The sequence below is a fragment of the Myodes glareolus genome, chromosome 21 (genome assembly GCF_982192425.1).
Source record: "Myodes glareolus chromosome 21, mMyoGla1.1, whole genome shotgun sequence".
Classification (NCBI taxonomy): domain Eukaryota; kingdom Metazoa; phylum Chordata; class Mammalia; order Rodentia; family Cricetidae; genus Myodes; species Myodes glareolus.
The window spans coordinates 48,711,050-48,855,228 of record NC_142046.1 but is presented as its reverse complement, the minus strand read 5'-3'; the positions used below and the strand labels follow the sequence as shown (position 1 = coordinate 48,855,228).

General features: G+C 38.2%; 2 protein-coding genes across 4 annotated transcripts in view; both read right to left on the bottom strand.

The window, feature by feature from the left end:
* Positions 1-10,473, bottom strand: part of B3galt1 (beta-1,3-galactosyltransferase 1) — a 517,332-nt gene extending 506,859 nt beyond the window's left edge. The window contains exon 1 of the mRNA XM_085681008.2: positions 10,323-10,473. The gene's annotated coding sequence lies outside the window, so the exon portion shown is untranslated. The remainder of the gene's footprint in view (positions 1-10,322) is intronic.
* Positions 10,474-42,569: 32,096 nt separating this feature from the next.
* Positions 42,570-114,126, bottom strand: Xirp2 (xin actin binding repeat containing 2). Of its 3 annotated transcripts, none has more exons than XM_048426180.3 (9): positions 113,963-114,097; positions 88,859-89,007; positions 83,614-83,751; positions 62,224-62,310; positions 61,775-61,847; positions 60,326-60,459; positions 50,236-59,581; positions 48,063-48,180; positions 42,570-44,415 (listed from the first exon to the last, which is right to left on the bottom strand). In XM_048426180.3, the coding sequence occupies exons 2-9, from the start codon at positions 88,913-88,915 to the stop codon at positions 42,918-42,920; spliced, it is 11,451 nt and encodes a 3,816-aa protein (XP_048282137.3). In that variant the 5' UTR covers positions 88,916-89,007; positions 113,963-114,097; the 3' UTR covers positions 42,570-42,917. The 3 variants fall into 3 exon arrangements, with proteins under 3 accessions (XP_048282137.3, XP_085537138.2, XP_048282136.3); XM_048426179.3 differs by having other exon boundaries at positions 44,277-44,415; positions 48,063-48,196; positions 113,963-114,126; XM_085681012.2 differs by lacking the exon at positions 50,236-59,581 and having other exon boundaries at positions 48,063-48,196; positions 113,963-114,122.
* Between the last annotated feature and the right edge of the window lie 30,053 nt (positions 114,127-144,179).

Genomic DNA, 144,179 nt, shown 5'->3' with positions numbered 1-144,179 from the left:
TCCAGCAAGATAATACGTGAACTCATAAAATGGATATTTTATCACTACATTTTAATTATTTTCCTGTTTTAAATGCTATTTCACTGCCATAGGCAATAGTATTAAATATCAATATGATATTTTAGCATCTTTGACTTATTTTAATTAGTTGTTTTTTTGAAGAACACTAATTTAAAGAGACACAACATCTTTTTAAAAATTAAAACACAGATCATTATGCCCAGTGGTGTTGAGAAAGTCAAAAACGTCTCATGGGAGAGCCTAGTGGAGGGGAGGAGACTGGAAGATCAATTTGAACAGTGGACAGGAAGCCAGTTCAGAATCACTCAGCATTTGAACTTCTTCTCTTAGGAGAAACATGCTTAGAAAGGGGCTGGAAGGGGGCGTGGTGATTAGACACGTGCTGACATGGGGACGAACTTTCTTCTGAGGGCAGACTGTTGCCTTACTAACATGGGAATGGTCTCTCCTTTACAGAATGAGGAGATGAAAATCATCCAGATCACTGAAGAGGGGTCAAGGAAAAGACAGCAACGGCCCAGAGCAATGGCTAACATTCAGTGCAAGAATAGTGAAGGAGAAAAAAAAGCATATGTCTGGGATTTTTAAATTTTTCCACAAAGGCCATAATACATCCAAAAATCAGAGAAAAATGGGGAGAGAGCAGGTATTTTACAACCCATTTAAAACCCACTTTATTATACATGATTCACCAGATTTTACAGTATTTGCATGTAATTGTATGCTGCTTTTCTTCCTCAAGAAACAAATTACATCCATTTCACCTCAGTATAATCCTCACGTTGGCTTGTCATGGCTGTGCACCTGCCCCTGATGTCTGTAAAGAAGGACACTGCTGGCCATTTGATTACCTATTTCTTCTTGTTGTCTTACATGTTGAATCCACTAATGTCTCCAACGACGTGACCACTTACACGCTGGATCATCTCCTTAGGACAGAATCCCAGAAGGAATATTAATAGATTAGATAGTATGAATATTTCATGGGTTTTCCCCCATATAATGCCAAATTGCTCTCCAAAAGGACTGTGCCAGTTTTAATTGCAATGAACTGAAAGCACCAGGCCCATTTATCCCTGCCAACATGGGACATGATTATTTTTAATATTGTCATTGAGCAGGTGAATAGTCATCACATTGTTCATATAATTCATTTAGTCCAGTTAATTACAAGATGAGAAAGGCGAACATCCAAAATTAGGAAAATGGACAAAACTTCAACAGCTTATTGCTATCCGGTGGTCAAGATGACTTCGCAGATCCCAGGGGATGACCAAGTAAGATCGGTGAACCATCATTTGCATGCACTTACAGCGTGCTGATAACTGCAAGTGTGGGCGGGGAAATGTGTGGAGGAAACCTCACAAACCAGGTCTCTGATCCAGTCCTATCCAGCAGCATTAACTGCCCACTCAACCGTAATGGAAGGCACATGATCAAGTATGAAAGCGAACACATGCACCCATATTTCAAAACCACATTTCAAAGCAGCAATTCCTTTCCCAGCTCCCACACCTCTTGTATAAGTCTAGGCCTTGGTTATGCTGACCAAAGGATCAAAGACATGTCCATGTAACTCTTCATCAGAAAGAGATTTAATTAATTATTCATTTGCTTATTTATCTCATGCTAAACATTTACTAAACATTTGTTTGTTTGCTTATCTCGTATGGAACACATTACAGTACTTTCAACAAATGTAATGCCACAGAGTTGAAGGAGACTCCTTGAATTCAAACTGTGTCAGTCCTCTCAAATGTTGAGCTTAAAAAGTAAAAGCAAAGCAATTATGAGATAAACAAACATCAGTATAAAAACTAGAGAAAAAGTAAAAACAAAAAAAGTTTCTGTTTAAGTATTGACAATCTGTGAAGAGGTACCATGCTTAATTTACGCGCCAGCGTCTGGCTTGGGTTGGAGATGCTAAGGAGGCTGAGGCAAGTACCACTGCCGGGCATTTTAAAGGGTGGAGGGGATAGGAACAGGTTAGTAAGCCGGAGTAAAGACCTCCTCACCATTAAGAGTAGGCATCATCCAATCACCTGAGGATGTGAAGAGAACACAAAGGCTGAAGAAAAATTAATTTACTCTCTGCTCAGGTCAGGATGACTCTCGGGCACTGAACCTTCTAAGCAAGTGCTTTACCACTGACATATATCCCGACCACTATTTTATTTTCTTTAAAGAGTTATGATTTATTATCAATAGTTATAAAAGAGTTGAATATAATGACATGCCAATTCCTAATTAAACCATTTCTTATACTTAAAACTACAATAGATACAATTATCCTATCCAAAATAATAAATGCTAGTATTTGATCTAAGCTTACATATATACATAATGAATTTATGATCGTCCTTCATAGCACATTTTGTATCTTTTTATTTCACTAGAAAGGTCTAATGTAATTGCTAATCTTTCCAAATAATGCAACAGATCCAAGCTAAAACTAAGACCTAATTGTTGAGATGCACACTCCACCCATTCCCTCTTTACTGGATAACAGATTATTTTTATGCCGACATTTCTCAAAGATTACATTAATGACATTGTGTTTATCTCTGCTTAATTCCAGTATAATGCATGTTAATAAGTTCTGGGATTGAAACAAAGGGAGTTTTTAAGGCTTTTCATATACACAGTGGATGTATGAAGTTTTGACCTGCCCAGTATCTACTTTCCCTTCTGGAGATGAACAGTGCTCTGGTTTCCCATAAATGTGCTTTTGAAAGGCTAAAACTCAAGATGTACCCTGACTAGGGCATGGGAATGCATCCTGAAGTGGTCCATGTCCATTCCCCATTCTAGCAATGTGGGCTGGAAGCAAAGGAAAACTGATGAGACTTGACAATGGTTCCTCCATTGGTGACCGGACCTGGGAAAGATCTCATCAGTTTCTCCTAGGAGCTCACAACCAATCCGCTTCTCTCCATTGCTTTCGATTCTGTACGCTCAAAACTGAATGTTTTTCTTGTGCCTCCTATTCCTTCATCTTGTGCCTCCTATTCCTTCAGTTAGCTGTGAGTGACGTCTGTTGGACACAGCTAAAGAAAAATGTATTCATGGCAACAAACAGCCTTATCAGAAGTCCTGGAGTCCCTGTGTTCTACCTCTTCCTTGGTGCCTTGATGAAACTGTGTAAGTAAACCAACATTCATTAAAAGCTTCAGAAACGTCTCATCAAAAATGTAACTTTGTTTTTATCACTTAATTAATACTTAAATGCTTACCGGGTTTGTACGTTTGCAAATTATGAAAACACTTGCTGTCCACTCTTGCTTTTGTGATGTTTTAAAGTTTTTGTATAATCATGATATGTACTGTGTCTAATTACATCCAATGTTCCTGTATAAAAAACAAACATAAATCTCATTCTTCAATTAACTTTCAGTCCACTGGAGGGGGATAAACAGGAATTGAGAATTATAACAGAGTTTTCTCAATTTGCAGAAAACACAAATAAGCTCCTGTAAGGGTGGACATTAAATCATTATCAGAATTTGCACTAAGAAAATTTCCTGTTTAATTCATTTCTAATTATCCGTAGGGCATTTTTACAGGTGAAATGCTAACTTGTATAAGATTCAAGCTTTGCATTTTCTCCATATACTTATGGATTATAAGTCTCTAGCTTCACTTACTTTCAGTAAGTACATTTTATGCTAACCACTCACTTCGTGTGCTCTTTAACTTAGAATGCAATATAGTTATATATTGCCTCAAATAATTACCCTATTTCCTATAATTGTATATTAATCATCTTTTTTTTAGTTTCACACAGATCTTAAACTATTTAACAGTGTGCTTTATTTTGTCTGTGGTCTTTATTCTCTCCTCTCATTTGTTAACAATACAGTGGTAAATGGTAGAGGAATTATAATTTTTGATATCCTTAACAATTTGAGAGGTTAACTCCTTGGAGTGATTTATGTTTGAATGTTTTTGCTAATAAAATCCACTTATACTCCAGATATATTTACTTCTTTTTTAAAAAAAAAACTAATGTTGTTGTGCTCAGGATTAAAGCAACCAAGAATCAGTGTTCTGGCCATTTACCTTCATCTTCTGTCTTAGACAAATGCTAGAATCTCTGTAAATTTCTTGATGGCCTCTTTGTAATTAATGTGATGTCTCTGTACAATTCCAATTGAGCATACGGGAACATAGGAACCTACATATTTGTTTGCATTTATTGAAAAAATTCTTAATGAAGTTTTCAGTTTTAATATCATAGTACTTAATAACTGCAACATTTAACATACAAAGAGTTGGAATATAAATAGGTATGTATGTATGTATGTATGTGTGTGTGTGTGTGTATGGGGAGAGAAACAGATGAAGAAGGGGAAAGAAAAGGGGAAGGGAAGGAGGAGGAGAGGGGAGGGGAGGGAAGGGGAGGAGAGAAGAGCAGAGGGGAGGGGAGCAGAGGAGAGGAGAGCAGAGGAGAGCAGAGAGGAGGAGAGGTCATGAGGGAAGATGGGTATCAAAAAGAAAAATCAACATTATATCAAAGGGAAATGACTATTTTTAGTTCACTAAGTAATTTTGGGATTGGCCTATTTTATAGTATAGTCAGCAAGCTTAGAAACTAAAAGATTATCATTAGGAAATTAGGCCAAAATAGTTACCAAAATAGTTTTAGAGATGAAGTCCGTTGTTTGTTAGCTGCTGTTTATTTTAAAATGTAGCACCTGTCCGCTGTGCAATTAGATAGCTGTGTTCATTCAAAGAAATGAACATGCATTACTCATATTTGATCCGTGTATGTACTCAAATACTGAAATACAAGTAATTATTGATGCTCTATTGTACAGACATGAGCTTGAGTAGTGATGGTCCAGAATGCATATATACTAGCTTACTACTGATAAAAGACAGCCGCAGCATAGTCCTTACACAGTATGCATGGGCCCATGGGACACCTGTATATATTTAGCATGTTCCATGGTCTCTGGGATTTGTCCTCAGTGAGTGCTAGGACAGAGGGAAACTTGCCTGAAAGTCTAGCTCCGTGTGGAACTGACTCAACCATGACGTCATTTATATATGTCAGGGAATCACTGGCCACAAAAGAATCAAAATAAGCCAATGACGGCAATGCAGCATGTCGCACTTACAAACCATCTCTTCCGCTAGAAATTTGTTCTTCAGGACAGTGATTTTACTATGCACGGGGTGTTTTATGATGGAATTTAGGCAATTTCTTTTTTCTTCTTTATGAGAACTAAAAAGCAAACACTAATTCTTTAAAATCCCTTCATCACTCATCCATGCTAGCCTTCTCTGTTCTGAATCTACCTTTTGTGGTACGTGCCATGAGTTGCTGTAACTGTCCTCATTTTATAAAACTAACAGAAAAGTAGCTTTTAAAGTTTCCTCTGCCATAGTTTCCTTATCCTCAAACATAAAAGAACAAAAAAAAAAAACTTGCCAACAATTCTGGGATTGCTCAGAGTCCCTGAAATTTATCTATTAATCACTGAATTTCACAGACCCCGGAAATGGAGACATTTCCACATAGAGATTCTTGCACGTAGAGAAAATTCTATGAGTCTATAAATATAGCTTTAGAGACCATAGACAATCTATATTCTATAGATACAAAAACTGACATAAAAACAAACATTTCATTGCAAACTTATGTACAACCCAACAAACTTTCCAGTACATCTCTAAATGTACCACAATTCATCACTTCTTGAGTCTACTATAGTATTAATACAATGTAACATTTGGGTCCTATGTTGAGATACTATATGTATAAATGATTAGATGTTCTCATTTCTTTTTTCCTGTCTATTTTGGAAAACATTAACTCTCGGGGCAAATGTATATGGTGATAGACTGCTTCAAACACTGCTTCCAAACCTAGCTCTACCTTCACTGACTTCAGACACCACATTCCTGGAGTAATATTCATCCTTATTCATGGAGGAAGCTCGAGCTAAGGATCTGTGTTCTTCCCAAGTTAAAACATTTGATCCCTGTTTAGCTCCTATCAAACACCTTCCCCATCGGCTTGGGTGTGCTAGATGTACTCACCAACTAACTTTCTTGGTAAAACACAAGTTTTCTCATGTTTGTAGTTAGGGACGAAGGGAGGGCAACATACCATAAAAGGGATGAAATACTAAATGGGTGATACATATTTTTTGGCTCTGGAGAACAAAACACTGAGATGATAATATCAGAAGGCTTTCCACATCTTGTAAACCTAGACTGGATCACTAAACTTTTGAATGTTTTCTTGGATGACAGAAACCATTGAGAAATAACTTTCAGCACTAACTACACATCGCATATGAATTCTCTGTCCCACTAGGGCTGCAGAGCAAGCTGGCAGTCACTTATTATGCAATATGGCTTCTTGAGAGCATAAACTTCAGTTTCCTCTAATATGAATGTATTATTTACAAGGTAGTTTCTAAAAAATTAAGCTGGGTCCACTGTTCACATGGGGTAAGTGATAATTATCCTTTCATAATCAAGCTAAACTTTCAAGAAAGGATGGAACAGAAGGAAGCACAGAAAATAAAATTGGAATTATACTTACAGTCTCTCTCTCTCTCTCTCTCTCTCTCTCTCTCTCTCTCTCTCATGGAAGTGGAACAAAGGTACAATTTTGACAAGTTTTATTTATAGCTGAACTGTCTGGATAACCAACTTGATTTTTAACTAAAGGCAGACTTTCATGGAAACATGGCATTTCTTACCAGAGACTTGGATCATAAGTCTTTTACTGGTGATAATCTTAATGGCAACATTGAGTCCAAAATCCAGGACTTATGATAGGCCTTTACAAATGCCATGGATTCAACGCTTTCAATATAGAAGACGTAGAAAATCTTTCATTAAAATTATGCTTTTGAATCCATCCTTAGCCACCACTGACTCACTACATTCCTTTGGATAATGTTTTATATATAAGTTGAATTTAAAGAGTCATAAATGTCTTCTTAAACTATTGATTTAAATTAATTATGCTAAAGGTCAAATATTTCATTCCTTAGTTCCTCTGAAAAATATTCTGGGTTGATTTACAATTTTTTGAGACACATTCTCACTAGGTAGCTAGTTCAAATTCACAAGCCCTCCCCCTGCCTCAGCTTACTAAAGGAAGGCTAAGATTGCAAGTGGGTGCCCCCACATCTGACTGAATGCTAGACATTTAAAAGGATAGGTATCTTGTCATCTTTTTGGTTGGTTGTCTTGGATGCACCAACCGTTACCTTAACACTCACGTCCAGTGGATGTTCTTGTGGACCTCATACAGACCTGCAAGACCAGCAGGCATGGGGGCTACCCTTGTAACTGCTTGACAGTTTCAACATTAATTAAAGTACTTGACGGGGATATATAAACTAATGTGAATTAGGTGAATAGATAATGAAATGGAAAACCTGAACCCTGAAGTAAGGGTGTAGAAAATACACATTGGTAGAAGATCAGTATGCTAGTTTTATTGTTTTTCTGTCATTTGCTTATTTAAATAGCACCCAATGGTGGTTGTCTCTGTCATTATTCTGTGATAAAGTCCTAACACCTACAGGGCCTTTTACCCACACATTAGGAATAAAGTACAATTTGCTAAAATTTACTTTAATAAGCATCATAATCAATAACATTACCAAAAGGGTTGACAACATTGACAAATGAATATTATTTCTCATGCAAAATGGAATTGTTAAATTGTTTCAAATGCATCACTATTATACTTCTAATGTTCTCTCTCTCTCTCTCTCTCTCTCTCTCTCTCTCTCTCTCTCTCTCCCCCCCCCCTTGTGTGTGTGGTGTGCATGGCATACACATGAATGAATGGGGAGAGAAAAGGCCAGAGTATCAGACAGTGTATCAGACAGGATTAAAAACTAAGTGGCTACTGTACCATTACCACCCACAAACCAATACTGCACTCCCCTCTTGGCTTTTACAGGCAGCTTCACTGAGCTTACACAAAAACATACTTCTATTTTTAATCCTGATTTATGGGCATGCACATGTTTATCTTAACTTTAATATATTTATTCTAATTGTTCATAAGGTACATTTATCTGAAAAGAATCCTTTCCCAGAATATAAGCCTCTCCTTAAAAGGGCCACCATAGAATGAGCACATTATTCTATTTTAAGGCTTGTCGCTTACCCTAATATATAATGCAGTCTACTTAGAAATTACTTGGTAGCTACATGAAAGGCATTTTATTGGCCAATTTGTCAAAATTCTCCTAAGAAGTTTGATTTTTAATATTAGCTGTTATTACTTATTTCCTCTGAGTTTAACTTCATTTGGGGTTATTTATTAATAATGCGTAACTCATTTTAATCTTAGTACCTTCATACCAAGTCAAAGTGAACACAAATATTTTTGCTAGTCCACAGGTTTCCAAAAAAATCAAAAAACACCTGGAGGCAGGTGAATCTTGATGGGAAATCGAAAAATGTATATTTTAAATATATCAGAAAAACATATTTTGGAGCCAGAAGTCAAAAGTATTAAAAACAAATACTCGGTAGCAATTTCTACTAAAGCAACTACCATCAGATACAAAATTAACAACACTGCTACTTCACTATAAATTGCTCATCTCTTTTAGAATAACTCAGTTACTAAACTGGGGGAAAACAGAATCTTTACTCTGCAAACTACAAAAACGCCTAGAGGCAAAGGCCTGGGGTTTTAAACAGCTCTCTCCTTGCTGCCTCTAATATTCTCATGGGACGTCTTACTTTCATTTTCACTGGTACCAAACCAGGAATGAACCTGAACAAAGCGGTTTCTGAGTCTTAAGTCTGGGCATTTTTGTTGTTGTTGGTGGTGGTGGTGGTGATGATCAGGTTTGTTCTGTGCTCGAACAACAGATTCCTCTGATTTAAAAGATAACACAGCTTCAAACAGAGAAAGCGCTGTAGCCAGTTCAAGATCCAGTTCCAATGTGTTGAGCCAATTTTGGTTTTCCCAACACTCCCAGCCAGGGGAGCTGCCCTCCCCACCCTGACAGCTCCCTGCAATCTCATCTCTGGTCACAGAGTCTTTCCCGTCTGAGACACGGTAGGCAAAGTGTCTGAGTGCTGAAATATTTCATGAAGTTTCAAAAGGAGGGATTACTATGAAGGCAACGGATCCCAGAGAAAACAGCCGCGAACTCTTAAGTTTGTGCGTCCTGAACAGGGATGGGGTAACCACTGCAGTGAGCTGTGGAGATCCGGACTCAGCTGAGAGCAATACCCAGTTGCTGCGGCGCATAAAATTCATCTTCTGCGGAAAAGGTTGCAGTGTACATGGAACTCGCAATGGTTTTACAATACGGAGCATGTGAGAAAAACAAAACAAAAACAGCATACGCCCTGAAAGAAGCTGGGTACAGAAACCTGGTTAGCTTGGTTAGTTAGTGTGCTCTCGAGTCTGGGGGCCCAGATCCCAGCAGATGTGAAGTGTTCGGGAGCTTAACAGTTCGCCCAACATCTGTCCCAGGACACAATAAGTCCCAAACCGGGACGGCACAACTGTCAAGGGGGCCAAGGAGGAAGTGACTCCTCCTGGACGTTCCTCCAACAGGCACACTAATTCCACTCCACCTCTGCCCTATGGTGCAGTCGCCTCCACCTGAGCCCAAAGGCGCCAATGCTTTGGAGCGGAATGGGAGTGTACAAAGTCTCCCCTGCGGAGCTTCTGCAACCTAAAAGTGGTCAGTACCAAAGCCTAGCCTCTGGCCTTCGCCCCACATAACTTCTCTTTGCTCCTCTTCAGTGAGGAGGACCAAGCAGTACTAGCTGCTCCAAAGTCCCTGGCGTAAAGTGAGACTCCGGGGAGCCTTAGTGAATGCGCTTCTCCCCTGACGCGCCAGACCCAAAGGCTCCTTTTCATTAAGGCAATAAAGTTCAATTTGCCGGGTTCCTTCTAAACCACGGGAGACTTTCCAGTGTACCGAGTTCTCCTTCCAGCCAAGCTAAAAGCATACTGTTCACTCCATCCCAGCCGGGATTCTTGAAGGGCACAGGTCCACATAAAAGGGACCTACTCCTCTCCTTGCAAAGTGCCCCAAACCTCGTGCGTGTGCGCGCGCGCACACACACACATACCCACACTCTCTCACACACAATGCCATCCACGCGCTGTCAAAGTCTGTCACTGCCTAAGCCAGAAGGCAGGAGCTGAAGCCGCACCGGCACGAGCAGCAGTCTGGCCAGGCAAAGGACTCGCTGTCCAGGTCCCAAACATCCTTGTCCGGATGCCCTGGCCGCTAAGCGCCTCGTAAGCACCCTAAGATCACAAAGCCATCTAAGGAGCCGCACCTTACCCGCGGGAGGCACGGTCTCTGGCCGTTCAGCTGGCCCGCGGGCCAGAGGGACGCTGCAGCCGGGGTCCCGAAGATGCTTATTCTCCGCTGCCGCTGCCCGGATCCCCGGCGCCAGCATCACTTCTCCCCCGCCTCCGCCTCCTCGTGCTCCGCTCGCGCGCCCGCCCCTCCCGGCGGCCTCCTGCAAGCCCCGCCGCGCTGGCTGCGCGCGGTGGACAGCGGCGGAGGCGGCGGTGGCGCCCGCGCGGGCTCGCTCAGCTGCACCAGCCGAGCAGCCGCGGCGGCAGCGGGAGCACCGGAGCCGGGCTGCGCTTCCCCGGCGACGGCTCTGGCCTCGGCGACTGACAACGCCCGGCAGCCAATCGCCGCCTCGCCCCGCGCGACGGGGGGAGACCAATCAGAGCGGAAGGCCCAAGGTTTGCCTCCGCCTTTGCTCAGCAGGCTTGTTTCCGGGAGAGGATGCTGCTGGGGTGTGGGATTGGGTGGGGGGAGGCAGGGCCGGGGCTCAGGGAAGCTCAAGACGCACAGAAGCCCGGCCCACAAATCAGGGCCGGGGGCGCATTCTGGTCACTCCCGGAGAGCGTCTTGGCGTGACCGTGCACTCCGGGTGACTGTCCCCAGAGCCTTGGCATGGAGGTTCAGCGTCCTGGCATCACTGTGCAGCGGTCTAGGGACCCCGGTAGAAGAGGCGCTTCAGGAGACCAAATCCCTGGAGGTGGTCACTGCCTTGAAGGAAGCAAGCAAAGTCTCCAGACAGCGCCCCCGTCCTTCTTGATTTGGCAGCTAGAAAGTGGTACCTCTGCTAGTCATCAACCTAGACTAGCCCAAGCTAGGAAAGAGACACACTGAGAAACGTTTTGAAAGTTCCTGGCCGAGTGGATCTCCCTTATCTGCTCTCCCTATAAACTTCAACTCCGCAGGAAAACAAACACCAGACACCACACAGAGACAGCCAGTCCGGTTTAAGCAGGGGACTTAATTACCTAGCACTTGCACGTTGGTTTTATTTACCCATTTGGGGACTTTCAATTGTATCTGACCCAAGAGGTTTTTAAGAATGCATATGCAAATGTGTCTAAACACTAAGTGATTCTGTTTGGCAGGACACGATAAAAGAAACCTCGCCTGCTGTACCCGCCCCGCAGCAAACGCTAATAATCCTCCTTGTGGAGTGTTTTAATTTTCCACTGCAGATATATCAAAATGGCCCAGAGTACTACTTAAAAGCTTCCACACTTTATTTCTAGAAACACGGGAAAGAAAAAAAAAAAATCAAACGTTTACACGAAGACTTGAAGAGGAAAGGGACACCCCCAAATGACCCTTGCTGTCCAATGGAGATAGCAAGAGCCACTTCACAAGGTTGTTTTTTGTTGTTGTTGTTGTTGTTCTTTTGTTTTTTTTTGTGAGGTTTTTTTGGTGAGTGTTGAAAAAAATTAGGAGTTTAAACTTTAACTACATCATTTTCTGATAAATGACTTGAAATTCATATGTCCTTTATTTTTATTTGGGTCTCTATTCAATTAGCTAGTTGTTAAGTGGCTCAGTTTTTGTTGCACTCAACATCCGTTTCTTCATCTACTTTATTTTTTTTAAAGGTGTGTTATTTGATTTCCGAAACAAACCTTGCACAAACTTTCTGGGCTCTATAAGCAAGTGTTCACTGTACAATAGACTTGCCTTGGATCACCACGTTTTCACAAGAACATTCTCAGACCCTCGGTGTGTTCTTATACTTTCCTTCCCCTCAGCCATTTGACCCATCTAACCAGGCCTTCTCTTTCTATAGAACTGGCCGTACTAACATTACTAACAGAGAGTAAACCTTTTTTCTCTCTCTCAACATTGAAAAACTGAGGTGCAGGCCACACTTCTCTGATTTATTTTCTAACATGAGGTCTTGACTCTACCTGTTAATTTTTAAAATTTTATATATATACATATATATGCATTATTATCGCATAATGAGGAAAAACAGTATCTTCAAGGAAATCCATATAGGAATGAAGCATTGGAGAGGAAGACAAAAGCGTGTGATCTATTCAAAATTTTGGGGAGAGTAGTTGATATTTGTAAAGTGTACAAATCTTTAGAAAGTCCAAACACAGTAAGAAGCTGTTGAGATGGTTCCTAGGGTGAGAGCATTTGCCGATCCTGACCATCCAAGTTCAACTGGAGACCCACATGTCAGAAAGAACTGATTCTCTCAAATATCTGTTCTCCCTTGTGCACACCCCTACCTAGACACACATAAACTTCAAAATAGAAATAAGTGCTTTAGTAAAGGATTCATCTTTCACAAAAGCAGGTATAATTTAGAAATATCTCTAACCAAAATGTAAATCTAAAAAGAACTTCAATAAAAAACTCCTTTCTGCTAACGAGGTAGGTCCTTTAGGAACTTGAAAGACTGAACTCTACAAATAGCTACATAAATGTCATAAAACTCCTTTGTATATCTTACCAAATGTGTGATTTTTTTATTTTTGTATTATTACTTTGCAGCTGCTACTTCTGAAAGATTATGAGTTCTATATAACATAGTCTCAGTGATAAAGACAGTCGTGAGAAAAAAAGGCTTCAAGACCATCAGCATCGCAGGTGTACAACACCAATATCTCCCATCCTCAGTGCTCTGTGGATTCAGCTCTGAGGAGAATGAATCTTCAGCATTAACGCCGGTCAGAGAGAACTGTGAAATATTTAAGATCAATAAAGTTTCTGGTAGTTGTTTGTTTTTTAAAGAAAGAAAGGAAGAGAGAAAAAGAAAGCGTTCTAAAGGTAACTGAACAGATTGTACGTTGGTGCCAGGTTTCCCTGCATTTTTATGGGTATTAGCATGCTGAGACACCAATGTTAAGGGATTATTTAATGAACCGATCATATTTTCACTGAAAACGGTTTTAAGGGTTTTTGTTTTTCATTCCTAATTACCTATGTCTGACTTTTCTCCAAAGGAGGACTAAATTTGCTTTTTATTTAAAGCAATAAGGATTCACCTAGCCAAAGAGATGGGGAAGTGGAAAAGTAGACAAGAGGAATCTGGTTAGTTCTACCTCTCGCTCATCTCTCTGAGTGATTAAACTACCATAGTACTCCTTATCTTAAAACAGAGATTGAAAACAAAATCAAACCTCTAGCTGCCTTTCTCAGGCTTAACTTGTAATTAATGCTACTGGGCAAGGTAGGTTTCTGCTGGAAGGCCGTTGTAAAAAAAGGTGGAGAACATGGATTTAATAAGAACGCTGCCCTCTCACAGATGTGAAATAATTTAATTCACAGTAGCGCCTCTTCATGGGTGGGAAATACCTATTTCCGCACATGATTGTCTTGCGTTCTGAAGAGGCTCTTTTGCCCAGGCTGAGCTAGGGTGATTATCAGGTACACAAGGCTGTTTGTGCTCATGTTTCCGGGCAAAAGTTTTTCCTACTCTTTCTTCCCTGTGACACATCCAAGCATAATTAAAATAGAAGGCTTTAAAGGCTTGAACATTATAAAGGGTGACGCTTGTTGTTTTATTATCTTTTTAAAATTATAGTTTCAACGAAGATATTTCACCCAAATAATAAAACTAATTCCATAATTCTAAGCATAAAGAGCCTCATATTTAAAGCTAGAATACTTGGAACAACTGATACTATGGATTTTATAAGAATATTACTGAACAACTTTGTGTATATTTGCTAAAACAGTGGAAATTGACTATATTAAATCTGGGCTATAAATATTGGCATAAGACTATAGTACTGGCTAAGAATAAAAGAGGAATATAATAAGGTGGTTGGCATAAAAGCCTTATGATTCCACAAAGAATGAATAAAAAATAAGCCAAGCAGGATGTTTCCTTTATATTTGGGATGAGTTATGTTGTCTTAGGTTTAAGGAACTCTACACTGTTTAATGGACTCTACACTGTCTTATATTAATTATAATTAATATAAAAATTTCTTTGATGGTACTGATATTAATAGTATTAATCTTTCAATGAGCATTTTTATAGTTTTATAGAAATAAAACTATTACTAAAATTTCAACAAAGATGCCCCATTACCTTAATAGATTATGCCTTCAATTTTTGCAATTTAAAAATAGGTTATTTGGGACTGAGATGGCTAAGCAGGCAGGCATCTGCCACCAAACCTGACAATCTGACATCACCCCCAGGGATCCATATGGTGGAAGGAGAGAGCTGACTTGTACAAGTTGTCCTCTGACCTCAATTCCTGTGGTATACGATACATTCACCCACACTAAATAAAATGTACTTTAAAATGTTATGCATTAACTAAGAGAATTCAATTTCTTCTAATAAGTTTTTAAAAATACATTGATTGATTTGCCTCGATCACTGAAGAGAAGCCTCACATCACATTGGTCCAACCTGAAAGGGGAAAATGAAAAGAAAATTGTGTGTGTGAGTGTGTGTGTGTGTGTGTGTGTGTGAGAGAGAGAGAGAGAGAGAGAGAGAGAGACAGAGACAGAGACAGAGAAAGAGAGAGAGAGAGAATGTGTGTGTGTGTGTGTGTGTGTGTGTGTGTGTTGGAGAGGACAAGGAAGTCAGAACGAGATCAGTAAAGAAGAGTTTTCTTATGCACTTGTTCTTTATGACTTTATTAATCAACGCTTGCATCAGGAACAAGTTAAAGCATAGGACACTGAAATGCTCATTTTAAAGAGTTAATTACCTCTATATTGCCATAACAGAATGTAATTTAAGTGCCTAGCACCATGCTGGGAGTCCAGTGCATGTTTTATCATGGTTTATCAAAGATAAATGAACATAAACACCTTCCACAGGGTTGCTGGGAAGAGAACTGTAAGTGCTCCTAGAGAATCAACCTCTTGCAGCATTTAGCATGCATTCCTACAATCTTGCCCATTTGGATTTTATATAACCTAAGGTTTAACTCGCAGTGTTATTTTCTAAGGCTTCCCCAGGTGGCTAGGTGGAGATACTGTCAGATGTATTCTCTTCTTTTACCTTTCTGCAGCATTCAAGCTCATCAGCCTGTCTGGATTTTAACCAATTCCCCGGGTATTGCAGGGTGATTAGAGAGTGTCTGGAGGATGGTCTTCCTCGCCTTAGGAGAAAAGTGATAATCAAAGGTCAGAACTGAGTTCCTCGGGACTTGGATTCCGGAAGCTAATCGCATGAATCATCATTAGCTTTTATGATGCCAAGTCATGCAAGTCTGTGAAGTTCATACAGAGAGAGAAATTTAGATCAATGGGACTTTATGCTACCATGCTATTTGATAATTACTTTCTAGAAATTAGGTTTGAAAAGCTTTTTTTTTGTTTCTAAGAAATTATTCTCTGCTCTGAAAGCCTCCACTCCAAGAGACTTAGTACCAGTAAGAGAAGAGAAACCTATAGTGTTCTCATTCAGCCGTTCCCTTGTCCGTTGTTTGTCATCCACATACGTAATTTACTTTCCAGGAAGAATACATTGTATATTTTCAGAACATTCATATTTTATATCAGGATTAAGTTTTTAGTTAAAAATTTTTAATGCCTTATTGGCACAGATTAATTATATATAATGGTAGGTTCCATTATGAGATTTTATCTATGTATATGGTGTATTTTTAGCATCTACTTATCATTCATTTTTTGCCCCCTCTCACTAGTTCCCTTCCTCTTTCAAACCATCTTTTTAAGTATCTATAATATCATGTTAGAAAGAATGCTTCAGTACCCTTTGTAAAGCTTGCTAGCACAGTGGCTGTTGATCTGGTGATGCCAGTCAGAGGTAGGTAGGTTGTTTAATTGGTAAGTGGAGCATGCAAGGCCATTGCTGCTTTCATGGGATACATTTTATATCTACTTGGGACAAAATAGAGCCTTGAACATCACCACCTTGAAATCCTACAGTAAAAACACCCAACAAAATACTTTATGCCTTTGCTAGGCTTTATGCCTTTTGAGGCTCTTAAACAAAATCAAGAAGCTGAGAGCATGTTTATGAGCTGAATGACATGGAAAGTACTAGTTGTATCCTGGCGGGCACAGCCACCCCTCCCTTTCCTTTATCTGGTAGCAGGAAAATATTTTCAGTTGTGACCAGAAAGAAAAAGTGGAAGGAATAGTTTTTAAAGTGGGAGAAAACCCTACTTATTTATTAATATTCTCATAATCACAAAGTGATTATGAGAGTCAATTTTCACATTTCAGAATTTTGTTATGCTCTGGCATAGGAGAATTAAAATGATCTAATTGTATTTTCTAGATTGTGTTACTCCAGGCTCATAATGCTTTCTAAAACTATATGGATGACTTCTTTTTTTTCAAGCGATATTAATTCTTATCAATTTGGTGAGGGATTTCAAAAATCAAAACCCATTACTTCACTTAAATTAGAAATTATAACAGTGTTGGTGAGATGGCTGAGCGGCCAAAGGCTCCTGCTATGAAGTCTGATAACCTGAATTTGATCTCTATGTTCCTCATTATGGAAGGGAAGAACTGACTCTCTATGGCCTCCACATATGCACCATGACACATATGCCTGCAAACATGCTAGTATGCATATACACATACACAGACAGAGAGGGAGAGAGAGAGAGAGAGAGAGAGAGAGAGAATGTCTATGCTAGTATGCATACACATACACACACACAGAGAGAATGTCTATGCTAGTATGCACACACACACACACACACACACGGAGAGAGAGAGAGAGAGAGAGAGAGAGAGAGAGAGAGAGAGAGAGAGAAAGAGAGAGAGAGATTGAGAGAGATTGAGAGAGAGAATGTCTTTTTAATTGTATTAATAATGGTGTCTGCTTTTGTCTTTTTCAGTGTTTTGGCTGTAGTTTTCTGTCTGTACACAATGCATTCTTTTGGTCATAATTGTACTCAATAGATAGACCTATATAGTACTTGTCTTGACTCAAGCACTCCATTCTTGGAAAGGCAATTCACATTCTCATCAAACACCTTTCTGCTGAAGCATTAACCATAAATATTTACAATAAGAAGTAGAAAATCATGGGTGCATTGTGGGGCATTTGAAGATCTCTATTAAGGTTTACTACTGTAGAAATATATTATTGTAGAATTGAAATTATTTTGTACAAGAAAGATAGACATGAGTATATTGTACCTATACTAGACTGTATTGTCTTTTCTATGCACACAGCCTCTGCCTGCTCAGCTCCCAAACAGCCGCTTGCTTTTGGTTTTTAAGTCTTTAGTGTAAATCTCTCTGACTAAATCCACTGCTAAGCCACATGCCATTTCAGTCCTCACTAATAGGACCCTGGAGTTACATCCCCTGCCCTCGTGCACCAGAAATTGTATAACAAGACTACCTATTAGATGCTATATAACTTCTCAAGGGCTTGTAGCAACTTGTAAGTCCCTTAATGGTACACTAAGTTAGGTTCTTTAAGGTGACTAATTAGTGTCTCTCAGCCTTGGGAGAAAAAAAAATGTTATTTCTGGGAATTCAAGAGGAACCCCTGAAATCTGAAGGCAACAGATGAAATCTGAGCTGGAAGATAATTCGTAACAGCTGGTATTGGCACTGGAACACAGATACTCTTTGTTTGGGCTCCAGCTTCTGGAGACAAGAGGATCATAAATTTCTAGATAGTAACGGAATGATTACAGGAAGTTCAAATTCAGATGGGTCAAAAGAGAAAACAAAGAACCAACATATGGGCTAAGCCAACTTGTGTGTTTAACTTCATACATTCTAATGAATACTAGCCAGTAACTATATCTAGCCAGTTTCTATATCAACTGCAGTGGTGTGGTAAACACAGGTTGCCATGAGCTCAGGTGACCTCACAGGTTCTCTGGATTTAAGCTGACTGAAAAAGAAACAATCAAATGAATACTCCTTTCAGTGACTAACGGAGCACATTTTGCTAAAACTCATAATTTAGATTGCTTTAGAAACTCAGCCTTGGAATGTCCTCTGTTGTAGTCATATTTTCAGTTATATCAAATATGTTATAATGACATAATTTTTAATATTTAATTTATTCTTTGAAAACTTCATGCATGTGTATATTGTGTGTAAATCTACCCCCTCACTCCCTACTGCACCTCAATCCAAGGTCTCCCGTCGCATCTCCATCCCGATGTCACATCTTCTTATTATTTCCCTATTTATTTATTTAATCACTGAGTGTCAGAGGAATTTTAAACTGTTTTCCTTTCTAAACAGTAGTATTTAGTAATATTAAGGAAAGTTTAAAATGTAGGTTCTGGGAAAAGGTTAATATCACTTTAGACACGAAATATAGCTTAAGCATGGTCTTAGATCCTGCAAGTTGCTTTGTTTTGTTTTTTACCTCTGTGTCCAAGTCTTTTTCCTAGCCAAACAGGTTTAATACTATCTATTTGAGTAGTTTCTGGGAAATAATTACTTAGCATCTATTCTGGCTGTTTAATTTTTGTTTGTTTGTTTGCGTGTTTTTAAATTTGAACAAGTTAGAGTCACCTGAGAGGAACAAAACTAAATTGAGAAAATTCACCTGTAAGATTGTCCTGTAGGAATGTCTGTGAGATATTTTCTTGACTATGACTGATGACAGAGAACCCAGTTCACTGTTCTTCCTTGTGTAAGGAAACAGACTGAGCAAGCAGAGGGGTGCGAGCCAATAAGCAGCATTCTTCAATGGTCTCTGAATCAGCTGTTGCCTCCAGTTTCTGCCTTGAGTTTTGTCCTTCTTTTCTTCCATGACAGACTACAAGCTGTAAGGTGACCCCTTTCCTCTCCAAGTTGCTTTTGGTCATGACGTTTTATAAAAACAGCAGAAAAGCAGTTGATATATTAGGCAAGCAGTCTACTGTCTGAACTATCCCCAGTTCACAAGCTGAGTTTCTATACTAGAGACACTTAGAACCAGATTCCCAAGTCATGCAATGCAAGACAGCCACCTGGGCATCTAGTTACACATTCAGACGACTGTGAGGGAGGAGGATCCATATTTTACCACACACCTCCCTCTGCTTAGCGCAGCTGGGAATGACAGCTTCTAAGGTGCCCTATTGAGTTGCAGTCTACATGCAAATCCTGCAGTCTGTCTGAGCCAGCACTTCCCTGCAGCTGCAGGTCTGGGGCAGAGAAAAGAAGCAGGCCTGAGTCCTAGTGAGATCATTCTAGGGCAGAAATCCTCAAATGCTGGAGCCAACCGCTGCAGCAGCAGCATTGTCTGCAGAAATGTCTGGTCACCTGTAATCCCAGCACTCAGGAAATGGAGGTAGTGACAACAGTGGTTCAAGGTCATCCTCCCCCTGCTACACTTGGAATTTGAAGCCAGCCTAAGCTATTTGAAATTCTGTATAAAAAACAAAACCACACCCTGGGGAGATAAAGTATTTGATCTGCAAACATGAGGGCCTGAGTTCAAATCTCAACCCATGTAAAAATCTGAACATGCACATGCCTGTAGCCCAGCTTAGGGCACCATCCCTGTAACACTGATTGGGTTATATGAAGCAGAAGGCACTAAAGTGGAAGAGATAGATAAAGAAGTCTAATGTCCTCCTCTGACCTTTGTGTGTGTATGCTACATATTTTCATTCATGTATCATAAATTCATACACTGCACACCCCACAGAAAAGACATACATGCACATACACAAACATCATCACCATATTTAAAATTTGTTTCTTGGTATCTGCCTAATTTAATGAAGTTAGGCCTCAAAATGTTTATCTTCATGCACAAGTTTATAGAAACTTGTTTTTTACTCACAAAAGCCTTACATGAGCCAAGATGCCCTTCAGTGTGTAGATAAACTAACTACCTTAATATATGAAATGGGATATTATGTAGAGTAGAAAAATAAAAGAAATAAGCTGACAGACTTTACAAAGATATGGGTAAATTCAAACCATGCAAGCCAGTGGAAAAGAAAAGCAACCTTGCAGAAGTTGAATGCTATGTTATTCTGTGTTTACAATATTATAGCAAAAGCAAGACCACAGAGATAGTGAGAAAATAGAGGATGCCAAGGATTGCGTTTGGGATTGCTAGATAAGTAGCTCACTGTGAATTCCTTCCTTCCTCCCTTCCTTCCTTTCTCTCTCTCTCCTCCCTCCCTCCCTTCCCTCCTCTCTCTCTCTCTCTCTCTCTCTCTCTCTCTCTCTCTCTCTCTCTTTTCTGAAACAGGGTTTCTTTGTGTAGCTTTAGAGCCTGTCCTGGATCTTTCTCTGTAGATCATGCTGGCCTCGAACTCACAGAGATCCACTTACCTCAGTCTCCCGAGTGCTGGGATTAAAAGCTTGCGCCACGCCTGCCTGGCCACTGTGGAATTCTTAGAGTAGTGAACTCTTCCACATGGAGCAAGGGTGGTTACATGACAAGTCATACTTGTTAGAATTCAAATTTCTATCAAAAATAGTGAAGCTAAATATGTACAGAACTAAAAGAAAATCTTTTATGAGGTTGGCATAATGAACGTGAGTTTAGGAAAATATATGGAGATTTTATTTTTATAAATAAATTCATACACTTCTCAAATAATGTACTATATGATGTATACAGTATATTGATAATATGTGTTCATATGGTATCTATCCATGTACTGGATAGCTTTATGTCAATTTGACACAAACTAAAGTCATCTGAGAGAAGGGCACCTCAATTAAGGAAATGCCTCCATAAGATCAGGCTGTTGTGAGATTGTGTGTTTTTTTCTTAATTAGTAATTGATGTAGGATGGCCCAGGCCATTGTGGGTGGTGCCATTTCTAGGTTGGAGGTTCTGGGTTCTATAAGAAAGCAGGCTGGACAAGCCATGAGATCAAGTTAGTAAGTAGCACACCTTCATAGCCTCTGCATCAGCTCCTGCGTCCAGGTTCCCATCCTGTTTGAGTTTCTGCCCTGACTTCCTTTGATGATGAACAGTGATGTGGAAGTGTAAGTCGAATAAACCCTTTCCTCCCCAAGTTGCTTTTTTCATGGCGTTTCATGGCAGCAAAAGAAACCATATCTAAGGGAATCCATTATGTATTCTGTAGTTAGCAGATTTTAACTCTTGATGATGAAATTAAATGATTTCTCTTAAAGAGATCATAAAAATAATAGATGTAGGTATTCATATCAAAATTCCAAGTCTTGAAACCTATCTTGGCTGACACAATCCCTTCTTCTCAAAATTTAGAAAGGCTTCTAATCCTATGACTTTCAAAGATACACCCTTTAAGGCTGCTTCCTACCAAGACCCACACACGCACAGTGAGTGCCCATGCTCAGAGGCATGCTTTCCTTCCTCCTTCCAAAGCCTCAGATTTTACACACCAGGAAGGAAAGTCTTCCTACTGTAGACGACCAACTCCCCCTGCCTGACGTATTGCCCTTTCCTACATCCTACAAGGCAGATTCCTATTAACCGCTCCCCCCAGCTTCCTATGATAGCAGAATAGCAAACAGCTGTTGCCAAGGGCATCCAAGTTTGCACTGGTGTCAGAGACACTTGCTACCATCCTGCTGTGGTTTGCCTGCTCAGTAGATTTTGGCAAAGAAGAACCTCACTTAATCCTCACTGTTCTCTCTTTCCCCCCTTCCAGTGTTCTCTTAAACTTGGCTTACAGTGCACACAGTTCTCAGTATTGCTCATGTTTAATTCTCAGTGTTTAAAAGCAACGCAGCCTTGTCTGTGTTAGAACATTAGAGCACCTTCACAAAGTACTGAGTAATCTATTGCTCCAGAACCTCTCCCACATCTCTAAAACCAAATATTTTGGTGGCGTGAACTTCATTTTCCAAAATAGTTTCATAAGACTGAATGTGGCTGGAGAAATGGCCAGTGGCTAAAAATACTTGTTGCCTTTATAAAGGACTTTTTTTTTAAAACCAGTTCTCCAGAACCTACACTAGACATCTTATAACCTTCAGTAGCTCCAGCACAAAAATGTTGAAAACCTCCTTGCCTATGTGCCTACACCCCCTCCACACACACACGCATGCACACACATTTACCCACATACAGATTTATAAACAAAAATAAAATTGCGGGAAGTGTTTGTTTTATTGCTGAAACCACATCATCTATCTTTCGTCCTTCAATTTATTATATTTGATTTGACATAATTGTTAATGCTACCATGAAGGATTTCCTTAGATAAGATTAGAAGAGGGTATTAAAGTGGATGGCATCCCCTTCTGAATATGAAAAGTAACTAACAGTGTAGACAGTATTGAGTTCTATGATTTTCCATGACTCACTCTCCTTACATTCAGTATTCATATGCTAGAAGTCATAAACATGCTATTTCTGGCCTCCATACCATTTAAAGTCTTAAAACAGATTTGAATTCTAATTCTCACATATAGCGAGAGAATTCTAAATTCTTGGTTTATCCTTATGTGGGTAGATGATCTCTGTAAACACTGGAAAGCAATCGCAGTTTAGTTAAAATGCCCTCTTTCCAAGGATGGAAAGCAGAGGCTCTGCCACCTCTCAGAAGCAGAGGCTTCTGGCCCCAACCCCCCTTTGAGTCCAACAGCCTTTGGATGGGCTCCCAAGTAACCAAGGGGAGAGGGGAGCTGTGCCAAGGTCTATAATGGTTTCTATAGAGCAGAGCCCTCTGCCTCTGATATCACGCTATACTTCAGACTTCAACAGAAGGTTGTAAATGTGTGTAGATGTGTTCAACTTTCTCATTTTTGTTCAAAATGAAGAACGTATTCAGGAAAGGTATCATGTTAGGTGAATATTACTATCCCTCTTTTTCCCTGTTCCTGCTGTTGTAGGGTAGTAGAGAGGACAATTGAGTTGTAAACATGAACACACTAATGATAAATAATGAAACTGATTTGGGAGTTGGGGCAGGTGAGAAAGAAAAAGCTCCTATTAAAAAGAAGAAACCCTGAACCTCCATGTCTTTGTAACTCAGTCCTACCAAATATCCAAAAAGGAGCTAATGCCAATTCTGGCTAAATTCTTCCAAAACTGCCTTAATTACTTTTCTACTCTATTATTTTCTAGACATGATGACTAATGAAATTTATCTAAGATTGAGTTTGTTTGGGACTTAAAGTTTGAGAGGGTGACCCATGACCACTGTAGTAAGGAGAATGGCAGAAGGCAGTCAGGGATGGTGCTGAAGCAGTAGCTGAGAGCTTATACCTTAGTCTATAAGCATCAGGCAGTGAGAGCTAACTGGCAATGGCATGGGATTTGAAACTACAAAGCCAGCCGTCGTTGACATCCTTCAACATGTCCACACCTCCTGATCCTTTTGAAACAGTTCCACCAACTGTAGATCCAGTAATCAAATATATGATCCTATGTGGGTTATTCTTATTCAAACCACCACAGAGAAGAAATAATCCTTACAAAGATGTTCTGCAATGGTATCAAAGTATTTTGATACAAAACAAATTAAAAACAAAACAATAAAAAAGCTAAAGATCAACACATTAGATGAAAATACAGGTCAACAAAATCTCAGCAAATACTGGCATACTAAATCTAACTTCACATTATATTTTTTTTACCATGATCAAGTTAAATTCATCCAGAATGCAAATAAGTCTAAGCATGTGCAAATTAATATGCATAATGAAGGATCAATAGATTAAATGCAGAACACATGTGGTAATCTCAGTAGATATAGAAAGACATTGGATAACATTCTACATCAGTTACTGATGGAAACCAAGGCACTAGGTATCAAAGAAATGTACCCCAACATCATAGACCACTAACAATAAGTCAATAATTTCTATTTGGCTGGTAGAAAAGCTAAAAACTGTCTTTAAGAAATAGAGACATGAATACCCATTTCCACCACTTTAATTCAGCAAAGTGCTGGGAGTCCAGTCTGTGGTATAGGAGGTCCTTCTGTTTATGTGTTGCTTTCATTGGTTGAATAAAGAAACTGCCTTGGCCTAGTTGATAGGACAGAATTTAGGTAGGCAGAGTAAACAGAACTAAATTCCGGGAAGAAGGGCAGAGTGGCAGATGCCATGGATCTCCTGCCTGAGACAGACACTGGTTAGAATCTTGCCAGTAAGCCAGAGTCACATGGTGTTACACAGATTAATAGAAATGTGTTAAATTAAGATGTAAGGATTAGCCAGTAAGAAGTTAGAGCTAATGAACCAGGCAGTGTTTAAATGAATGCAGTTTCTGTGTGATTATTTTGGGTGTAAGCTAGCTGGGCAGCCAGGACAGAACAAAGGGCCCACTTTCCATGTAACAAGTCTGAGCTATAGTCAAGAGAAAAAAAATAAAGAGTAATCAAATTAAAAACAAGGAAGCCAAATTGTCACTGTTCTCAAATGACATTATTTTATATGTAGCAAACCTGCAACCTCTATCAAACCTATTCACCTATTCACATTAATAAATGAGTTTAGTAAAGTTGCAAGCTACAAAATCAGCATTAAAAAATCAGCAGTGTTGTTACATTTCAGCAGTAAATTATCTGAAATGGAAACGAAGAAAGTAATTCCATTTATAATACCCACAAATATATATATCCGAGCAAATTTAACCACGCATACAAAACTCTCTAGAGACAAAGAGCGAAGAAATACTGATGAGAGGAATTGAAGACACACAATAGGAAAATTAGTGCTATTAAAAAGTCCATCTATGCCAAGTCTACAAGGTCAATGCCTGTCATAGCCAATAATACTGACATTCTTCACAGAACTAAAAAGCCATGTTAACATTCATAAGAAAGCATAAAAACTGGGGATAAATCAAAGCCACTTTTGAAGAGGCATTGGACTATGGAAACACTGCTTTCCCAAAAACAATACACAGCTCCAGCGGTCAAACCAGCTTGATCTTGGTATAAAGCAGACATGTCAATCAATCAACAGTAGGAGTAAAACCATGCGCTACTAGTCAACTCTTCTCAAGTAGTGTACCGAAGACAAGCACCGGAGAAAAACATTGGAAAGACTGGATATCCATAGGTAGATGAGTGAAGCCAAAAATCCCGCTCACCATTTTTAAGAATCAGTGCTAAATAAATTTCAAGCTAATAGAATGTCTGAGATTGTGAAGCTATAAAAGGAGAATAAAGGACATCTTTGGCCTACCAGAACAGTCAAAATACCTTTGGACAAGGCTCCCAAGTCATAAGCAGTCATATGCACAGGTGGAAATCGTCCATCCTAGAAGATAAAACCATCAACAGGGTGAGGAAATACGCCATAAAATGGGGGGAAGCAAAGAAGAAGGAAAAAGGAAAAACTTTTCAAACTTCACATCAAGCAAGACCTTCCAATTTGACCACATCGGGAGATTTTCCAAAATCGCAATAGCAAAAACACCAAAGAGTAGGGTTTAAAAAGGGGAGATTAAAAAGTGATGTAGTGTTCTTCTCCAAAGAAGGTATGTATCTGAGTGTAGTGAGGCATGGTGAAGTTCCCAGATATTTGTGGAGCTGGAGAAAGAATTTCCCGTGCATTGAGATTAAACTAAACAGTGCAGTGAGACCTTTCCTCAGAAACATCAATTTGCAAATGTCAATAACCAACAACATTGATAAACAAGTTCTTTTGCAGAGTAGGTTTCTGCCTTGAGGGATTGCAAACACCAGTAGGATTTACCCACAGAAGATAAACATGGATGTGGATAAATCACTTGCATGATTGGAGGTGAGAGTTCCAAAAAGAAAAGTCCATAAATTTGATCTTCCAGGCAGGAAAAGAGGAGAAGGAGCAAGGGGCAACTAAAACAGAAGCCAGAACAACCCAGATAGAAGGTGGTTACATGGTGAGAATAACCCACTGTGTGACTTGAGTAGAAAACAGACTTGATCAAATGTTCCCCTTACTTTAGGGGTTATTTTCCTGTGACCAGCTCTGAAAAAATGTCCATACTCATGGACTAGGCCAGTGAGTACATCATGGACAAAGAACCCCGAGATAACAGGAAAGGAAGAATCAAAGATGAATAAAGCCCAAGCTTCTAAGAGAAGGACAAATTAGGTTGTCAGGTATAGGAGATCGATAGAGGGTATGAACATACAGCTACAGAATCAGGAGACCAAAGAGAACTTGTTTACAAAACAAGTAAACAGGGTGGTGATGAAGATTAGCGGGCCAGAGTCAGGTGTTTAGAACATTGGCAGTAGCTGAGAGCTTTTTTGTTTTGTTTTGTTTTGTTTTTCTTAGCAAGCATGAAGTCCAGTATTGGGAGTCCTAGGATTACTGACAGAGAGGAAAACGGAAGAGAGGGAGAAACAGGGTAGGGGGAATAAAGGGAGAGAGAAAGAACAAGGGCTGGGGAAAGGGGGGTTGAAACTTTGGGTTCAGGAACAGGGTTGACACAGGCCAAGGTTGTCTGAGTCCAGCTCACAGCTGGTAGAACAATTGATGGAAAATGAGGAAGAAGGACGGCAACTAAGAAAAATGTGTTCAGGCAGCTTTACTTTGAAAGAGAGGAGCTGTACAGTAGGTAAAAGAAAATGCCTAGTCTAGAGAACCTTGCTTTCCTTTAAGAAAGATGTGATGGGAAAAGGCAAGAAAAGCTTTGGCAGAAAACAAAGGAGAACTGAAGGAACAGCATCCAGAGGAGGCAGCAGAGAAGCAACTCAGTTTCTGGGACCTTTGACATGGGGAAACAGAGACATTCACTTCCTCCACCTGGTCTGTAATGAAAGTGCAACAAAGTAAAATCTAAATGAAGACTATGAGAGCTTTTCTACCACTTTGACAAGCTTTTGCAAAATGCATATAGTTCTAAATACAGTGTAATAAAGTGCTCAAAATATAGCTTCACGTTTATGGCCGGCCAATGGTGCCTTTAAAAAAGCAGCAGAGAAGTCAGCTCCATCATAGCATGAATGTATCAAGCAGGTTTCTGTTCAGTATCTCCTAAATTATATATTTTATAGGGATAAAAAAATACTTCTACTTTCTCTTCTACAAGTGTTTTCCTTTCTCCTTGAACTCTTCCGACTTACTATGCGCATGATAGGTACTAGCAATTTTCTACCTAATAAGAGCTGGATCAACTTGTTAGTTAATATGTTTGAAGTGTAATTCAACAATTAGAATTCAAAGAGGCTTTCAAAAACATCTGTGTCTTATTAGACATCAAAGCCATGCATCTCAATAAATACTACTACATTTTAATTCTTGAATGGGAAAACTAGTCATCAGTGTATTAACAATATATTCTGCTTCATGTACCCAGGATATGAAAGACTATTTTTTCTGTTCTTCAACAAGAATAAAGCACACATCTTTCAACACAAGCGAAGCATGAATTGAAAGTAAAGTTCACACCTGCAAAAAATATCCCCAGATTTTTATATTTATAAAGCTTCACCGGGGACCCAATTTGAATAGCTGCAAGGAAAATTACAAGGGGACATTCAAACTATGGACAGAAATCACAAGACTAAACTGAAATGTCTTAGGTGACAGAACACCAGACGTGTCTCTGAGGGCAGAAGGATAGAGAGGCACCATTGTGGTGACCACAGCAGCCGCAGTGCTAGGTGACACATGGATGTGTCAGGCGCTCTTTGCCTGGCTCCAAAAAATGTGCAATTTCCCATCATCTGCTCCCGCAAAGGGAGAGAGGTCACAGATAATGCGAAGCAGGAAACAGTGCCAATGCTTCCAGCCATTCGTGTTTGGATTTAGAATGCCTTTTCCCCAGCGTGATGTCTAGGTGCTTGTGATCCCATCGGAATGTGAGGCTGCAGCTCTAGCTAGGCTAACCCCTTTATAAGATCTCTCCTCATTATTACCCAGCTTTCCACATGCTTGCAGGGTTAGTAACAACGTCCCAAGTCTGACAGGAATCCTGAAAGTCTCCTATGTGTCAGTCTTGGAAGCAGTAATGGGGTTAGTCTATCCTGAGCAGCCATGCCAAGGCCCTTAGTTCTTGTGTATCCTTCCTGTTGTGATGAGCCACTGTAGCTTGTTTCTTGCCTAAGCCTTCCATAGTTCCACTTTTTTAAAGCAAGGCAGGCAGAATGGAAGGTAGGCAGGAGGGAGAAGGGCTAGCCTTGCTCTTAGCCCCCTACTGGAATCTCTGAACCTCTATGCTCCTCTAGATCACTGTTACTCAACCTCTCCACTGTGTCTATGGATTCTTGTTAAAGCGAGGTTGTACACACTGAAGTCACAACCTTTAAACAATATTTATGCATTTGGCATACTTCATTTGAACTGACTCACAAATAAAGGCATTACACAGCTACTTTAAGGGATCTACTCAGAAACTGTTCCACTCCCGGGCATTTATCCATAGAACTCAATATCTAATACAGTCATATTTTCAAATCCACAATTATTCCTTTTTTGTTTGCAAACAGTGATAATATTAATTTAAAGGTAGCAAAAGAAGCGCTGGTTGGGATAGTGCAGACATTTAGTCCTAGCTCTCAGGAGGAGGAGGCAGGGAATCTCTGTGAGTCTGAGGTCAACCTGGTCTACATAAAGAGTTCCAGGAAAGCTAGGGCAATCCTGCCAACAAATAAATGTTTTGGACTTGCTTTCTGGCCACTGCTATTAAAGTGGAAACAAAATGCACACACATATACACAAACAGAAACCCATACAAACATTTATGCATATAGGCAGAACTACATACATATATAACACAACAACACACATACAGAAATATGCCAAATGAACACATACACACATACAAATGCATACACAAATATGACACACATAGAAACACACATATTATGTGTGTATGTATACAAACATACAAATATACACACCTATGTATACACACAAACACATACTCACAGACATACACACACATGCTGTTTCACTCAAAAGCTTTTTCTATTATGTATGTATGCCTACTTTTTAGATACCCCAGATTAGGCTAAAGTACTCTAACTTTGGCCAGTGTCCACATGCTAACCCACATGTCCCTGGTGTCTTCCTGCTTCCGAAAGGATGACCTGGGAAAATATTTTAGCATCTTCAGGGCTTTGTGTGTGTTTTCTCAAAAATTTATTTTGAAACTTGACCCTGTAAGTCGCAAAATATGTACCCCAAGTATTGAATAGATATCAAACTATTATGTTTTTAGTTGGAAATTGTGCACAAAATGTAAGTATCCCATTAAGGAGTCTTTCCTTCACGTCTTTAGCCCCTAACTCTTTACTGTGGGCTGCACTGCGAACAAAGAACTGATTTTCCTGTAAAGTGTTGCCACTTGCTTCATTTCAGAACCGGGGGGCATGTCTTTCCTTCCTTTCCTCTCTGTGCTCCTTCCTTCTTTGTCTTTTCCTTCCCTCGAAACATCTACTGAGTATTCACTATAGTCTAGTGTTAGAGTAGGCAGGGTCTAGGAGTAATGACCAAAGCTAGAAGGCTGGCATGGGAGGGGTCCCTGGTCCAGGAAGACCCTGAGATGCACCACCACGGTCTGGCAAAAGGCTGCTGCAGACGGCAGTCGCAGACATCCAGGTGAGCCAGGCATGCTCATGACTCCCTTCTGTGCTGGAATGAAAATATCAGCGGGAATTATTCCATAAATGTGGTCATTACATTTTACTTTTGCTGATATTGAAGTTTGTTCATATTCCCTGAGGCCACGAGTGGAAGCTGAAGGGACGCTGTGGTCTGGGCTGGATGGAGATGCCAGCCTGGAGTTTAACATTTTCGGTAGGCGATCAGTCTGTGGGTAATTGAAAGTGGGCTCTTTGAAAAGCCAGTGATTTAATAATTTTCTTATGAATTAGAAAATAGGCATACGCTCTCCCTTTCTTCTTTCTAAAGCAGCCATTTAAACATCTTCCTGGGAATATTTCTGGCTTAAATATTTCATAACTCTTAAAATTAAAAGACTTAGTATTTAGGGCAAATAGTTCCTGTTCTTTTCCAGATAACTAGAACTGAATGTTTAAAGTTCTGACGTTTCCTGGCACAGGGACCAAGTGCTGCCCTGTTTTACAGCCACACGGAGAGTGAGGTAATCACAAGTAGCAGAGGCATTGATGTCTCTCTCTTAGTTATTCACAGCCTTCGGCTCCCACACGTACTGGTTCCTACCTGACATCTTCTCTCCGCCACATTCAATTGCTTTTGCTAATTTCATTGATTTAAAAAAGAGCAGTTCTGCTTTCTGCTTGCCTTTAAGGGAGGCAGGGGAATTGATGTATTTCCTTCACATCCGTTCCCAGCAGTTGATGACATTTTCAATAAAGAACCTTTTTCCTTTTTGGCTGTTCTTGTTTTGCATTGCACATGTGCCTTTGGAATACTTTGGCACAGACCCTTCACAATGCTCATAGCATAATCTGTGTGAGTAGAGACACGCAAGACACACAGAGACACTTTCACACGGACGCACAAGCAGCACAAACTCAATGTTTAAAAAATGCAGGGTGTATACACTTAGTTATCTATCTTCACACCTATAATGAAAACATTGGGAGATAGTTGTATGTGTGAATATCTATAGTGACAACACTGGGAGATTATATACATTGATATGTGTGAATACCTGCATATTTTGCAGCTATAATAAACTGCTAAGCCATTTTCATAGAGAAGTCGGATTGGTGGACTTTTTGTCATTGAGAACTAATATCAATATGTTAAGCAATTAAACGTGATCAGGTAATTTAACATCACACAGACTCTCTATTAAGCATAGTAAATCCTTATATCCTACTCATGGGATGTTCCTGAAGAAAAGGAAACCAGGGATCATGATGCTTGTCCTTGCTGTGAGCTAGAAACACAGCTAAGAGCAAATACACGCCACTGTTTCTACATATAGATGTTTATGTTCTTATACATCTATATGTGCTAGGGATCAAACCCAGGGTATTGTGCATTTAGGTTACCACTTTACTATTAGTCAGACTTTTATCCCAATTATAGTATTTTTATATGGACATACGTAGTTAATATGTAACTACAATTGATTCCACGTCACGTAAGTCTGAAATGTCTAGTGAAATAAGTTAACTTTTTATTTGCCTTTTCATTACATTTTAGAAATCATCCCAAACCTCTTGAGTGCAAAGATTTTAAGATTTTATTTAAAAAATCATGAATAAGTCATACATATATAATAAGTAGCTACAGCTAGTAAAAACAATAGAAGTATTATCATATGAATCATTATACCTTAAACATATGCATGATTGGCTTGTTTAAAATTCTCCCTGTAACAACTTTTTGTTTCTATGCGTATTTTTGAAATTTCAAATCAAAAACTTAACATCAATCTAGCATTTCGTATACAATTTAAATATTCGTGTTCTCTTTTGAGTTTAATTATTTTTAATATAACATAATTCTTTATTGATTCTTTGGGGATTTAGGATGATGCAACTCAATCCCACTCACCTTACAGTCCCTCCATATCGGCCGCTCAACCCCGCAGTGTCTCCCCAAAATTTAATCAAAAATAAAACAAAACAAAACAAACAAACAAAACCCCGATTCACTCCTTAGTCTTTTCCTGCCTCTCCAACACCTCTTCATTTGTCCTGGTGGCATTGGGAGCTGGGATGTGTCATGCAGTGCACCCTTTGGTTCACTCCACCTACCAATGTTCATTGCAACAAGCCATTGGTCTGGCTCAAGCCCTGCGGCCTCGGGTACACCATCATCACTGGTCCCTCACGAAACTGTTCTTGGATATCCTGCTGGTATCGCCCTGCAGGACTGGTCTGTTGAAGCTCTCCAGCTGGTCATAGGTGGGTTAGATGTTAGGATGGGCTAACCAACCCAAGGCCCAGAATGTTGGCCTGGGTGGTAGCTGAGCCGGTCAGACCTGGTTGCTGGGACCACCCTACATCAGGCAAGGGGCGGAGCCAGTTCTCTGCCCAAGGTGAGATACCTGTATTTGCTCTCCTGTCTAGAACTACAGTTCTTTTGGAACTATTGATTGTAAGTATTGTCAGCACAGCCTGTGGTTAGTATTTCACAGAATATTCCAACAATATCTCTATAATGTTCCTGTGTTGCTCTAAGAGTGTTAATGAGGACTCAAACTGTAGATGTATATGGCATCGAAACCATATGCTGAAAGATTGTATTAGGAATTGAGAACACCTGAATTATAACCTCAGAACCCAGTCCTTATCAAAGTTTCAGCTTCCAGGAAAGTGGGAAGAATCTCCCATGTGTAAAGTAATTTATAAAACCACAAAAAAAGTACAAATGAGATAGGAGTGAGACAGAAAAAGTGAAAGCAAGAAATGTTGAAAGAGTAAAAATCAACTGTGCAGCCGGGTGGCAGTGGCGCACGGGCCTTTAATCCCAGCGCTCAGGAGGCAGAGGCAGGTAAATCTGTGAGTTCAAGGCCAACCTGGTCTACAGGAGCTAATTAGCTAGGGCTTTTCCACAGAGAAAACCTGTCTTGAAAACCAAACAAACAGCAACAAAAATCAACTGCGTTTGGAAAGATTTTTGCTGGAAGTATATGAAAAACATAGGTTCCCGTGTGTTCTTAGCAACTGGTAGATGCTGGTGTCTGAATAGAATCTACTGGGAAAAGACAGATTTGAGCTTCATTCCACATTTAGAGGAGGGAGTGAGGGAGGTGATGGATATGCAGGAGTCATTGATACTAAGGAGACACTTGAAGTCTCGGGCAGGAATGGAATTATTAGAGATTAGGTGGACAATCTGATCAAGTGCAGTGTGCTTATCTGAGTATATAAGCACAATTATTGCACCAAGCACAGCAAACCCATGCAGGAATCTCCTGGCCTGAGAAGAATAAAGTGTACAAACTGAATACCACAGCTGAGAAGATAAATTTTATCTACTTGATGAAAACACACAAAACTAATGCTTTTATTCGTTTATAAGAAATCTGTATTCGGAGGTAGCAACTTAATGACGTTTACAGCAAATGTGTGGATTTGCTGGAAGCAAGCTGAACAGCTTTGAAAATTGCTGATCCTGATGTTTCATTTGACATGAACTATTAAATACATACACTCACATTCATATATCTAAACACACCCTCAGCATTAAACTCAGAAACTATTTTTTAATCAGTTAATGAACTAGGGCATGACATTTAATAATTTTCCATTATTTGTTCTTAGAGATTGCTAGTGTTAATTGTGTTTTACATATCATCTCAATTATAAAATCATTGAAGCTTTTATTGAGCAATAAATATTCTAGGTTAGACAGAGTTAAAAAAAATAATGTATTATTTTGGAGTCCACTTTTTAACTAATTTTGAGAGGGTTTAAAACCAAACATTTATTGAGGCAAAAAAAGTCAATTCGAAAGGTGTTTTTATTTGACTAACCTGCCTAGGTCTCAAAGAAAAAATGACTTAATGGAGAATACAGGTGTCATAAAAATTGATCATTTATCACTATTGGTGATTGTCAATTTTTACCCGGTTCTTCCCCAACCTCCAATTTTTCAAGACAGGGTTTCTCTGTGTAGCCTTGGCTGTCCTGGAACTCCCTGTGTGGACCAGGCTAGCCTTTAAACTCACTGAGATCTGCCTGCCTCTGCCTCTTGAGTGCTGGGATTAAAGGCATGTGCCATCACGTCCCTTTCCATCTCTTAAGTCTTAATATGAAAGATACTAAGTAAAAAAATGGTAGTTTGAGGGAAGGGTCATGGTTCCTCTGCTTTGTCAAGACAAACTGTGCTGTGTACAGAGTGTGCAGGCAACTCCCCAAGCACATTGCTTAGAGAGAACCAGAGAGTGCCAGTACACCAGGCACCTGTATTTGCCACAGGGTCAAACTATCATGGAGCCACTTAGATGTGTGTGTGTGTGTGTGTGTGTGTGTGTGTGTGTGTGCTCGCATGCATGTGTGTGTTTCAGTCACCACCCCCTTTTTCCCCAACAGTGTCTTAAATTTTAGACTCCAATGGTCAGGATTTTGTGTTAGCTACTGCAGCAAGAAGGACAGTGTGTGGGCGCCTCCAGTCATGTCACCAATTTCAATTTCAGAGAGGGTCCACAAGGCATTGTAGGCACACAAATTGTGTGTCCCTGCTCTTGTATTGTCTTAGGGTTCCTATTGCTGTGATGAAACACCATAAACAAAAGCAAGTTAGGGAGGAAAGGGGTTACTGGACTTACACATTTACATCGTAGCCCCTGTGAAGGAACTCAGGAAAGGAACTCAAACAGGGCAGGACCCTGGAGGCAGGAGCTGATGCAGAGGCTATTGAGGGGAGGGGATGCTGCTTACTGGCTTGCTCTCATGGCTTTGCTTGCCTGCTTTCTTATAGAACCTTGGACCACCAGCCCAGGGATAGAACCATTCATCATAGGCTGAGCCCTCCCCATCAATCACTAATGAAGAAAAGGCCTTACAGCTGGATCTGATGGAGGCATTTTCTCCATTGAGATTCCTTGCTTTTTAATGACTCTAGCTTGCATCAAGTTGACAGAAACGAGCCAGAACATATATAGCCTCTCTCCTTTGGTCAACGTTATAAAGAATGTTAGATCTGCATCCCGGGGACACATACGTTCCAGAATATCTATGAATGTGGCCTCATACACCTAATAGATCTATAAATGACACTGCCATATCACAGTGACAAAGGTCTGTCAAAAGTTATTCAATCATGAGCCCTTCTAGCACTTAGCCTAGTGTTGTTACTGTCTGAGTATACTGAAGTCAGTGAGCAACTACTCTCACAAGCAAATTGCACTCAATCAACTTTTAGTGATTGGAAGATCACAATGGATTTTTCATTTATTTCTTCAGTAAGGTTCAAAAGTGGCCATTAACCCACGTCCATTTTATTTTATTTTAGAACTGCTACTTTCTTCATCATCTCAAAGATTTGATACATGGCACCAAGTAGCATTTATTCAACCAGTCTAATGCTGAGTACATGATGACTAAGAGTTTTAACACTGCCACCTTGTGCCCATTGTTAGCCAGGCAGAAGAGGCTTTCTTTCTAACACCATCCTCAGGGTGGCTTTCTTAGACCATACCTAACAGCAGGAGGCCCCTGTCTGGGCACTCCCAACACAGGCATTGAAGCCAGAGATGAATGTAAAGGAAGTTTATTGGGGTGATGTTCTTGGTGTCAAGGGAGAAGAGATTGAGCTGAAGTTGAGTTGAGGAATGTCTTAAGTCAAACCAACCCCACAGCAGCATCTGAATTGAGTTCTCTTGAGTTGTCCTCACGATGATCCCAACTCTCACATGGCCCACACTGGATAGACAGTTCTTGTCAGCAGAAGTGGTCTTGTAGGGAGTTAAGAGATGAGGGTGAACCACAATCTCAGACTTTGTGTAAGAAAACCTTTAAATGTGAAGAGAAACCATTACTGTGTATCACAAAGTCCTGATGAAGTTATGCCCAAACCTCCAGGCGTGATGGCTGTTTTTGATCTCAGCACTCAGGAGACAGAGGCAGGCAGATCTCTTAAGACTTGGCTACTTTACATAGTGACTTCCTGGGCAGTCAAAGCTACAGAGTGAGATCTGATCCTTCCCAATTCCCAAAAAGGCAGTTTAAAAAGAAAGTGTGTGAAGGTAAAGTTTGGAAGATAGGGAGGTGGGGGAGGATCTGAGAGGAGTTAGTGGAGGAATATGATCAAAATATACTGTTGGAAATTTTCAAAGACAAAATATTATTTAAAGAAAGGCAAAGCGAGGTTGTTTATTCAAACTCCAAATACTTTACTTATCTGTTTCCTTTTACCTCACCACATTTCAGCTAAAAACAAACAAGCAAACAAACACCTCTGTGGTTTTCTATTGTCCTGTGTTTCTGAGATCCATATGAAATCCAGTCATTTGTGTTTTCATTATTTGAATGTCCCTTTCTTGCCTGAGAGAGTCATGTGGGAGAGATAATGATTTAGCCATTTTCTTTCTTTATTCACTCTCCCTACACACATCAATGGCTCCATAAGTGTCTGTAGAACGGACTGGCTGAAGCCACACTGAAAACTCATGAAGTTGTCCGTCCATACCGGTTGGTTTTTAGCTGTCTACAAAAATGCTACATTAAGTGATAAAGTCAACCTATAGATGGTGTAACCTTGTTTCCCCCTACAACTTCATTGATATACAATTGCAAGTTTCAAATGTTTTTCAAAAGAATTTAGGAAACAATGCCCGCAGGCAATGAATGATGGGAGGCAGCTTCAATTAGCCACAGGGCTAAATCAGTGCAGATGATTCAGGCTAGTGAAATCTACAAGAGGGCTGGGGGGTTGGCACAGGAAAGAAACAGGTCGGAAGACTGAGAGCCTAGCCGCTAAGACCCACTTGTACCAGTTAGGGACTGGAGAGGTGCAGCTACTTGGCACTATGCAAATGACCAAGAAAACTCACACTATGCCAATGACCCATAAAGGTCACTACCCTCTCAGCTTCTACCCTTCATCCTAACTCCGTTCCACTCTCCAGGAGTATAATATTTTTAAATAAACCAGCCCGACTTCTCCACGTTCAGTGTGTTGTGTAGGTATTGTCTTCAGCAATAGGGCCTTACCCTTGGTTTGTCGTGAGCAACTATTAGCTTTGTCTATAGCCAGGATTGCTGGGGGTTACCAGGGGATCCCTTTGGTCAATACCTGATTAGATATTAACCATCCTCAGTAATGAAAACTTCTTTTGGTGGTGAAATACGTTCTTCTGGTGTTCTTTCTTTCCCATTATTTGGCAATGTCATTTAGATCAGCTTCATATATGTGTATATTTTGGGAAGCTTCTGTTGTCAAGGTTTCCATATGGCCCCTCAAACAGCCCTTAGTTTTAGCTAGCCCTCTTGCATCTCTCTCTCATCCCTCCTTCCTCCCCTCCCTCATTTGATTCTTCCATTACAGTCCCCATCCATCCATAACTATTTTATTTCCTCTTCTTAGGGAGATTCATCCTTCATCCTTAGTCCTTCACTCAGTACCTAATCCTCTCTGGTTATATGAATTACAGCTTCCTTGTCAATGTCTTAACAGCTAACATCCACATAACAAGTGAACACACACCATGTTTGTCTTTAAGGTTCTGAGTTACCTCACTCAGAATTATTTTTTTAACTCCATACATTTCCTCGCAAATCTCTTTTTCTTGTTTTATTTATTTATTTTTTTTGCAGTTTGTTCAATTGGTTTTACTTATTTGAATCTGAATAACTGTAAATAGTTTATGGTCTTCATGTGTTGTGAAATAGCTGTACACTCTGTGAAGATACATTGATGGGATTGGTTTAGTAACAGCTGAAAGGCCGATAGCTAGGCGGGAGATCTAAGTGGGACTTCCAGGGGAGAGAAGTGCTGTGGAGATATGGCGAGAGGTAAAAGCCATGTGCTAGAATGTAAATTAATAAAAAAAAATAGGGGTTAATTTAAGTTATAAGGGATAGTGGGACAAGTCTAAGCTAAGGCAGAGCTCTCATAATTAATAATAAATCTCTATGTTATTATTTGGGAGTTGGCAGCCCCCTCCCACAAGTCCTCTTATTTTCTTGTCAATTCATATTTTGAAAAACAGATGTTATATTAAATTTGGTATCTGTAGATTAAAAGAAATACATCCTTAGGAAGTCATTCTTGGTTCTGAGAGAGAGAGAGAAAGAGAGAGAGAGAGAGAGAGAGAGAGAGAGAGAGGTCTCTTTCACTTTGATGTCTATGATTATGCTTAGTGCTTAGGAAGCTCTCTGTGTTGATGGTGGGAAATTTTACTATTCTACCGCTGGTCACTAACCGGTCATGAGTAATTTACAAACCATCTGAGACATAATTTTCTTTTACTTCTGTTTTTTTCTGAAAAATTAATATACCCTTAGTAATTACTTTAGAGATGTGTGTAGAAAATTGTTTGTCTGGAAGAGACGATTCCAGACTCACACAATGGCTGCACATTTGGGAATGGGTGGTCTGTTTGCATTCTTCGGTTTTATTGCATTGTGAAGAAACCATTGTCCCAACCCAGAGAATGTGCTGCCTGGAACCCAAATCTGTCACAAGGATTGATTGTGTGAAAACTGCAAAAGACAATTCAGCACAATTTTCTGGGAGATAGAACATTTTTTACAAGAGTCATTGGGAGGCCATGTCTTGAATAAATAACGTGAAGCTCCTCACCCTCCAAATCTGCCTGCGTAGTCTCCTCTATGTAGCCGTTGGTCTATCTTTCCTCAGCCTAGTTTGATAAGAGAATTGTGTTGCCAGAAAAACTAATTTCAAAGCATACCTCTGCTTTACATAATTTTGTGATTTAAACCCTAAAGTAACAATTATTGAAAAATTATTTCATAATGCTAATGGTTACATATTTAAAAGCTATCAGTTACGGGACAGAAACGTGCCACTCTGAGATTGACATTTATTATTTTTTGTGACTTACCTTTTAAAAGAATTTCACACATAAGTACTATATGTCTTATTGTTTCTAGCCCTCTCTCTCCTATTCCCACTCTTCCTGTGACCCCTCCCCAATTCATGACAATGAAAGTTAAAAAGCTAAAGGAACTTTTACAAAGCCCCATGACTAAATGAAGAGCTTCAGGTGATCAGATCAAGAGCTGCTGACTGCCGAAGAGTCAGTTTTCTCCTGCTTTGCGCCCCCTATAGGTTATTCTGTCCCCAATGGTCAGCTCTAAACATGTGGAAGTATGAGCAACACTGAATGGACTCTCTCTCTCTCTCTCCATCTCTTTACACACACACACACACAGAGAGAGAGAGAGAGAGAGAGAGAGACAGAGAGAGAGAGAGAGAGACAGAGAGAGACAGAGAGAGAGAGAGAGAGACACAGAGAGACAGAGAGAGAGACACAGAGAGACAGAGAGAGAGACACAGAGAGAGAAGAAAAAGAAAATACAAGTCATATGATTATGTTTTAACCCATAGTTTTAGGTAGGTTGACAGGCATTAGTAACCTTAGAGGCCCCGTTAAAGTTTGCTTTGACCTCATCTCTCATTTTCCTGGTAACACAAGAAAGGAAAACTTCATTTTCACTACTCTTTGCGTTTTCCATCAAAAAAGATGTCTCTGAGTTAGAGGCATGGCTTTCTGATCCGCTACAAAAAGCAGATCATTCCATATGATTGCTTCCTCCCAAGAGTTACTCCATCTCCTTCTTTTATACTTCATAAAATTAAGACCACGGGCTGTGGCTTAGGACCCTAGAAAATACCTCCTCATGGCACTCTTGACAGTTACTACTCTTTAGCTTGCACCTCTGCTCTGCTTCTAATAAAGTCACCTCTCTACTTTTGAAAATCTTCATGAGTCATTGTTTTCTGTGGACAAGAGTCAAGAGTCTGGAAATACCTGATTCTACCCTGACCATGGGCACCAGAGTTTGTCACAGATACATACAAGGTGAAACCAAGCAAAGACTTGAAGAATGCGGCCCTCATAGAGACCACTTCCGTAGACAGCTTGATCTTGCCCATTTCAAGCCTTCAGAATTGAATGTATTTATTTTGTTTCAGTCATTCAGTCTGTGGTACTTTATTTTGACAGCCAAAACAAAATAATATACTCCCTGTAACAATGGAAAAAGCCTCTGAGTCTTTTTGTTTAGTTACTAAGCTTGATATTTAGCTGAAAGCTTTTGTCATAATAGAGATGATCTCATTAGTAATAAAACTGTATTTGGCTTGTTAAAGCTATTTGAAGTTTTGGAAATTCCTTTGTATAATCCAGGAAAGACAACATAACAAGCTATAATAATAGGGTGTCATTTCAAGTTTAGGAGTGTTTTTCTAAAAATGCTTTGGTATTGTTAATCCCACTGGGCAAGAAGAAGACTATTACCACAATTTTTGAGCCAAATTTGAAGGAAGCTTTTTTAAATACCAGGACCATGGATACTGGCCAGGTCCATAACTGGGATTCTCAGAGTAGGACACTGAATTACATTAGACAGAGGCTTATAAAGACAGATCCTTCAAAGCTATGTACTTCTCATGTTCAACCAACCAGGGGCAAGCAGGCATCCTGATGTAACTCCTGCCTACATACCTCCCCCTACATGTGATCAAGCACATTCTGTGAAATTGGTGCAACCATGTTTATTTATAGGAGTGAAATCACATGGCTTGTTATCTTGAATGAACAGCACTCAGCATTCCAGGAAATGATCTGACCTTGGGCAAGTGGGGCTTACAGGATTGAGACAGCTTTGTCTTATAGGTCTCTATATCAGAGTAATTTAGTCTTAAAATACAACTTTAGCCATCACAACATTTACATGAAAAATAAATAGAAGTGTTCACGGTTTCAGGGATGTAGATATCAACCTATTTTAAGGTTAGACTTTAATATATTAAACACAAAAAAAACTCCTCTGCTACCAAGACAAATTGGGGGGAAAATCCCACAAGAGGACTTTTGTAAGTAGTGAGCTCTGTTTTTATAATGACCACTGTTGTTGAGCATCTGTATTTCAAAATATAAAGTCATGAGTTTTTATAAATTATTTCTTCTTCTTAGAGACATTTGTGGTATCTTAGCATAAATGATTATGGAAATAATGCTGGACTATTGAGAATTTATGAAGAATAATGGAAAGTAAAATAATTCAATTTAAATAAAATTTCTTGTTCTTGCCCCATAGTTTACCATGTATTTGGTAGAATTTCATAATATTTTATCAAATTGGGTAGAAATGTATGCTATGCCTCAAATTACAGCCTCATAAAATTGATTTGTTGAAGGCCTAACCTAACAACCAGAGTGACTATATTTGGAATTGAGACTTTAAAGGTTTAGTAAAGGCTACGTGAAGTAAGATAGGTGGTCCCTAACCCAAGGAGACTTGATGTTTCATGAGAAGAACAAAGGTCCTCTGTGGTGTAAATGTACAGAGGGAAGATAATGGAGTAACCACAGTGAGGTAGACAGGTACCCACAAGCGAAGGAGAAAGTCCTGGAGAAGAGCCATATCTCTGTATCTCTACCCAGGCCTTGAGCTTACCCTCTACTTTACCGTGAGAAAGTAAGATTTTATTAGTTAAAAATCCTCAGTCTTGGAAAGTTTTAAGAAGCCCATGCCCATCTAGTAAAGTACGTCTTACGTTTCCTTTCTGAGAGTATTTCTTTTTGTCCATTTCTAAGATTAATATTTGTCCAAATAAACTTTAATTCCGCTTTAAAAGAATGCAATCCCCAATCTATGGCACTTTGCTGTGGAGGCCTCACGGAGCTAGTGCTGTGTAGGTCTGTCTCAGATATTGGCTGAGAAATCACTTGCAAGAGGGAGTTTGTTACATTTTCCAAAAAAGATATTATTTCCAAGACTGCCTTTTGGTTTTATATTTATAGAAAAATCAGCGGTTGTGTTTATGTAGGAGAATGTGGGATAAGGTCTGTCTCATACATGTACGTTTCCAAATGTAGGCAAAGCCATTCATTTATATTCGTGCTATTTTTTTCTCAGAATCATCAGATGTATTTGAGGAAAGGCAAAATCAGCAGATAATTTAGAAGCCAAATTTTCAAAAGGATGTTTATATAACAGGAAAAAACTCATCAAATATGACTTTCAAAAGCCTGAGAAGTTGTAGACTTACATCTTTACAATAACATATCCTTAGAATACGCAAAAATATACAAATGTTTAGAATTTCATTAAATAACTTAATAATTTTCTTAAAATTTTTCAGCTGATTTGATTTCTGAGGATGCAGTCCACATTATTTTGGAGGAAAATTCAAAACTTTCTCTGAATCTTTTTAGGTATAGTCTATGGTATTTTAGGTAATTATTAGAATAACCTCTATAATTATATCTTTAAACAATAGACCACTGGAAAATTTTTTTATTTCCTGTTACTATAGGTTTGATTTACCTTTTCAACATTATGTTTTGAGGTGGGGAGACAAGGGTGAGATATTTGCCCCTCCAAAAATTGTATATATATGTGTGTGTGTGTGTGTGTGTGTGTGTGTGTGTGTGTGTATGTATGTATGTATTCCTAAATACAGTATTACAGACAGAGTTTATATGACAATTTCTCGGTCTGACTACTTGGTATGGGTAAGCAAATATTGTGCTCTTCCCTAAGGAAGTTGTTGGCTGTAGCTCTGCGTGTGGTGGAGGACTCATTAGCTTTCCCATCTCCATATGGACACGTCTCTGGGAGTCATCTTCATCCCCTTATGCTTTGGCAGCCTTCTTGATGAGAAGTTACTGGTGCAGCTCCTGACATTCTCTAGGTGCTTGGAAATCTGAATTCCAGCCCTCATTTTTGCAATTTGAGTACTTTATCTACAGAGCCATGCCTGCCTCTACTTCCTGAGTGCCGGCAATAAAAACATGAGTGACCATCCCCCTCCTCGTGAGTATTTCTCAAATGTTGGAAACCATAATAGTTGGTACAGCAATATACAGCACAGAAAGAAAACGCCGATTTATCGGAGTTTGTATCTCAGGTGATTTGATTTTATTTCATCTGAAATTACGGAGAAGGTGTAAGAACGGCAACAACCGCCAGCAGTACAGACCCTCGCCCACACTGTACAGAATAGAAACAAGTAGCACATGGGCCGTTTGAGAAGAAACCATGGCTACCTTGTTTCACCTCAGCATGCCATTCAGATGCAAACCAATGGAGAAGAATTATGGGGTGAGATGCAGGAAACAATGGGATGTGAAAGACGAAATTATGAGACATTATCTTTGCAATCCTAAGTAAGTCATGATCCCAAGATCTTATCTGAGAACATCTCTCCCTGCTTGAGTAGGAACTGCAAGTGACCAGAGAAGTCTCAGTCAGCATCGCTGGTACTGTAGCACCTGTCTCTTTTAATCTGCTCCTCCACGGTCAGATGTTCGGCCTGGCACTGCACTCTGGGAACCACAGGCTTAGCCGCACACCCTTGGCTTGCAGCATCCAAACCCGTTCTCCCATCACTCCAAGCAGCTCCTGTAGTTTCCCCATGCCAGGATTTGACATCGTTTCCAAGTTCTCTTAAATATAAGCGTGACATGTTTTTAAGTTGATCAACAGAATCTATGAAATCACACACAAGGGTGTGATGATTCTTGGAAAAAGAAGAGACTTTCACGGTGTTAGAAAAGAAAAGGTGTACGTTTTTGTTATTTTCATGGTTTCCTTTCATGGGTAAGAGGTTGATATCAGGAGAGGCTGCACTGCGTTCCCCTTTAACTGATAAGCCCCGCTGGAAGCCTGGCTCCGGAGCATACTGCTCAGGACTGCCTGCAGTCGCTCTGTCAGCCGTTTTCTCCAGAGCCATGGCTAGGACCCTCTTGGAGGACGACTTTTCGGATTCAAAGATACCAAGTAACTCTGAGATCCTAGACGTCTGTTTTAACTTCTTGACTTGATATTCACTTGCATAGCTGTTTGCTTCACTGGCCGACGGCAATAGATGAGGACGTTCTAAAAGAGATTCCTCCTGCTTGCCATTCTTCAGAGAGGGGACAGCTACGGAATTGTTATTGTTGTTGTTATTGAAGTTCTGTCTGTGGTTCTCTGGCCCCACGTCAGCACCAGGGTTTGTAACTTGTAAAGCCTCTGCGCCATCGGGTTCATTAGCATGTCCATCTTTCTCCTTTGCCTCGCTCTGCACATACACGTGACTATCATTAAGATCCATCCCACTTTTTCTCTTGTTTGTTACACCCTCAGCTTCATCCAGCTTATCTTGCTCATTTCTCTTTCCCTCTTTCTCCTCTTTTCTTGTTTCATACACTTTTATTTCTTTGACTCCCGCAATGTCCTCTTTCTGACACGCGTGGTGCTGACACGGTTGTAAGACAGGAAAGCTCTCTGGCTCTTCCCCCTGATTCTCCATGCTTTTCACGAGCACCATCGGCGACTCCCTTTTAAATTCCGGGGGAACAGGGATTGTCACGTGAGGTGGCCATTTAAGCTTACTCACTTTGAGTTCTTCCTCACGGGGAGAGCTTTTCTTAGGCATCTCCTGGCAAGGAGGCCAAACAATTTTTAATTTTCCTCTCTCCCCCCATTTCCTCAAATCATCGTTTTGCCACTGGCTGTTACAAACCTCTGCATGTTTAGTAAGATCCCCAGACAAGAGGGTATCGGCTGCAGGAATTAAACACACACTGGGTTCTTCAGTGGGAATTAAATCAACTAAGCTGCTTTGGTTTTTGCAATTCCATCGATCTTTATGTTGTTTGTGTCCAAAACCTTCATCATAATTTCCTTTCGACTTAAAAAGTTGTTGAAAGTGGGGCTTGCAGTATATTTGTCCATGAAGTGATGCGTAATTTCCCAAACTGTCAAAAGAAAAGAAATAATATTGAGGGTTCTGTATACTTATTATCCATTTACAGGGAATTGCAGAATTATTTTAGTAATGAGTCAGAAAGAGAGGAACCCCCTTACTACCCAGAGGAACGGCCCTGTTAATTAAAATTCCAGTTAGGTGAGTTATCACCAATCCCCACTGTGATTTGTGCCTTTCAGTATTCAGAATTTCATGCTGCGAATCACCAAGGATATAGTAGGCGTTCTCAGATACAGTCCATCCATTAGACCAATGGGCCTCAACCTGTGCCGACTCAGTGACTTCTGACACTAGATATAGTCCAGATCTAGAATGACCAGTGCCAAGAACTGTTATGCTGAAGCTACTAAACTTTTAATAAAAAGTATAGAGAAAAAGAATTCTTTGTGTTGTCAGCTGTGATGGCGTACACGAAGAACGCTGGGTAAGTATTACCAGCACAGTAGAATTTAAAGAATACTGCTCCACGAAATCATGTTCTAAAGAGTCTCGTAGAAAATAAGCTTGAATAACCAGAGTATCCAAAGAAGAACCTCAGCACTAGGCACTAATGTCATGATATTTGGAAGATGAAATGAAAGGTTAAGGGGACAGAGAGGGGAACAGGGTACAATGCAATGTCTAAAGGATCTGGCATGAATAAGGCAGTAACTTATTTAGAAATGGGTGGGTAAGTTAAACCAAATACAAATTTTATGAAATTTTGGTTCATTGATTGGTACTATCATTAGTTTTTGTTATTAGATGAATTTAAGCTTTTTGTGTAATTTGACTGTTGTATGTGTGTTTGTTCATTACTTGAGTACCTGGTACAGGAGGAGGTCAGAAAAGGGTACCATGTCCACTGGACCTGGCTTTAAGGGCACACTATGTACACACTACGTAGCTGTGGTTGACTTTGAAGCTAGTGTTGGAATCACAGGCTTGCACTACTGTTCTTGTCTGATGCAGTGCTCTGGTTTGAACTGGGGGCCTTGTGTGTGTGTTTCACAAGCTAGAGACTCAGCCCCAATCTAAGGCTGTTATTAAGATGCATGAATGTAAGATATTCTAAATCTGTTATATTTTTTATACTACTTGGCATTGGATCTAGGCCCATACAATTGCTACACAGATGCTCTGACACTGAGAGGTATCCCAGCCACACTTTTTACATTTTATTCTCAGATAGGGTGTCATCGGGTTGCTCATTTACATCTTGAAGTTATTGTATTATCTCAGCCTCTAGGTAGCTTAGTCGTCATCGTCTTTATGTTTGAGGGATAGAGAAAAAGACATACAGACAGAGAAGGGAAGCAGCTACATGGATAAGTTTGGAATTTGATTGGAATTATCATTGAATTTATAGTGTATAATATACGTAAATATCTATTAGTTCATCCACCCAAAATGGCTTAGAAACAAAATCTAAAAGTGCAGAATGGGCACCATGTAGGTTGACTTGAAGTGGTACATGTTGTTAGAGTAAAGAAGACTTGCAGAAATGATGGGACCAGGACTTGCACGGGGAACGGAAAGACTAGAAGGGGTAGGGATGGTATCTGGCATTAGCTGGAAGTGTGAGAGAGAAAAATATCATTTATTGGAAATAGAAGGAGGTAATTCTGCATAGAGTGTAACCTGTAACTGGGAAGGACTGGGGATGCTTGAAGAATTGGAGAGGAATAAGGGCTACATTTGAACCGCGGGTTGATTAATGTTTTAATGTTAGATATTTTTAATGGACAGGTGAAGCTAGTCTACACGTTAAACAGAGAAGTTGCTTCATATTTGTGTTTCAGAAAGATTTTTTTACTACATTGTAGAATATAGTCTTAGAGCGGAAGTCTTACAGGAAGACCACTAGCTACAATGGGTGTGGCGTTTGCCCAAGTGAGAAACAATACATGCTAGAATGAAGGTTGAGCTATGGGGATGGTGAAAAATGCACAGCTTAAGGGGAAAATTCTGAATTCTGCAATTGAAAAAGTGGGTAGCGGCTGAAATGAAGGGAAAGCATAAGTGAAAGATAGCTTCATGGCTAGGCCGCAGTGAATGTTCGTGTCGCTTACTGATACAGAGGGATAGAAAATACACTCAGAGAATGCATGGAAATGACGAGCAGAGTAAAAGGATCCTACTGGTGTGGTTGTGCTGACAGAGGCCTTGATCATTGGAAGTAAGTATTTAATGAGCAAATGTGCAATCTGGCCCAGCAGTATACAATTCAGAGTCACCCCCACACGGAAGTTACAGGGTCGTGTGCGACTGACTCATTCACCAGGAGGAAACAGACACAAGGAGAAGACTATATCCAAACTGTGGGCTTCTGAAGAGCTCCAGCATCTCACTGATGCTCAGGAAAAAGAGTCACCCACACAGGCGCCTGAGAAGGAGCCCCCTGGAAATCAAGGGGAATCATTATGCTATATTGTCATGGAAACCAAGGGAAAATAATGTTGCACTGCGGAATATTTGACACTGCCAATTAGAGTCAGGAAGGTGATAGTCTGAGGGGTGCACATTAGATTCGGCCAAATAAATTCCATTTCCGCATTTCAAACTATGGCCTTACCAAATGTCACGTTCATTTAAATGCATCTACTTTGAGAGGTGGGAAAGGAAAGCTTATGCCACTGTGTTGATTAGCATGCGGCCTTTGCCTCGGAAATAAACAGCTTTTGCCTGACCTGTCACTAACATTATTCCCAACTCCGTTTCTTAACTTACACACCAGTAGCTCAAACAGACAAGCTCTGCACCATCTCCTGCTGTGGGATACAAAGTTTCCCTGGAATGTATCCAAGCCTAGTCACAGCCATACCCACCTGCTCTCTCTAGCCAGTCATTCTTGGGGTCCAAGGAAACAGGAGTCCTGATGGGAGCAGAATGGCCTGCCAGTTACAATATTTCTTATCTGCCCTTTACTGAAAGAGTTTACCAGCTTCTAATCTAGAGCTAATGCATTCAGGCACATCACCAACTTAAAAGTCCTGACTTCACAGGTACTCAGGACACTTTCTTTTTCTTTCTCTTTCTCTTCCTCTCTTCCTCTCTTCCTCTCTTCCTCTCTTCCTCTCTTCCTCTCTTCCTCTCTTCCTCTCTTCCTCTCTTCCTCTCTTCCTCTCTTCCTCTCTTCCTCTCTTCCTCTCTTCCTCTCTTCCTCTCTTCCTCTCTTCCTCTCTTCCTCTCTTCCTCTCTTCCTCTCTTCCTCTCTTCCTCTCTTCCTCTCTTTCTTTCTTTCTTTCTTTCTTTCTTTCTTTCTTATTTTGATTTTCGAGACAGGGTTTCTCTGTAGCTTTGGAACCTGTCCTGGAACTAGCTCTTGTAGACCAGACTGGCCTCAAACTTACAGAGATCCACCTGCCTCTGCCTCCCGAGTGCTGGGATTAAAGGCATGCGACACCACTGCCTGGCTCTCAGGATGCTTTCTTACCCATACCATTTCCACAACTAGAAAGCTAGCTTGTGAAAGGGAAGTGTTGAGAATCAGCCTGAACAATGCACAGTAGAAGAGGGTCATAGCCCCCTGTGTTACTGTAGCCATTGAGGGCAGCTGTGAGATTGAAGAATTCTACTTCTCTCTAGAGACTAGATAGTATACATATGGTCCTAGGTTCTTCAACCCATGTGTCACACTCAGCACAACATTGTTACCTCAGTTTACTGCTGCAATGATGGCATCTGAAGCAAGATTTATGAAAATTCTGCTTGTCTGCTACGAGGCATTCCATTGGATAAACTGTCTTTTGACAGATTATGCAGATTTCCTTGTCTTGGACCAGCAGTTTCTAAAAATAAAAATTTATAAAGCTTATATGCTTCTATTTTCCATCAAAATTTCAATAACATAGGAAAACAAATAATAGATAAACTGGACATGCAGATAAAGTGAAAAATCCCTGATAATTGTCTTTATGTCTTACTCTCTGGACAGTGTGAACTAGAAAGGAATTTTGAAGATCTGGTACAAAGATTTAATGCCTCTATCATTATACTTTATGGAAATTGGTCTATTATATAATAAACACATAAATGTGTATTATGTTTACCTACATAAATACATTAAATATATACAGTAATCTCAGTCATGGGGAACCTCCCTTAAGAAAATTTATCATTTGAAGCAACTAGACCTTCCATACATATAAAGTTTTATATGAAACTTTTATTTCTAAAACTGTATTATGCATCAATCATTCTAAAGTACATACAGATTTTTATGAGCCAAGACATTGTATAGTATTTGATTAAATATTATCTCAATAATATCAGGTTTACTTCATGACGCCAGTTGTTTATTTCCTTGTAATAATACTCTCCCATACATGTAATGTCAGGGAGGGACCTCTCCTCTTCTCCTAACTCACTTTAGACTTTACAGCCTTTTGGATCCTTACATCTACCCTTTCTGTTTTTTTTTTTTTTTTTAACTGTTGATCGTCTCGCTTAGTGCCTACAGCTTCTCCCCACTGCTCCCATGTGAAGGGTAGTCTTTATAAATAACAGCCATTACATCACTAATCAGGGTCCTCTAGTGGCTTACACTGGACACAGACACATCAATTAAATATTGGTTTTGATTTTCACAATACTCCCGACAATAGCTAACCTTTCGTATTTGTCACCTATGAAAGCAATTACGTCGAGGTCCTTCATACAAAAGCCACGTTCATGCTTACGCTCTGCCTCTCGGTGACTGAGAGGACTCCTTTGACTTTTTCCCTTGAGTAGGGCCATATTTCTATGTTTCGTGCCAGCTTCTTTGTGTTTTCTATGGTTCTGAACTGTCTTAGCAAAAACTGAGCATTTGAAATTAATTAGACAGCTTTGCTTAATTATGCCAGAAGCAAGCACATTAAGAAACCACATTAACTTGATAAACTAGACACATATGTTGTAAATATGAGAGGCGTAATTATTAATTTCAGCGGTTTTTATTTTTAAGTTTGCCGTCTCTTTGAAGCTGTCTAAAAGAATCGACTGCATTAATGAGGCCGATTCATTGTGTCCTATCTTTTTATCATGAAGCCTCGTTAACTGTGGAAAGTGTGGAACGTACAATTGAGTAAGCTATCTTGTGATATTAAAAATATGATGCTCTTATGATTTAAATCTCTCATCTTACAAACATAATCAAGTCTTAAGACGTATTATTTATCCTCATCTATGAATTAGGTCAATGGAATTGCCATTTGGGGTTAATGTTCATAAAGATGAAAATATCCGTTCCAGAAAACATTGGGTTCTGGGTATGTTATCACCTTGATTCAATCACAATAGCTAAATATATAAAATGCCTAACGTTACATCTATGTCTTTAACATGCTGATGAAGATGCTTACAGCATGCATGCATACTGTAAGTTCTGTCTGAGGCTTTTACTAAGGTATGTGGAGGCTATTTAAGTACACCGTTAAAATATGTCAAAGGTTTTGATCTGATACCACCATAAACTATTGAATGAAATAAATCTTATTATTACATTTTAATAATGAGTTTGTTTTATAGCAAACAAATAGTTCCACCACTGCTAAAACCACCCCAGCTGTTGTAGTGTCTGATGCTTTCTTCAAACTCCTATTTAACTTGAGTTTGAAGAACAGGTTTCCGTAATACATTCTGCAGGTTAGTCGTTTTAAATGTTATTCTTAAGTAAGGAAGTAGAAAGCAAGGAGAGCAAAGAACCATAAGCCCACAGGGGTTGCCATTAGTCCTAGCTTGTTACTGGATTATTTCCACACACTGTTTAATTGTAAATATTATTTGACATTGGCACACATGCTTTCAGATGTGTTAATCTTCTTTCATACTCTTCAATCTCATTTACCACGTATAAAGGCAGATTCCTCCTGGAAGCCCCGGCTTATTTCAGTTGCATGTGCACCGGAGGTTTCATAGCCCAAGTGCTTAAAAACCCTCTCGCTCTCCTGCCATGTCTTCTGAAAATCTCTTCGATGATTTGGAGGGGAATCCGCAAGGTCGAGGATGTGGCCGGCAATCACGTCTTCATAGGTTGGTGGAGCATGCCTGATGTCAAAGCCAGACCTGCCTGCTTCTGAGCTACGTGCTGTTGAGGTGGCTACCTTTGACTCAGTGATCTGACTGTCAAATGCATCCATGCCTAGGATGTGCTCACTGAGAGACCTTGCTTCAGAGTGAACCCTGGGCTGCATTGCAGAAACTGTTTCTTGGTGCTCTCTAGGATGTCTGTAGGAAAAGCCTGGAAAATTAGCATTTCCAGAAGAAGCTAATCCAAATTTCTCCTTACAGAATGTGTGACTCTCTTGTTTCATGTTGCGATTTACTTCACCGTTTGCATAAGCTCTTCTATCCGTCTTTGCTCCAAAAACTGGGTCATTGTCAAATTCCCTAAACCATCTGTGCATTTCGTTTTCATGGCCATTCAGAAAACGTTCAGCCATTTGAACCGTTTGATTGGTAGCGGCTTCAAATCTCTCTGTGTGTTCTGATCGGCGAGGCCCTTGCACCTTGCGGATGATTTCAACTGCATCGTAGCTTTCCATTTCTGGCATTGTGCTGTCGATTGCATTCATTTCATCTTTATGAACATACGTCTCCTTTTCCTCTGTTTTTCTCCTTTCCTCTTGAGCCTCTACAGATTCTCGGAAGGAACCACTCACAACGTGGTTCACATTTACAGGTATCATGATGACTGGTGGAGAGTCCCTGGCATGACTTTCTATCTTAATCTGCCTGCGGAGTGTGGCTGGAGATATGATCACTTCTGATCTCTTCTCTACAATCGGAACGGGGGTTCCTGGCGAGCATGGGATGTTACCTCTGGCTAACCTGGCCGTGGTGTCTTTGAGTCTAACGAGTTGTTCAGAGCGGCTCCTTGGTGGGGACGGGGAGGTGCCTGTCCCATGAAGTCTAGATGTTTGCTCTGTGGGTTTTCTGGGTGGGGGTTCAGGACAACTGTTCTTTTTAGGGGACTGAGAAAGCTCACTCTTGGTGGAGGTTTCTGCTCGGCGGGCAGTGGACTCTATTGTAATGAACGTTGGTGACGGTGGACGAGTTTTCAGAGAGGGAGGAGCAATCTTATTATCTCCTCCCTTAGGCTCCTGATGTTTCTCAGCAGGGCCATGGGTCACTGCTATTTGGCGGTGTGATGATTTTTCTTCTCCAATTTTATTTTCTTGATCACGAGTCATTGTTACTTGGTGGTGTGATAATTTTTCTTCTCCAATTTTATTTTCTCGCTGTTCAGTGCATTTATTAGCGCTGGCATTGACATTAGACACTTTCAATGACATTTCATTAAGATGGGTAGGCTTATCTCTCTGCTTTTTTGTTTGGGAGGCCATCATGGCTGTTTGAATTACATGTTCACAGTGCACAAGCATATCCTCTGCTTGAGTTTTAATATGTGTTATTTCTTCTTTGACTTTTTCTAAATTATTCTCCATGGCAACACGAACTCCGTATTCTCTTTTCTCTTCACTTATCAGCCACACTGGAACAATATTTAACAGTGTCTGAAATGTTTGAAGGCCACTTTTATTTGACTCTGCTTCAAACTGTTTTACTCTAGACAAAATCTGCTGCAGTTCTTCTCGTTTTCTCAAGAATTCCAATATATTTATGGCACATTTCCCATCATTCTGCTGGGATTCTCTCACAGAGGAAAATGTAGACTTGTTCTGTATAATCTCTTGCTTTGAATCCTCAGTGTTAAGAGTGACATGGGTCTGTTGAATGCCCTGGTCTCTAAGACATTTTTTATCAGTCACATCAGGCAGCTTTTTGTGTTCAACTGTACTTCCAGATGTTTGTCTTTGAGTTTGCTGAAATTTCTGAGCCCGTGTGTCTAAACATGCATCAAAAATCGTTTGTTGGACTACCCTTGGCACTCTCTGGTCCTGCAGACGCTCTTGCTTTTTGTCCGCTAATCTGTCTTCTTTTGAACTGCTCATGGATGAGTCCTGATTACTTTCTTCACCCCCTAGGACATTTCCTCTGTCAAGCTCCCCAAATCCCCTATACTTCTTGGGAGTTGCTTTGAGTTTACTCTTGTGATTTTTCCCGGAAGATTCTTCAGACATTTGTATTGTCACCGTTTTCTCTGTTTTAGGTAACTGAAAAGATTTTTCAGGCACAGATTGCTTGTCATCACACCGTGTCTTTGCTTGGGTTTTCTTGATTTCCTGATTCATTTGTTTAGTGATGGTTTGGGCATCAACTTCAGATTGCTTTATGCGACTTTCAGAACTGAGATCTATTTCAGTCGATGTATGATCTAGTGTTGGAAGCTTAATAGTTTTCACTTTGATACTTGGGAAAACTGATTTGCTTTGGGGAAAGGGCAAAGTCTCCATATGCTGCTCAAGCGTTTGTTGCGTCTTACATTCCTTATAATTCTGGCTAATTTCACAAGCTGATTTTGATTGTTGCATGTCCTTTGAGCTTTGTATGGCTTCCTTTCTCATGGTACACTTATCTTCTGAAGCTGCTAGAACATGCTGGAGCCTCTCAGTAGCAACTGCCAATGCAGAGGCTGTGGAGAGTTGGCTGTCAGAGCTCACGCCTGCAAGTACAGCCCTGTTCTTAGTCAAGTCCAAATCCTCTCTGGGTATGGGGACTGTCTCAGCTGCTTTTTGGGACGCTGTTTCTTTCTCCTTCTCGGATATGTGTTGGTGGTAGGTTTCTGTTTTGACAGTGCTGTGGCAAGCATTCTCCTGTCTCTGTTTCTCAAGCTCTTCCCTTTGTTGTCTGTATTTCTCTTCGGCAATCATTAAAGGTGTCTTAAATTTTCTCATGTAAGGCTTCGGGCTTTGTTGTTCTGAACCCGATGGAAAGGAGTGGGACTTAACTAGGGGCGCTGCCTGTTTACCCCTGAGAGCTGAGATTTTGGGAACGGTCTGAGATAGAGAGTTTGCTGAGTGGGTTGACAGCAGCTTTCTTTCATCATGGCTCCTTTCGAATACCTCCTGCTGTGTCTCAGTGTGCTCACTGTTCACTGCCACCCCAGATCTTTCCTGATCCTTTGGGAGGATGGTTTTCATTTCCATATCTGACACAGATTTTCCCAATTCGCCATTTGGGTACTGCTGACTGATTTTATCTTTAATTCTCTTGGGAAGTTTGGGTTTGGGGAGTGTAGGCGGTGGTGTTTTTCCTGTTAGGGTTTTAGCCTGAGAGTGAATCTGCTGAGAGCCTGAGGATTCTGGTTGGGATTGCTGCTGCCTGAAAGTTTCACTGCGATTTTCAAGGGCAGAGGGGGGTGGAAGCTGTGAGGCTTGCCATGGAGTTGGAGGAGGTGGAGGAGGTAGGGATGCTGACAGATGTTCTCCTTCTGATTTCTCATCTACTGGTGGTGGAGGAAGAGGGAGACTTGGGAAGTTTTCAAATTCAATCCTTGTCTTCTCTGTGGATGAAGAGGGAAGAATCCCATTCTTTTCAGGCAAGAGCATTGAAGGTGGTGGAGGGGGAAGAGGAAATTCAATTTCGGATGATGCATTGGAAGGTGGAGGAGGAGGGGGAGATGGGGGTGGAAGCGAGTCCTCATTTTCTTTTACCAGACACTCAGGGTGAAGGTGAATTGGATTAAGGGACCTCTCCATCGCCATTTTCAACTCTTTGGAAGTATTTGTCTTCATTAGAAAGTCCTGGCTTTCTAGACAAACATCAATTTTCTGTTTTTTGTCAGTTGCCTGAAATTTTTTGTGGCCTTTCCCAGAGATTCTCATTCCTGTTACTCCGTGGACATCCTGACCTACAGGTAAAGGTTGAAGGCTCACATCATTTTTCTTCATGTCTTTCTTAGAATACCATGTTTCCTGACTTAGCAAGGCTTGCTCCCGGAAGTCCCTGGTTGCCCCATGCATCTCTTCAGCTGTTTTGTTGGTGGGATGTTGGGTGGGATCTGGTGTATAACTTTGTGCCCCTGGTGATATATTCACACTTTTCATTTTATTTTGACTCTTCCCGTAGGAATCCCAGGACTGAGACTTCTGGTGGTCATTCCCTACTTCACAAGTTTGAGTCTGCTGCTTTTTAAGCATTTTATCTACAGACTGGGAGAAGTTAAAGATAGCATCCTTCGACTCTTTCACATTCTCTGATTCCTTGGTTTTTAGATTTTCCTTCATTGCCATGGTTGTAGTTGACCGTTTGTTCACCCTGTTGCTACCACGCAGATACCCTTTGTTCTCAGTCCAGATGCCAGTTCTGTCACCCATGTCTAAGGCATTTCTCCCAGCTCTGTGTTCTGGATTAGACATCTTCCTAAGGTTTTTCTCTAGAGCGTCGTTGTTTTGTTCCCGATCAACGACGATCTTGACAGCGCCCTTCGGGGCTCTGGGAAGATAAACCTCAGATCTTTCTTCTATTAAAGGCTGGTTGTACGGTTGCTGCGTGGTTTCATGGAGAGGGCCTGGTCCTGCTTGCTGCCTGGTTGCTGGCTCAAACGGTCCTGGCATTGGTTGAAGGAGACTGCTTTCGTCTCTCTGGACAGTAGCTGGACGGATCCCTACTTTTTGTCGTTCTACTGTTCCATCTTCTTTGATTAATCCTGCTCTTGCAGCCTCTTTGAAACCCTGCTGTGCTTCTTTCAAAGACCTTAAAGATGTTTCAAGATCATCTAGCATCATCTCTTTTTTCAATATTTCAGTCCTTGTGTTTGTAGCCTTCTCAAGGCACGCAATAGCTTGCTCAATATCACTAGAGATGCCACCAGATTGTTTAGATTCTTTCTGTCTGTGGCCTGACTCCTTAAGTGACTCTGACGTGGTCAGCCTGTCACAGTTCACGATTTCGTCTACTTTTGACACTGTTTTCTGATTCAGGGCCTGGCTGAAAGAGTTTCGGGTTGAGTTCAAATCACCTTTGGTATTCTCTTCTTTCTGTGTCTTCAAAGATGACCCCTGAGACCCAGCCATGAGGACTTTAACTATCTTCTGCACTTCTCCTGGGATGTTGTCAGTTTCAGGAACAGTATGTTCAACCAGAGATTGCCTTTTTGTTAGTAACAGTTTTGTGCCCTCCACATCACCCCCGATTATGTCTCCCTCTCCTTCTTGTTCCCTGGCTGTGAGTGTTTCATTCGTCCCTGCTTGAAGTTGTTTGAGGTAATCCAAAGCTCCGGTTTCTATGCATGTTGTGAAGAACTGAACGTTTCCCCTCTCTGAGGCGCCGACTTTTGTCTTTTCGGGTATCTTACCATTTGATGGAGAAGATAGCAGGTTATGAATGGTGCCTCTCACATCACCTCCTACTATGTCTTCACGTTTCGTCTTGTCACTGGCATTCTCATGAAGAAGACAGTAGATAGTCATGTTGATATCTCCCTTTTCATCTTCCTGAATTAAGATGCCTTTCTTTGTGTATTTTTCCTCCGAGAGCAGCTTTTTTATTGTTTGTTTAACATCCCCTCTCACTATCTCTTCCTTTTCAGCACGAAATTCAGTGGATCTGTTTAATAATTGAGTTTTAGTCAAATTGACATTTCCCTTCTCCTCTTCACTGACAAATATCTCTTTCTTTGTACAGTCCCTTTGGGAAAGTAAATTTATCATTATGCTTCTGAGATCGGCTCTGATAACGGCTTCTTTCTGTATCTCGGGGGTTGTTTGGTTCATGAGCTTGTACTTTGCCATTCGGACATCACCAACTTCATCAGCTTCAATGATAATTCCAGGAGCTTCAATAACTCTTTGAGAGTAGAGGTCTTCCAAAGTTTCTTTAATGCTTTTGCCAACAATTTCTACCTTTTCTACTCTCGTTTCATTAAATTCATGGATAGGTTTTGTTTCAAAGAGCCATGTAGTTGTTTTGACATCCGATGGAGGAATTTCTTCTCTGGTCGTTTTCGCGTCACTTTCGTCTGTTTCCTTAATAGAATCCAATGCTTGATTTTCAAAAAGCCACACTGCGTTCTTAACGTCACCTTTCTGCACCTCTTCCTGGGTGACAGTCTTGATGGTGTCATATCCAGACCCTGCTCCCAGTTCATCTATGCTGCGAGTTTCAAAGAGCCAAGTAGAAGTCTTAACATTGCCCTTTTGCACTTCGTTGACACTCACTGTTCTTATATATTTCTTCTTGTCGCCATTTTCAGACTCAAAGAATTGTTTGCCCGTCTTCACGTCACCTCCTTGAATATCATCCGCAGTGTGCACAATAGCATGAGATTCATCTGAGATCTGATCCAGGGGTTGAGTTTCAAATTTGTATCTGACAGAACTCACATCCCCCTTCTGAATGTCTTCCTGGGTGACAGACTTAATAACATACACATCTTCTGATTCATTAATTGAGTCTAATGGTTTTGTTTCAAAGAGCCACCTCGTTCCTCGTACATCTCCATGAATTACTTCTTCTTTTTTAACAGTTGTCACTTCGTGATAAAACCCTTCTTGATCTCGAATTGCATAAAGCGGCTGTGTTTCAAAGAGCATTCTGTAGCTCTTTACGTCACCTTTTATTACTTCTTCATTATTTGTTTCCCTGGTGCGTACACCATCAGATTCTTCTTTAATCTCATCCAAAGAAAACGTCTCAAAAATGAAGCACCCCTTTCTCACATTTCCTCCCTGTATGTCTGTCACTGTCTTCACCAATCCATCACCCTCTTGACTTTCTTTTATCGTATCAATGGGAATGTTTTCAAATAGCCACCTACAGTTTAACACATTGCCTTTCTGAATGTCTTCAGCTTTTAGGGTTTTGATCTTATTCAAAACTTCCTCTGAACTGCAACTGATAGAATCTAAGGACTGATGTTCAAACTTATACTTCATTCCAGAGACATCGCCAGCTTGAATATCCACCTCCACAGGCTTGTTTTCTTTCCCTTCCTTCCCCTGTATGTTGTCCAGATTTTCTGTCTCAAAACGAAAACATGCTGTCCGAACGTCCCCACCTTGTATCTCATCCTGCTTTACAGTTTGTAGTTTGATTGTCTCCTCTGAGTCATCTTTTATAGTATCAAGTGGCTGAGTTTCAAAAAGCCAGGTACAGGTTCTAACATCACCCTTATGAATATCTTCGGTGTTTGTCACCAAGGAAACCTTTTCATAAAGAGACTCCATTGGCTGGGTCTCAAAGAGCCATTTACAGGTTTTCACATCTCCTTTAACAATATTTGTACTTTGTTCAATTTTGCTTTCTGTTTCCTCCTCATTACTAAAATATTTAAATGAATCAAGAGGCTGAGTTTCAAACAACCATCTAGCAGATTTCACACTCCCTGCTTGTATTTCTTGAGCAGATATCCCTCTAATTATCTGAAATTTATGAAGACTTTCATCAAATTGGTCAATGGGCCTTGTTTCAAAAAGCCACCTACAGCTTCTTACGTCTCCTGTGAGGATCTCTTCCTGCTGAACTGTCTTTACTTGATGGTATTTTCCAAGACGGTCTTGAATAGCATACAGTGGGGTTGTCTCGAAGAGAGATTTATTCAACTCCACAGTGCCTCTGGTGACTCCTTCCACCTCATTTTTATGTGCTGCATCAACCTTAGTTAAATTATTGGCCTCAAAGATATGCGTATAGTTCTTTACCTGACCTCTATCAACTGCTTCTAGTCTCACTGTCCTTGTGTACTCTTTCTTACCTTCTCTAATGTCTTCTAAAGGTTGAGTTTCAAAAACCCATTTTTGGTGCTTAACATCTCCTTTTTCTTCTTCAGAGGCAGTGATTTTTTGAAGCTTTCCTATATCAGGACTGTCTTTTAAAGCTTCTATTGGAAACGTTTCAAATAGATGCCTGGTGGTTTTTACGTCACCTCCTATTCTCTCTTCAGGCGATGTAGTATCTGCCTCAGGGACTTCTTTTAGAACGTCTAACGGCTGTGTTTCAAACATCCAGCACTTCTTAGAAACATCTGTACCAATGATGGCTTCTTTGTTAATGACAACCTCATCAGACTCTTCTTTGATTTTCTCCAGGGGTTGAGTTTCAAATAACCACTTTGCTCTACTCACCCCACCTTTGACATTTTCTTCCATGGATATTCCTCGAACAACTTTAATTTCTGTGATATCTTTGCTAATTGTGTCCAAAGGTTGTGTTTCAAACATCCAACGTGCTGTTCTCACGTCCCCCCTTTCAATGTCTTCTCTCTGCACAGTTTTAATTTCTAGCATTTGGCCTGAACCATCTCTGATGACATAGAGCGGTTGAGTTTCAAAACACTTTATGCTTCTCTTAACACTTCCTTTAATTTCTTTGAGTTCAGATCGAAGTTGTAATAAGTGAACTTCATCCACAGAGTGAAGCTGCCCAAGCTGATCCAGGTTTTGAGTTTCAAACATGTACCTCACAGTCTTAACGTCTCCCCCAGTTATGTCATTTATAGCAGTATATGCTGTTTCTTCTTGACTTTGGTACATTTTGTTCATTGAGTCTAAAGGCCTTGTTTCAAACATCCACCTTGCTGTGCAAACGTCTCCTCTAGCTAGCTCAGGAATTTTCTCTGTGTTTCCTTCAGTACCAGGAGAAGGAATTCCCAGGGCATCTATTGGCTGAGTCTCAAACATCCAAGTCGTATATTTCACATCACCCCCAGCAATGAGTTCTTGATCAGCAACGCCCTTGATAGTGGACCCTTCGTCTGCAGAGCCATTTTTGATAGAATCTAATGGTTGATTCTCAAAAATCCATCGCATGGACTGCACCTCTCCTTTCAGAATTTCATCCCATTCCAGGTTTTCTTGGTTCAGATCTCGCTGAGAACTGTCATTTGTATTTTCGAAAATATACCGAGCTTGTTGCACATCTGCTGAAACGGAGGTTCCTGAGTTTATCTGGCTAGAAACAATTTCAGAAACCTCACTGATGTAATCTTTTTCTAAGTTTTTTCTTAACTCGGGATGGATATGTCTATATAAACGGTTTAATTCATACAGATTTCTTTGTTTGGTATATAAATCTTTGGGGACTGGTAGTCCTCTAGGGGGGCTGGGGAATTCAGGGGACTGGGAAAATGCTGCCCTATCCATTGGTGTCTGAAGTACATCAGGTGGGGGAGGAGGAAATTCTTCCGTTTTCCCTGAAGGAGGGCCATTAACTTGTGCCAGGGATGTTGAAGTGATACTGTGATTACTATAACTTGAGGTTGAGGTTTCCTTCCTCTGGCTGGTTGAAGTGTAAGAAGAAGAGGTACCCACAGCTGATGATGGCTTTAAGGATTCTTCACTGTCATTTTCAATCTTTAAAGGAGAGAAAATCAAGGCTTATAACGATGAATGCAGTACGGAGATTTCCTGGGCCCTACCTTTCACCTGTCCACAAACAGGATTTCGCTGTGATGCCTTCCTTGGAAAACAGGTATGAACTCTGCTTAAACCTACTTGGGAGAATACTCAAAATGGGTTAGTAATATCATATTCTATTTTTAATAATAATGTTCTTTCATCAAGGTATCATTGACTCAGCATTTGAGCATTTACACATATTTACAAATTATCTATATTCACAGGGTCTCTTTTATAGCCTTGGCGAGCCTGAAATTCACAGAGATCTACCTGCCTCTTCCTTTCAAATTCTGGGATTAAAGGAATATGACACTATGACTGGTTTATATATGCTTAATTTGCCCCTCTTCACTTAATGAGTAGGAGTAATCTATGGAGGCAGAAAAGGTCTTGAGGTACTTTGTGAGTTTTCTGTTTTCCTTATTGTTTAAAATAAAACATGTAACTATCTGGCAATTAAAATTGACTTAGTTACTTTATTTGATATTAGTTATAGACTTTAAAATCTATATGACTTTCTTCATTCATATTCTCTGGTGGGTGGGACATCTTACTCTGCCTCATAGGTCAATACTCTTCTTTGAGACAGAATAAATGCTAGTTCAGATTATTTTGTTATGAAAAAAACCCACAAAACTTCAAGTATATTTAAGCATTTTTTAACCCTTAATGTGCTGCTGTATTGAGAGTATATCATACCTTTATGCACCTGGATGGAGTTGTGGTTTCTCTGTCAGAGTAGAGAAACTTCTCCTGGGCAGACTTTTCGAATTGCTCTTTCAAAATCTTTGTGGAAACCTTAGGCATCTCTTCATCCTCGGGTGTATCTATGACTACAAAAACACATAGGTACCAGGGATACTTTACAATGGGTAAAATGCTATTTGAGATGAAAACACCACGCTGTATTAAACACCTTATAATGTAAATTAGTGAACAAGACTCAAAGGGCAAATTTATGCACATGGCATTATTTCATCGAATGATTTTGAAGTGCAGCAAGAAGTGTTAAGGAAGAAACACAGGACAGAAATGTTGGATGTGAGGTGCAGCAGTTAGAAAAGCCTGCTGCTCTTGCAGGGGACCAAAGATTAGTTTGCAGCACCATGTTGGGCAGATCATTATAACTTGGAACTCCAACTGTAGTGGATCTATTGCCCTCCTCTGGCTTCTGGGTGTTTCACTCTCTTTCTCTCTGTTTCTGTCTCTATCACTCTTTCTCTGTCTCTGTCTCTCTCTCACTCTCTCTCACACACACATACACACAAACCACACAATACACATAAAGAAAAATAAACCTTAAAATTATTTGGAGTGGTTATCTCTGGATAGGGATATTTTCAGAATTTCTACAATTGTGTTTTAATTCTACACTCAGGAAAAGTATTTAAAGAATAAAAGATAGCACCAAGGAGGCCATTTTTTTTCTCGTTTGTTTGCTTGGATATTTTGTTAAAAATATTTGCTCTGTAGCCTATATCTCATCATGTAGCCCACATCTCATTATGCAGCCCATGCTGGCCTTGAACCTGCAGCAGTCCTATTGCTTAAGCCTCCTAAAGGCCAGAATTGCAAAGATGAACATGCATCACTGAGCCTGGCAAGAACAATGTTGCAATTCCTATGTAGCAAAAAACAAATACTGTTTAGGCCACAGCAGGGGTGCAATCTTTCCTTTCATCTCCTCAGAGAAGCAAGCCATTCCCTCCCTGTAAGAGTGGGCAGCTGCATCTCATCTCTGCAAACATCTACCAATTTCCACATAACGGAGCTTCCTATCTGTGGGTTGAGAATTGAACTATTATTTCCTTAATTTTATTGTCAGGGTGCTTCATAGGCAATACATTTTATTCTAGGTTCCAAGGTGTAAAAAAAAAAAAATTAGTAGTGGTTAGCTTATTACCTTTCTGGTGTTTAGAATGAATTTATCATAGGTCTGATGGGCCATGAGCTATTTTTAAATATGTTACATGTACTAACACAGGCAAAATCTAATTATATGCAGAAATGCAATCTTGCCCCCTTTGGGAGCATGACTCCCAGCTACTAAAGTTCTTTGGTGGGGAGGACTGGCTTCTGAAAGTCCTCCAAACCCACATACACAGAAAGGGCAAAGGTCAAGTGTGCCCAATTGGGCCAGATGGTTACCTGTTTCTTGAACATACTGACGGAGCTGTGAAGCTTGGTTTACTTCCTCAGTGTGCTTTTCAAGACGGGACGTCTGTTTCGAGAGACAATTTTAAAAAGAGTAATTGTTTTTAAGAAGTCAGTGATTTGAGTGCTGAAAATAATCTTTACTTTACGGTATTTTTCTTCCGAGAATTTGGTGCACGTTGAGAGAGAGCAGCTACTGCTTCTATTGTTTGTTTTAATGTGTACTCAAGTTAGAGCAGAACATATGCGAACAACACCTAACCGCAGGCGTATTTTTAGGCGGCTTGTTTCATTTTTTCAAAATAGTTCTAACGGGAAAGCCGGGTTAGACACACTGCTGTATATTTATCCTAAGTACACACAGGAAAAGCATATGTTTACAGAAAAGTCAAAAAATTCTACACAGTCCTGGAGACCATTTTTTTGTGTTACTAAGCAATTACCATTTCTGTTTTGAAGACATCGGTTCCGTGTGCTTTATAGAATTCTTGTTCATTCTTTCTCATCTCTTGACTGCTGTGGATTGCTTCCTGAAAATGACAGATAAACAGACTGACCATTTCTTTTTACAATTCCGAAAAACAAATTATTTTCTTAATGTAATTTCAGTGACAGATAATTCTGAAAAGAGGAGGAAAGGGGAGGGGAAGGAGGAAGATCAGTAGGAGCAGGAGCAGAGGCAGCATGGGCTTCCTTTTCGTGTTTGTCAAAACAAAATGTTGTAAATATAGCTATTTAAAATGACACAATCAGGCTGGAGAGATGGCTCAGAGGTTAAGAGCATTGCCTGCTCTTCCAAAGGTTCTGAGTTCAATTCCTAGCAACCACATGGTGGCTCACAAACATCTGTAATGAGGTCTGGTGCCCTCTTCGGGCCTGCTGGCATACACAAAAACAGAATATTGTATACATAATAAATAAATATTTAAAAAATAAAATGACACAATCTAGTTTAATGCATAAGAGGCTCGGAAATTCTAAATATGTCTCACTGGGTATTGACAAGTGTCACAAGGTATCAACTCCTTTCTGCAGGCCCTATGGGAGATTTCATTCCTTTGTCTTCGGAAGCTTCTAGAAACAGCCACCCTCCTTTGCTCATTCCTTCCTCTTTCATTCAGCTGCAGTTCTTTCACACCACCACCTGCCTGATATAATCTTCAGCTTCTAAGGACCTTTGTGACTGTATTGGACTGACCCAAATGGACATGGATTTGTCTCATCATAAAACTATGTGACTGGCAGCTTTATTTAATTTTATGGGTGGACTGGGGGTAGGGGTAGGGAGACATGGGGACAGGTAAGAGTGTAGGTAGGAGGAGAGGAGATTAGGTTAAGGAGGGAATGCAGGAAGATCAATTAAAATTGAGGGGCATTTGAGGAGTATGGAAACTTATTTCAGTAGAAACCTCATCAAATACATGAAGGCAATCCTAATGAAGTTTCCAAATAATGGAGGAGACAGAATCCCAATTGGCCATCCTTGTCACCCAGTGAAGCTTCCCATACTGGGACTTAGTTACATTCAATTACATTGCTAACTAAAGAGCATCCCATGGAAGTTCCTCAACAATCCAGGCTGCTGCCAAGACAACAGGATGATCTCCACAAACCGAGAGCAAGGATCTATTGACAAACATCAACACAACTCACTGAACATGGAGAGAGTGAGCAGAAAACCTTCACTCTTAGGTTCTAGTGTCTTTGATACAGAAAGGTACTCTGCAGGTTACCAAAAGAGAAACAGGAACACCAAACCAGCTGCCAAGCCTTTGATCTGCAATGCTATCCTTCCTGCAAAACATGCTAGGGCAATAGTGGCACAAAGTTTGTGGGAGTAATCAACCAACATCTGATTTGACCTAAGGCCCACTCCACAAGATGGAACCCATAATCAGACATTGTGTGTATGATCAAGAACCAAAGACTAAACAGCTCAGATATCTAGGGTACAACCAAATAGTATCGATATTAAAAAAAAGAAACAAACAAAAAACAGTGATAAAATAACTCCAATGACATTCTGCAATACCACACACACAAACACACACACACACACACACACACACAGAGAGAGAGAGAGAGAGAGAGAGACAGGGAGACAGAGAGACAGAGACAGATAAAGACAGAGAGAGAGAGAGACAGAGAGAGACCTTGGAACACTTGAGAGAGATACCTTGGAACACATAGATCTAAATGGGATGTGTCTACCTCCCCTTAGGGCTCAGGGAGCCCAACAGAAGAGGAAGCAGAAAAAGTGTGTGTGAGAGTAGAGGGAATGGAGGACATATAGAGGACAAGGTCCTCTATGTTAAAGGATCAAAGCTCATATGAACTCCAGTTCCAGGGGATCCGAAACCTGTGGCAGAACACTAATGCACATAAGAAAAAAGAATAATCTAGTGAGTATATAGGTATATTGCTTTTCTTAAGTGAACAGAATAGTAAGAATTAAGGTATTTTTTACAGTGAGTTAAATAATTGTAAAGTATCGGTTTATAATCTCTTAAACTATAAAATTAATTCATAGTATCTTGCTCTCGACTGTACATCTTATAAATTACATCATACATATAGGGTGTACAATATGGCTTCCTATTCCCATTAGGGCACTTGGCATGCAAGGCTAGACATCTGATAAGCTAAGCCACAGGTATTGCTGGTTTAGGAATATGTTAAATAATCTGATTCCATTATAGTTTTCTGAGAAGGATAATTAAGGAAAAGTTGACCCAGAAATCTCCAAAATATAATAGAAAATCTAAGGTTTATAATTTAAAACTTATTGGCACATTGTTTTATCAAAATAAAGTAGATATGTGAATATATTTTTCTAAAGAGAATAGTTTCCCACTCATAGTTAAGGACCTACGTACTTCAGGTGATATTAGGTATATGGTTGTTTCATTGAATTTCCATTAAAAACAAGTTCATATGAAGGAATCAAAATGGAAGAATAAAATAGTACAATCCTATTAATACATTGATTTTATCGAAATTCACTTGCCAGAGGTGCTGTAGATGCTGAGGGATGGAAAAATATGGGGGGGAAAAAAACCTTTATTCCTTAAGGAGGAGTGTAGAAAATAGGCGATCGATGTTGCTTCCTGTAAGTTCAAAGAATCAGGATTCCTTGTGGTGAAACTCCTTGCATGGTTAGCGCTTACCTAACGGTACTGGAAGCTGTGTGCAGGACAGAATGAGAAGAGCCACCAAAGACAGCAGGCAGGGAAAACTCGGGGGACAAATGGTAACTCTTTTGATTAGTGACAGAGCTTTCATCTCTTAGAGAAGCAGGGAGAGCTTCTGAAATGTTCTTAGTGCCAACTGGACAATGAAAGAGCAAGGGGCACTGAGAAGCAGACCCACACCACGGTCTTAGCTGAGATGCAGCGTAATCACATCCACCGGATCAGGTCTCTGACTCGAAACCTGTATGCCAGTGCTGGCCTCCTAACACACTTTATTTGTCCTACACATTTTTAACATTATGGATTAGTTCACATTACGAATGTTAATGCTTCTTCCTCCTTTTAAAGGCGAATATCTGATGATAACTAGTTCATATTTCAACGTAATAGCATCTGGTCAACATAAATAGTGGACGTTCTTCTTGAATGGGGCAAATACTATCAAGTCAATATCCCTAGTATTTTCCCATATTTGTCAAATGACACCGAAACTATGCCTTCATTTTGGTACCCAAAGAAACATGAGCTTCTGGTACTTGCCACCAATGGTTATTGTAAAAGAGTAAAGTGACAACATGCTCTGTTGTATGAAAGACAAAGGCAATAAATATGTGATAAAAACTAGAAAAATGCATTTCTGACATATGACTTGAAATTTATCATTTTCCAGAGGGAAAAAACTATAGTTAGCATGTTACACATTCAAGAAGAAACTCCCCAGCACTTATCACCTCCAAATGCATTTTCTTATAGGAGATGGAGCAACAGAAGCAATCCAAGTGCACATCAATTTTATTTATAGTTGTAGATTTCAGCTTCAGCATTTATGTGCCATTGCTAAGTAGAACTGTAATTGCTACACAGTTTGATGTGCGAGCATCCGTGCATCAATTTTTACTGTCCCCTGGTTGCCGTAACTTAACACAAAATCTTGCTTAAAATATTCCAAGATCGTGTTTCTATCATTTATTCTGCTTTCCGTTTTGTAAGTAGGTATAATTTGAATTTTAAATTTGACTCTCTCCTTCTAATTTTTGTTGTCTAGATTTTGGAATTAGGTAAAAGGATATATCATGGCTGTGGGCAGGCAGAACTCGAATTACACAAATAAAATATCATAAAGAATTCAAGTCAGAACACCACACACGAGTTCACACAAAATGATTCATGAAATTGGTCGCTGAAATTCAATCCACCTAGAAACCAGGCTGAGTGAGAAACACATGCGGCTCTTTCCTCAGATAGATCAGCTGATAGCTGAGAATGAGGAGTTCAATATTAACTTCCTCCTGTCCTGGATACATTGTAAACTTTGGCAAATCACTAAAACACACTTAAATTCAGGTTTTCCATTTCATGTTGCTATTAAAAGATAGAATAAGAGAAAATATAAATACTTGAACTCTAGAATCTGAAAGATTTAAGCACAATTATGAAACATTGTTAAGGTATAAGCATGGCTTAAACGTGTTTGACGTCAGCTCCTATACTATCCAGGTATATTACACAATTACACAAACTCTTTTAGAAATCTTTTTTTTTTTTTTTTTGCAAATGAAATGTTCACATTCTGCTTTTCCAATCTGTCATTGTCATTTTAGGAAAAGGCATTGTTAATTTTTACCAATAAAAAATGCATATTCATTCTAAGGCTACTGGAGAAGAAAACAACAAGTCTTTTAATGCTGACTCACTATTATTATGAACTTAGACATTTCCATGCTAGAATGAAAATGAATGAAGAAAAACTGGTAGAATCATGGCCACCTACCTCTCGCAGTGAAAAAAATAGCTCGTGCTAGACATCAGTGGGGCCATTTTTCCCACAACTAATCTCATTTGCAATGAAAGTAGAAGGGGCCATGGTGTGTTAACGTCTGCATTTCTGTCATACAGACATAAATGATATACAAAAACATGCCTGTTTTCCTGTGTGCTCAAGATTGATACAGCAAGTCACTCTTTCTTTTCACGTCTGAGTATAATAAACCTATGTTTGAGTCAGTAATTTTTCTTGATTTGCCTATATTCAAGATAATATGTTTTCCTTTTCTGTTTCTTTTTTAAATGTTTTAAAAACATATGCTAAAATCATAATATGCAATTGCCATACACTTGTTGGGTTAATGATTTAATATCTTTGATATTCACTATATTCTTTGAAAGCTTGGCTCAATTTTTTTCTCTTTTACAGGATTTCTGACTGCTCTTCATAAGGTTAGATAGTCTTGCTTCTCTGTTGTTTTTATTTCTACAACTGTCTGCTTACGTCTTTGTTATTTAGCTATTATACTGCCCAGCTATAGTTAACAGGCATGGTTGGTGTTAATGTATATAACATTAACATATGAATAGTTTACAAAGTCTATTCAGAGAAAGGGTGCTTGATTTGAGTGATCAGAATGTTTATGGCTGTGCAGTAGTAAGGTGAAAGGCAGCAAGCATCATTAGAGGGAAAAGAAGCTGTACCAAGAAGTAATAAATACGCAAAGAAGAAATAAAAGGAGGCAAAAAAGTCTTCAAACCAAGAAAACACACTTTCAACTACCTTTGAAAAACATACTAATGGTGCTGAGAAAACTTGTTCATCTTCTTAGTGAACTTGTTCTACTCACAAGGTTGATGAATCTTACATGCAGACAAGCACCACATATAAACAGCATTAGAAGGCATTGAGCAAAATTATTGTGACATGAAAGCAAGGTTATGACAGTTGTAATAATAAAAATTGCTTTGTTTAATTTTAAATTTTTGAGAATTACTAGAAAACAAGTATTATGGCAATTGCAAGTTCTGGTTCTTTGTGTGACTCAATCTACTCAGGACCAAAATTTTACTTGTTCCTATCTATCTATCTATCTATCTATCTATCTATCTATCTATCTATCTATCTATCTGTCAATCTATTTATCTATTGTCATCTATCTATCATCCATATATAACTATCTATAGTCTATATATCTTGATCACTCTTACTTTTCTAGAGATATTTGATTTATCTATATATATGCAAATATATGTATTTATATTTATGATATAAAATGTTTCCACTTTGGACAAAATACTAAATACATACAAATGTGTGTGTGTGTGTGTGTGTGTGTGTGTGTGTGTGTGTGATTTATTGCAAGAATCCTGGAAAGGACTGCCATCCCATTAATTTTAACTCTTTCATTAAATTGGATTTGGTTCTATACAAATATGATATCAACAGTAATTTTAAATAAAAGATGCTTAGTTTAAAAGTGGAAAAGAGGGTTGTCTTCCTCAGGATTCTGAACACTCAGTGCTGAGTTTAAGTGCTGAGACACCAATTGTCCTTTTTTTTTTTAAAGCATTTTATTTATAGAACCATCAAGCCTGAATCTACAAGGGCTGAAGATTCATAAAAGCAGCATATCAAATATGTACTCTCAACGGGGTCATCGAGCATATTAGTTACATAAATAACAATATTTATTTGACAAATGGAAAAAGCAGCTTACTATAAACATTCAACTTACAATAAATAAAAGATTCTCTCTAGAGGTTTTACGCAGAAATATGTTAAGATATATGCATATATAATATTTCAGTTCCACATAAACTGAAACACCTTACAATCAAAGGGAAACTAGAGTTATCAATAATAGTTCAGCAAAGGGAAAGTGACCAAAAATGTAAAAGCAGTAAAATTATCTATTAAAAATTTAAAAACATCAAAATATTCCAAGAAAAATGACAGCCAGAGGCAAGAGTTTTCCCTATATTAATTAATAAAATCCAAGATGGAAGAATCTAAGCCTTGCTCTTAGTAGCCCTTAACTTACTTAGGCACAAGCTAGCTAAGGCTTTGTAAATGCCTCTTCAGCTAGAGCTCTCTCTTCAGACCTATTTAACCCTGCAGAATCTGAACTGTTTTAATACTTCAACTTATCCTATCCCTTTCTAACCTTAACATCACTTATGTCAATCATTTACAGGCAAAATAATTTTTCTAGAAAGCATATCTATTTATCTTAAGCCCTTGTTAAAATTTCAGAGGTCCTTGGTGGCTTGAGAAAAAGTTGACACATGTGTAACATATCCTTTTTCAATGAATAGTTTCCTTTTCGTTTATGCCTCCAGCATCATGCCTATGCCGTTCTCCGCCATATTTACACGTGCAGAGTTCTCTCTTGCATGAGTTGTCCCTTAGCTTAAACTCACTCTGAGTTTCAGCTGGCATATCTTGTGCCCTCGGGTGTCAATGATCTTCTATTGCTTAAGTTTATGCATGTCCAGAAACAAAAGAAAAATCAAGTATCACAAGCACCTCTTTCGTCTAGCGGAGAAATAGTGGGTTTAAGGGGTTTCTTTAAGAAAGATGGGCAAATTGTACATGTTGTAGGCTTCCAAACCAACATCATCCCTTAGACATGGAAATGATCTCTAAAGACATGGTCAGAGGGTGGCCATGTGACCACCTAGTCAGTGGCCTCTTGCTCCTTTTTCTTGAATTGCTACATAATGAACAGCCAGCTCACAGTAAAAAAGCAGAAATCTAAAGACTGATATCTACCCTTTTTCCTTTAATGAAAGTCATTGTTGTATGACCTTTATCTTGACTATAAACAATATTATAAATTTTGCCAGGTGCTGGTGGCACAGACCTTTAATCCCAGCACTCGGAAAGCAGAGGCAGGCGGATCTCTGTGAGTTCGAGGCCAACTAGTCTACAAGAGCTAGTTCCAGGACAGGCTCCAAAGCTACAGAGAAACCCTGTCTTGAAAAACCTTTTAAACATTTAGGTTTTATCACTCATACCTATCACTTTCAAGTGGGTCTGACTGATGGTATAAACACAAAGGAGTTTATTAAAGAGATACTAGATGATAGGAATGTGTCATGCATCTCAAGAATCTTTAGAAAAGCAGACATAAGTCTGTATACATTAACAATGTATAGTACAGTTATCATATCTTATGGTGATGGATTCTGCACCTTACATCATTAACTTTCTATGCCATTCCATAGCTGGAGGCCTGATCGATGCAGCAGAATTCACAGATACAGACCCAGGGTTCCAGAAAGTCTAGTGAATGTGTGATATTTGCAGTGTCTCCTAGTACGGACAGATTCTGCTTCATTGAGAAATAAAATGAAAGGAACTTTGGGCATTTAAATATGTGATCATTCATTTCTCTTGCTAAAAAATATAAATCATGATTTCTGAAGTATTCTTAACCAATTGGACAGTAGTGAAAACCAAAATAGAATCCATGGCTTCCACTATTGACATCAGACAACACAGTAGAAAGAACTACTTAGGACTTCGAGGGAGTTGATTTGAGGGAGGCTTATTTAATTTAAATAAATTTCACATAATTTTATAAGAACTGTATGCAGACTTTGACAGCACAACTTGCCGGATAAAAATGCCATTAAGAGTTCCTCCTACACAAACGTACCTGACTATATTCTCCTTCTGAGTCTGCAGGGTCATTGGTCTTTTTCGCTGGGTCAAACGACATTTTTAATCTTTGTACAAAATCCAGACAAGAAAGACGACGAAGAAAACAGATTTGGTTTTCACGTACGTACCCTAGTGTGTCTGTGCAAACAATCCATATCATTGTAAATATTAATTATAATTAAAGATGAATTAGGTTGATCACTTGAGTTTTCTTTCAAATAAGGAACATTGCAAATGTGGTTGCTCATAATTGTCCAGGTGGGTGTATCTAGTGGTGACCTCCAAGAAGAAAAGAAAAAGCTGAGCAATGACAAACAGAACTGTTGGATTGTGCCTGGAGTTCTTCGTCAGTTGAAGTGAGAAATGAGGTTAAAAAGTCATAACTAATTGCAACCTCACATAGAATCCTTGTTACTGAGCTTTTGAGGCAGAGGTTGTGGAAGCGCCGAAGACTACTTAAAGCATGTTGGAACATAACATTCAACACAGAAGGCCCAATATGCTGTATAATATCCAATTTCACGAAAATTTTAAATTGAAACACATTGAGTATAAACAATTGTAACAAGTAAAAAGAGTTTAAAAAGAAATAAAATATGCAATTAAAAAAAGAAACTACATAAGTAGCTGGGTGATGAGAAATACCTGATCTCTAAGGCAAGATAATCATGTGTTCGAGACCAGAATTAGCTATACAGTGTGACACTATCTAAAAAAACTTATTGGAAACCAACCAGAAAATTCTGAAAACATGCTATAAATATAGCACACTAAGCAGCAGCCCGCTAAGCTAATATTTTAATACTTAAATACAATAAATGAAGCACCCAATACAAATTTGCAATCTTCTTAAAATAGAGAGTTGTTGTTACAATTTCTCATTATAGATACCCCTGTGGAATAGTGACAAAAAAGAGAAAAAGACTATAGAGGGAAAAAAAACATTAGTTGATAGTTAAATAAGAAAATTAAGACTTAGATGCGTTGTATAGTTTTTAAATAATAACATATAATTCCTATGATAAAAGACTCATAAACAGAATGTCAGACTGTAAGAATGCCTCAGTGAGACCTGCACTATTTTTTCTGAATGCTTTGAAATGTTACAACTTCATTGTGCAATTCATATGCTGAGGAAAAGGAATATGTTTTGGTTACCACAGCTGGACGCACTCAGATCTCTACAGGACACTGATAATTGCCCCAGGGCAAGACATGCCAAGTGGACTTAGCTTCTTTTATTTGTATGGACTGAGTGACTGCTGTATTTTATAGCCTATTCTGTCAATGAGGAGGAACACGAAGAGTTCCCATTTACCCATTGTTACTCACGAGATGGGACAACTTGTTCTTGACTGTAGGTAGATTGCTCAGGAGAGAAACATAAAAGAAAATCCAAGAAAAGTCCACTGGAAGATACAGTCAAACTCTCTGTTCTGAAATGCTGAGATTTATGAAGAAACTAGAGAAACGAAAATTTTTCCAAATGTATTTCTGCAACAGCATTGTTCTAAGGACAGAACTACCGAGAGCCTCTTTCTTTGCTCAGGCCTTGTGTTCTCCCAGCTCATTTCTAGCATGATAATTTCTTTGTAATTATGCAAATTAATAACTAAGTGAACATCCAAAGAAAAGACAAGTTTGACTCAATCCAATCTTTTCAAAGACCCACGAGGAAGGGTTTATTTTGAGAGCTTTAGATGAAGAAGTTTATCAGAAGCAGCCAATAATAGCCTCTAAACTCAAGTACTTACAAAAAACACCTATTTTTTTTATAAAAGTAACCATGTGAAAAAAGCACATTTTGCAGATTTCAGTAAGTTCTACAAACAATGATTCTGTAATGTGAATGTTTTCTTTTGTTGGTATGTTTTCCTTGTTTCTTACAACACAGGCAAATGCAAGAACTGAAAAAAAGGGTAGACTGCGATTCCATTAAAAAAATGAAAACACAGCAAATTTAGCTAGTATATTAGGACACATAATTTATATACTTGAGAACTATCTTCTGAACAGTTAGATAAAACATTAACCCGTATTTCAAAGCTAGTCTGAGTTTTCTGATAGAAGAAACAGTGTAGTACTATTTTAACTTTTCCTAAACGTCCTTTAGCTCTCATCTGATACATAAAATTCCATTAAGTATTCCATATAATTATCAACTGGAAACACTTTTGAAATCATCTAGTGAAGTGTGGAGAGGCCATTCTGTTATAATCTTTTGTCTTTAGGCATTGCGAAAATGTCTGTCTCCCTACTTTCTTGGTAAAACGATTCTGACTCATTGAACTTTAAAAGAGCAAAAGAAATAAATGTAAGAATGCCTGGCTTCTATAAATGTAACTGAAACCACGTTCTGTAAGCACAAATAGGTCTGCAGGAACAGCAGACTCGCAATAACATTAGGAAGTAGCAGCTCTGTAGTAGTAAGACTCCAATAATTGGGGCGAACACTTGCTCCTATAAGTTGTATTTGAAACAATGAATAATATAAATTTCAGAAAGAAAAGCAAGTGTTTCAAGATTTTATTTTATTTTATTTTTGCAGCACAGTTTTTCTCAAGCCTATTTGTCCTGTCCACTGTACCCTCCATATATTAACATTTCTAAACCCCTTGGAGTAACCAAGATCCATTCCTTTATCCCTCCTCCCCCTTTCCCTTTTTAAACAGTAGACGAACTGACAGAGTGGGTGTTCATACAGATGGCACTATTTTACCAGGAAGATGGAGCTTCCATAAAAGACTCAGGCCAATGTTCTGCACAGCGTAGGGGGAGATGAGATTCCCTTTATAATGAGGTACTGGAACGTGCTGCCGTGTTCCCAGGAGGAGGGAGGGGACACAGCCTCTCTATGCTCCAGCAGGATTACGCATATACCAACAGGTTCCACCTCCCAAAACTGAAAGGCAATTTACGAGGGGACCGTGACCAGGCCTTTACTGCCATGCCTCAGCAGGCTGGTAGCAATGACCATCGGCTACCCTTGAGGACAGCAGAGGTTGCAAATTATCATGCATGTCTACAGAGCAATGCGGACGATATGAGTAGATCATGGAAGTCTGTCTTGCCCTATTTTATGAACACACCTTGCATCCCAGCGAAAGGTTACATATTGGTTTAGCCATGTGAAGATCTAAAAGTTTACAGACACTTTTACATACTTAGTTACTAAAACTTTACACTTATAATTAAAGTGCTGTGTCATTCACAAAATATTGTTACTGATATAAAAATATCAAAGGTTTATATTCAAGGAACATTAAGTGCACAGGTTATATAACAAGGTGAATGTATTTTTTTTTACGACAGATGGGAATAATGAATTCATTAAATCCAAGTTGTAATCAATTAGTAGAACACCAGTTTAATAAACTAATGAATTTATTCATTTCTTTGGATTTTTGTTGTACCAGTTTAGTTTAATACTTTAATATACCCTTAAATTATATCATACTAGTTAATGTATTTTTAAATTCTAATGCATAATCTAGAATCACAAATACACTATTTTCAATATAGTTTGTTACTAAGAAAAATATTAACTAGGTTTTGGGCTTCTCGTGAATTGGCTGTTTGACTGTCTAATTAACGTTTTTACATTTAACTGTAGCTTCTTTAAAGCCTTGCTTTCTTCACTGTTTCACTTCATGTTCTGTTCTTTGACCACAGCCAGCATCTCACGAGAAAGGCCCACAGGAACAGAAAGGCACAGCTATTAGGAGAGGCCAGAGTGGTAGGCAGGAAGTAAGCCTCAGGTAACGGAAAAAGAGAGAGGGAGAGAAGGAGAGAAAGAGAAAGAAAAAGAGGGGCAGAGGGAGGAGGGGAAAGACAGAGTGGGAGAAAAGAGAAAGAAGGGTCGGTTTTGTAATAACGAATTTTGACTCAAATATGTACCATGTTCGTTGTTACAGACTGGAATGACTCTAAGAAAGTCAGGCACGTTGCACAGGCCTGGAGCCTAAGTGTTTGGGAAGTGTGTGGGGGAGGCAAAGGATCAAGCGTTAAAGGCAGTCTCGGCTACATAGTGATTTCAAGGCCAGCCTGGGCTGTATGAGACTTTGTTGTTCACAAACAAATAACCATGCATAGACAGACAAAGAAAACTTCAGAGAACTGCATACATCCCAAGCCTTCATCTAACAACCAAGTAACTAAGTAACTAAGTAACTAACTAACTAAATAGAACCAGCCCAGAGTGTCCAGGGTATTCCATCATATAGGTTTACATAGAGATGGGTTTTGATGCCAAAATTTCTACTGAGGCACCTAGACTCAGATCAATAGGAAAGATGCTAAGTTCTTATAGAGTGGGTTTAGGTGTAGGATCAGGAAGTCTGTATGGCTAGCTAGATGGTTTGCTGCAGGAGTAGAGGATTCCAGAAAAGCAGACAGCAGACCTCACCACTATCCTCTACCACTGCATCTGCACTCAAGCCGAAAAGTAGTGGACAGGTTATTCTCCAGTAGGCCCCAAGACAGGCAAGGGAAGAATTGGTGGTTTGTAGAGGTTCTAGGACTCTGTCTTCCATCTTGAGAAACAGAAATCTGAATCTGACTGCCTTTTGATTTGTGATTGGCTCTACGTCACTAGCAGAGGAAGTACAACAGTCAGTGAAGATGTTCCACAACTTGAGCAAAGGAGCTTCGCTTAGAATATAATTTCATGGGATTTAATTTGTATTAAAAATAATGCACGATCCTGCCATGCCCTATAGAGATACAAGAAGTTGGGAACGAGTGAGAAGAGGGCAGAAAGACTGGTAACGATAACCATCTGCAGCATGGTCCAGCCAGAGAACCATCGATATAGACATTTAGGAGACTGGCCAAAAGTTCTTAAAGCAAGAATAGAGAAAAAAAAAACAGTCAGTCATGAAGCATGTACCTACAGATGAACAATGGGGTTGAAGTTGGCACCTTTACTTTCTAAACTGAAGAGAGCAGTGAAGAACTGTGGAGAACAGCAGTGGTTGGCTAAGGGACAGTCACCAACTGGGATGTTCACATAATCATCAGCCAAGTGAAGTCTGCACAGAGCAGCTCCTCCAGATCAGGCCCCATGAGTGTTACAGATGTGAACTGACGAGGCCACAGTGCACCATCTGGTAAGCACCGGGTCTTCTGCTTCTGCTTCTGAGTCAGCGCTAAGTTAATCCTTTGTCACTTCAGCCAGAGACACAAAGGAAGAACTATAGAAGGTAAACAGGCTACAGGGCTGGCTTTGGGAAAAATTAACAACAAACAGAGGACGATTTATCATTAGTTTTAACTTTTAACCAAGCGAGTCTGTTGGAGGCAACCAGTATATGGTCCCTATTTATGTGGCAGTATCTCTGTTGGTTGTTCCAACTGCACAAACCATATTATACCACAGGTTACTTTTATCCCCTTTCCACCCAGCAAGTAAAATGTGCTGAGAAGTCATGACACGCAGGGCAGTAATTTCAGTATGCATAGAAATGGCAAACCAACCCCTTCAATCCATCCTCTTTTATTCATTTCTTCAAGTAGTATAGCTTTTCCTTTTCTACCTGGTTCAATTCATACACTAACTAAATCATCTTTTCCTCATACATCTTGCCACAATACCATGAACAAAGGGGCCTCCAAAAGCCAATGCTAGCCTTTTCAATTGCTTCTCCTTAAAAACTAAACTCCATTCATTGTGGCATCGCGGGGACCTGCCATGCCCGCACAAAAGGGCTTTATTCCTTCTCCTCTCCTCTGTGTTCTGAGAGGTCTGACACGTCATCTTTTCTGTTTCTTAGATGAGGCTAAGCACTTTTCCTCGGAGGAAGAGCTGCTTACTATTCTAAATTTTAAAATGTGCACTCAGCAGTGTTTCTGACGATTCCAGAACAACACATGCCCAAAGCACATACAGGTATGCTCGGTTTGAGATAATTTCTAATTATTTCTGGAGCTCCTAAGAAACGGGTGTTACCCAGAGCTAAACAAAGAACTGACAAGAATGTTAAGTTGTAAAGGAATCTTCAAGTCCTTCCACATACATAAAGATTTAAAAAACAACCTTTCTAAGTGAAGGGTTATTATCCTCAGTAAAATATCTAACATAAACGAACTGGTCAGGTAATCCGGGTCTCCCTGTACCCCCTTCCCATCCCTTTCCTATCTTTCTTTATGCCTTTCTCTCCTCCTCTTACTGTCTGCCTGTTAAGATGTGGCAAGAAAAACCTTACTGGGTTCCATAACCTTGAGGCTGGATACCGGCACCCCGAAATATGATCCTCTACTTTTTGGATTATTATAAATGAACTAGTTTGTGGTATTATGTTTAGCAGCACAATATAGAATAGAATAGGTGGCTGACTCAGGGATTATAACCCAAGTTGTCTGACTTGGGAGCCAGGGGCACAACATTACTCCAGACTGCTTTATTTTGAGTGCTATTATTTTCAGTTATAATAGTTATTTAAAATAGTGTATACAGTTAAAATACAATAAAAGACACTCTTGGCCATAACATTTTGTTTCAATGGTGACCTGGGTCAGGGCAGAGTTGATACTGTCAATATATGACCTTGAGAAATGATGTATGTGGCATAAATTAAAGGTAATTTTAAAGCATGAGTAACTCTGCAATGTGCACATCCAACTGATAAAAATATATTTAGTTTGCTTAAAAATTATTGCGGGTCACCTTTATAGAATTGAAAACACTCAGATGTCATTTCTCATCTGTCACAAGCTGTCAGAAATGTTTTCTGTAGACCTAAAATTGTCCAGGGATCGCTCCAAAGCCATGTAGTCTTTCAGGGTATGACTTTACATTTGCATTTGTGCAACAGCAGACGTGTGTGGAAAGTAGGTGCCTTCTCCCAGCGTGTCTGAGATGGCAGTAGGAAGAAGAGCAGATACTTTTAGCTTTTGCTGAGGTCCAGGGCAGTAGTTCCAGAGACAGGCCATTTCCTGGGTGCTCCACAGCACTGAGCATGCCCAAAATGTGTGGATCCCAATCTGTCCCTTTCCACAGAAGCCACAGAATGAAGCAAGGAACAGCAAGAAACCAAGAAACTCCCAAAAGGAAGAGGATTCTGAGCTGCCACAATTAGAGGCCTTCTCTGTGGTGCACAAAGATGGAGGAAAGAGAAGCATGAGAAAATCCACTTTAAAAAATGGAACTTGAGAAGGGGGCACAGAGTTTTAGACTGGTAGCTAGACTATGGGATCTAAGGATTCTTTTGGAGGGCTGGGCACACTCTGGAACTAGGCTGCAGAACATTAAATAACTCTGCAAGTATATTAAGTGGTTCCTGAGCTGTACCCATAGAGTGAGCAGATATTACAGCATGGAAATGATATGTTAGTGAGTTTCTAAATGAGGAAACAGTTAAAAGAGGATGGAAACCTTAAGAACACTTAGACAGAAGCTGTAGACTGGTGCACAAGCATAAACACGGGGAGACAAAGGGGAGTTTCTTTCCCATTACATGCTCATTCCAGCAGCTTCTTCACAGTGAATTCTGAGGTCCTTGTTTGAGGTTGAGAGAACTGAATTTCTAAGATGTTCCTCCGAGAGACTGTTGTAGTAAATGAACTTTTAAAAAAAATGTCCTTTAGGACTGTAGAGATGGCTCAGCAGTTAAGTGCACTGGCCGCTTCTAAGAAGGCCCTGAATAGTTCCCAGGATCTACGTAGCATCCGCAACCATCTGTAACTCCACTTACAGGGTATCTGATGGTTTTTTTGACCCTGTAGGTGCTAAGCACACACAATAAGTGCAAGCGCGCGCGTGCACACACACACACACACACACACACACACACACACACACACACACACACAAGCAAAATACTCAAAGAAATAAATCTAAAACATTAAAATTAAAAGTATCCCTTTAAGTTATATTTGCCTTTTATCAAGAATGATCAAATACTTTTTCTAGTATAGAACGCTGAAGACTCAGTCCTAAAGTGAAAAATATTAAAGTTTGATAGTATGAAACTGATACAAATAAGAAACAGGAAGTATTCTGAGTGCTCAACATCCCCAGGCAGAGACAGATGTCAATCATTCCTGCTTGAGTCAAAATGTTTTATTGAAAGGCAAATTCTATATGAGTGCTGTTAAAAAATAGTACTAAACCCAACTAGGTTTGTTTATTTATTTATTTATTTATTTGTTTGTTTGTTTGTTTTTTTTTAAGGAACAGTCTCGTTATGTAGCCCAGGCTGGCAACTTGCCTAGTAGACTTGGCTAGCCTCAGACTTATGATCTTCCTGATATAGTTTTCTGAGTTTTGGGATTACAGGCATACTCTACCATCTAGTCCCAACTCTATTCTTTTAAAAAGCCAAATTTGTCCCACCACGAATCCCTCTTCTCCCCGGGACAAAGGCTGAATCCGTTCTCTAATAATTTTCTCATGACTATTTCCCTGGGCAGCAGTGATGCTGCTGAAAAACAGAACCATATAGCACAACTAGTCCCACATATGAGATGAGGCAACATCTTGTTTAACCCCCATGACAACAACGAATGTTCCTATGTCTTGGTTCCCCTGTTTTGATTGAAGGTAAAACACAGATGTATGGGTTTGATGCATGCTTCATTCCTAGCAGGTGGTGCTGTTTTGGGAGAGCTTGAAATCTCTGGTCTGTTGCCTGTGGTATGTAGCTAGCAGACCAAGGCTGCCAAGGGTCTTAGAGGGCAGCTTATTGCTCATGTTTAATTCTGGTTCCAGTTCTGAACTGTCTGCTTCCTGATCTTCCACAATGAGGAGCTGCAATCTACTTGCCTTCTCCGCCTTAAGAGACTGAATCACCTGAAACTGTGAGTCAAAATAAGACCCATTGTATGGGCTTTCTGTCTGGTGTTCTGGCACAGGGAAAACAACTAAGCATTTTCTTTACAGCAAGTATAAATGAGTATAAGGGACTTCTAATTTCACAGGTAGCTCAGTTTCAAGCCTGCTTTCCTCCAATTGCTGATCTCCAAGACATACTGTTACCAAATAGCCAATTACCTTGAAAACAATGACTTCAATACATTAAAAAGGAAAGGGGCAGATTGGACTTAATTATTACAACTAATGAAAACATTACTAACAGTGACATTAAATATTGTCAGAAACCCAAGACAAATGTTCTTTCTATTCTCCCTAATTAAATTGGTTTCCAAATTAATATTAGTTACTGCATGTCATCAAATTAAATAGATTTGGTCAAAGGAGGACTGAGCAGGAAGATAGATCTCAAGTACTATCAATAAGCCAGAGGATTACAAATGTTATCTGAGCTGACGATATCTTATGTAAGGACAGAATTAACTACCCATCTCGTCTCATGGCATGCATGTTGTCCTTCATCTCTCATGATGAAAGTACACATTTTTTGGATGCATTTAGATTGTTTCGAAAGTCTAAGTGGATTTGTGAGTCAGTTTTCCCTTTCCCCTCTAGAATCAAATTTGACATTTATCTCAGATTTCTAATCAAGATTTAAATTACAGTCTTTTCTTTTTAAATGTAAAGGTGGCTTATTTCATTTTCTCACAGTTTTCTATATTCAGGAGGCATTTGATGAATGCTGCTGACTAGTTTAATTTTACCTGTGATTGCTATATAATATAAAGCATGTTTTTGTAACTTAGATGTATTTATCCTCAGGGTGTTGTCATATATTATTCCCCTATCTGAAGATAGATAGATAGGTGGATAGATAGATAGATAGATAGACACACATACATACATGCATAGGTAGATAAATAGATACATAGGTAGATAGATAGAGATAGATGATAGATAGATAGATAGATGATAGATACATAGATAGATAGATAGATAGATGTAGATAGATAGATAGATGATAGATAGATAGATGGTAGATAGATGGTAGATAAATAGATAGATAGATAGATAGATAGATAGTAGATACATAGATAGATAGATAGATAGATAGATAGATAGTAGATAGATGGTAGATAGATAGAAATATAGATAGATAGATGGTAGATAGATAGAAATATAGATAGATAGATGGTAGATAGATAGATAGATAGATAGATAGATAGAAGATAGATAGATAGATAGATAGATAGACACACATACATACATGCATAGGTAGATAAATAGATACATAGGTAGATAGATAGAGATAGATGATAGATAGATAGATGATAGATACATAGATAGATAGATGTAGATAGATAGATAGATGATAGATAGATAGATAGATAGATAGATGGTAGATAGATGGTAGATAAATAGATACATAGATAGTAGATACATAGATAGATAGATAGATAGATAGATAGTAGATAGATAGTAGATAGATAGAAATATAGATAGATAGATGGTAGATAGATAGATAGAAGATAGATAGATAGTAGATAGATAGATGGTAGATAGATAGATAGATAGATAGATAGTAGATAGATGGTAGATAGATAGAAATATAGATAGATAGATGGTAGATAGATAGAAATATAGATAGATAGATGGTAGATAGATAGATAGATAGATAGAAGATAGATATATAGATAGATAGATAGATACACATACATACATGCATAGGTAGATAAATAGATACATAGGTAGATAGATAGAGATAGATGATAGATAGATAGATGATAGATACATAGATAGATAGATGTAGATAGATAGATAGATGATAGATAGATAGATAGATAGATAGATAGATAGATGGTAGATAGATGGTAGATAAATAGATACATAGATAGTAGATACATAGATAGATAGATAGATAGATAGATAGATAGATAGATAGTAGATAGATAGTAGATAGATAGAAATATAGATAGATAGATGGTAGATAGATAGATAGAAGATAGATAGATAGATAGATAGATAGTAGATAGATAGATGGTAGATAGATAGATAGATAGATAGATAGATAGATAGATAGATAGATAGATAGTATATAGATAGAGCAAGAGATAGAGAAACTGAAGCTTAAACAGATCACAGCAGCTCTGGGTCCAGATATTTGCTGTGTTGTTTTGCTGCTTTCAAGTGCTTCTGTGTTTCACAGTCAAGGAGCATGTCTGTATGAAACTCACAAGAAGCCCGCAGTGCTCCTGTGTCTCCTTTAGCTTGACTTTCACAGGATGTACTTTTCATTAATAGACATACGGTGAGAACTTCTACTTGGTAAATAAGGTGCAGGTACTTAAGCCGGTCACAGCAGTTTGTTCCTTTGTTCCGTGATGAATGCATGTCCTTCATTCAGAGGCAGGATGCTGAAGGCTGCTATTTATTTATTTACTCTATGCGTGTGCGTTCGTTTGTAGGTCTGTTTACACGTGTGACCAAACAGTGTCTGTGGAAGCTAACAGAGGGTGATGGATCTCTAGGAGCTGGAAAGTAGGTGACTGTGAGTCACGGTGTGAACATAAGAGCAGCATTTATTCCTCGTCACTGAGTTACCTTACACCGCAAGCCCTAGGCATTGCTTCAATCCTTATAAATATTAACTTACTCTTTTGTAGATAAACCCAGGAGCTAGGTTCCATTATAATCTTAAGGCACAGAGAAGTTACGGACCTTGCTATGTGTCACACAGATAACTAAAGGTGTAGACACTTGACCCCCTGCTCTGACTCTAGTATCTGTGCCCCTGACTACTACAAAGAGGTCTTACTTTGCCAGTCTTCCAGCTCCTAATATATCAACTCTTGTGCGAACTTTTCTCCAAATTTGATGATTAGAGAATTGTACAAGTCAACTCTGATAAATCAAAGGAGCCTAAATCCACCACTCATTTGTGAATGAAATTTGGGTGGACCATGGATTTATTTTATGCTTCCAGATGTGAATGCAACTTCACAATCATGTAGAAAATGAATATTCATAATAAGATGAAATAAAAATGGAGTTATTTGCTTGAAAGCTATGACAGATTTCAGAGTGAAGAGTATGGAGTGCTAAACTAAGCACAGACCCGTCTTAGCATGGTGGGAAGGTCTTATACAACTGCAAAAATGTGTATACCCAAGAAGGAGGCTCTAGGCCTATACCATTCAACAGGCCAGTGTCAGAGCTCCAATCAAACTCTGATTTGCGAATCCCAAAACTCATTTTCTGAGAGTCTGTAACAGTTTTCCTAATAGAAATGTGTCCACAAACATATTCTTGCTTCTATGAGGAAATGGTTACTTAAGGTATTAACATGCTTATATTTTATATTTTTGACAAATTTCAGTTAAACTCCCCAACGATGCTTGACTCGCTCAATTTCTTCTTTTCCAATGACTATATATAAGATCACAGATAGACCGTGTCCTGCTTTCTTGCTCTCATGTGCCTGCAGGCAGCGTTAGAATTACTGCAGCAGGTGTATTTAGCTAACTGTATTACATTCACCTTTCCACTCTTCAGACAAAACTAGAACAAGATAACTTTTGTTCAGGTATTGAACTTTTAACCATCCCACCTGATTCCTTAACTACATCCTTGCCACACACAGCACCTGGCTGTCTCATATTTATAAAATTTACTTAGCTCAGAATTTCCTTGAGTTTTTTAAAAATGAAACACACCCACTTTATTTGCTATTGCAAAACTTCACATCCCAGTTATTTCCTTTCTCATGGAAAACACAGGCTCAAAGTACAGCTGTTCACACAGAGGTTGTGAATTTTCTGCATGCCCAACTGTCTGATGGGTTTTCACATTTAAAAACCATTATATCTCATGAAAATATTTGATGATATAGGATCCTGAAGTAGTGAAATAGGAAAAGTTTTATAAAATAAAAGTCATATCATGTGGTTTTATGTAACATCTGGGTTCTACTGCTTGATGTTTCATGGCTTTATTTTTAAAGAAAACAAAATAAAACTCCCCACAACAAACACTGAATAATGCTTCATATTTCAACTATGCAAACGACCCACAGATAGTTTATCATGAATCACAGCCTAGAAGCAGAAGCTCAATGCCAACATTGCTCTCAGCATTTCTGTTTACTTGTTGACTAAGTTATACTATTTAACTTTCACTTATGTTTGAAACATAAAACACCAAAAGAGAATATTTCAGCGTGGCTCACATGGCAAAAATGTTTCAGCTGAGTAAACCAACACATCAATATGCTTAGATGATTTTCATGATCACTTTCAAATGAGAAATGGAGATAATTCTACCACCAGAGAAGGAATGTTTCTACACTGGTGAGAGCAAATTCACCTCTAAATGATTTACCCATCTTGCACAGTGGCAGTACCTGCTCAGATCTGCTCTGGTGATGGTATTGATACTCAGAAAAGGCATTACTGGTTGAAGTCATTTCGTCCTTTTCAAATTGTTTCTTCATCTTGGCTAAGCCACCTGGCACTGTGCATACTTCCGATTCTTCCATGACCTACAGTGATTTAAGAGGACAACAGTTGAGTGCTTCGTCTGTGTAGACGGTGTGCTCAGGCGACTTTTGCATTACAGATGACAATTACTGACGGGTGGAACACAAAAGAGATATTAACGTAAACTGCTTGTGACAGCCTCCCTTTGAAACTACACTGTTCAGTTGTTTTGCCATCTACCCGTTTTATACAATGCATCTTCAGAACACTGAGTAATATTACCCTGTTGCAGATAAAGTTTTATGTCTATATGAGGTTGAACACTGTGTTCCTCTAGTAATATCCTAGATGACTTGTGGGTATGAGAATAATTAAATTAACTGTAACTCAAAGTAAAGCTGTCATTAAAATTTCAAACATCTGTACAGGCAACAGACACATTATCAAGAATGATTATTCAAATTTTTTTAATAGTACTGTTTTATTTCAATTATCTTGGATGAACAAAATAAAGTGCCTTATGTAAGTGAGTTAAAAATATCAGTAAAAACTGAAGCTTCCAGAGGTACAGTGTTAGGTGAGTTTTACAAACATTATATCTCCCTCAATTCATTCCTGTTATAAGCTATGGTCACCAATTATCTATATTTTAATCTAAAGAACCTAAGATTTAGAGATGTGAAACAGCTTATGTTATTTAATGCAGGACACTAAGTGAAGTCATTAATTTCTATCACACCTGTCTGTCTCAATCATAGCCTCAATGAATAGACAAAAAAACCCAGCTACTTTTCACTAGAACTGGCGTATCTCAATTTGGCTTTGAGCACTGGCCTGTCAGAACCAAGTATCATAAATAGGAGGTTTGAATAGAAGGGCATATTTTTAGATGAGAAAACTGATCTCTGTCCATAGCCAGGAAAACAACTTTCAGGGTACCAAGGAGCCCTGTCAGATTATAGGACTCACAGGGAAGTGCATAAGAGCCTAGGGCTTTCGTTTTGATGAACCAACAACTTCCATAGCCCAGCAGGCACTCAAGCCAAGAAGGGATGCCAAGTGACAGGCAACCTGACCCGTAAAAGCCCTGTGCCCGGGAAGCTTCTGGTTCTACATGAGAGAGGGTGGGGATTTAGTGACATTTCCAACTACAGCAGGATTCCTGAGGTACAGTCCAGTGCTGACATAAATAGCCCTGGAGCCTAGGACTGTGTAAATTACAGAAGTCTTGACAGATAGATTCCTATCCTGCTTACTCTGAATATCCAGGGTCCTGGCATCTTCACCCAAAACTCTTGAAAGTCTGTGAGAATCCATCTATCTCAGGCACTGATATGGAAGTGCTGGAGTCTGAACTCATGCAGAGTTCTATGAGTTCCTGTCAGACCCTGGAGAGGTTGCAGTACCATAATAACTTTTCTCTGGCGCCATACTTTCTTGGTCATTTTAGAATTGCTCAATGGGAAGGGAAATGATTGTATTCTTCTATGTATTCCTTGTCAAGATCAAGAGAAAGTAGGAGATCAATTTTGCAATATAAGAGAGTAAAGAAACAGAAATGTGAGTTTAGGCCACAATAGTTTTTAAAACCCATATACCAAGAGGTATTCAAAATACTTATTCAAAAATAAGTGACCTCCTTAAATAGATCGTATTGCAATTAAAAATAAAAGTTTAGCTATTATCAAGAACTTTATTTAAAAACTATAAGCAATTCAAAATAGTAAACAAATTAATCATACACAAATTAATGTTTTTAGTCTTAGTATTTATGTCAAAGGAGCATGGGTTCTCAGCCTGCTTCTTACCTAGCACGTGGATTAAAATATGGTCATACCCGTCCCTTTCCTTTGACATCTACTTTGGGAGCAAACACACACACAAGTGCAAAGAGCTGCTGAGTTTTCATAACCTTCAAACATTACTGCCCCTGCTTTGTTGTTGTTAGTATGACACACTGTAGCTTTTTGTCAAACCGAGTCAGATAGATCTCCCTGAAGGAGGATAATAATGGTACTAAGGTTGCCTGGAACTAACTAGTCTTGTAGAGGAAGGGTGACCTGAGTGAAACCGCAGGATTTACAGGTTTGGTTCCTATCTGGAGTGACAGCTACCTAAAGGATTTTTCCAATGGTCTCACTTTGTTTAGTGCCCTGCTCTGAATGCTCCAACTCATCTGTATTACTTTTAATACCTTATAACTGAGATTTGGCCCTTGAAATAAGACCGGGAATATAATGGATACGCCAATAATTATGAGTTAATTTAAATGGTCAGTACTTAAAGCTAGGTATATATATTACACAGTCACCAACTTAAGATGTAAGATCTCATCAATGAAAAAGAATAGATCTGGGATACTAGGACTAAAGGGAAACAGCATAATTTGGGAAGATGGACCAACTGTGATTGTAATCCCAGATTTTATAAAAACCTAAGTAAAAGTTTCTGAAGCTTCTATTTCATACACTGGATAGGGAAATAAGTCTTTTTTACAGACTTATGGTGTGTGCTAATAAGATAAAGAGAATAAAGCTGTCATGGAGAATCCGGCATTTGATTTGTTGCTCTGGACACATCACACCATTCTCTCTTCTGCTGTTGTTCTATGGGCATGTTGTGCCTCTTGAGCCGCCAATGCCAGCTGGCAGCTAACACAATGGTTAACAGTTGGCTACTGTTAGCTGTGTGAGCACATTGGACTTGGTTTGGGCTGAATCTGTGACTTCTAGATTTTTCACCTACAATGTTGGTGTCAACTGTGTAGAGAGAGAGTCATGAGTGGCCTTACTGGGCTAAGCTATGAAGTATTCGATGGCACCGACAAACATGACCTTTATTCTACTTTGTTTATCTCTATTTACAAGGACTTTTTGAGCCTATAAATGTTCTTCTTCATTGCAATATTTTCTTTATCATAATATTTGAGATCTATTGAAGTCTGACGGGCGAAACAATCTCTTGTATGAAAGCAGAACATTAAATATAGTTAAAAGAGCATTGACCTCGTGGATCTAAGACTTGAAATTCGAAGTTATATAATCCTTAGGACAGAATTTTCACTAAATTTTTAAACTATACTATGGGCAGAAATAAAATCAATTATTTTATTCCTTTATGTAGAAATTTTTCACATCTATTATTGAACAGAATTATTTAATTTACCCATGTCCATTTTAGTTAGGCACTCAATAACCTTTAGATACAAGACAGTATAGTCCATGGGCAGTTAGTCAGACCCAACAGCAGCTAATTCTTCACTACCCAAGAATTGGGGCAGAAGTCCTTTCAGCTTCCAGTGAGAGCTGACTTGCAGACAGGGCTTGGTAGTTCCACCTCATTTCTGATCACTGTGATAAGAGCCTTGGTTGTACATGAGAAATAAGAACTGATTCTGGTTCATAGTACAGTGGTTGAAAACTAACTAAACATGAAAATGATTGAAATACAATGTTTTCCCCCACTAAATCCTTGATGGGGAGGCTTTTCAACAGTAAAGAGTTTCCCATCATAAAGAGCTTTTTCTTGCTTTTTGTTTTATTTTTTTTTAAGGTCAAAGGATATTTTTCTTCATAGCATTTCGTATTTTGCCCCTTTGCAGGTACAACAAGGACAATGAGCAGTAGTAAATACATCACCTCATACGAGTAGACTAGGGCAATGTCAGTATTCCTAACAGCTAGGTAATGGGGGAGGGGAGGTAGAATAATTATAGTAGAAGTCAATAAATCACAAAATGTTAAGGCTAGAGGAGGATGAGTCAATGGCTAAACAGAGTTAACATCTTTATAGGGCCATTGTTAATAATTAGAATTTCTTTTGCATTGCAAATAGGCTGTGTCCCCATTTTTAGCGTTTTTTTAGCACCATGGAAGTATAGATCATGCCATGATACTAATCTGTTTTATAACGTATTATCCAGTCATGGGAAAAGATCTAAATCTCCCTAAGTAAAACCATTGTTTACTAAATAGCAAGTATTTAATGAGGCATTTTCTCATCTTAAAAACTATCTGATAGCTTACAATTTTTTTCTAGGATTTTATACATTTCTAAGTTTTACTGCTTCGCTTGTAATTTAGACTACTGTGTAGTGATGTTCTTAAACAATCCAGCAGGGGGTGCTCACTAGGAAGACTAGCCCAAAGTGATGTGTTGAGCTGATACTGTGGGTTATGGACGTGATCAAATTACTTAAGTCACTTCTACATACCCATTCCAAATCTATGCAGTATCTAAAATGTATTTTAATGACTACGGAGAAACTTAAATGTCATCTGCAATTTCAGGGCTGTTAATGAGTTTGGCACAGTCAGCCCTGTCTCTAAATAATTTGTAAATGTTGAGTAGCTATTTTTAAAGCCTACCTTTGGGAACCTCTCTCTTTCTGTCTCACTCAGTGTCTCTCCCTCTCATACACACACTTCATGGCTAATTTGGGGATTATAATTATAAAAGAATGTTCTCATATTTCATTATGCTGAAGGGCACAGAATTCAGAATCCAACCAATTCTTTTGAACATCACTTTATTATGGGTTGGCTCTAAAATTGGTGGTCTTTCTGAATCTCAGAGTTTCCCATAATCATAATTGGTTTAGTAAAGTGCCTGCATTGATAATCTCTCTCATTTCGATGTTGATTAAGCCTCTCCTAATGGATTCATTGCATACAGAGAAAAGCAAAAGAAATCACACTGCAAGAGAATTTAAATGAATGATACACAAGACGGAGGAGGGCAGCATATAAGCCCACATTATTAAAATCTGAAATTAATTCTCAACCTTCCTGAGGAGAATAGCTGTAGGTTAAGTGGTAATGATGACAATAATAACACATTTATGCAGTGACTCTTGGCTTCCACATAAATCATCTCCCCGGTTCTTCCCCAACACTCTGTGTAGTAGACGGCCATTCCCGTTCCTCACTGCAGGAAACTGGAGCTCAGGGAGGGGTCAAGAGAGTAGTTCAGGTTCATTCAACCATCAAACGGTGCACCTGCACTTCATCAGGCCAGAGTTCGGTTCACGCTATTTATTTATTTTTTATTTGTCTCTTCTGTAAGAAATACCTTAATAAGTAGTACTATTATTGTTTTTCAAAAGTAAAGGAGAAGTATGTACAGACAACATGCCTATCACCTCATGCAAAGTTCTGCAGAGTTGCTTACGTTAGCAGAGAAGCTGCGGGCGTCACCCCTGGAGACAGCTGCCTGGTACCTTGCCATCCGCTCCTTCAGGGAGAGCGCCTCGAGGAGCTCCGACTCGCCCTCACTTCCAGCAGTACTGACTTCTCCGGGCTTTGTAAGGTTGAAGGTCACTGAAAACAAATGTAGCATTTTCAGACAGGGGTCAACTTGAGAAGAAAACAGCACCAAGTTATGACCAGTGAGGGCTTCTAAAGTACTTGGTCTGCAAAGCAACACAACATTTTCAAGGTTTCTCAAATGCACATACAGGAGAATATCTCAAAGAACTATTATTGCCCATCCCTCCTTTTTGCAGTTAGTATGATGAGAAATGATGATTTATTAATAGAGACATATTCTAAATAATTAACATTCTCCAAGCATTATGTGCTGAATTTGTGCTAAATATTGTATAAACATCTCATTGTCTTCTCTAACAACATTGTTGGTAGATGCTATTTCCTAACGTTTACATGGGTGGAAAAAGAAGTACACAGTAGTTAAAACAAGAACAACACAAAACTTACCCAGACTCACATAATTCCTAAGGTGCAGGTTTGAGTACAGTGGGAATAAATACTGAGCAAGTGAAATATTGTTCTTTGTGTCATTTCTTATGCCTCAACACTGAAGAAGGTATATGTAGCTAAAACAAGATTACAGACTGTAGATGCTTTCCTTTTATTTGCAAAGGCAGATGCCACAGAAGAAAGAGCAATAACATCATTAGAAGCAGCCCTGTCTGTCACCCGTGTCAGAAAGTTTGGTATTTTTCCTACTAAGTCATCTACCAGTCACAGAAGAGTTCAGCTGCACACCTGATACCAGACCAGAAGCCTGATTGCAGATTTACAAATGATGGTATCTAGAAGCAGGAGAATCTGAGGGACTCTAAGCAATGTAAGCACATCCTTAGGCATAAGACAGCATGCACTACAGTACTGCCTTTCAGTGCAAGGAGCATGAGGACTCTTGTGGTTTACTAGTCACTCTAAGATGAGTGTGTGTATGTATGTGTGTACATGTGTGCATATGAGTGTGCATGTGTGTGTGTGTGTTTGTGTCTGAATGCAAGGGTGCGTTTCACGCCTTAAGCTTGTACCCCTATACTTCTTACTCTAAGGACTTATAGCTTCTGGAGCAAAGAAAGTACAACTCTTTGATGTATTTTGTCATGTAGGTGGTTTGATATAACCACTCTGGACCAAGGCCTAGATCACTACAGGCAATAGTATGCCAACCCAGTTCCTTCTTTCCCTCATTCTCCTTGTCTATTAGCCTCCACATTAAAACATCGTATTGTGTGCTTCGCTTTTAACTTCTTGGCGTCTTCCAGATTTGTACACAAGAGCTGACAAGCACAGTTTCTGTGGCTCAACAATACTTAAGACATCTTGCACCTTAACTCCCTTTCTAGGTATTTGTGACTCCTTGTTCAAGTATATATTTTTGTATGTTTTAATGAAAGTATTTTACTCAGCATGTTTTTAAAGTACAAACTATAGGGTATCAAGAAGCTGGATCCTATAAGCATGGTGACTGATTCAACCACACTGATACATGCACTAAGATCAGTTATCTTGAAATTCAACTGCCATCCAAGATCTTATATTATATAAAACTGCAATATTTCTGACAAAAGATTGCCGCAATCACCATTAAGTCTTTCACATGCTAAAGAAGAGATACCCTAAGTTTTTCATGTGTATAAATCATCTTCACAGAAATATTCTGTTGTGTTCAGTTACACTGCTCTCACTTAGCTGTGAATAAGAACCGTCTAGACTTTTATGGAATATGAATCATTAATTATTTCTCATAATACAAGTATTATTTTATATACTACTTACAATTATCACCCCTTTGGGATTAATCTTAGCCTAACCTGACCTAGCCTGTTTTGCTTTGCTAAAATTTAGAAATAGTGTTTATGTAGGAAGTATTCAATTCTTATTATATTTCACCTTCTGGGAAAATGTTCAAGGTTATTATTTTAAAAATATTAATCAGTGGCCTAAGTGTTCAGAGCTTTGGATTTTATTGCCTCACAGACTTTTGGTCTGTGAAGAAATCACTGCTTTTTTGATGTGTTCTTTAACCTTTGTTTCCATCATTCATAAGTAACTGCAACTGCATCTTCTCTTAAGGACATGAAGTAGAAAAATCATTGTGAACCAACAGGAAACCATGATTCTTTCAAATCTCCTTATTCAACACCTGCTAGTTTCTTTAGGGGGAAACAAAATGATACTCGTTCCCTTAGTTTCTAAGCCAGGCACCAGTTACTCTTAATGTGGCGATTCTACTGACTTCTGACATAGTACTTCAGGCTTGATCAGACAACTCTTTCCTTAGGGATGTGTGGTGAAGAGGATGTGTGGGTGAGCCACTGGATCTCACCCTTACCTGCTCTAAAACACATGGGCATAGATGAGTTTAGAGAACAGCACCAATGAGTTTAGATTATTTTTCAAAGTAGAAAGTAATAAAAAAAACAAATAAATATGTTTGCTGTCCAATAGTACCCATGGAAAAGCAGAAAACGATGAAAATGGTTACTGTATATAGGACAAGAGAATAAGCTAGAAGTGTCCCATGAAGACGTGAAAATTCCAAACATTTAGACATGCCCTCTTTGGAAGCCTCATAAGTATTAACATCACAAATGACTGTCTTAGAAGTTTTCTATATGTGCCTTAGAGGTAATTCATTGTGCAGATAAGTTAAGTTATATCCACAGAAGGAGGTTGGGTCCCTTGTTGTTTTCTATGCTAAGGGCATTACTATGCTTAGAATCCATCACACTTTAAGTACGCAGTTTCTTTTATTGTTTATACGAATGCAATTGCCAATTCATTAAAACATTAATTCTTTATGTAGTATGATAAACCACGTAAGAAGAAATAACATACAGAGAAATACTTTGAAAGAAAATTAAATATTAAAAAATACAATCTGTCATAAAGACAAGTTTCAGATACCAAATGCAAGAATGCCTTTCTTTAAGTGCTCAATGTATCTTAGGAAAAAGATGTGCATGATCATTTTTGTAATATAACTCGTTCTATGATACATAAAACTCAAGTTATGTCTATTCTTGTTTTATTACCTCCCCAAGCATCATGCAACTAGAGGTTACATACATGTTTTTCTTCTACAACTTTTAGAAAAAAATCAATCAATTGGCAATTTTTTCCCACACGACAGAAATTAATGATACTTTTCTGAGTTTCTCTTTTTACAGAGAGTTAATGTTTGAGGCAGTTTTCAAAGTACACTGGTGCTATATGTATGTTCGGAGAATTCTTGACCAACTATTCATGACTACACAATCAATCAAAGAAGATTGTGGATTTACCAATCTGTGTTTCTCGGAGGATATACAATAATGAATCTCAGACACTAACTATAACAAGAGGCAAGCAATGAGATTTTTATAACCTGCATTCTCCTTCTTTCACAAGTTTGTTGTCAAAGAAAGAGTACTTAACATTATTCACCGATTTCCATCCATAAGCATAAGAAAAGGTCTTCGCACATTTAGTATGAACTATCTTAGTATGAACTACCCATTTAGAAAGTTTCCACTTTAGAAACGGTTTATATAAGTTATATATTAACATAAAAAATGAAAAGTGATGGGCACGCCTCCTCAATTATCTTAAAATATTAAATGTTGTAAATTCAGTCCGAATATCTTTATTCAGTAGCAATGTGAAACAAAGGCCAGCATCCTGATTCATAAATCTAGAGTCAGTATGCTACTACTCAATGCTGCCAGAATCATAAAAATGTCTGCACATAAAATGCCCAGGGTGGCTGGGTTCATAGGGACAAGTGCTTTGTCACTATCTCATTTATTAAGCCAGACCTTCTGTCAGCGTGTTTTCTAAATGTAAATATTTCTCATTGCTTTTGAAATATTGAAGGCACATTTCCAGACTGTAACTCTGGAAAAAAGTCTTATTAAAAAGATGACTAGATAATAAAAAATAGATTCTATGGACTGAAATACCAGCGTTAGTCATTAGACACTTCAAAACTTACTTATTTACATATAACTTAAATGTAGGTGAATCACACTTTTTTTCCTTTTACCTACTAAACATGGACTATGTGAGACTTTACAATATATTGAAATGTCACAGTGACACCCATTATTGCATATAATCAATATCAGCCAAGCCAAATTCTCAGCAAAGATCAAGGTGAAATCAAAAGAAATGAGAGCTTCAAGGTTAGAGAAAAACACCAGAAACATTAAGTTACTACAGGAGGCCATAGACATAAAGCAAGTGACATGTAAGCAACAGCATGAAAGCAGACGGCAGACACAGAGAACAGAAAATCGAAGTCGTACACATCACATTGTAAGATACAATAGAAAAATATATTATTGAAAATGAAATTTTAATGTAAATGAAAATCGTTACCATAACTCAGATGTTACCTCAAATACCGTACCATACCGATTCATTGGTAAAAATTTATGAACATTTCAAGTTTAAGATACAATCAGAAATTATCCAGACATATGAAGCGGTTCTATGATGAAAGAACAATATTCAGATACTATTTGATATTTCTTTTATACACTGAACATTGTGAGGAAGTATATAACCAGATACTGGTTAATCAAAATGCAGTTATGTGACCCAGAGTCTATGTGAGTCTAAAGTGATAATCATGAGGAAAAGAGTAAGAGCATCCATATTAACCATAAAACAATAGCAACCAGTCAAAAACAAGGAAAGGCTCTTAGGTAGTTCTTCCATTTGAAGATAGATATAAAACCAAGCGTATTAGTCATTGAATTGATAACAGATTAAACTTTATATTGAAAGACAGGGATTAATAACAGACTCAGAAGAAATGGGCAATAAATCTAGTCATTTAGAGAGAAAATGTTGAACAAAATATATTAAATGTTAATAAAGAAAAGCTTTCTAAGCTATATTCTTGACAGGCAAACAAATTATACTGAATAAGATAGAGGGCCATTCTATGTGGATCTCCATGTGCTGAATATCACTGTACAGAAGCACAAGATAACATCAGCAATAAGAAAATAAAAGAGACATTTTAGGAATGGGTTCCTATAATTATCCCTTTTCATTTTGTCAGAATAACTTACAAGTCAATGTTTTTAACAATGCAATTAATAAGGCTTACTTTAGTATATCTACAATGAACGTAGGGTGTCTCATTATCCTCCAGAGTGCTTGCTCACCTTCTTAGATAAAAATAAACAATTTTAGTGCCAAGTGGTAATGTGCTAATTTAAGCTGAGTTGGGAGCTTGCAAGAAGTATATATGTGATGTGGTAGGGGGCTTGTTGGGGAGAACATCTGAAGCACCTGCTATGCTATGTATATGTGTGTGTGTGTGTATGTTTGTGTGTGTGTGTGTGTGTGTGTGTGTGTGTGAGAGAGAGAGAGAGAGAGAGAGAGAGAGAGAGAGAGAGAGAGAGAGAAAGAGAGAGAGAGAGGCAGAAAGGATGAAACAGCAGCAATGCCAAAAAAATGTGTGGGAAAAATTGGATGGTGACATTGCAAACATTACATGTGGTAAATGAAGGACAGGCTGGGATGAAGTCTTAAATACTTTTTAAAGTGATAAAAGTCTTTAGAAGACCATGGGTAGTGTCTAAAATGATTTCTGTAGAATGATCTGGTATATAAATTATCTCAAAAAACATGTATACAAAGTGTACAGCAGGAAGAAAACTGGAAATGGATGTGAGAAGCACAAAAGTTCAAGGTCAAATATATTAGGCTAAGTTTGTAGGAGAAAAGAAAACTAGAGATGGAGAATAAGCAATGGGTTTAAGCATTAAACTTCAATACAGAGCACCGACAAGTCAACCAAATGCTGACATCATTGAGCTATGAAGAAAGAATTAGGGATGATTTGCCAGTGAAAAACAAGAGTGGAACTGTGTGAAGTCAGACAATCTTATGTAATACTCTTGGTCATTCCATGATGGAAGAATTGTTTCACTTATTTTTTTTTTCTGGCAAGAAAGCAGAGATACAGAGACTTATAAAACTTACTCCTTGACACATGACTGGTGGACTGCAGAGGGGGAGGAGCAGCTGGGCCCTCTGTGTCTAGTTCCCTGGCTTCATCACAATTCTCAGTCATCTATAAGGAAGGGCATGTGTCCAGAAACCAGCCAACTATGACATTCCTCATTAGTACTTGAAGGAAATTTAAAAAAAGATTTCTTTATGGCTAATCATCATTGTGAATTTGACCTCACCTGGAATCAACTAAAACCCAATTAGTTGGACACATGTAGAAGGATTTTTCTTGGTTGGATCATGTAAGGTAGGATGACCCACCTTAACACTGTGTTGCTCCCTTGGTGGCAGTTCAAATTAAAAGACACAAAGGAAGAATTTGCTCATTTGCCTACTTGCCTTCAGTCTTGCTGCCTTGTTCATTTTTGCTGTTGCTGAGGCATTCCTTCTCTGCTATTAGACCCTGCCTCTTTGGGATGATGACATAAACTGAAGACCAAGCGAGACATCCAGACAGGAAAATTTTCCGATTGCTGGTCTTTAATCCAGGAGACAGCCATTAATGGACTATCCTATAATTTAAGTCATTCCACTTTGAACACATAAAAATTTATTCTATCGGTTCCGCTCCTCTAGAGAGCAGTGACTGATACAAAGCCCTTCTGTTGTGGACTGATTCACATCACAGACACAATAAAACATTGAACAGACTCCCAGATGGCTACCACAGTCATAATTATGACTCAAAAGAGGCTCCAAGGTTCAAAAACAAGTTAAACTGTTTAAAAGGAAAGTGATTTGAACTATTTTTCTATGAATTTTCACTGGTGTCAACACTGAAAGTTCCAAGAAACAAACAATAATGTGATGATGGGTCCCATGGATGTCTGTGAGGCCAAGAGAGTCTTAGTACCACAATCAGGAAAACAACTCCTGCCCGGTGCTGGTGGCACACGCCTTTAATCCTGGCACTCAAGGAGGCAGAAGCAGGTGGATCTCTGTGAGTTTGAGGCCAGGCTGGTCTACGGAGGGAATTCCAGGACAGCCCGACATACAGAGAGACACCCATCTCGAAATACCAACTAATCAAACAACAACAACAACAAAAAAAAAAATAAGTCAACTCCCATTTCAGTGACACAGCAGTTTCTTGCTATTTTATTCTGGATGTATTATAAAGAAGTCAACTGTTTAGTACTTGGAAAATTGATTTAGAATTGAGTGGAGAAAGTGCTGAGCTAAATTCTATCAAATCTAAATAGATGACCTATAACTAAGTCTGGATTTGTGTGCAGAATATGATACCATTAGACACAACATAACATTCCATTAGCAGGAATACATTTTTCTATAATTTTAATATTTGCATATCTCTCAGCTAATAAGAAAATTCATCTCTGTAAGCATTCAATGTACTCCTGTCATGTCAAATTCGTAATCAGTGTAAAATGTCATATTCTTTCCCTTATTTGAATATTATAAAACCAGGAAATAGATAATGAAATGTAAAAGCAAGTATCCAGCCCAGGCTTGCATTAATCCCAGTTCTTAACCACAATGAGGGAAAGCAGAGGAGTAAAATGAGCCCCAGTGGATGCGACAGCGGCACAAAAACTGTCTTGTAGCATCATTCTAGCATGGGGACAGGCAGTTTCTTCAGCTCAGCATCCTGTTACCTTACTTCTCCCAATACATCATGCTGTTGCATGGATGCTTGTTACTTTCCCTAATTCCACCCCTCCATCCAATTGTACTGAACTTTACTCATTCAATGTAAAGCAGAAAATTGTTCTTGCCTCCTTATCAGGTCTTCTTCAACTAGCCTTGTTTAGATACCATAAGACAGCCTGAAAATGAAGTTACCCAGGAGAGGAAGAAGAGAAGACTCAGCCTAAGTTAGACAAAATATGAGTTGTCCTAAAGATGTACCAGACCCTGGAACTTATGATACATTAACTTACATGAAAACATGGGGTAGGGGGTCCTTTGGTCTATGTATTAATTTTATTGGTTACTGAATAAAGAAAATTGGCTTGGCCTATAGCACGGGAGGAGGAAGGCAGAGTCAGGGAGCAGCCATTGAGCCGCCATGGAGCCACCTGAGATAGACATGCTAAAACTTTGCTGGTAGGCCATGACTTCGTGATGATATACAGATTAATAGAAATTAGTTAAATTAAGATGTAAGAGTTAGCTAATAAGAAGCTAGAGCTAATGGGCCAAGCAGTGATTTAATTAATACAGTTTCTCTGTGATTATTTCAGGTCTAAGCTAGCCGGGTAGCCAGGACAAACAAGCAGCCACCCCCTGCAACAAACGGAGTAATTTTTGCAGATACTGTGGATCTTGATATGGGAGAATTTCCCTGGATTCTCCATATGGGTGAATTATGATACCAATAAACTTCATATGTGAAAGAGAGTTACAGGAGAGTAGCAGAGTAAATATAGAAGGGAGTAGAGAGAGAAAGGAGGAAGGAATGGAGGAAGGGAAGTAGGGAGGGAGGGAGGGAAGGAAAGAGAGAGATTCTCTGTACTGCTGGCTTTGAGGTAAAAGTAATGCAGGAAGGATCTGGCTTCTGAAAACTAGAAAAAACAGGAGACAGATGGATCATGGAGCTCCTTGGAGGAGCTTGGCCTAGAGAGCATCTTGATTTCTACATCGTAAATCTCCTTTGGGACACTGGATTCCTACAAATGTGGCATAGCAACTTTTTTTGATGTGTGTGGTCATTTGTGACTAAAGCAACAGGAAATTTCTCTGACTTGTTTTATGTCACCTTTACAGATCCTAGATTTATTTAGGAAGAGAGAACCTCTATTAAGAAAACACCCCCATGATATTGGCCTGTGGGAAATCCTATGGTATTTTCTTAATTAGTAAATGATATGGGAGGCCCCAGTCTACTACAGGTGACCTCACCCTTGGATATGTGGTTCTGGGGTTATAAGAAAGCAGAATGAGAAAGCCTTGGGACGCAACCTAAAAAGTAGTGTTCCTCCATGGCCCCTGCATCAGCTCCTGCCTCCAGATTAATGCCCTGATTTCCCTTGATGGTGGACTATAAACTGTGAAATGAAACCATGTCTTTTCTCCACAAGTTGCTTTTGGTCAAGGTGATTACCACAGCAATATAAACCTTAACTATAACAGAAACTAACCCACATAATCATTATACACATACATATTTCTGTCCAAGTAAGAGCATACATACACACACACACACACACACACACACACACACACACACACACTAGACAGAGAGAGGGGATGGAGCGGGAGAAAGCAAGCACACTTGGGTCAAATGTCCATTTAATTTGTATTCTAATGGTAACTTGCTTTATAGATTTTCCATATGCTCTTTCAAGATCCTATCACACTGTAGGAATGACTTCTGGTAGTCTGGTAGAAGAGCAAATATGAATGTACAGAATGTAAGAGGAAATTTGATAATCATTAGAAAGGAAATATTACCAGCTTGGGTATATTTGAGAATTTAATCACACTGCTATTAAACGTTTTTAATTAATTGCTTAACTTAGAGAATTGGCTTGCTTAAGAAAATCGATAATTGAACAAAATGATTTAAGTTTCAATGAAACGGTCAAGTAAGTCGAACCAATAAATGCCTGTAGATGGTTTCTATTTCTCAGCATAAGCTTCCTGTTGGCCATTTTTCTTCTCTAGAGCTATCAGACCTCTCACACCATAATAAGCTGTCAGTCAATGAGTGCCTATTATGTGCTCATCACTTTCCTTGCATTGTACATTGATTCTCGTACTCAGTACGGATTTTATTCCTGTTTTACTGATAAAGTAATGAACAAAAGATAAAATCGAGGTCTGGGGAATCATAGCAGCGGTAAAGTGACTGCCGTGCAAACACAAGTGCCCAAGTTTAAATCACTCAAACACGCATAAAATACTGTAAGAGCCAAAGGTTTTGGAGGACCTTGAACCGGCGATTTCCAGGATTGACAAGGCCATTGCACACACGAACTGAGAGTGAGCGTGGTTGAATGCATAAGACCTGTACAAGACCCGAGCAGTCAAAATTCTAGCAAGAATGAAGGAGGGCCTCATGAAGCTCCACCCACAGCCTAGGAGGTATAAGTAGTTAATGGCTACTGAAGGGAGAGATGGGATGTGGGCCTTTTATGTTGTTGCTCATATTCTAGTGGATGGTGCTACACCTACCCATGCATATACTGGCAGTGCTAATGGACTCAGCCGATTTACTAACTGGAAGACACAGTTGAGCAGAAGAAACGGCAGGAATGTTATAATATGAGGTTGAGGGAAGGGAGTAGAGGGTGAATTTGACCACAGCTGTACATGTGTAAGATTCTCAAGAATAAGTCAAAATAATTTTGAAAACCTGGGTCTATGCATCTGTAATCCTAACGTTGAAAGAGCAGACAGGTGGATCCCTACAGTTGGCCAGCCAATGGGCTAAGCAAATTAGTGAACTCTGGGTTCCTTGAAATATAATTCCCAAAGTAAAACAAACAACCTGATGTTGACCTCTGGGGCTCACATGCTTGTAGACCAGCATACATATATGCACACACATGAACATGCACTCATACACATCACTGTACATACACATACACATGTGCATACAAGAATAGAATCACATGCACAGTGCCTGCTGAACTTGAGTTTCTGCATATATACTGTGTCTTTCTGCACATTCTCTTATGTAAAGATATTTTTACTAAAATATGATATTTACCTTTCCAAGTAAAATTTTTAATTAAGGATATGAATCCTTCCTCCTTCCCAAGTATCTACATATTTATCCTCTCTAGATATCGATTTCAGTCTAATCTAAAGCAGATGAAAGGGAAAATAGTACATTGGGTTTCTACTGCTCTAAGTGGCTCCTTTTTCATTCTTATAAGCTTGCATGTAGGAGTGAAAATCACAGTAGAATGTTCAGCTACATTGCTTTGGTTATTACAGAGATAGCACTAATGAAAAGTTAGGTATAGAACTAAGAGAATAGGGAAAGGAATGGACTTCATTGAAAGATGAAGAAAATGCAGAACAGGGGTCATGACGTTCATTTTTTAGTGAGCTATTCTACTACCCAGATGAAGGGTAGGATAATGCTCCTCTTTCCCCTTGGTTTAAATCTGCTCTTCCCTATCACTGAGGGGCACTGATACCCCATCACTGAGGGGCAGGACAGTCAACTGTTGGTCAGTCAGTGCCAGGGAGACAAATTATCATCATTATGTTCAGTCATATTTTTCTTGGAAAGAAAAATACTAAGGAAATTCTTAAGAAATACGGTATCTTAAGAAGTGCTCATCTGACCTTAGTTCTAAAGCTAGAAATAAAGCAAACTGTATCATTCTATTGCTGGTTTCTAAATCAATCAAAAAAAAATCCTAAATGGCTGGTCCTGCTGAGATGGCATGTTCAGTCATCATTATATGAGTTACCATTAGGAAGTTGGTGATATACACTGCACATCTTTGCCAACACCCCAAACCAAACTTATCTGCATATAAAAGAGGTGAAAATGAATACAGTCCAATATGATGAAGGAATTAAAATATCACAGCTAGTTTAATGACAACTCACTTTTGCTTCCATGTCCCCCCACTTAACTTAGATAGCAGATCTTAAAATTTAGAAATTATACTTCTAACTCAGACATGAAGTAACACATTACATTCCAGGTTAGAAAAGTTAAGTCAGAAAGATCTTGATTCTGAAACCTGGGATATGTGCTGGATTTTTGTCTCTCTAAAACATTTATTTGATTCCTTCTGGAGTTCTTCCCATTTCTCTCCTGTAGCATTGGCATGTAACTCACTCTAGGAAAAAGTTGTATGAATCTGACTCTCTCAGTCTTTGCTGGACCTCTTACTTTGGAAAGACAGAGTTCAAGGAGACTAATAATCTGCTTTGGATTCATAATTTATGGTTTTCATTCTTCCTCTTGCAATTAATGTTTGATTTTAAATCAATTGTTAAATGTTTTAAAACCTCCTGTTTCTTACCTATATAATGGGACCTAGACAGTTGCCTGTGGAGACTTTATGTAATCTTATAAAATTAAAGTGTTTCACGTAGTACCTTTGTTAGAGTAAAATAAATGATTTTTATGTCTTCCAACCACCAAGTATTACTATATATCCTGGAAGAAGGCATGATTCATAGATTCATAGATGGTATACGTATACGTAGATCTAGGGGGAGAAACAAGGACAGTCATAACTAGCAAAAGTGACATGCAGCAAAGATAGGCCATGGTTCTGATTTATCTGAATCTCATGTTTCCATTACCTTAAGGAACATTATTCTTTACATTATGATGCCCAAGTCAAGGAGTTCACAAGACATGTACTATTGGATAATTTAGAGTTAGAATAATAGCAAGGAATCACACTACACATATGACTATACTAAAATAGAAAAACTACTTCATAAATGTATATGATATTCGAAAGTCAGTTTTGTTGGTGTTTTAGTACTAGACAATGAGCCAAGGTTGCTTTAGCAAGAGTCGTATGAAAACAGAAGGTGCACAGACATATCCTAAGACATTACACTTCAAGGATGGGCCATGCTTTTCTCCAAATGACTTTTTATGCTCCCTCCTGCTCCACATGGTTTACAACTTATTAAAAAAATCACTCCAATAACGCTGCAGAGTTGTTTGTGTGCTTTAATTTCCAAAGGCCCATGATCAGGAGACTTCAGGCACCTTCCCCTGGAATGGGCCAGAAGACAGTAAGTAAACTCTTCCAGTCCCGGTTGTCCTCTGGCTACTCACTAAAGAGAAATAGAAGACACTGTCATTCTTATATATGATTCATCATACTGTTTGTGTTGCAATCTAAGTAATCATGTACTTCAAACTGTTACATTGTAAAAAAAAAAGTGTGTAGCCTAAATAAAAAGATATTGCTGTATTTGATTAGTTTGGCTACAGACTGTTTCTATTTTTGGATTTCTTCAACTTAAATAGATTTTTATATTGTTCTTCCTAAGGTCTTTTTTCTAGAACAATCTTAGTATTCATATCATTCTACATTTTCCACTTCTTACTGAGTTTCTGCCTTTGGATGTAAACTTCTTCCCTACTTTGTTTCTGAAATATTACACATATTGCTGCTTCATTCAGACCCTCCTAAATTTTTCTGAGTCTCATCTCCCTAATCCTCTGTCTTGGGTGTTCCTGTGTCTTCTGAGAAGGATTTTCTTTTCCTTCTATTTCGCCAGACTAGAAATTGAGTATTAAGAAACAGGAGGCCAATATGCACATTTCAGCCTGAAGAGATCATGGGAAAGATGTACTTATGCTTAAAAGAAAATGTCATGTCTCGTAAATAGATTAAAATATATACCCCTAGAGTCTTTAACATTTTGGTCATAGACATAGCATTAATAGATGGATCAACTATACAAAAAAATGTGTCTTTTCCTAAAACAATCATGCATTTGGGTTTGAGCAAGTTCTATAGATCATTTGAACTGTTTTTGTGTGTGTTTGTGTGTGTTTGTGTGTGTTTGTGTGTGTCAAGAATGCTATCAGCATTTGTGCTGATCACAGTTTTGTTCCCATGGCCAAATTAGAGCATCGTTTATGAAGAGGTACTGCTTACTTTGCTTGCAGTTTCAGAGTGTCAGTCCATCGTGTTGGGAAAGACTTGGTAGAACTGAATAGCTCCTATCAACGTCAGGAAATAGAGAAAATGGCAAGACACAGTCCTCAGTGATATTTCCAGTGACCTATTTCCCCTAAGGAGGCTCTACCCCCTACTTTTCGTTCACTCTGAAAATAAAACTCCATAAAGGGATTGATCCATCTGCTAGGTCAGACCCTTTGTGATCTGATTGTCTTAGGAAGCTTTGTGACAGAATTCAGAGTTGCATTTTACAAAACTGAGTGTTTCTAGTCTAATCAGATTGACACGACTAACCAACAATATGTTCAAAGACCAAAAAACAAGCACTTGGAATGTACTAGAGAGGAGACTTTAATGATTTGCAGCTTTGGCAAATATCTTCCTGGCAAGCCCAGATTAAAGTCATCAGAACGTATGCAGAAATTAACAAACTAGTTATTTACTGTCTAGTGAAGCAATTCTATGCTAAGAGCATACTGACTCAGCAAGAACCTCCTCCATTTTCAGGAATTCCCTAATACTATACTCTCCCTTAATTTTCACCATTCTCTTAACACTAAAAAAACTGGAATTTATTCTGTTGACTCATAATGAAAGTCCAGCTAGCCAAATTATAAATCTCATTAACTTAGCCCTGCTATGGTGACTTTTCTTCAACTAATAACACATTCCTATTAAAAGTAAAATGTACCTGAACAAAACCAATTTTGTCTTAGAGAAATTCAGCCCCTTAATTTGAACTAACTTTTTAGTGATTGGAAGTTTTAACTTAAAATATTTTCTCTGCCAAGTCCACAAACTGCAGTGTTGATAATTTTTCTTTTAAAATCAATGACTGATAGACTTAATAAAAGCAGGAAGCCCATACTGATTGTGTTTAATTTCTCTGTTTGAACAATATTTAGAAAAGGTAGGCAATCAAGAAAAGAAGCAACACAAGCATGTGTGCTCACATGCACACATGTACACACACTTAAATAATGCACCATTGCCGGTTAAACCTATTTATTTCTGGAAATCATTTCACTTTTTAAAATGTACTAATGTGTTCAGGAAAATTCCAAACAAAGTCTTGAAAACATCCCAAACAATATGACTATTATATTAGCTCCTTTTGGATAGGCCATTAGAACTACAATGGCAAGCAGAAATATAAAAAATCCCTTGTGAGATATTACTTTTCCTAAAAGCTGTAGGTTGCTATAATAAAATAATTGGCTATTGGCATCCTGTTCCACTGTGTGCGTTGTCAATATTGCATTCTGACTATTGTCCCCATCTGGGGAAAGAGTCAAAGATGTGTACACTAAAAACAATATATTTTAAAAATTTAAAGCTAAGGTGTTTATAAATTAAAGCTATAATAATTCATTTTATTTTTAATTAAACATTTTATACAGTATATTTTGATCACATTTTCTCCTCATCGAACTCTTTCCAGATCCTACTCACTTCCCTGCCCACCCAACTTTAGATTCTTTCTCTCCTTCTTTATAAAAAAATAATGTCAACAAAATCATAATAGAACAATAAACAAACCCTCACAAAAACACAAAAATGAAAAAGTAAATAGATAAAGAGCAAAAACACACAGACATACACACACACACACACACACAAATTAAGCAAAACAAAAGTAAAGGTTGACAAATATATCACTGAGATCATTTGTGTTGTCCCGTTATCCTTGACATGGAGGCTACCTAGAGTGTGATTGATCTACCCAGTGATACTCCACTGCAGGAAAACTGATACATCCTTTATCAGCAGGTATCATTGCAGATAAAGCTGCACTAACTCCAGTGTATCAACTTTGAACTGATGCTGTTCTGGATAAGTCTCCCCTGTCACGTGTACCATGCCCTAAATACCCTTTGCATCCAACTTCAATATGTAATTTCAACGGAAATCTGTGATGTCAGATTCCTAATGATACAGCATTATAAACAGTCTAAAGAGTGGAAGTAATTTAATAGTCTCTCCTGCTTAAGATACACATGACATGCATAATTAGTGAGTCTCATCTGCCCTTAATTTATTTATAGTTATTTATCCTTAGAACTACGCCATCCACATTTGTTTCCTCTCCCTCAGCTCCAAGGCTTATTTCTTTAAGTGGGCAGTAATTACAGGAACTCTGAATATGTGACTTCTTTCACTCCTGTCTTTACAGGGAGGATATAGAAAAGTCAGTTTTTAGATATTATCTGATTGAAACCTGATTTTTCCCATGCCTATTAAGATAGCTACATTCATGAGCATGAAGTTTTTAGTTAATGCTTTTTTTAACTTTATTCTAAGATATTTTATTTGATGCTATGATAACTAGAAGTGTCTGTGGTCTCTTTTTAAGTGTGTTTGTTGTTGAAATATTTATTTGTTTGTTTGTTTGTTTGTTTTACTGCCTAATCACTGTTTCCTCTTCCGCTCCTCCCAGTCTCTCCTCCCATTTTCTCTCTGCCCCACTCCATTTCTCTTGTGAAATACTTGTTTAACTATGTATAGATATGTTTCATTTGTCTATCTATGTAAACATGCATTATATTTGTCTAGTTATGTTAAGGTGTGTATCTGTTTTACCTTGCCTGCCTAAGGCACCTGATTGATCTAATAAAAAGCTGAGTGACCAATAGTGAGCGGGTACAGGTGCGACTTCTTGGCAGGGAGAGTAAGCAGGAGGAGGAATTTTGAGTAGGACTGAATGAAAGAAGCAGAGATACCACCACTGAGATGCCAGGGGCCAGACAAACAGACACAGGGGAAGCAGTGAAAGTAGAGAACGCACAATTAAAGAAAGGCAAAAGGCCCTGAGGCAAAACAGATGAATAGAAGCAGGCTAAACTGAAAGAACTTGTGGGCTAAGTCTAAGATGAGGTTGAGCATTCATAATTAATAACTCTCTGTGTCTTTATTTGGGAGCTGGTTGGTGGCCAAAGAAAATTCCAGCTGCAGATGGTGTTGGGGCTTGAATCTCCACATAGGACCTGAGAAAGCTAGGAAAAACTAAAAACTGAATATGGCTTCTTTAGGAGGCACTGCTGTGCAGCAGAGCATTTGAGCAGCTGGCATGCTAAGCAGAAATAGCAAACTAAGTAAAAATACCTGCCGCTGTGCAGACACCAACTCCCTAGAGCTGGGGTAGTTAAATGCAGCTCTTGGTTAAATGCAGCTCTCAGTTAGACCTGTGATCTTAAGTATCAGATCTCACAGACCCAAGGAGGGAGTTAACCACCAGAACAAAACTGCTTAGCAGTTTAAGATTTGGCTCATGGGGTGAGAAAAAGTTATAGGTGCACAGTAAAACAGGCCCAGATCCAAAATCCTTTAAGCAGGTTACAGTGTGTGTAGTTGTTTAAGAAAGAAAAAATATGGGTATGGACAGTCATAGAATATTTTGGCGTAACTTTAACCAAGCAAGTGAAAGATACATGTGACAAGAACTTTACGTCTTTAAAGAAAGAAACTGAAGAAAATATCATAAGATGGAAACATCTCCCACGTTCATGGATCATAGAATTAACATAGTAAAAATGGGCATCTTATCAAAAGCAATCTATAGATTCAATGCAATTCCCATAAAATTCCAACATGATTCTTTACAGACCTTGAAAGAACAACGCTCTTCTTCATAATTAACACTTTCAAGCCAAACTTTTTCCAGATTCATGTTACTTAAATTTTAAGTGTAGTAAAGGAGGAAGGAAAAAAAAAAAGATGAGAATTGGAGAAGCAAGTGGAAGAACAGTAAAGGTGTGGCCTTGCTGAAGGAAGTGTTTCACTGCGGGTGGGAATTTAGATGTTTAAAAGCTGAAACCAAATCCAGAATCCCTTCTTGCTGCCTGTGGATCCAGATATAGAATTCTCAGTAACTTCTCCAGCAATTTGTCTACCTGCATGCATACTCCCCACCATGATAATGGACCAAACCACCGAAACAATAAGCAAGTCCCTATTAAATGTTTTCCTTTATAAGATTTGCCATGGTCTTGGTTTCTCTTCACAACAGTAGAACAATGACTAAGACAGTGGTTCTTCCATATGGAAGGCTGGAGGCACAGGGGCTGAGGAGGGCGCAGTATAGTTACTTGAAGTCACCTGATGCTGCCACTGAGCATAACAAAGGAGTCATCCATTTAAAGTGTTAGGATAATTATAATCGAAAGAGGGCACTTAATAGCTTTCTACAACTCCAGCAAGCACAGAAATTTAATTTAAACTGAAGAGTGTATCTGTGAAAAGTGAGGATTGCCTTAACAACTGAACAACTTATTCAATCAAGCAGACAATTTTTTCTTAAACAGGTTTCTGGATCGTTGCTATGCTGAAGATTAAGCATACAGAGGAACCTACAACTTTGCTTCTCTTACCTTGCCTCCTGGGAACATACTGACAACGATGACTATGTTACAATAATGTTACTATTAAATTCTAATCATGGTACGAAAGGCCAAATCTTGTTACTGTGTGCCAGGAATGAATGTGGTCACTTTATAAATATGGGTGGATCCATCCTCACCAATACTGTAAGAAAATCTGCCAGCATCTAATTTTCAAATTTGGTAATGAGTATGGTTGTTCACTTGCTCAATATCAACAGTCGATCAGTGTAGGAACCAGAACTGAAAACCAAGGAGCTGGTGCTACAGTTGATGTTTGACCTATTGGGGAAGCCCATTAGCATTTCTAGTCTCTAGAGCAATGTGATCTGGATTTCATATGACTCTTGGAGACAATGTATGTGTGACTCAGGTCAACTGAAGGAACTTCACACACCCCAAGGATGTTTAGAGTTTTAGAATCAAGGGACATATTTTATGGGTCTTTCATAAATATATATATTAGAAATGAATGGTGGGAGGTTGGTAGAGACAGACAGGAGAGAGAGAGAGAGAGAGAGAGAGAGAAAGAGAGAGAGAGGGAGAGAACATTTTTACAAACATTTTTTAACTTCAAGTGATAAAAATGCCAAAACTATATTCATAAATGCCATTATATATACCAATCCTGGAACTCCTTTTCAATATACACACTTAGAGTAATAATTCTTTAAAAAATTGTCTTGCTATTATTAATATTTAATGTTATGCTATATCAATACAAATATTTATACAAAGGTATGTTGGACTCCCTCATTTTTATACAAAACAACATGATGTATCATTATAAGATCATAGATACTGATTGTTATTTGAGGACTACACATCAGTCTTCGAACAGTCAAATGATTTTTGATCAAGAATATGAAAAAATAGATAAAAACATGGAAGCATAGGTTCTACTATTCTTTACAGAAAAGAATATGAACAAAATACAAAAACACAAATGCACGTGTAAAGGTAACTAAACTTAATTGAGCCAAAAGGCAGGCTGTAAGAAGCTGTGATCAGTTAAACTGGGGTGAAAAAGAAATAAAAAGGGTAAAAATGGAATTTTAAGAGATAATTTATTGCCTATCTCTAGAAGTATGAGGAGCTAGAAATAATAGTTTCGAGTTAAAATTTGCCAGAGATGGATTAGCGTTTTCATTTGTTTGTTTTTTTGAAAAATAAAGGAAGTATATTAGATATGGAAACATGCCTTCCCAATTTCACTTCTCTGAAACTTTAGAGGCAAAGCCTTGCTACTGTCCAGATCTGTATGACGGTGAGATGATGAATCTTGAAATTATTTCTGCCCCAGAATGAGTCAGTGGCTGAAAGTGGACATGCTCTCAGACAACTCCACCCCTAAAAATAAATGTTTTGCATTCCTGCAGGACACAGCGGATGTTGCCTGTTAAAGAAGTCATGGCAGTCACGGGGTCCTGCCTCTTTTCTGAGCACCTTGGGAAGGTGCAGAGCAGAGAAATGTCTGCATGCTGGCTGCTGCTGGTGGCTTCCTTTCCATCTGCTGTGTTGCCATCTTTGTTCCAGTGGAGACTCCTTCTGGGTTTTGCCCAACAGAGAAATACCTGCCTTCTGCCTTCTGACCTCTGTAGTATGCAGGGGAATGCCTATGTGCGGGCAGAAGCAGAGGCAATGCAAACTAGGAAAAGTTTGCCGCTGCAGTTGAAAATCTTTATAATATGAAAGAACTCACTCTAATCTTTTCTTTTCTGTGAATATACCCAATTCACTAGAACCATTGGATAAACATTCAGAAATTCTAAAATACCAAACAGACAAATCATTAGGGAGATGATGTGGAATTCTCCTCTGTATGCTGTGAATGCCATTGGTTAATAAAAACGCTGTTTTGAGCCTGTGATAGGGTAGAGCAGAGCTAGGTGGGGAAAACTAAACTGAATTCTGGGAGAAAGAAGGGCAGAGTAAGAGAGAAGCCATGGAGCTGAGGCTGGAGAAAGAAACACCAGAACCTTGCCGGTAGACCACAAGCCTTGTGGTAAAATATAAAATAATGGAAAGGGGTAAAATTAAGATGTAAAAGTTAGTCAATAAGAAGTCAGAGCTAATAGGCCAAGCAGTGATTTAATTAATGCAGTTTCTGTGTGGTTATTTTGGTTCTGGGCAGCTGGGACAAACAAGCAGCCTTTTACAACAGGGAAACCTTAACTTTACAAAAAAGATTTTTCATTGTTTCCCTGGCAAACTTAAGTATATAGCTGATTGCTCACGTGCTTCTAATTATTTGTGTAAGTGGCATATAAGTTAGTTAGCTTAAATCTGAATTCTTATTATGTCAATGTTGACTTAAAAAAAGAAACAAATGGTGATGTTGATGAGTTATAACTCATTAGGTCCTTTATCCAAATCCCAGATACTTTATGATATGAGGTCTACCTCATACCATTTTATTACAGTTAAGTTCTCACAAATTAAAAACAAGACTAACAATTGCTACCTGAACATTATTTTATATTTAGTCTACCCTTATTGAACTTCTGACACATATCAAGCCCGTGGGTGGAAGAGCTATACTATTAAAACATGCCTTCAAACGCATTAGACTTGTAACATAATTATTTCCAATCTAATAATAGCCATGTAGGAACATCTAAGCCAATTTATTCCAACTTAGGGAAAGACACCACTGGATCCTCACAGAAACAGTAAAATGTCCCCGCAATTAATTCTTATCTTGTATTTACTCAATCTTGTATGTGTACCTGAAGCACTCTGACAACTCTTTACTTTTCAACAACCAGACACATCCGGGCAGCGCAGACATATTCTGCATCGAATTAGAAAACCATGAAAGGACAAGATGGGCTTGACAGCTCACCCTGAAAGAGCAGTGGAAAGTGACAAGTTCTCAGAGACACCCTGGCAGGGGTGAGGGAGGGAGAGGCTCTCAGCATAGGGAGCAGGAACAAACACACTGAGGTAAAACTGGAGCGGAAGGAAACGGAGTGTTTGCAGATTATGTGATCATGTCCCCTTGTAGATTTGTTTTAATTTCAGGAGGAATGTGAAGCACAGCATGAAAATCAACAAAGGCTGTTTATGTAAAAAAAATAAAAAAAAGGAAAAAAAGCAAAATAAAGGATTTATCGAATTTATCAAGATGTGTTTCTTTCCAAGTGGACTCCAGATGTGTAGGGCAAGACTGTGAAGACTCCAAGCAAGAGTACTAACACAAATAAAGCTGAGCTCAAGGGAGTGGTGAGGTGAGCTCTAAGGGTTTTGTCTTGAGACTTTATTTGGGTAGCTCATTACAGGGTCTCTGCTTCTCTAGTTTAGTATTTACCTTGTTGAAACAGCCAGGAGGTTCTTTGTGTTACCAACAAAGAAGCATTTTTTTTAATTATTTTAAGCAATATTTTAAGAGGGACATCTACCCTAGCAGAAATTTGGGTTATTTATTGTGCTCCCCTCCCCAGACTAGTAGTTCAAAACCAGTAGGTCATGACTCCTTTGGAAATACCCTATCTCCAAAAATGCTTGCAGTACAATTAAAACAATACAAAATTATAGTTATGAAGTAACCAGGAAAATAATGGTATGGTTGAGGGTCACCAAATGAGGAACTGTATAAAGGGTCTTAGCTCTACAAAGGTTGAGAACCGTTACTCCAGACGTGATGATATTGTCTATCAGATGACCCGAGAATGTGGGATAGAGAGTGGGACCTAGCCCTAGGATGGCAGTAGCTTGCTCAGAAACTGGATCAAGGGATAAGAAGATTAGTATATTCTGCCCACCTCCTACTACTGCATAGGAGAGAGAGGATGCAAGCTGAGTTCTACCACAGAAACCCCAAGTGAAGGGTCTGGTAAATTTCTGTGTTAGTGATAATAGAAAAAGAAATCGTGAAGGTTCTCAGTTAATTGTTAATAACAGCTCTGAGGTATACAAATATAGTATATTCTGTATTTTCAGTTGTGAGCCTAGCCTTTAACGGCTGAGCCATCTCTCCAGCCCTAAAAAATATTCTGTATCCCCATACCTAGCTAATATATTTACCATGTAAACATATTGAATATGATAATTTAATATTTATATTAATATTTAATCATGACAATAAACCAAAGCCTGACTCCAAGTCCCAGGCAGTAACCCTTAGGGAGCCCATCCATCAGAGCTACATAATGCCCAGCCTTTCCAGAGTAGATACTTCTCTTGGTGGTCTGTCCTGTCTCACAGATTCCTCCAATACCTGACACTGTATGAGCTATGAAGAAATAAGCCATAATTCCCTTTCTCCGAGATAGTGCTTTGTAATCTTCCTTCGCTCTAGCTTCCACAGATATTCTTCACTGTCTAGCTATGCTTGCTGCTACTGGTTGTGGAACTTGTCCTAGGACTTGCTACCTTTCTGATTAACACTATGACCACCTCAGTGGACCTGTTTGTGCCAGAGATCCCTTAGTTTTGTGAGAGAACTGGGTAAGGGACTCTCACCTTTTCCTCATTGCTTTGCGATAAGCATCTGTTCTATGCTATATTAGAATAACATTGGTAACAAGCAGAGCACACTTCCAAGAGCTATGGGCCATTTTCACTATCAGACATGAGGAGGGTCTGTGGCCATCCATGAATTAGTGCTTTGCTAGGAGAAACACCGGAAGCCTGAGTTCTTGGTTACTGCTGATATCCAAGGCAGAGCTATCTTGTGTGATTCAGTCTCTATCTTCTGGGAGCCTTTCTAAGGTGAAAAGCTAGCGTCAGAATTGTGTCGAGTCAGTAGGATGTCCCGTTGGAATCAGGGAATAGGAGAATTACTTGTTTTGGGAAAGGATGAAATGTATGTGTGAGAAGGAGTGTCCGGAATTGAACAACAAAACACCTAATGCAACCAGATAAAAACCACGTGTCTAGATGGAATAGGTCTGTATTCTAGAAAAGGTTTTTCTGGATCTGTAAATGGTGATGTTTCCCACCATTCTACAAGGGATAAAAGGATTGTTTGAATGAATCAATGATTCTTTTAGAGATGAGAAAAAGCAAGTTATAACTTTGTTGAATTTCAAAGGGTAATTTGAATATTTTTAAAAGAATGGATGGGATGCAAGTAAAAAAGAACATTGGAGATTACAATTAAGTCCTGTCTCACAGAGATTGTTAATAAAAAACATCTTGGAACTAAGTGTCATTTGGAACTAAGTGTCATGCACCTTTTGTCAATCCTGACTCATATGTCTACTTGCTGTATCAAATAGACCTTACCACCAGTGTTCTTTTAAATACTTGTGCCTCTCTCTCTCTCTCTCTCTCTCTCTCTCTCTTCTCCTCTCTCTCTCTCTCTCTCTGTGTGTGTGTGTGTGTGTGTGTGTGTGTGTGTGTGTGTGTGTGTGAGTGAGAGAGAGAGAGAGAGAGAGAGAGAGAGAGAGAGTGTAAGAAGGGGTGCAAAGAGGAAGGAGAGAGCAGGTTTGGTAGCGATCATCAACCACTGACCTGAAATTATTCCATGGAGCTTAACAGTTTTCAAGAGAGTGAAAACAGGCTGTTGCATGGAAGTTTTTAAGGTTTTCCAGTTGTAACAAATCCAGAGTGAGAGTTGGAACTCTAGATTAAACAGCAGGAACAGCATTTCTGTACGTCACAGTAAATTATCCATGAACTTGGTGGGCTTTCTCCCCCAAAACAGACCTGCATAAAGGCAACGTTCCTGCCCTCTATAATCAGAGGTGACAGCTGGCCTGTGCTGACATTTTTGCAGGAACATATTCTGAAGCAACACCTCCCGTGATCATTACAGAACGTCGACATTCATTTTTTTCAGGGTCTCGCGGGAAAGGTGCACCTAAAAGATGCCCAGTGCTGGATGAAAGAAACCCCATTCGGTCGGAACTCCAGACTGCATTTTCCCCCAAGCAGCTGGCAGTTTGCCACACTGCAGACATCTGAAACACTGAGTGATATTTAAGAACGGATCTAGTTCTTAGCTGATGTGTTGATACCAGGAAGGGAAAACATTCAAATATTAACCAAAGAAGCCGGCGATATTTAAACATACAATGTAGAGTTTCTAATTTCTGCTTCAACCTTTTCCACTCCCTTCTAATAGCGTCTAAAACTTTCAACAGGTGTTCTTTTATTTTATAAAAAAAAAATCCATAACTGTGCATACAGGAGAAGTAAACATTTTACTTGTCCTTTGGCACGTTAACATAAAATTTTAAAATATTTCAAATAACCCATGGCTTGTCCGTGACCAAATAGAGCTCTGGTAAAAATAAAATATCTTTCAGTTCGTTCAGCACCAGCTGGCTAAATTTAAACCCTGCATTACGCAATCTGAAAGCGTCCTTGCTTTTCCACTGTGTCTTAGGAGATTCTCGTCTAATGCCAATCGCTTGTCTTTTAACACCTAAACACAGCACAACAGGACCAAATTAAGGTGTTCACAGGCAATTGGAGACAGAAAAAAAATCCATTTGAAAGTGGATATAGGGCATGATACCTTCAAAGCACAATCTCCCTCTCCTCTATTGGAGCTTGTAGCTGCCGTAATTAGGGCTGGCAGATCCAACTGGCAGTGCTTTTCTTAATTCTGAAAAACATGTAAGAACCTGATTCTTTAATCTTTACTCCAGTGAGACTCCAAGAGGACATAAGCCCACAGCTAGAGCAAAAACTACAAAATCAAACTACATCTGGGAAAGAATAACTTCCTTACCCTTCTCTGAGCATGCCGAAGCAGTTGAAAATATTTCAGACTATTCCTGCCCCTCATTAGATTCCAGGAAATATCATTCATATTTCTTCAGTTTTTTAATTTAAAAGACAAACTTCTTTTTTCATTTCCCTTATGGCCTTATTATTCCTTAATAGTAAACGCAAAAATAATTTATTGTAAAGAAATTAACATATGAGGTCCTCAATTTCAAATCCAACAATGCTACGCACAATCATAAGATCAAATCCAAACTGCTCAGGTCCCTTTATCATGATGACATTTGACTTTCAGATTTCACCGCACTCACTGATAGACTATGTTATAACCTTGGTACACACACAGGACTATATTACACATACCTTTGTACCAGAATCCACCCCAACTCCGTGGCGATGCTCTATAGACTCCCAACACTTCACTTAGTAGGCGCCTTCCTGTTTCACATACAGCCAATTTCCCAGTCCCCTGAAAGCTACCAGCAGAGTGGAGACCAGCTCCACTGAAGTCAATGAAGCAAGGAGATGGGGCCGGTGAATTTATTTTAGCCCTGTGTCCAAAGGATGCAACTTAGCACCTATTTTTAGGAGCTGAGCTCTGTATAGGTGGGGCTTGAGTCAACCACTCTTTTCAGAAGTGAGTCTTTGAGGGCATGCTGCTTAGTAGTGTCCTGGACAATGTATGCGTGGCTCTCACACATGTGCTATCAATCACGCTGCCTTCTGCAGCCACTACAGCAAAGTCTGAACCCCCCAACATAGCATAAGAAATAAATTATAAAAGACGTGCAACGATTATAACCTTCAATTGCTTCCATATAAAGACAGCTTTGCTTATTTAAGAGTTTAAGGATATGAAAATAAAGCGGCAGGAAATAAATGCTATTTATTCTGTTGGGATAGTGATAATTAACTTGGGTCCTTTGGAGGCAAAACTTTATTTATTTTTTTTATTTTCCTTTGTACGGGAGGTAGGCTTTCCCTGTGTGAAATGGACTACCAAGGAATTTGGGATCCTTCTACCTCAGTTTCAGGAGGCTGGAATTACCGAGGAACAAACCTGGGACCAAGATAGAACATTTGTTTTTAATTTTTAATTTACAAACTCTTGATAAATATTTTTTTCAAGTCTTCACTCATAAATCAAAACCATACTGCAATGTTTAGAAGTAAAGGGGGAATCTTTATTTATTTCTTTTTCTTTTTGGTGGCAGTGGATAAGGAAGGAAGGAATGAGAGGCTTTGTAGAGAGAATAAACAAACAGACAGACATATTATTAGTCTTAAATTATATGGCACAAGGAAGAGCAGCCAGGGGAAGGAGTCATCACACGTGCTCCTGAGATAATTTGATTTAACACCTCTTGCTACCATCCTACCATCTCAGCCCACCCTGCCAACCTAACTGGAGATGGACAGAAGCCAACTAGGGTTGCTCTTCACATCCCTTCAGCTCCCTGCTGCCAGCGTCTAACACATTCTAAGTCAAAATAAAGTAAGCCGCTCAGCAGCCATTCACCTCTTCTCTAACTTCCCTCGAGTGGTGTCCTCTATGTATCCAGCTGGCTTCCCAACAAACCCAAATAAAGGAAATTGTCTCCCAACTTGAAGAAAGCGTCTTCCTGACACAAGGCTTATTACATCCAAAATACAAGCAAGCGTCTAACCACAGCACGTTCAAGGAAGAGCCACACATGCTTTTTCATATACAATATTAGTTTTCATTTAAAGCTATTATAAGTAGTGATACTGAAGTTTATTAACCCTCAAAATGTATTAAATTGTACTGAATATCCATAAGTTTTGTCAGTATAATCTATTTCAAGTTTTACTGATGAACATGTGTGACCACTACTAGGCATGAGGCCATTTGAATTTTTAAAGATTAATATTTAATGGGATTTTTAAAAGGCAGTTTCTCAGTTGTACTAACTACATTTCAAGTTTTTTGCCCCCATTTGAGTCATGTGGTTTTGCTCTGAGAATGTTTGTGTCACCTAGAAAGTTCTGCTGGGCATGGTTTCTGTCACACTGGGTCTCAGCACTATTTATACAAACTGTGTTCTGTTACCTAAACAAGTTCCACATCCTTTTACATTCTGACATATTCATTTTGGACTAAATTAGAGTAAGTTCAGGAAACTTTGTATGGTTGTTGCCAAGATTAAATGAGACAATAGATTAATTAGTACATTCATAATATTACTACTCCAGTATAATATTTCTCAGTAAATCCTGTTAATGCAGTATGTTCATGTTTATAAAAAATTACAGTAGACTTAAAATTCTAAGTTATGAGATTGGTCTTAAAATATAAATGAGGTAGACTTTATTCTTTTTATTTATTGATTGATTGATGACTAATGATACGCTTTTGAAAGAGGGTAAATTGTTCAAATATCTGATGTCTGCTTCATCATTTCTCTTACTCAGTCACACTTTTTTTACTTTAGTGACTAATTTCTTGATTGATTCTTCAAGTTTCATTTACAATGATCTCCTCTCTAAATTTAAAATTTATATCATTGACTTTCAAGAAAGACATTTCTGATTTGAATACATGTACAACAAATGAAGAAATAATGATTAAAATGGATATATTTAGCATGGTATGAATACTGTACATTATATGTTGTACTGAAGTATCGTATGCTATCCATTAATAGTACAATGTTTGTATTTATATACATTAGTTAAATTAATTTAATTAAAATTTTAAAATGAGCCAAGGAAGTTAACACATACATTACGTGAGGTGGTTAGAGATGGCAGACAAGTTTGTGAAAGAGACTTCACACCATTTTCCATTAGGAAAATGCAGGTTAACAACAGTGGGCTGTGATTATATAACTGTTAGGAAAAACTGGTAAATCCGGTACACGAAAACAACAAATGTCTACAAAGATTCATCGTGTGGAGAAACCTCATCCACTGCTAGTAACACTGCAAAAGGAAGAGCCATTGTGGAAGATGCTTGGTGGATGCTTATAAAAAAAAACATATCATATTTGTTGCCCAGTATGAAGTTAAAACCTCACATCTATTCAAAAACCTGCACTTACAAAACTTAGTATCAAGTTATCTGTTTTTCATCTGATCAATAAAATTTGGTACAGTTAGAAATTAGAGTACTTCCCAGTGCTACAAAAAGACATTGAGGATAAAAGATTTTAAAGATTTTAAATCCACTGCGAAAATCTGCACACTTTATGGCTTCATTTTATGATATTCTGGGAGGATAAAACTATGGAAAAAGAAAAGTTTTTAAGGGTTAAGGCTGAAATAGAAGCTCTTTATCAACAACACCATACTAGTGAATATGTTCTTTTATACACCTGCCAATCCCAGCGAATCAATATTAATTTATAGACTTTATGTGATCAAAGTGTGTCAGTGTGGGTTCATCAAAATTATAATAAATGTTCTATTCTGTTTGAGTACATTGATAATGAGAAGGTCTATGCACAGAGCGGTGGACACAAAATTTCATGCGTTCTTTTCAGTTTTGTTATGAATCTAAAACCTTTCTAAGAAGAGTCCATTGACACTTCACAAGAAAATTCATATGTGTTCTTATTTCTGTAATTTTTCCTTAAGAATAACATTCGACCATATAAAGGGGTTATGACTTAGATTTGATTGTGCTATTTGTATTTATTTTCTCTTGCTCTCAAAAGAAAACACATTCACACTTATTATTTCCTATAAAACTGAGGATTAGGAAAGTTAAATAACCTTTCTGAAGATAAAAATTAATTATAAGCAGAAAACGGGCATTGAACTTAATGCTGCTAGCTCCCTAGGTTCACATTTTTAGAGACATTATTTATCCAGCCTATAATTTAAGAGTTCCAATCATTATTATGTGCCATGGTAGTAAGCTTTGAGTGGGACAAAACCTTTCCCATATTAATAAATGCCAAGATGTAGGCTCAGTGCATGCCAGCAATAGCTAGGATCTCATTGCAGGGCATCAACGTAAGCTACTGAAGCATTCCACAGACAGGAGGGGCCTGTTTTAAAGTTGGGCCAATTATATTTCAGTTACCATATATGTAATCTCTGGACCAAAGGGGCCCATCTAACAACTGTATAATTAGAATAAATAATTCACTACTCAGAATATATAAAATACTTGCTTGCCATTAGGACTAGAAATCTGCTTTGAATAGTATAGGTGTCACAGTACCCCCGTTAGTTATTTCTTGAGCAGGAATAATAAAATAAATAATAAATTTATTTTTCTTAGTAAAATAAATTGTGGCTGAATTTGATTAATTACAACTCTTACCTATTAAATTTTAATTAAATTAAAAGTAGGTCACGATATTAAGGATGCATGATAAGGTCATTATGTATATATGACTCATTTAAAACATATCTCATAATCTTTGGAGGGTGATGATGTACTTGACAATGCAAACCAGGGGACTTCAGAGAGTGAAATCAACACTATTAATAACTATGCCAATACACAGTGTAAGCTGGGGCTGTCTGGGGCAAAGACATCTGAAAACACTTGACTAATAAGCCAAATGTAGATCCTCTCGACTCACCCTGTGAGCACACATTGACGAATTTTCAAATGATGTGTTTCTCAATATAAAACAATAAAATAAAATTAGTTTTCGCATTGAGAACTTCATTGCAGGTCATTTCTATTCTTTAAACTGGATTATGTATCAGTCTTCTAATGAAGAATGAAAGAACTTTAGAGAAAAGAAAGAATATGTTGGGGAATGTTCTTAGTTAAAAATGACAAGAAAAACACATCCTGGATGTGTTTTTATTGACAACCAATTAAAACTGAAAAAAGGGACTCATTTAGTGTCTTGAATTGCTTGAGACAGAGGCGGAGACAGAAAAGGGCAGATGGAGGGATATGGCAATAAAATTATATAAAAATATCTCGTACATTCAAAGAGAGTTGAACTTTTGCTGGCTTTCACAGTCTAGTTCATAATATATCTTAAGATAACTTAAGACTTGACTGTGTGCTCTGTCTGTTTGTTTAACCTGCCTTTAAGGGAACACTATAAAAACCAAACTTACTTCTTACTTGCCTTGGATTTCCCATAAACGCTCTTTATAACCTAAGTTAATATAAAGCTTTAGTCTTTACGTACTCTTCCATATCCTGATCCAGAGAGATGTGTGTGTTACCATAAGCATTTGGTAAAAAGAGCAAATGGAATGAAAAACAAACTTATACAACAAATGTCTGCCCTAAATGTTAAAAGCAGCATATAAACAGCACGGAAGGAGTGCTGTGGGATCGGTTGGAGAAAGTAACTTAATCCTTTGTAAAACTATGTGAAATATTTAGTAAACTATTTCCCCATTTCTTCTTCATGACATATTTTCTGTGATGGTCAGTCACTACAGAGGAAGGCTCTTTGTTAGAGGCAGCATTAACAATAGCAGTACGGATAGAAACAAACATAGATTGATCCACTTCATCTGAAAGAAAGGCTACATGTAAGCCAACATTAATCCAATAAATAAAAAGTGAATAAAATGGAGAGGGAGGAGGAGAGGGAGTGTGGGGAGTGGGAGGGTGGTGGGAGGAGGGGCGGAAATGGAAACTTTTATAATTTAATAAAATTACAAAAAAAATTAAAAAAATAATTAAATATAGTTCTATACAGTAGAGGCAACCAAAGACACAGGGAATAGGAACAAATCATGTTCACACAACGGAATGGTTACAGACAAGCCAGAAATTATAAACCATAAGACAGAAGGAAGACATTGAGGGGGAAGTGGAGAAGAAATACTTGGGCTCACTCTTGGTCATATTGATTCAAGGAAAAGTGTGAGTTTTATTTCTGGAATGTTATGCTGACATAATCTGGTGCCTTCAAGGCTATCCTTAATGTATTATCCAATGCAACGAGGATATTGCATGAGGAAATGAAATATGCTGAAGTTTGTGTAGCTCCAGTGGTGGTTATTATTAAGAGCCATACATCCCAGTCACATTTGGATAAGACTTATATAGATAGCACACTCAGAGTCAGAGGAGAACAGAGTTTCCCAAAATTGTAGAAAAAGTTTTGGATCACACCATGTTGTTATCCAAAACTAAGAGATTTTTTTTTCACCAAATTTTTGCAATTTGGTGAAATTTTGGATCAATTCCAAGCTGCAAGTTTAGTACAACATCTTTAACATGTGTCTCTCATTAACATCTACTTCCCTCTGGACAGAAGTTTAGCCATTGGTTGCTAGATTTCTAGGAAATGACTTCTTCAAAGATTGTTGATAGAATTCCACAGGAGTTCTTGCTTTGTACTTTGCAAAGGAGCGCACACTCACTAAGTCTTTCAGCCTAAAGCAGGACTGTAAGATACAGGGTAGATATTGCAAGTCCTATTAGCAAAATTATACAAGCTCAACTATTAAAGAGTTTGGGAGCAACTGAATGGGAAGAGGAGAGAAATGCATATTAAAGCTCTAGGATATATTTAATGACAAAAGAATCAGACAAATTGATCCACCTCATTTGAAAGAAATGTCACATGTAAACCATTATTAAGCCAATAAATGTAAAGTACATAAACTCACATATCATTTCTGATCTGATTGATAAGGGAAGTTGATAGTATGACTCTAACATTTACCTTATTCTGAAATAATTGGAAAAATATAAAGACATGGATCTCGTAGAAAGACTGGGAGTAGGATGGCTGGAGAATGTAGGCAGTATATGGACTTGTACCGACTGATGAGATGAGTGGGCTTCAGAGTTTACTAACAATGGCAGGATGTGGTATGAGAATGTACATTCAGCTGCTTATAGATGACAGCAATAGACTTTGAAAAGATAGAAAAAGTTCATTGAAAGTTTCATCACGAAGAAATACTAGTTCAAGAGGAAATGCTGTTTGTGATTTAAAAAAATATGGTACAATTTATGCATGCATAAAAACACTACAGAATACCTCATGAGAGTAATTTAACTTTTATGAGAGAGACAAACTTGGTTAGAAATTAAAACACTGTTAAATACGTGATAAATTTCATAAACCTGGTTTTCAAAAAAGATTCATGGAAATAGCTTCTTTTTAAACTATATTAGATGTTTGGATAAAAAGATAATAGGGTGGATTGAAAACACACACACACACACACACACACACACAAAGAAAAAGAAAAGCAAAATACATTGGGAAAATGTGAAGTCCAGTAAGAAAAATGGAAAGCTATTTGAGTTGGTGGAAAACAGATGTAAAAATTGAATTTCAGTCAATGAAATGTAGGAAAATCTTAAATTTCATATCACAGAAGCAAAGTCCAAGATGAAAAAGATGACCTAGATAATGATGTGTATGAAGGATAGAGCATGATCAAAGAAATGTAGCTATTACTGAGGAAGAGAGAAATAGCTAGGAAATAAATAATTAAACTTTCAATAAAAGATAAGGTTTTGAGCTAAGAAATATTTGATGTAAAAATTTTGATGGTTCATCAAGATAACAAGACAGTGTCTCTCAAAAAAGGGATAAAAATTCACAAAATCTTATAAGACAGTTAAGGTGAAGTAGCCAAATTAAAAATGGAAGAATATTTAAACAAATACTTCACAAAATATTTTTTAAATTAACCAATCAAACAAACACAATAACCTACCCACAACCCGTGGGAACTATCATTAGTAGGCAGTGGAGTGGTAACTAAGTCTACAATAAGCTATGAAATATTCCAACTACGATGGTTCAGGACCAGCAGCACTGATTAAAGATGATGTGAAGGATGCAGAAGAAATGAAGTTCTCACATTGCTGGTAAGAGTGAAAATGACCAAACCATGATGGAAAAAGATTCATGGTTCTCCAACTACTAACCAGTGTCTTGTCTTAGAATATGTCCAAGACATGAAAAGCCAGAACCCCCTAAATCTATAAAACATATTTTATAGCATTAATAGTTTAGTTATTAATGACCATGAACAAGAAACAGTCTGATCATCAATAAACAAGAGAATGAAATACTAATTGTGAGCATTCACAAAAAATAATATTACAATATTTAGAAAAGAAAGGAGGACTGGTAGAAACATATTTCATATTAGATAAACTGTAAAATCACACAGAAGAAAGAGACAACTAGACAACTTTATTTTATAAAATCTAGAATAATAAAAGTGAATAGATATAATTAAAATCAAAGTGTAATTATTTCTGTCTTGGATTTGGTTGAGAGTGGGCACTTGAAAATGATCCAAGGCAACAAACCTGCTTGAAATGGATATCAATGTTCATGGAATTTATTTAATGCTAAAAGCTTGGTTAGTAGTTAGTGGATCATGGAGTTTCTAGTCACAACAGTTGACTAGATGATAGAGTCATGGCTGAAAGAACTTTCAGGAGTCTCAGCTTGGCTGGAGGGATGACTGTGTAAGATCTGTCTTTTTCCTTGCCCTTCTTATCCTGTCTTTCCCCACCTCCTGTTTCCTGAGAGGATTTTTTCCCTGGCACAGCTCCCCGTGGCGGCATACTACCTTCCTATCCATTCACTCAGCAATAATAGAGGCAAACGGCAGTTTTCTGTAGCCTCTAGAATGATCAGGTAAAATACATCTCCCCACTTCACTACCTTTCCCCATAAACTGTCACAGTGGTGAAAAGTGGTTAAAATAGGTGTTGATGCTTGGACAGTTTTGTGTGCTACTTTATTTAAATTATGTATCAACAGAAAATAGGTGGAAGCATTAATGTAGTAAAGAGTATAATACACAATGGTTGGATAGCAGAGGAAGATTTATTTTTTGTGTGTGTATGTATAACTGTATATGTAAGTGCTTGCACTAGTTTATGGAGCCCAGAGGTCAACCTTGTTTTTGACACTTTCCCTTGATTTTTAGACAGAGTAACTCAGCGGAACCTGAGGCTCACTAATTAGATTAGAATGTCTAATTACTGAACACTAGGAATCTCCCTGTTTCCACATTGCTTGTTCTGGGATTACAAGTGTGTCCACAGTGTATTTTTCCCATTGACATTCTAAGAGTCATGGGGGTTGACTTTGGGTCCTTATGTTTGTGTTGCAAGCAATAGCAATAATCTCTCCAACTTCCCCACCAGTTTTTAACGATGCAGATTTTCTATTAATTTAGTAACAAGCACTTGAATAGGGAAAAAATCTAGGAGGCAATAAATTGGTATTTTTCTATGGAAGATGCATCTGTAATGATGACTGTGTAAAGTTTTCTCTGTGTTACAACAAAAAGTTATATGTAGCTGATCTGTATTCAAGGACTGGATCTGTGCATCGGCCAATTGCTGGTCAGAAACATTGAGAGAAGTTGCACCTGCATGGCCGTCTTTCTGAGAAATGCAGTATAGTAACTATTTATATAAAACATTTTAGTAGTTAATACAAGTACTCCTGAGATGTCTTACATGATATGGCACCCTAGGACTTGAGAGATGGCTCAGCAGTTAAGAGGACTTAGAGGTCTTGCAGAGAGAGAACCTGGGTTGCCTCCCAGCACCCACACAGGGCTTCACAACTGTGTGTAACTGTAACTTCCATTCCAGGAGCTTCAATGACCTCTTCTGGTGTCTGTGTGGGTGGACATACATATGTGCGGGCAAAACACCCCTACATGAAACATAAAAATAAATAAATCTTAAAGAAAAAGTTAAATAGATGGAATGGTATTCACAGGTTACATGTTAACATTCTTCTATTTCATACAAAGGACTTGAACTTCTGTGGATTTTGGAATCTGTGGAAGGTCTTATTATCAAAGCCCCACTTTTATTATGGGCTGATTCCAATGGGCTTAAAAAAAACAAAAAGATGCAGCAAGCAGAAATAAATATGTTTTTTCAAGTAGGAAAAACGAGGCTATTTGTCACAAGATAAGATGGTGTCCATTGTACAGTATAGATGAACTTACTGTCTTATTTCTATACTGCATTTTTGACATGAATAAGAAGGACCTAGCTTGTTTATGGAATGATTTATTAATCATCACTCCAGGTTCTCATCTGTCATCCTTGCTCTGTATTTCATATGATGCTGACATACTCTGAGTTAGGCTTGACCTTTGTTGATTTGTGGGTGGCTGATTTTTCTTTCCAAAATTTTTGTAGCTTTTCAACTCTTTGTTCTAGATATTTAAAATATTTTAATAAGAAAATTAACTCAATATCATGTGCCAATAAACAATAATATAGAAGCAGGTATTATGTATGTGTCAGTTTCAGTCCAGACTTGTTGAAATCATCATATAATTGAAACTGCATAAGAAATATATGCATTAATGTATGGTTTTACACTGCTTTTTATGTCTGTTTAATTAATTAGTAGAGACACAAGAATGTTAAGTATATTTACCAGCATACATACTCTAAGTTTAACAGTCAAAATCTTGATCTAAACACACCAAATTGGAGGAAGTATTAAGCTTTACCTTGTCCTTCAGAAATAATTGTATGAAATCATTTTAAATGATTTCTTTTGAGATATAATAAACTGTGTTCTTATACTACATTTTAGCAACCAAACGGTGCAATCTGTCTAACTGCTCTTAAAATATTAATTAATGTACTGGCTGTCATTCCACCAGCCTCTGCCCCAAAGCCACCCTCTGTGGCTCAGCCTGTGGTATTAGAACATTCTTCCTCTGAGAGAAGGCAAAATGATAAACTTCTTCATGGAGCTAGGAAAGGGCCCTGGAGGGACACCAGGAAAGAATCGGCTCTTGGTTTCTCTAACATCTCTTCTGAAGGTCCCTGCAGTGTGAGTTGACTAAGGCATCTGGCAGAATCCATGGTACCTCCTTTGCATCCTGGAGGATAATTGCCTAGGATGGTTCCCAATACAGACTCCCAGTGGAGGGCTTCCTCACACAGTGGGTTCCTTTCCAATCTAGCCTGGTACACTGGCATTTGGAAGTAAGAGTTCTACTTTAGGTTCTCCTTTCTGGGCACTGGATGTTGCATGTGATGGTCAATATTGATTATCAGCTTGATGAAAACCAGAATCACCTGTGTGGAACAAGATCTTGAATAGGGTAATGAGAAGTCTCATCTTAATAGCCATTTGAAAGTTATTATTACCAACTGTTTAGGATAATAAGGAAATACAGATTAGTAGTTAATCACCTAGTATAATTGAAGTGGTAGTCACATTAGTTATGTTTTCAAGGTCAAACAAAGATATCTTTTAGATAGACATGTCACCTTCAAACATTTCAGAGATCTATAGAATATGGTATTTAAGATGTTTTAATAGCTGGGCAGGGGTGGCACACACATTTAATCCCAGCACTCAGGAAGTAGAGGTAGGCAGAACTCTGTGAGTTTGATACCACTCTGGTCTATGAGAGCTAGTTTCAGGACAGCTATTGCTGTTACACATTTGAACTGTCTTAACAAACAAAACAAAACAAAAACGATGTTTTAATAACATAGGTTCTATTTTATGACAGTGAGACATGTCTGCTCCTGGCAGCAGCAATCTAATTCAGAGAAAATAATGGTCATTGAAGAAACACCAAATGGAGCTTACTTATTTTTTTTTTTTTTTGTGGCAAAAATATGTCACTGGGCAATAAAATGACCTTGCCTCAAAATAAAAGAAAATACGGAGACAATTACATCATTTCAGGCTGTAGTACCTTAGTGTATTTTCACTTAGCTGTTTCAGCTGCATCTTTGCAAAGCTATTTACACGCTGTAACAAAGGAAGCCACACAATGATTAGTTCTTCGGCTACCTTCGAATACAACCTGTAGATTCTAGAGGCAAACACTGTGCATGCTTCAGCATAAGCAGAGCAGTCTGTTAAAGCCTTTCATGTGGACGAGCAGTTTCATATTTATGCACTTTCTTTTCAGTGAAGAAAAGAAAATCTATTATGGATTTTTATCCACACTTAATAATGTCTTCTTGACTGTCTTTATCAAAATTCCAAGCAGATACCCAGGCGAACCGTGAAATGACACAGTTTCTCTTTTTCTCTAAGTGCATGAAATTAAGTATTCACAAATGTATATACATTTCATATGTATTTGTCTATTACAATTATGTTAATAGTGATCCTAGGTTACTCTGTCAAATTCCATTGCTTCTTTTCAAAGTACATTAAAGCGCCGGTGCTGTGCAAATACCGTGTGCAGGAGGAAGGAAGAGCAGAGAATATGAAATATCAAATGCTATTAATTTAGTGTCTCCCTTCCCTCTGTAGTGTTTGTCTTTGGTGCTCTGAGGGGGGACAAGGCTGACCTCTAAAGTGTTATTCGTGCTGATTTATGTTATAATGTGTGCACAAACTTCTTCACTTTGCTTAATGCAGATTAAGAAGAAAAGTATAAATTTGATTTTGACTTTGAGAAGGGCGAGCATCCCAGTGAATATACCAGTATTAAAATTATATCCTATAAAGAATAAAGAATTCATGCTAGCATGTAGATAAAATGTCTTTATTTTATGGACTCCAGGATAAATATACCAGCAAATAGAAAAACAAACTAACAAATGGTCATGTGAAATAATTCCTGAAAGTGTAAAGGATGCAAGGAGTAGATTAATACTGTATAAGTAAGAATACCAGTACTTGTAAATTCAAATTTCTTAAGAACTCCATGTGGATGGTATATATCATTATTGAGTTCTGTATTGTTATTGACAACACTTACTTCTGTGGTTTTAGTGAACCCAATACATTTTTGTTGCCAATAAAACAAAATACTAAATGTTTCTAGGTAATACTTTAAAAGTAAAAATGAATGAATTAAAGGGCAAACTGTGACCCACACGCTTCACTACAACTTCCAAAACAAGATTTTCTCCCACTCTTTTGGTTTGTTTGGTTTTTGTTTTTTCTTTTAAGTTTGGTTTTGTTTGAGGAGGAGGTTGGCAATGGCAAAGGACAAATGTGAGGGAATGTGGAGATAAATGGGATCAGAATGCATGATGTGAAATCCATAAAGAATCATTAAAAGCTAAAAAAGGGGAAATGCTAAATTTGTGTATTTTTACACAAATAAGAAGGAAAAAAAAAGTACTGAGAGCCTAAAATAAGCCTGGATGATTGGGGGAGGGAAAAGGAAAACATCATGTTCATGACCACTAAGCCTTTAGCTACGGGGTGTCTATTTTCTCATCCTTTGTTTTGATTATCATTTTACATCGACAGATTAATTCTTATTTCTAAGCCCCAGTCGTTTTCGGTTATTCTGTCCAGGGCTCATAAAAATATGGTTTGTATTTGAGAAAATTATTTTCAGGTGCATCATTTAAATTAATGTGAAAAACTTAATCTGTGACCAGTCTCCTGCATTGACTCACACACATGGGTGTGTGGTCGGCACTGGGTGTATACTGACAGTCTATTATGTACTGGAAGTGAATTATAAAGCCTTGCGTTCAACAGACTTAAAATTCACACATTCAGAGTACCTGGGCATATCTGAGAGGCATCACAAAATTATTCACCACAGGTATGTAACATGAAGGGGCCTGCTTGTTTGTTGGGGTTTTCTGTCCTGCTCTGTCCCCAAGCCGGCAGGCCCCAGAGAAAATCAACCACACAGAGATTTCTGTAAGTTATAAAGCTGATTGGCCTGTTAGGTCAGGCTTCTTACTGGCTAACTCTCACATCTTGATTAACCCATTTTTCTAATCTATGTTAGCCATGTGGCTCAGTACCTTTTTCAGTGGGGCAGCTCACATCCTGCTGCTTCAGTGATCTGGGCAGGAGTGGGAGGAATCAACTTCCTCCTCCCCAGAATTCTCCTGCTCTCCTTGCATCATCCTGCATTGACTCACACACATGGGTGTGTGGTCGGCACTGGGTGTGCACTGACAGTCTACTATGTACTGGGAGTGAATTATAAAGCCTTGCGTTCAACAGACTTAAAATTCACACATTCAGAGTACCTGGGCACATCTGAGAGGCATCACAAAATTATTCACCACAGGTAAATATGTCTTGAAGGAATTTTCCAAAAATAAACTTTCAAGGATGCAAAGCTTACAGTTTGAACTCTATTAACATCAGTATGATTTTGAACTCACCACAATGTGACAAGTCATTTTTATGCAGTACTTTAAATACTCCTCAAAACATACTGAAGAGATAATATTAATCTTACTATCTTCTAAGAAGAAATTACAGCCAAATAATTGACACTACTAGTAATATCTTTAGGTTATATAATTTGTGATATCTCAAAGAATATTTAAATATGAAAGCTTCAAAGAACAAATAAAAATCATATAATTTTTTCCTAACATCACAGTTCATGTTTAACCATTTATTAAATTGAGTCTCTATATAAATAATACCATATAACGACAAGTTATAACTGTGTTTGATGATCTTACTATTTCTCCCTGTGAAAAGTGAATCCATTTGATCATTCATTTGGGTTTTTTTCATATACTCCATTTAGATAACATGTTGTTTAAGTATGTATGATGCATGCAACCTGTCACAATTGTTAAATTCAGGTACACAAATAGTGCCAATGAGATATGGGAATTTAGGTTATATTTGGGAAAGCACCTGAAAATAACATCGCCATCATTTTCTATTGCTGTAATATTGCTAGGCTGTAACATCAACTTTATTTGATAGCTAAGCATTGGATCCATCCAAGTGCACAGTTGTGGAGCTCTACTCCAAGAGATTCATCTACAACACAACTTTCTACATCTAAGGTCCAAGCATCACTGTGGAAGAGGGACTGGATAAATTATAAGAACAAGAGATTGCTGTAAGATTGTCTCCTAGAAATTTCAAAAGCTATATTCATAATGTCTCAAAAAATGCTGCCTAAATTTTACCTGACAGAGGATGACACCAAGGAACATAGTAACACGGAAGGGGGAAAACTTCCAGTGTCTCGATGCCAGACAAAGAACTACAGGATACGAAGAAATGTTGAGAGCTAGAGGAATTATTCATCAAGAAATGTTATTCCCTGAAAGCATACACAGGAGTAACGTTATACAGGAGGATCAGGAACATTAGTCAGATTGAGCATGTTGTAGTTATGTATTTGTGTGTGTGTGTGTGTGTGTGTGTGTGTGTGTGTGTGTGTATCAATAATTCAATGGAAAGAGGACATGAATTTGAAAGAAGGCAGGGGAGAAGTGCATCTAAGGGACTGAAGTGAGTAAAGGGAAGGGATAAATGATGTAAGTACATTACAAATAAAAATTAGCTGGGTGGTTGTGGCACATGTCTTTAATCCTAAAATTTAAGAGCGAGAGGCAGGCAGATCTCCATGAGCTTGTCAGTCTGGTCTACAGAGCCAGTTCAAGGATTGTCAAGGTGACACAGTGAAACCCCGTCTTGAAAAACAAAAACAAACAAACAATAAAAGCAAAGATATGTTTAAAACCTTGTACTTTCTTTACGACTTTAAAAGCTATATAGGGGATAACAAAGGTAGTGGAGGATTCTTTCGCAGGCCACCTTTTGCCTACTGTAGTAGGTATCTACGATCTAGATAATAAATTAATTGCTTATTAATTATGCTTTGACTTCTCTGTTTACTTTTCAAGACCATAACATAATGAAGGTCTTGAGAAAACACAGCATGAATGAGATATCAGGGTTTAAAGATATCTATCTCTTCTTTCCACTGTAAACTCATGCCTATGGATGCTTTAAGAAAACAAAAAGATGGGACTGCTGATTGTGAGAATAAGTGGGTCTTTGACTCTTGCCTTATTTTGGGGCTCTTTTTCTCCTGTTGGGCTGCCATGTCCAACTTAAAACAGTTTTGTTTCATCTTATCATGTTCTTTTCTAATGAGAGACAGAAAGGAAGTGGATCTGGAGGGGAAGGGAGATGAGGGAGATCTGGAAACAGTGGAACGGAGGGAAAATAGAATCAGAATATATTGTGTGAGAAAAAAATCTATTTTTTATAAAAAAAAGATTCCAACGTGAGGAGAGTACACAATTTAACTTTTTTCTTTTTCTTTCTTTTATTGGGAGGTGGCAGAAAAAACAATGTAAGGAAATGAAAACCCCAATAATTGGTGAAAATGTAGGTATTTATTGTTTGTCTTCATGAAATGGAGAAAATCCAGGAGGAATAAGATATGCGGAAGGTACACAAAAAAATCACGTACGTAAGACATATACAATTAATTTTTTCTATAAAACACTAAAAGAAGACACTAAGTTAATACATCTTAGAAATTTTCTGTGTTTTGTCAGATGAACATTTTCACTCTTATTAAATATATAGAATATTTCATCATAACGGGTAAGCCAATTTATGCAGTCACTCCAAGATATGATAGACATATAGGTTGTGTTAATCTTTATTCGTAAAAATCAATAGCATAATATATATATCTTGCATCATTAATGACTACACTCCAGGTGCAGTCCTTCTTTTAGTTAAATAGATAAAGTTGATGTGGAACTGAGTGACATTTTGAATGTTAATTAAGCTAATATCTCCCAAGAGATTATACTATTTTTGGACTGCTGCAAACACCTTTCTTTACACAGTCCACAGCCACATATTGTGGAACTCTCCTTTGTCTTTGCTCTTCAAATGAGCAAGGTTGTGTCTGAGGATTATGATAATGTTTATTGCCTTAATTATTAATAGTGCTGCTCACATTTTCATATGATTTTTATCTGTTTCCAATTTTCTTTGGTTCTTAATCATTGCCTAATTTTATATTTGATTCTATTCCTGGTAGGAACATATTAATATGCTGGTGGTTATAAGTATTGTGAACTTTCCTTTCTATTTTTCCAGTCTGTTAATATTAGCTAATGTATTGTTTATGGAGCAGAAGTTTAAATGCATTTATGATAATTTATTCTTATATTAATACTTTGGAGTTTCTCTTTCTAGTGTTCCTTATAAATGCTCTATGATGCGCAACATTATTCTGCAGTTTTTTCCAATTATTTCTTACAGTGTAGAGGTTTGAGTTTTTATAGTTAACTTTAAAACTACATGAAGCAAATTTTGTGTATAATCAAAGAGAAGTTATTTTGCTTTCTTTAACCTTCAGTTACTAATCTTGGGGATGTTATGAGACCATACTACTATATTCCTCCAGAGAAATTTGCAATTTTCATGAGTTTAAAGGATTTACTGCAAATTCAGGCATGGAGGTGTGGTTTGGGTATGTCTCCAAGACCGCAAATCTGAATGGGATTTGGTTGGGAGCTACAATTCTTTGCTTCAAGAATTGCTTACAGATAAAATTATTTTGATTATTCCAGGAAATACTTTACATAACCATATGTTTGGCCTGTCTTCTGATCCGTGCACAGCCTATTGTACTTTTCAGCTCGGTAGCTTGCTACTCATCCACCTCTTCATTCTAGTTCAGTGCCTAGTATCCTAAATCAATTTCATGCATTTATCTTGGAAATCAAAAATTCTAGCTATTAATATAAGCAGAGAAATAGACTTTTTCTATCTATCCTGCCTCCCTGGGTTTGTACTTTCATTTTCTCCCCAAATCTTTCTTAATAGATACCTTTTACTTTCCAAAGAATTAGCTGCACAAACATTAATCAATATTTTTGGCACTTAATGGCTGGATAATTTCAGAAAGTATGAGCCATGTTATTTTCAGGAAAGAGACGTTTTTAACCCTCTGAAAATATATTTTATAGTAAGCATTTTTCTATTTTATTTAATTACTGTATGCTCTGTATGAGATAATCTAATTGAAATGCTTGTTAGTTTCCTTACAGCCCTGAATATTAGTTCTTAAACTGGTTGAGACCAATAAACTATCATCTTAGATTTTAAAGAAATGCCAAGTTTTGAATTTAATTTAATACATCGAACTCTACATCACTAGGAGTTGAAGTAAACTAACAGGCTCCCAGACGGTTCTGGCAGCATCTCAAGTTGGGAGTCGGTATCCTGACATGTTGTCACTTTCCAGAACTGGAGGATCAAAAGAGTAGAAGGGTTTATTGTTTAATGGGGGTTGTATATTCTTGCTTCTATTGCCTGAGTTAATATTTTTAAGCATGTATCTAAAACATTTCAATTATTTTGTTACACAATTTTTGTAATTCCACTTTTTTTTGTTTTGTGCAGTTAGAGATTGAAAGTCTGTTGAGAACTATAGTTTCTTGATTATTAAGTTGCCATGACGTCAGTTTTTATTTAGTTTTGTCTATTTGTATCCTGAAAACACAACAGCAATGCCAACTTAATTTTTTTTGTTTATAATAAAATTTTTTATTTTTTGAGATTATGATATAACTAGATCATTTCTTTGCCTTTTCATCCTCCAAACCCTCCCATGCATGCCACCTCTTCTTGTTCTCTTTCAAACTCTTGGTCTTTAATTATTTTGAAGTGTGATCTATGAACATATGTGTATGTGTGTTTCTAAATACATAAATGTAAACTTCTTAGTCTGTATAAAGTTTTATAGATATATCTTATTCATATATAAGGCTATTCTCTCTGTTCTTAGCATTCTTTGGTAACCGGTAGCTCTTTGAAGTTCCGAGAGCTTTCCCCCATCCATGATAATATATCTATCGGTGTCTTTCCTGTTCAGGTCATATTTAGGCATGTAGGTGCAGCTCTGTGGGAATAGCATCAGTCATTTATGGGAGACTCAATTTCACTGCAAACTCCCTGATCCTCTGGTTTTTACATTTTTTTTTCTTTCTTACACGATGATCCCTGAACCTTAAGTATAGGAGCTGTGTTGTAGATGTATCCAATGGAACGGGAAAACACAACTCTGAATTTTGATTGGTTGAAGTTTTCTGCAATAGTATCTATGTGTTTCAAACCCAAATTTCCTTGATGAGGGCTAAGAACTGTAGTAATCTGTGAGTATAAGGACCAATATTAATTATGTAGTTAGGGATTATGATGATTTCAAAAATTAACATTGTCTGTTTTTCTCCAAGACCCATGACTTCACTAGCCCTGACAAGGTTTCCAGTACAAGGCACGATTTCCCTCTTGTCAAAAGTCTTAGGACTGATTAGAGAGCTGTTTGTTTTTTTTATTAATATTTATATATTAAGTCTTTCTTCTTTTGTAGTAAATCCAATTTTTGAAAGTGTCTGTTATAGGCTGTTTTTGAAGTACAATTTGATGGTAATTCTGGTAAAGAGCAGGGACACATATTTATAAAGAATACGATCAATTTAAATTTATTTCAACTATCTGTTTCTGATATTATACATACCTTTACTTCTATGTGGATTTTGTTGACTCTTTTCTGGCTTTTCTTTGGATTACTTATGGCTTCTTTTTCCTCTCTAATAGTTTAAAAAGTATTTTATTTAAACATTTTATTCATTAATTGAGGAACTTTAATATGTTAACAAAACAAATTAATTTTAATCACTTTCTTTTCTCAAAGAACAAAATGATCCTCTAAGAATAATTTTTGATGATTACCTGGCATCCGCGTTTTATATTATCATTTGAAATTTTAGTCCTCGCGTGAACCCTTAAATCTGAGATTCTCAAGGTTCCCTCCAGGCCACTCATTCCTTAGCGCTCACAGAACCCGGAGAAACTTTTACACTTAGCTATTCTTTATTACAGCTGAAACATACAGATTAAATTAAGAAAATATAAACCATGCATAAAGTAGAGGTCAAGAAAATTCTGAGGGAGCTACTAGCTGCATGGACACTGCTTTATCTCTTAACAATATCTAAAAAAATGTGCATGGAGTATGAGCAATTGAATCTGCAAAAAATTTTAAATCATTTTCTCCATTTTGAATTTCTTGTGTATTTCTGCCAGAGTTCTCACAAACTCTGAACGTACTAGATCTTAAGGTGACTTTGGAACCTGTTTTCTTCTAACATTCAGAGGGGATGATTTCCACTACGGATGTTTCAGCTTGAGGCACGTTCGTGTCAGAACTCCGCTTCCTCCATATCTGGAAGCTTCTGGGAAGACATATTGCTGAGTGAATTAATGAGGGATTGCATTCTGCACCTTCCTCATCCTGTGTCCCCGTGGGCTTTCCCTAGTCATTAGGACACTGAAATGTTTAGTTTTAATATGTGCATAGTCTTTCAGCTCTAGAAAATTTTTTTAAAAACTTGTGTTTTTGATAATTCCATGTCTTATCTTCTCTCCACTTACTCCTACAGTATTCTAGATTTATATTAGTTTTATGTTTTTCCTAATTCTCAAACAAGTGGTCGTGAAATACGCACCTCCTCCCCTCTCCTATTTTGGAGGTTTAAACTTACCTTTTAATTAATTCCATTTTCTACGCCCTTTTATTATTAGTTTTTAACATTCACTATTGACAAAGAGTTAGGACTTTAAACTGTGGATGAGAATAGACAACAGTAGTTTCAGCTTTTTTTTTTTTAAAAAAAAATATATTTCCTACAAATGCTCAAAACACAATCACCCCCAGTTTTCAGAGTTTTCCTGTTAGAAAGACAGGTATTTAGAAGTGGTCAATACAGACATATAGATCACTATGAAATATCATGATCATAATATATCAAAAAGTAAATGAAAATAAGATAGCTTGCTGATACATATGAGGATTATGATTACAAAAATCTTCGCAAAAATTAATGGAAAAGCATTTCAATTTAAAACATATCTATTTATGTTCACTGGAACTCTAAAATTTATTATTAAAATGTGTAAAATGCATAGTTATCTGACCTTTTATTTTTTCCTAATTTTAATTAAAATTGTTTCTTTTGAAATTCAGAGGGTGTGTTAAAATTTAATATTTCTCAATATTGAATGCAATGTTAAGTCATGGACTACATACTGTGATATTATCTTCTGAAAAAGCAACATACTTTCATTGGGGCTGATCAGTGACACAATTTAAAATAATGATTCTTAGCATTGTGAAGCAACGACACAAAATGAATTCAAAGGTGATGTGTCAAGTTATTCCTTGATAATTATGAAAGTCGGTGGTCCTGTCATGCCTCTGAGAAAAGCATATGTATCCGGCAATCAGTCTGAAACTATCTAGAACATTAAGAACGGAAAGATTAGACCAAATAAACGACTAGATAAATAATTCTTTATTCCCTTTGACAATATTAATTTTTAAGGCAATGTTAAACCTGTGGACATGGCTTTATGTCACAGGCAATCTGGAGATCTGCTATTGTTCCTGATGTTCTAAGCACCTAGGACTAAGCTGCCTAGAACTCCATGTACCCTGCTAATTGAGGGCTCACACACTCTTTCATCATCTTGGAGATTCTAAATGAAGAACCATAGCTATGACATGCAGAATTTATTCATAGGACATTATTTTAGCTCTCTCCTATATTTATAGATTTAAAAACACATGACTCTCTCAATAACTTCACAAGAGGTAGGTTCATGACCTGTGGCTTGTTTTCTTGTTTATTTTAAATAGTATATCTGCAATATTAAATGTTAATAAGCTGACTAAGAAAACAGGCATTTTAAGTAAAACTACCTGGCTTAACTTTGGAAAAGACTTTTAAAAACCTCAAAGGTTTTAAAATTGAATTTATAACTAACATTGCTAATTAGCAAACACATGTAACAATTTTTCCCATTCTGCATATCTGAAATGCCTAATATTGACGGCTGTTTTTATACTAGTAATGTTTTAAACCATGATGAAAAACAGTCGAAAACATCCTCTCCAATTCTTAAAAATTACCAAAATATGTCAACGTAAATTATGATCAACTTGGAAAACCCTGAGATATAGAGTATTCTCATTTCACTGGGCTCAGAATTCTTCACTTAGAAACAGAGTATAATTAACCTCAGCCTTAATGATTTCACCTCCAGCTTAGAATCCAGCACCTACCCTGGCTGCCACTCATTAGGATACATGAATATTTATTGAAATGAGCCATTAAGACTGAGACATATAGAAGGGTTTCTATTTCTCCCAATTCCTCAGGTTGAATGTGCCTCCATTACTTTATTGAACTCCCTTCCTTTTTCTACCCCACTTCTCCTCACAACCCTTTCTTCCTCTTCTTCATTGGCCCCATTCACATTTCAAGGACATGTGCACCTTTCCCCAGTCAATATTCTCCTAAAACATCTCTGAGTTCAAGCATAGTAGGGTGCTTCCCATTGCTCTCTGTGGTGTATTTTGCTTACTACTTGTTTTTACACATTTGAAAGTTAATTTAAGTGATAAAATGCTCTTGGATACAGTCTTTGTCTTCAAATACTTACCACCCCAGTACTGAGAGCCAGGTTCATAGTACACTCCATAAATGTTTGCTAAGTTTATGGCTGTTTGCTAGTACATTTGTCTCTAATAATATTTGCTTTCAGTTCACTTATTTTTTCCCTTTCTTTTCTAGCCTAGGATAGCCTCAAAGTTGCTGTGCAGTGAAGGAGGATGACCTAGCCTTCTTATCCTCCTGTCTACACCTCCTAAGGCCTGGAGTTGCAGGTGTGTATGACCAGGATATGGTCACAATTCTTAGTAACTGGATTCTAGCTACTCTTCTAAAGCTTTGCAGAATGGCTTGATCTTCCAGTTTCTTTCCAATTTTTCTCCCTTTGGTGCTACTGAGTATATTTACTTCTTTCATTATCCTTCCCCTTTTCCATGATGTGCTTTGCATCTTTCTGTTCTTTCAAATCTCATTACTTAAGAGTAGCAATTTTTTAATCTATTTCCTTATCCTTCACTGCTAGACTTCCTTTGTTTTTCATAATTTTTTTCCTTAAACTCAGTCTTGCTAGGTTTGCATCATTGGTATCTCTCCTTGCACTTCTCTGTGTATATTGATTACACTGTTAAACCTCTCCTGTTGTGTTATTTGGAACGCTGATAGTCACGTGAGCCATGACAGTCTGGGTAACCACATGGAGTCATAAATTCACTTGAAGACGCAGACATCTTGAGTTTCACCTTTGTACTGGCATTCTAATTTCAAAACTATTACACAATGAAATTCCCATGTAAGCATGCCTAGAACAACTAATCCTGGTGTGGTTCCCATGTGTGACATCCAAGTCTTCAGTCAACTTGCTGATTCAGTCTGAAGCCCTTTCTCTTTGCTGTCCCATCTCAGTGGGTTCTTCCTGCGGCAGGACTGAACAGTATCCCATAGTTCAAAATGCAGAGTTGAAAACCAAGGAAGGGAGAGTGTCACACACTTTGTGTATAGCTGTGTATTTGCACTAATCTCAAACGACTACAAAGAACTCAAGAATAAAGTCAATCCAATGGTAGGGAATGGAATGTTCAGACTTTTCTTCCAATTTCACTGGGTATATTGGTCTTTAATAATGTGTGAAGTCACCTATGTTTTTAAATGAACAAAACCAAAATATTTTACATAAGTTATTGCTGAAATGCCATTTTCTACTATGGTTGATCATCACATCCTAATTTTAATGATGCCTCTTCCCCTTGCTCCTAGCTTCATTGTTTTCTTATTACTATTATCCATTGTGTGTGCTCAACTGTTGAATTATAAATTACATAAAAGGGTGTTTATTTTTATCCATTTTCAGTTTTAGTCATTAAAATTCTAAACACTTAGCAAAGAACCTGGCATACATAGATACTGAAAATGTTTATTCGTGAATGGTAAACGAGTGGACAAGCAATAGCATGCTCAAATCACTTTGTAAAATAAATGCATATTTTTTTATTAATGTATATAAATTTTTATATTCTTCCATCAGAATATTGAAAATGTATTTAGCACTTTCCAGCTTTAAGCATGGATGGTCTCAACGGATATTTATGGGTGTTCCCCTGTTGTGATGGTGTCATATTTTAAAATTAAGTATGACCATGCTCAGAATGAGTTCCTGGGTTTTGATTATTAACAAGTGGACTCTTTCCAGCATTCCAAAGCACTGACTTGTAGTTACCATGTGAATATTTCAGGAATAGTTCTTTCATTACCTATTTCTCGGAATAGCAGCTCTCAGCTCTCCCTTCTGTCTGGGTCCATGATTTCATCCTCAAATGTGCATTCACTCACTGACTATGTCTGTTAGTGACTGAAAAGATCATAGAGAAGATAGTGAAAAACCGCAGGTGCGTCCATTTCAAGAAAGCACTGTGAGGAGCTGAGGTATAGCTCAGTTGATAGACTGCTGTCTAGCACGCCTGGGGCCCTGGATTCCATCTTCAGAACCACCAAAGAGGAGAAAAGGAAAGAAGGAAATAAACAAAATTGGCCATGGAAAGCAATGGAACAGAATTTCTGACAAGAAATAACAATCTTTACTTGGCATGATCAACTTGCAATATTTTTTGTACTGAAATATATATTGATGTGGATTTTAAGAGACAGGAAACTACAAGATCTAGCATAAAAGATGAGGGGTTAAGGAAGATATCCTGAGATAACTATGGTGTGGGTCTTGGATCATCTCGGTATATTTAGAAATGGTGTTTCAAATCTGGTGCTCTGAGTGTTTTTGAGAGAAGAGAATCAGTCAGAGCTGAACAAAGGCTGTCAGAGACCTCTCCTGAAGCTGCTCTATGATTCCATGTCTGAGTTGCTTATAAGTTTCCATCTCAAGCCTTTTCAATAAAGGTGTGGTTATTAATTTTCAAGTATCCTACTCCTTACTAAATTTCATTTAAACTGGCTGTGACCATCAGTGTTTAGAAAGTGGTTTCCTTCCTGATCCACAGAGTCACAGAATCATGACACATAAGCTGCAGAACTGGTGTCACAGAGAAATGAAAAGGATGACTGACAGTGGATTGTGCTCCCCACGATAAAGCCTTTGAGTTTTGGTCCATTGCAGATGGAACTGGGAGAAAGTTCTCCTTTCTTGACTTTACAATTTGAAAATACTACAGAAAAGAGACTATCAGGGCTACTTGAAACAGCATTTTGATCCACGGATTGCTGCTACTTAATTATCCAAGTTACTGAGAAGTTCTTTTTCTACTTACCTGCAGACATTGTCATGTCTATTTTTGTGTAAAGGAAATGAAATGAGTAACTAGCATCTTTTTAAAATTTTTAATTTATTTTGAAATTTTGTTTTACATTCCATCCACAGCTCTCCCCTTTACTCCTCCTTCTTCCCTGCCCCATTCTCCCCCCCCCATCCTAAACTGCATCCATACCACCCAATGGGTAAGGGCTCCCATGGGAAGTCAACAAAGTCTGGCACATTAAGTTGGAGCGGAATGGAGTCCCTCCCCTCCCCCTGCATTAAGGTAGGAATGGACACCAGGAGGCTAGCTCATGCACCAAGGATAGATCCTGGTCCTACTGCCAGTTGCCTCACACAACGGTCAAGTTTCACCACTGTCTCCCAAGTATGGAGGGACTAAATACTTGTTACTGACTTACTTTGGGAAGACAGTCAGTTTCTGGAAATACATTGACCTCTAACAGTGTTGACAGCACCCCGTCACTAGGAAAGTCAACAGATTTCATAAAGGGATTTGGATATAATCTGCTTCTCAAAGGCCTCATAGCCTCTTGGCTATTGGTTACCACTAACAAAGAAATAGAACACTACTCTTATTATTAAGTTCTTATTGAGCAGTATTACTCTAAAATATACGATTTTAAAAGGAAAACAAGAAATGAAATAAAAGCCTCTTTGTTTCAATCTCTTAGAAATATTAATAACTAGAAGAATTCCACTATTTAAAAAGTTGAAGTAAGTTAACATGAACAGAATATTCAGTTTGCAAAATCATCCGGAGATGAATGGGAATTATAAGAGTAAAAATGAATTTAGCTGTAATGAAGCAGAATAAAGAGAAACGCAGCAGGTAATTCCCAAGGCTTGTAACAAAAGCCCTGAGTTAGTGACATTGGATATATATTTTATCTGTCAGCATTTCAGACTGATGATTTAAAATATTAGAATTAAAACTACCATTTAAAGAATAAAAGTAAATAGCAAGCAGTTGTCATTTAATGCCAGAGAAGACAAGCCTGGTGAAGATTATTTAATTACCCATACTATTTGGAGTATCATTTGATTTAGGGAGCTTTGTTTGATAAATATTTGTCTCTTAGGTGGTGATTTTTCGACATTTTCTAAGTTGGCTAAAATGTCTGGGCCCATGTGATATACTGTCTCCCTGGAAGCATGGCACCATTGCCCTCTTCCACCAATAAAACTATAGAATCATTTTTGTCATATGTATAGACAGATAAAATTTTAGTTTTTAAGACTTACTTGTACTGTGTACTGTACCACTTGCAAGTTGAAGGTACCAGAAGCATATTACTCACTCATTTCTATATTATCACAATACAGGTTATATACCCTTGTTGAAATACTTGAGACTATAAGTGTTCTAGATTAGGGTATGTTCTCCCAGATTTTAAAATATTTGCACAACATAATGAGACACCTTAGATATAGGACCAAAATTTAGGCACAAAAATCATTATGTTCCATATACATTTTTATGCACTCTTTTATAAAACATTTCATCCATACATTTTAACCATAACCCATCTCATGAGCTCAGGTGTAGAAACTTCTCCTTATAGTATCTGCCATTGAGGTATTTCCTCCAAATTAAAATACTGCTGCCTAACTGAATATCAACATATAGAAGAGTGAAAATAGACCTATATCTATCACCATGCACAAAACTCAAGTCCAAATGGATCAAAGACCTCAACATAAAGTCAGTCACATTGAACCTTATAGAAGAGAAAGTGGGAAATACACTTGAATGCATTGGCACAGGAGACCACTTCCTAAATATAACCCCAGTAACACAGACACTGAGAGAAACAATCAATAAATGGGACCTCCTGAAACTGAAAAGCTTCTATAAAGCAAAGGACACAGTCAACAAGACAAAACGAAAGCCTACAGAATGGAAAAAGATCTTCACTAACCCCACATCAGATGGAGGTCTGATCTCAAAAATATACAAAGAACTCAAGAAACTGATCACCAAAAGAACATATAATCCAACAAAAGATGGAGTACAGACCTAAACAGAGAACTCTCAACAAAGGAATCTAAAAATGGCTAAAAGACACTTAAGGAAATATTCAACATCCTTTGTCATCAGAGAAATGCAAATCTAAACAATTGTGATTCCATTTTACACCTGTAAGAATGCCCAAGATCAAAAACACTGATGACAACTTATGCTGAAGAGGTTGTAGGGAAAAGGGAACACTTCTGCATTGCTTGTGGGAAGCAAGCTGGTGCAACCCCTTTGGATGTCAGTGTGGCAATTTCTCAAAAAATTAGGAAACAACCTTCCTCAAGACCCAGTAATACCACTTTTGGGTATATATCCAAAGGATGCTCAATCGTGCCACAAGGGCATGTGCTCAACTATATTCATAGCAGCTTAGCTTTTCATAGCCAGAACCTGGAAACAACCTAAATGCCCCTCGACTGAAGAATGGATAAGGAAAATGCGGTACATTTACACAGTGGAGTAGTACTACACAGCAGAAAAACAATAACGACATTTTGAATTTTGCAGGACAATGGATGGATATAGAAAGCATTATTTTGAGTGAGGTCACCCAGACAAAGACAATTATCATATGTACTCACTCATAGGTGATTTTTAAACATAAAGCAAAGAAAACCAGCCCACAAACCACAATCCCAGAGAACATAGATAACAATGAGGACACTAAGAAAGACTTATATAGATCTAAACTTTATGGGAAGTAGAAAGTAGAAAAAGACATGATCTCCTGAGTAAATTGGGAGCATGGGGACCTTGGGGGATGGTTGAAGGGAGGAGAGGAGAGGCAGGTAGGGGAGCAGAGAAAAATGTAGAGCTCAATAAAAATCAATATAAAAAATAAAACGAAACACTGCTACCTAGATCAAAGGAGGACGCTTTTAAGATTCCTTATGGGAAAGAAACTCACAAGTTTCAGGAAGTTCACAGAGCTTACAAGAGTAATGAGGCACCACTTTATGCTTATATACGTAGTGAACCACAGACGGGACAAAGGAGGTGCTTTGGTGGGAAGGCCTGAAAACTGGAAAGGGGCTCCAGGTTATAGCTTTGTAAGTTTGCATATATAGTGGTGTGGGGTTTTAGTGATGCTGCCTTTTGAGTCATTCATCTTTTCCTGTAAGTTAACCCAGTATTGTCACTGTTTCATTAGGATACACTTAGGTGAAATTGTTGCTTTGCTCTCATCGGTGACACAACTGGAATAAGAGATATGTTTTAACATCTGCCCAGGGAAAACCAAGCAAAAATGACACTCAATGGATGGGAGAAGGATCCATGATGCCCCCCCACCCCTGGAAACTACTGGATAGCAATAACTGTTGACAGGAGACTGACATTTTATTCAACTCTGAAGCCACAGGTAATTTCCCCCTCTTGTAAATAATTTTCTATCCACAGTCAGGTAAGAAATTTTACATGCAAAGAAGACAGAGGAGGAGGAGGAGGTAGACTTCTGCAGAAGAAAAGTTTCAATGGGAAACAGAGGGGCATGAGGGATGAACTAGAAGTTAAAAATGACTTAAATTTGTTGTATAAATCTATAAAATTGTCAAACCAAAACAAAAATATCTTAGAATAGTATCTATCATATAGTACTCAATACAGTATTATTTATTTGTTGGTTATACTCCTTAGTTAGAGACATAAAGGCAACTAATAAATTTGTGCTTGGTCATTTGAAAACTTGACATTTGAATCCCTTTGGGTTTTAGAAATTTTTGTTAAAGATGTTTATTTTTCTTCTCTTTCCATCAGACAAAGACTCCTACAGAAAGCCACAGTCAATCAAAATGTAGAATTGTGGAGCACAGTCTCATTGAATAGGTGCATTTACAAAATGCTCCTGCACCTAAGGCTCAGGAAAGAGGGGATGGAATGGTTGTAAGATCCAGTGGACCAGGGAGCTTGCTGTGGGAGTGTATCTTCTAGTAATAACAGGAGTTGCACTCAGAAAGCCTCACCAACATCAGTGCCCAAAGTGTGAACTGGAAAAGGATGACACCAATAGACATGCCAAAATTTATAAGAACCAAAACTCAAAAGGACTCAACCAGGAACTAGAGGTAACTGAAGAATGTTGGGAGTGGGAGAAATAACCTTCCCTAGGGAAGGCACACAAATTTGTTATCCAGTACCAAATGGTTAGCCCTAAAACATATATAGAATTAACATTATATATACTGAGTAGGTTTTATACACACACACACACACACAAATTATTCTGAGATGGTATATATACATATACATATATATGTATATTTAGATGAACACACACAAATTTGTACAACCTGCTCACCATATTATATATTTACACATATCAACAATTAATAACAAAAGAGGCTATGAATTTAAAGGATAAACAGGAGGCATATGTGAAATGGTTTGAAGGAAGAAAAGAAAGGGAGAAATGTTTATATTACAATTTCACAAATAAAAATAAAAGTATGTTATTTATTATAACCAAAATAATTCATTCTAATTGTTTTTCCCATATCTGTATCATTGCCCAAATGCATCAAATTATATATTTTTGTGTTTAAATTTGTTAAGTCAAATCTTTTGAGAAACATTACAAAAACTAGCTGATAAAGTCTGTCTCAGAAAAAGTGTTAATGGGATGTACCAACATACAAGCTTTGCTTCACCTTCGTTCACATGAGAGGGATGGGTAACAAACTAAATAGATGGTGAATGAAATGAAATACTTGCTGGGAATCTGGGAGTCCATTATTAAGCATAGAAACTGAGGGCGATGAACTAGTACCTATCTATGCTTGTGGATGTTTGGAATTAATCCTACAAGTATTGATCGTTCTGGGCTGGAGTTACTATTTACACTGTTTACTAAAATTTAATCTGTAAGTTATCAGTATCACTCATGTATTGCAAGGATACACACATATATGTATAATTGTGTAATTATAATTGCAAAAGTTTATGAAAGAATACTAAGTACTGCTTCAACCTTGACATTTTATGCCTAATTACTTAGATGCTTAAATCGTTTGTGACTACATAGAACAATGGTTCTCAACTTTCATAATGCTGTGACTCTTGAATACAGTTCCTCATGTTGTAGCAACCTCACACCCACAATTTCATTCCTACTTTATAACTGTAATTTTGATACTGTTATGAATCATAATGTAAATATCTGATATGCAGGATATCTTATATGTGACCCCTCTAAAACGATTGTTTGACCCACAATAGGATCATAGCCCCCAAGTTAAAAACAACTGCATTAGAGTAACTCACATGGTCAAACTCTGAAAAGTGCCAATTTTCATACTATCCAAGCAAATATGCTTATGCCCTTGGAACAAAACACTTTTTTACAGCAGGGAAGTATTGACAATACACTCTGATAGTGTAGGTTAGGCTAGTCTTGGTCTATGTTAATCAATGTTAAGCTAGTTAAATATTAAAACAATTTATAACTAAGACATCGGAGTCAGAGTATAAGCACCAAGAATGTATTCAAAGGAAATTATAGTTAAAAAATTCTTCCTTTCAAAAATAGTATATAAGACTGAGGTATTTTGCAGCACCAATAAAATAAAAGAAAATTAAATTAAAATTAAATTATCAATGACGATCTTTATTACATTTTTTCTCTGGGTTTTATTGTTTAGTTCTTGATATTTCAACATATTCAAAGTTTTAACACAAAAACATTGTTATGACCTCA

Excerpts from the sequence above, each read along its gene's own strand:
- Xirp2 (XM_048426180.3), bottom strand. The coding sequence starts at position 88,915 with ATGGCAAGGTACCAGGCAGCTGTCTCCAGGGGTGACGCCCGCAGCTTC. Across the intron at positions 59,582-60,325 it reads CTCCATCCAGGTGCATAAAG|ATTGAAAATGACAGTGAAGA; the intron begins GTATGATATACT and ends TCTCCTTTAAAG. Across the intron at positions 48,181-50,235 it reads GGAATCTGCCTTTATACGTG|ACAAGGAAATCTGCATAATC; the intron begins GTAAATGAGATT and ends TGCTGGTCCAAG.